At 40.1% G+C, this 144179-nt stretch overlaps 5 protein-coding genes and 1 non-coding gene across 7 annotated transcripts; 5 read left to right on the forward strand and 1 right to left on the reverse strand.

Moving 5' to 3' along the window:
- Positions 1-13658: 13658 nt before the first annotated feature.
- IL18 (interleukin 18) lies at positions 13659-46636 on the reverse strand. The gene is made up of 6 exons (XM_004481163.4): positions 46434-46636; positions 23764-23847; positions 23014-23025; positions 17844-17978; positions 16955-17091; positions 13659-13905 (listed from the first exon to the last, which is right to left on the reverse strand). The coding sequence occupies exons 2-6, from the start codon at positions 23837-23839 to the stop codon at positions 13687-13689; spliced, it is 579 nt and encodes a 192-aa protein (XP_004481220.1). The 5' UTR covers positions 23840-23847; positions 46434-46636; the 3' UTR covers positions 13659-13686.
- On the forward strand, positions 39388-39494 carry LOC111761313 (U6 spliceosomal RNA). Its single transcript, XR_002794713.1, has one exon. It is a non-coding gene; the product is annotated as a U6 spliceosomal RNA (small nuclear RNA).
- Positions 46637-49698: 3062 nt separating the features above from the next.
- Positions 49699-53219, forward strand: TEX12 (testis expressed 12). The gene is made up of 5 exons (XM_071212282.1): positions 49699-49776; positions 50653-50731; positions 51487-51595; positions 51703-51754; positions 52497-53219. The coding sequence occupies exons 2-5, from the start codon at positions 50669-50671 to the stop codon at positions 52639-52641; spliced, it is 369 nt and encodes a 122-aa protein (XP_071068383.1). The 5' UTR covers positions 49699-49776; positions 50653-50668; the 3' UTR covers positions 52642-53219.
- Positions 53220-55762: 2543 nt separating this feature from the next.
- On the forward strand, positions 55763-100639 carry BCO2 (beta-carotene oxygenase 2). The gene is made up of 12 exons (XM_058289400.2): positions 55763-55898; positions 60321-60534; positions 63243-63454; positions 63674-63789; positions 68999-69101; positions 74145-74273; positions 75376-75536; positions 78275-78442; positions 96488-96625; positions 97021-97203; positions 98269-98379; positions 100405-100639. Exons 1-12 carry the CDS (start codon positions 55811-55813, stop codon positions 100516-100518), a joined length of 1737 nt encoding a protein of 578 aa, XP_058145383.1. The 5' UTR covers positions 55763-55810; the 3' UTR covers positions 100519-100639.
- A 7095-nt stretch (positions 100640-107734) lies between these two features.
- Positions 107735-114458, forward strand: PTS (6-pyruvoyltetrahydropterin synthase). 2 transcript variants are annotated; one of them, XM_012520700.4, is made up of 7 exons: positions 107739-107906; positions 108694-108773; positions 110431-110453; positions 110835-110891; positions 112028-112067; positions 113513-113583; positions 113775-114458. In XM_012520700.4, exons 1-7 carry the CDS (start codon positions 107818-107820, stop codon positions 113844-113846), a joined length of 432 nt encoding a protein of 143 aa, XP_012376154.2. In that variant the 5' UTR covers positions 107739-107817; the 3' UTR covers positions 113847-114458. The 2 variants fall into 2 exon arrangements, with proteins under 2 accessions (XP_004481223.2, XP_012376154.2); XM_004481166.5 differs by lacking the exon at positions 112028-112067 and having other exon boundaries at positions 107735-107906.
- A 14725-nt stretch (positions 114459-129183) lies between these two features.
- LOC139437721 (NADH-quinone oxidoreductase subunit N-like) lies at positions 129184-129888 on the forward strand. The gene has a single exon (XM_071212281.1). The coding sequence runs from the start codon at positions 129184-129186 to the stop codon at positions 129886-129888; it is 705 nt and encodes a 234-aa protein (XP_071068382.1).
- Positions 129889-144179: the final 14291 nt, after the last annotated feature.

Raw genomic sequence — 144179 nt, forward strand, 5'->3', positions numbered from 1 at the left:
TCGGGAATGAATGTGCTTAATATGAATCTCACTTTCTCTTCAGACCATTTCTCTTGAAACTGGGAGGAAACCCCCAGGCTATTGCTCAGTTTCCATCTGGCAGCTGCAAGGGTAAGCTAAGGCAATATCTGGCAATACTGTAATGATAGCTGAGGCTATATGAATAATCACAATAGTTAATCCATTTTATTTTGAAGACTTTTTGTCTATATGTTGGAAAAAAGTATGAATTATTAGGCATATTGCAATAGCCAAATAAAAGGACAGATTAAGACGATAACTCAGAATTATAGCAAAAATTAAATGCTGGGGGAGCAGATGTGGCTGACGCAGTTGCGTGCCTGCCGCCCACATGGGAGGTCCCAGGTTCAGTTCCTGTTGCCTCCTAAAGAAGACAAACAATGAGCAGACAATGAGCAGACATCAAGCAAAAAACAATGAGCAGAAAACAAGAAAAAACAAAAACAAAAACAATAATGAGCAGACAATGAGCAAGACAAATGAGTAGACAACGACCAAAAACAAATAAACAAAAAAATAAGCTGAGAGTGGACGTGATTCAAACAATTGAGTGCCCATCTCGTTACATGGGAGATCCCAGGTTCAGTTTCTGGTGCCTCCTAAAGAAAAAACAAACACACAAAGCAAGACTGATGAGCAAGAAAATGAGCAAACAGATGAGGGGGCCATCTCAGAGGGGAAAAAGAAAACAAAGCTGGGCGGAGCAGGTGTTGCTCAGTGGTTGCGTGCCTGCTTTGCATGTACGAGGCGTCAGGTTCAATCCCTGGTACCACCTTTAAAAAAAAAATTAGATGTTGGATTTTAATTTCAATTTGGGGGTGTTTTGGAAGGAAGCAGTCCTGTGCTCTCAAAGAAAAAAGTGCAGTGTGACTGCTTTTGAATATCAGTAGGACTGGTTAGTAATCACATTACCTTTTCAAAGGTCTCAAAGTCTAGCTCTAAAACTAGAACTAGTTTCTCCCCTCAGTGCAGAAAAAGTAAACTTTAATTTCAAAGCTGATTTTTGGCATTATCAGAAAGGTTATTTCTAAAGTTCTGAGCTAATCATCAGTGTAGCTGGGTGCCTGGTAAAGCAGAACTTTAAGATTATGCTGCTTCTTGACTTTTAAATCAAGGAAGTAAATCACAGAAAAAATTACCCAAAGAAATCACTTGATTGGCTTTTCCCAGCTATGTAACTGAAATTTTTTCTCCATTTGTTGCAGGGAAAGAGTATAGCTGTATTGCCCCTCCCCTATCACCCCAGACTTCCAAATTCCCTTTATGTGCTTAGCTTTGAGGAGAGGGTGAAAAATGTATATGAGAAACTCAGGAACCTCTGGCAAGGAGAGGCTCCAAGAGTGTGCATGGTTTCCTGTGGCTCTCATAACAAAGCACCCCAGTTGGGTGGCTTAAAACAGCAGAAATTGATTATTTTCCAGCCCCGGAGGCCAGAAGTCCAAATCCAGGTGACGGCAAGGCCATGCTCCCCCCAAAACCTGTAGGGGACAGGGTCCTTCCTTTCTTCTGGTGGAGACCGGCAGGCCTTGGCTTGTAGCTGTGTCACTTCAGTCTCCACCTCGTCTTCACATGGACGTCTCTGTGTTGGCGTCCGTGTCCAAATTTCCCCCTTAGAAGGACACCAGCCAATCCGGGCTAAAGCCCCACCCTAAGCAGTTTAGCCTCGTGGTAACCAATCACACCATCAAAGACCTTATTTCCAGTGAGGTCAGAGTCCCTGGACCAAAGGTTAGAACATGTCTTTCATGCGGGACACAACTCAACTCTTAACAGAGACCAGTCTCTTGCCGCAGCACTCCCAGTGAGGGAGGCTTGTTGGAGGGCGACTGTATGACCTGTTCAAGACTCGGTGGCAGGGAGGGCCACGAGTTCCAGCATATAAAATCACCACGGTGGGGAGCAGGGGTAGCTCAAGTGGTTGAGCGCCTGCTTCCCACGTATAAGGTCTCAGGTTTGATCCTCAGGGCCTCGTAAAAACAAACGAACAAATGAAAAAAACAGCTCTCACTGGGGAGCGGATGTAACTCAGTGGTTGAGCGCCTGCTCCCCAAGTATGAGGTCCCTGGTTCAATCTCTGGTACCTACTAAAAGCAAAAAAAGAAAAAAACATTACCACGGTGCCTGGAGATGGAACCAGAGAGCTGGCCCCTCCCTCGTGGAGGGAGAAGAAGGACGCGCTTCTTGCTCTGTGAGGTGACCAGTACTGGAACTGGCCTCACCCACCTTTCCTGGGGCAGACTCGCCTCCTAAAAAACATGTTTGCCAAAAGAGCGGTCGTCTTGAGAACGCCTGATGAACGGAGCAGGGAGGCACAAGTTTGTCCTCTCGGGGAACTCTTTGTTCTAGACTGTAGCTACAAGTGGAAAGTCCCTCAGACTTCCTGAGGGCATCTGTGATACTAGCTTCTGTAGGGACCCTGCAGGATCATAAGCAGTCTTTCTCCAGCCTCAATGTCAGGCAGGCTGGAGCCTCTCCTTCTCCCTCTTTGGAAGTTGATCTGCACACAGGGGCTCCTGTATACCTAACATACCCCCTGGAAAAAAAAGAAGCAATCCATTTTCAAAGTTGAATTTACTAAATTGATGAGTGGTTTCGGTGTGGTATAGATCCCGTTTGCAGCGTCTTTTCTGTTTTGCTTTGTTTTTTAAAACATTTTCCAAATGTGTTTGTTCTTTTATATAGACAGCTTGTTCCTTAGAAGCATAACTGTGTCTGGTTCATCTCGGTATGCCCAGCACCTAGTATGATGCCTGGCACACAGTAGTTGCTTAATAAATGTCTGCCAAATGACTAGCTCTTTGGCTGTAAGTTTTTTGAGGGCAGGGACCTTGCCTGCCATCCCTCTAACGTGCCCTGTGAATGTTGGCTGCTTGACCCTACCGAGGTCTCCATTAGCAATTGTGGGACTGGCCCTTCAGGTCTTCAGCCTGCTGGGCGGTGTGGGCAGCTAGGCCAGGAGTCAGAGCACAGTGCAGCCAGCTCTAACGCGGGGGGCATCCTCCGTGCCTCCCTTACTCTTACCCTCACGCCAGACCCATCTGCAGGCCCTGCGGCTCTTCTCCACTGCTGCTTCCTGGTCCACTCCCATCAACCCTCACCTGGCTAGTGCATTCCTCCCAGCCGTTCTCCCTGCTTCCACCTCTGCCCACCTGAAATTCATTCTCCAGGATTCGCCACTTGAAATCCACCAAAAAAATAGAGGTGTGCAGTGGTATCTCCTTGTTTTAATGTACAGTTCCCTAATGACATAGGTGGTAAGCATCTAGTTGTATGTTAATTGTCTACTTGCATATCTTTTTTGGTGAGATGATCCACTTCCCTTACCAGTGTCTTTTTAGAGCAGAAATTTTAAGTTTTAATGACATCCAACTTATCAGTTTTTTCTTTCATGAATCAGGCTTTTTGTGTTGTATCGAAAAGTCATCATCATACTTGAGGTCACCTATATTTTCTTCTATATTATATTATAGAAATTGTATAGTTTTGTAAGTTACATTTAGGTCTATGATCCATTTTGAATTAATTTTTGTGAAAGGTGCAAGCTCTGTGTATAGATTCATGTTTTGTTTTTTGTATTTGGATGCCCAATTGTTCCAGCACCATTTGTTGAAAAAGACTCTCCTTTCTCCATTGAATTGCCTTTGCTTCTTTGTCAAAGGTGACTTGACTACCTTTGTGTGAGTCTGTTTCTGGGCTGTTTACTGATCCATTCATCTCCTGGTCTATTCTTTCATCATTACTACACTGTCTTGAGTATGGTAGCTTCATAGTAAGTCTTAAAGTTGGATAGTGTCATCCTCTGACTTTGTCCTTCAATGTTTTGTCAGCTATTCTGGGTCTTTTGTCTTTTCATGTATACTTTAGACATGTAGCATTTTTCACTACTTGATATTTTGATCTTTAAAAAAAAGTTTTGTTGACTGTAATTTTTCCTCTACTAGAATGTAAGCTGTTTGGAAACAGGGCTTCGTCTCTCTTATTTGCTGACTCCTTAGGCCTATGAAAGTGCTTGGCTCACAGTGGGTGCTTAATATTTGTCAGATGAATGAGAGGCAGTCAAATACCTCTTGTTCAGTTGGTTTGTCTTCCTCTACCTGCGGGTGAATATGACTGAGCTGCAGGGCCGCAGCATGTGCCTTCCACACACTCCTTGACGCACTGGCTGGAAAGCAGCTGAGTGAGCAGGCAAGGAGGAAAGGAGCTGGTGGCACAAGGATGGGAAGGGATCCAGAACCCAGGCTCTTCTCTTCATGGAAGCACTAGCTGACCTGGTTTGTAACTTTGGCAGTTAGTCTGGGCTTAATAACTACTTGGAAAACAGGCATCACTCTGCCCTATCCCTAACACTTCAGGTTTTTATTTCTTAACCAATTTATAAGCACCTCCCATAGACTAGTGTTTTGAGCTTCTGTATAAGGAACTTGGTTGATGGATGATGGTGTAATTAAATGCAACAATGTCTGGCTCATAATAGGAGTTCAATAAAGGGGAGTTTCTTGCTCCTTGCCTGCATATAACCAACCTCGTCAGGGTGCCAGGAGGTATCTGATGCTGGATGCTGGAGGGCAAGGGTGTGATGTGTTACCAAGGTGGGAAAGGAGTGCTGATTGGCCAGGGCCACGTGTTGGTCCTGTACACCACGCGCCACTTGTACGACTATCTGCAGCGGCCCTGGGTCCAGCCCATTGGTGTTCTCTCTTCTGTAATAAGTATTTAACCAGGTAAACTGTTAAGGCTACCAGCCACTGCTAAGTGATGGATGAAATCAAAAGCCACAGCTGAGCTGAGGCTATCGCTTTGGGTCCTCAAGACTTCAGAAACGTTGGAAGTTTGGCATTTTATCAACTGACTTGCTCTGCCTGTAAGAAAGGATGCAGCACCAGAATTTAAACTTTCCCTTCTTCATTCACTCAATAAATATATATTGGATATATATGTTCTGGACTCTGACTAGGTGCTTGGGATACATCAATGAATAAAACATACAAAGATCGCTGCCCTCGTGGAAGCATTCTACTGGGGGATACAGACAATGAATAATAAGCATAGCCTGTAGATTAATTACATAATATATTAGAAGGTGATGGGCCTACAGATGAAAAGTAGTGTGGTGTAGGGGATCAGGTGTGCCTGGAGGTGGGTGGGAGTAAAGTTATAAAAAAGAGTAGTCAGGGGAAGCCTCATTTAAAAAGTGAGATTTAGGGAAGCAGTTGTGGCTCAACTGATAGAGCATCTGCCTAATATATGGGAGGTCCAGGGTTCAAACCCAGGGCCTCTGGGCCCATGCGGTGAGCTGGCTCATGGGCAGTGCTGCCACACACAAGGAGTGCTGTGCCATGCAGGGGTGTCCCCCACATAGGGGAGCCGCCCCGTGCAAAAAAAGCGCAGCCCACCCAGGAGTGGTGCCGTACACACAGAGAGCTGATGCAGCAAGATGACACAACAACAACAACAAAAGCAACACAGTTTCCCAGTCCCACATGACAAGAATGCAAGTGGACACAGAAGAACACACAGCAAATGGACACAAAGAGCAGACAACGGGGGTGGGGGTGGGGGGGAAGAAGAGATAAATAGATAAAATAAATCTTAAAAAATAAAATAAAAAGTGAGATTTAGTCAAAATCTTGAAGGAGGTGAGGGATTAGCCAAGTGGACATCTGTGGGGATAGAATTCCAGGCAGAGACAACAAGTAGGTGCTAACGTGGGTGTCTGAGGAACATAAGGATCATTATGGCTGGAGCATAGTAATGAGGACAACAGAAATAGGACAGGAAACTGGAAAGGCAGATGATGCAACGCAGGGATTTGTTAACCATTACAAAGATTTTAGCTTTTAGTCTGATGAAATGGAGATCCCATGCAGAATTTGTCTCATGATTTGACTTATATTTCAAAAGGATTCCTGCAGCTGCTGTATTGAGACTAGAATGTAGGAGATCATGAGCAGGAGTCCTGAGACCAGGTCATCCAGGTGAGAGATGCTGGTGCTCAGATCAGGGCGGCAGCAAGGGAGGATCTTGGAAGTGGCTGGATTTGCAATATATTTTCAAGGTAGACCCAAACTAATTTCCTGATGGATTAGATGTGGGCTTGAGGAAAAAAGAGGAGTTAGGCGATACTTGAAAATTTTTGGATTGAACAATTAGAAGGATGGAGTTGCCATGAACAGATGGGAAAGGCTAGGATGGAGCAGGTTTTCGGGGAAGATCATGAGCTCTGTTTGAGCCAAGTTAAATGTGAGATGCACTTTAGCCATCAAGCAGAAATGCTGAAGAGGGAGTTTAATACATGATCCTCCCGCAGTTCAGGAGAGAGGCCTTGGGTTCAAATATAAATTTAAAGCTGCAAGAGTGTATATGATCTTTGTGACAATTTGAAATTATTTTGTGAATCCCAAAGAGAGAAGGATTATGTTTGTAAACTGATCTGCTCCTCTGGGTGTGGTACCCTTTGACTGCCTTAAATTCAGCTGAGGTTTCTTTGATTGGATTACCTGCCAAGATTGAGTTAGGGCTTTTATAGTTTGACTGCATTAGTGGGCGTGACTCAGGTCGAGTCCTCACCTCCCTGCTGGGTCTGATATAAGCGTACACTTACTCAAGAAGACACAGGGCTGGGAACGTTGTCATTTTTGACACTGGCATGTGATAGAAAGGAGAAGGCTCAAACAGCTAAAGCCCTGGGGAGAGATGGACCATTTGCCTGATAGCTCACAGCTGACCTTGGGGACAGAGCTGAGACTGGTCTAGGAAGTCCTGCATGCCAAGCCTATGCCGGCCTGCAGCTGAGATGAAAGAGCTGGGCCCATGGAGCCTCAAGAGGAAGAGGAAGTCCAGAGGGGAAGGCTGAAAGCTGCGGGAGATGGCCCACCATCGTGCTTCAACACGTGGCAGCTGACTTTGCTGAGAAAGTACCATTTATGGTACCTTGAGTTGGACTTCCCATGGCCTTAGGACTATAAGCTTTTACCCCAAATAAATAGCCTTTACAAAAGCCAACAGATTTCTGGTACTTTGCATTGGCACCTCTTTTGGTGAACTAATATGATCATCAAGGGAACAAGTATTGACAGAAAACAGTTTTTGATTTTGATTTTTAATCTTTAAGTCTTTAAAAATTTCTGCATTCATTCATTCATCTTCCTCCTTCCAAATAATGAACACCTACTGTGAAGGGGAGACACTCTATTAGGTGCCAAGGATACATACAGCAGGAAGTCAAAATCTTTACCCTTTTGAAGCATAAATCCTGACATTCCTTTGGCATCAGATTATTTCATCATCTTTTTAAAAAAATCTTTTTATTTTTAAAATGGTTTCACTGTATTCAATTGTTTTGGGCTGCCTTTCTCCTTTTCCTATTATTTTAAGTTACTTGTTTTTATTCTCTCTGGTCTAAACCTCTTGCAAATAGCTGAGACTGGGCTAGACTTAAGCCAGGGTCCACCAGGCAGATTTAAAACAGCTCCCTGAGGACAGCCCTGGCTCTGTGTGCAGGTGCCCTGTGTTGTAATGGAGCACCCTTTCACGTTTTCATGCTAACTCTACAGTGCTGGGTATTCTTTTCCCCACTCGATCCCCACCCCCAGCACACAAAACAGATCTATTATGAGCTCCTCTTGGACAGGATCTGTATGGACTGGTTTGAGGAGCTCCTTCTGGCCTTCACTTGGGTCGAGCCATTGGGGGCACCAACAGGAGAGCGAGGTTGGGGTGATTATTTGCCGCGCCCCCCCCCTTCTCCTGCTGCCTGGCTGCAGTTCCTGTGGTGGCTGTGCTTCTTCATGGTGGTAGCTCTTGCTGGGCAGTTCCTCTTTCAAGACTCCAGCTCTTGCCAGCTCCATTAGCTGTTCTTTCACATCTTCCCTTTTAAGCCTAGATGTGGTAACAGCTTCCTGCTGTTGCTAGTGCCTGTGTGCCTGACAGTCCCTTGATGGTTTACCTTAACTCTGTCCATTCTTCTGGAAATGGTCCCTTCTTAAACTCTCTTAAGTTACACCCTCTTCATCCATCATACTGTTTTCTGGCATACCTACCATTTCCTTGCTTGATTTCCAAAGCTGAGTTTGCCAAGGTAAGAAGTTACCCTATATAAAGTCTGTCCTTAATGGTTTTCAGACTAATTAGAGAAAGAGGACATTTAGTTTGTTGTGGAAAAAAAGTCGTTTTATGTACATGTAAATATACTCAAGCCTTTCCTATCTATATCTATACTCATATCTATATCTACCTGCATGTATGTATATGTGATATATACTTTATTGAAACCACTATCACTAGGGTCAAGACTTTAATGGATATTCTTTTATTTTTATCTTACTTGACTTCTGCATGGCTTTCAAAACTATGTATATAGGCCTTCCTTCTTTCTTTTTGGCTCTGTGATGTTATCTACAATGGTGGGCATACCTTAAGGTGACATCCCCAATTGGTCACATGCTTGTATAATCCTCTTCCCTTGAGTGCAGCTGGAACCTGTGACTTGCTTCTAACCAACTGAATAGGGCAACATATAAGGGATTTTGAAGATGTACTTAAAGTCCCTAAACAGCTGACTTTATGTTTATCAAATGAGACATTATCTTGGGTGGGCCTGACTTAATCAGGTGAGCTCTGTAAAAGATGATATAGAGCTCAGAGATTGGATGTAGCAGAGACTCTCACTTTGTCCTTGGATTTGAAGAAGAAAGGTGCCACCATGTCTACAGAAATTAATTCTAAAGAAATGAATATAAAAAACCTGAGGAAGCTTAGAAGCAGACTGTCTCCTAGTCAAGATTCCAGATGAGGATGCAGCTGGCCAACATCTTGATTTCAGCCTTGTGAGACCCAAAGAGGACCTAACAAAGCTGTGCCTGGACTTTTGACCCATGAAAACTGTGAGATAATAAATGTGTATTGTTTTAAGCTGCTAAGATAATCGTAATTTGTTACCTAGTTTTCTCTTCTTTCTCCATTCCTCAGTCTCCTTCCTGGATTCTCTTCCTCTGCTCATTATAAGAGGTATTTTTCACTCTTCTGATCTTCTTTTCTCTATACGTTCTCCTTGGATGACTTCATCCACTCCCAACCTCACTCTACGATGATATGCTAATGTCTATCAAATATATTATCTCCAGTCCAGCTCTTTTTCCTCAGTTCCAGGCTTATTTATCCAACTGTCTACTGCACTTCTCTACATGGATGTTCCAGAGGCAACTCAAGCTCAGAGGGTCTAAACTCATATTTCCTCACAAATACAAGTTCTTCCTCTCTTACCTCTGCCTCATCCAATTAATTCCATCCCAGGGGCATCACTGGAGTAAACTGGATTAGTGAGGACTGGATTAGAATGCTTTTGGATGGAAGTAACAGAAAATCTAACTCAAATGGGTTTTATTAACACAGTAATAAAAGCTCAGAGGAAGGAGTGACTTCACCAGGCACTGACTCCAGTCGTCCCCTTATGGGTGTTTGCCTTTTCCTCAGGCCGACTTCCTTCCTAATAGCAAAATGGTTGTATTGATTCCAGGGTTCATCTGCCAGTTCAGAAAGGGAACTTCTTTTCTCCCAACCACGGAAAAATATTACTGGGTTTCAGTTTGGAATAGCAGTCACATGCCCAGCCCTGAGTCATCATGACCTGATATAAACCATTCGCCCCTTGACCAGTTCCACCCAACATCTGGCTGCTACAGAATGGAGAGTTAAGAAATGGATCTTGGCCATGTCAACCATGTAGATGGAGAAAGCCACACTCCTATGAGGGTTTTAAGGATAGGAGTGAGTGTCTACTCAGCAGCCACTATGTGGTCAGTAAGTCAGGGATCAGAACGGGATGACGGACATCTCAGCAGATGTCAGCATCGACAGAAAATGACCGAAGACCAGGGAAGTGGATTTGGCCCAGTGGTTAGGGCAACCATCTACCACATGGGAGGTCCGCAGTTCAAACCCTGGGCCTCCTTGACCCATGTGGAACTGGCCTATGTGCAGTGCTGATGCGCGCAAGTTGTGTAGTGCCATGCAGGGGTGTCCCCCGCATAGGGGAGCCCCACGCACAAGAAGTGGGACCCGAAAGGAGAGCTGCCCAGTGTGAAAGAAAGTTCTGCCTGCCCAGAAATGGCACCACCCACACGGAGAGCTGACACAACAAAAAGAGACACAGATTCCTGTGCCGCTGACAACAGAAGCAGACAAAGAAGAACATGCAGCCAATAGACACAGAGAACAGACAACTGGGGTGGGGGTGGGGGGGAAAGGGGAGAGAAATAAATAAATAAATCTTAAAAAAAAAAAAAAGAAAATGACGAAGACCAGATTTCCTACCTATCCTGCCCCTGGCGCCTTGGCATTACTTACCCTATGGAACTTAGATAAAACTCCAGAAAAAGAGAGGCACCCAGCAATTACCGAGATTAGGTTTCTGCTACCCTCGACATTGTGAAGACTTGGGGTAAAAATTAAAATATAGACAATAAAGATGCATTTCTCACCAAAAGTTTGCAAACTAAGATATACCTGCTATATCAATTATTATTTGGTCTTTTGCAGATAAATTTTACTATTTGTCTATTGTAATTCTTCTCAGGTTAAAGGAGTTTGTCCGTGAAGCTTCCCAATCAGCCAAGTAGAGGTGCTCCTGTGCTTCAGGGCTTTAGTTTATCCCTCTTGTTGCAGGGCATCTTTGGAATGCCCAAGGCTCTGCCCTGACATGTGCCTCTGATCTTCAAGGCACTGCGTTCAGAATATTGTATCTATGAGCTTTCTGGAAATAGCTCCAACTTTTTTTTTTTTTTTGTGAAAAGTCTTCAGAAAGTAAGTCTCACAGCATCGTGCCCCCAATTTTATTATTTCCAATGCCTATACCTTTGACTGTTTCTACATCCTGGTTTCCTGAAATAAGTGAACTCTGTGAGGCAAGACGAGACATTCGGGGGTGAGGCCCATCTGTGTAGCAATTACCATTACCATTAAAGGAAAAGTCAAAGTCTGAATTTTGATCATGCCTTCAGATGTGAATAGAAAACTGTCTTCTGTTTCTATGGGTTTTGTGGGTCCAGAGACAATCCTAAGCAGAGTTAGCTAACATCTAAGTTGTGAATTGCTATTTTCTGTATCTAGGTTAAATTGAATTTCCTTTGAGCAACAAATTCTAGGGTTTGAAATTTGGAAAACAAACAAAAGACTATCATGTATTGATATTTTCTCTTTCAATTATAAAACCCATGTGCTGAGAGAAGATAGGGAAAAAGCTACCACATTCCAGTGGCAGATACTCCCGAGAGCTTTATGTTATCATATTTAATCCATGCCACCTACCCTCTGAGGTAGACATTTCTTTTCATTTCCAGTTTATGAGAAAATGGCCTCAGAGAGATGTGCCCAAAAAGCAGAAGAGTTGTGTTATGGGACAAGATTCAAAACAAAGTGGTATAATCACAAAACTCATTGTTCTTGCTTCAGGACTTCACACTGCTTCTTTAAATATCCATATTATCAGGAATAAAAAATATAAAGAAGCAAGATGAAAGGAGTTTAGAAAATAAAAGGACATGGCTCAGTCTTCTGGTTTCTTAAACCTGACAAGGTCATAGACAACTAGTCAGGGATCCCAGAGCAAAGCTGCTCTCAGATACATTAGGTATTGTTATATTTTTCTGTAAAAAAAGTTTCAGAAACATCAACTTTAATGTAACGAGGTTTACAGGAAAAAAGCAGCACATTAACAGATTTATTTTTTCCAGGCCCAGGCCTGTGGCAGAGGCTGATTTCAGATTCTAACTAATAAAAAAAGTAATCAAACAATGTAGTTAAGAAGAAAAAGGACATAAAATAGTCTGTTTAGTATGTTCCCCATTTTTAAAATTTTACGTTTTCTCCCTGTCCATTAAGGTCTGCTTAAGATTGGCTTAAACTCCCATTCTATGGACTGAGGAAAGTCCAATGTTTTTCTCAAGGGTTCTTCAGCATCCTAAGGACCTACAGACTCAGGGCCGCCTTTGCTTCCTCCAGTAGTGATTATCTTCACAGCCACAGCATGCTGTTCTTCTGTTCACATTGATTCAGATGTGAAGTTTAGCTATTTCTCCTAATTTCCACATAAAAATCAGTCACACAAAATGTTATGTGTGTCGCAGACTTCATGAAAGGTTTATAGACATGAGGTATTTACATCAGAGGAATGCAAGTAATTTTAAATTGTAAATTATATTTAATCAATTTTAAGATGTGTAACTTTCATATTTCACTATCGCTGAAATAGTAAGTCTTACAGTTAAAGCATATCATAGTTTTAAAGAGCACTCTTTCTTAGTGGTTCATAAAATGGTGTACTTTACAGTCAATGGCATCTTGGATTAGATGTAAAAGGGAGGTCAACTTCTCTGTCCTTTAAAAGTCCTCTGGCAATTCTGCTACTTGAGCTCACTCTTATTGCTTGATCCAAATGTCTCTGGTGGCCTGTTTCACACTTCTTCAGCCCACTTCTGATTTCCAGCTGCAACGGGCAGTCCCATGCCAGCTCATACTAACAATATTGATTCACGTAGACTATGTTTTCAAACCATGCAACTATTTTTATAACATTATACACATATTTTATTCACTTTGATAAGGGGGTATGATAGTTTGAAGCTTTATGTACTCCAGAAAAACATGTTCTTAAAGTTAATGGGGGGAAGTGGAGTTGGCCCAATGGATAGGGCATCTGCCTACCACATGGGAGGTCCATGGTTCAAACCCGGGGCCTCCTTGACCTGTGTGGAGCTGGCTGGCCCATGCACAGTGCTGGTGCATGCAAGGAGTGCCGTGCCATGCAGGGGTGTCCCCCACGTAGGGGAGTCCCATGATCAAGGAGTGTGCCCCATAAGGAGAACCGCCCAGTGTGAAAGAAAGCGCAGCCTGCCCAAGTATGGCACCGCACACACAGAGAGCTGACACAACAAGATGACGCAACAAAAAGAAACACAGATTCCCGGTGCCACTGATAAGGATAGAAGCAGTCACAGAAGAACACACAGTGAATGGACATAGCAGACAACTGGGGGGGAGGGGGAGAGAAATAAATAAAAAATAAATCTTTAAAAAAAATAAAATAAAGTTAATGGGGTATGAACCCGTTGTAAGTAGGACCTTCTGATGAGGCTACTTTCATTAAGGTGTGACCCAGTTCATTCAGAAGGGTCTTAATCCTATTATTGGAGTCCTGTATAAAAGAATGAAATTCAGACAAAGAGAGAAAAAGCCACAGAAGCAAGGAGCTGAAATCAATGACACCTGGAAGAGAAGGGAGAAACCAGCAGATGCCATCATTTGTCTTGCCATGTGACAGAGGCGCTAAGGATCATCAGCATCTGGTCTTTGGGAAGAAAGCATTTTCCTGGCCTTAAAACCATAAGTGAATAAATTCCCATTGTTTAACCTGACCCATTTCATGATATTTGCTTTGAGCAGCCTAGCTGTTGTTCCATTAAAACCTTTATTTATTTATTTGGAGGTACCAGGAATTGAACCTGGGACCTCATACATGGGAAGCAGGAGCTCAAACCTCTGAACTATAGCTGCTCCCCAAAACCGTTATTTATTTTGTTCACCATTGTAATTATAGGCTCTTAAACTGTTATAACCTTTCTGAAATACAAAAACTCAGAGAGTTCAAATGATGCAATTTTAATATTTAAGTTACTGGTTTTCTACAGTGAACATTACAGATTTATCCCCATCTTGGCCATTTTCTTTCAAAGTAAGTTTGAACAGGTCTGCATCTTTTTTGCAAGCTAGATAGTATCTTGGATACAGTGAAGACTCAAATAGAATCTTTCTGTCATGTCCTGGAACACTTCTCATAAAGAAGACCATGTCACTTCTTGTATTATTGATATTTTCAGGAGGATTGATTTCCTATAGAGAAAAAATAATATTACCTAGTTTTTTAGGACATCAACAATTTGAATATGTGCAGTTAATTGTGAAGTATCACACTGCATAGAATTAGGGAAGCCTTTCTTCTCCAAATTTATGGGGGGAAAAAAATCTCTGAATAGAGCAATACTAATCTCTTCTTAATTACTAATCTCATATTCTTCCTGTCCACTCTGGCACGTCTCACATGGGCTGCATATTCAGGTCCAGGCCTCTAGTTTTACCCCAATTTATCCACCATATAGCCTCCTTCTCTCCTCTCCCATCAACTGGCATCCACATCTGCTCAAGATGAAGTAGTTTCTGCAAGGAACACAACTTCTTTGGGCTAATGTCAGTTTGGACTAAAGGCTGTCTTCTCCAACCATTCACAGTGACTGACATTGATGTCCTCCGACCCACAGGCCTAGGTTACCCCAAGGTTCTAAGCCAACTGTGAAAGGCAGGAAGCACCTGTACTGTCAGTTCCTTCCTTCAATGGAGCCTGGATCTTCAACTTACTATAAATAGACCAGTTCTAGTTCCAGGACTAGAACCTGGGTTCCTGTACAGCCCTGCATGTGGATCAGTCAGCAGTCCTTGACTTCCTGCCAAGCACTCGAGTTCCATAGTAGTCTTGAATTTCTGTTCTGAATATAGCCTACTTGACCAGGCCCTCTCCTTTGAAGGCTAAATGCTGGTCCCTGTAACTTTCAGCTAGGGGACAGAGCAACTTAAAACTATACTCCTGATGGCCTTTTTGCTGCCAATACTGCCTGTACTTTTATTACTGCATCATGCCTATTTTTTTAAGATGGACTAGAAAATGTGGGGATTGCCAAGTTCTTTCACATTAAACTTGGCAGCAGTGGACATTTTGAACTTAATTTTGACCCCATGGAAGCAAACAATTCCATGATCCTAAGGATTGATGGAGAGAACTTCATACCCAAAATAACATTCCAGAATCTTCCTAAGATACCCGAAAGAGTCTGAGGATGCCTTCAAACTTTTCAGTTATGGAATTTATAGTCATAACTCTTGAACTTTGTCCTTTATCCTGAGTCAATGACAGTATAAACTAGTTGCCCCACAGGAGCCTACTTCTGAGCCATCTATAGGCTGCAGTTCCTAAAGAAGAAGCCCTAAGCAGGGGGAGCCAATTTGGAACAGAATTCATACTAATGCATAAGTGAGAAATAATCCTTAGCCCAAACTCCAAAAGTTCTAGAAATATTACAGAGGAAAATGAACCTGTTGGTTCAGACCCAGCATGGAAAGTTATAGTTGAAGGTGGGGGTGGGGTAAGTAGGCTAGGTGATCCTTCTCACGAAAGTTGGAAGGCAAGGAAATCCTGGGAGAGTAGCTTTCCTTAGTTTTGGTACTGACCACTCACAGCCACAGTAGAGAAAGTGTTCAGCAAATCGATGTGGAAATAATCTGAAAGACCTTGGAGAACACCCAATTCAGCAAGCCCTATCTGGTGAAACTTGGGTGTTCTAAGGGTTTTTTGTTTTTTTTTTAGATCAGTAGGGTTGAATCTGAACCTGGAGACAGTTACACTCAACCAAACATCTGTTCCTTAGGCCCTTTCTCAAGTGCATTAGCAAGTTTGAGAGACATGTGCTAAGCCTGGATATATATTCAGAAAACAGACACTTGACAGTAACTTATTGAAGCAAATCCCTTTTGATGTTGTAAAAGTTCTTGCAAAGAGAAAAACAGGGGTTACCCTGAACACTAGGACTTTATAGTTAGTAACAAGCACAGAAAGGTAAGCACATAATAGTAGCCAGTTGTGTCTTATTATCTAGAACCTTATCTATAACTATAACCATTACAAATATCCTTATTAGTGGGGAAAAAGGGAATAAAGATAAAAAACTAAAATTGGTCCTAGCTTATTTCTCCCTTCCTTACTCCCTCCCATCCATCCATCCATCCATCCATCCATCCATCCATGAATCCAAAATTTACTGAGTTTCTACCAGAAATAGATTTGCTATGAAGCTAATGAAACTTAAGTGTCAAGTTCCTCATTTGCAAAGGCATCATCCAAGGCCCCTTCTTTTCCTATTCTAGATAAATCATCTAGCTAATGCCTTTGGTAGTTTTATATTCTCTTCTTTTAAAAGGGCTGCCAAAATTGTATAAGTATCAGACGTCCAAAAACCTGAATTTGCCCCAATTTTTACTATGTGCCAAGCATTATTTCTTCTTAACACTCTCCCCAGTCTCTCCAAAAAGAATCCACTTGTAGGCCAGGCCTATATCAGTTTCTGAATGTGCCTCTGCAGTTGAATTAGTTTTTTCCTCCATTCCATATAGCTTAGCTTGGGCATCTTCACCTACTCTTTTGGTTCTGTTGGTCAGTAACAACATTCTTAACTCACTCCTGCCCTTCCATCCCCAGTATCCTGCCTGTCAGGTCAAACAATGGGGATTCCATTGCCACCTGAAGGAGTGGCACTTTGGCTGAAAGGGATGGCTAAGGGACTTTTCTGGAGACTGTATTTATTGTATACATACTATTCTTAGTTGGATCATGTTTTAGAATGGCTTTTTTTTCCCTTCTCAAGTTGCCCCTTGGCAATTCCACTAAGCTCATACCCTAACTTTCCTTCATTAGGAACTGGGTAATTGTGACAGCAGTTCTTTATTGGCAATCCCATCCAGAAAGTCTTCACAACATGGATTCTCCTTTAAAGCAGCGACCAGTATCAATTTGTGAGCTTCCCCAGGGTGCTCTTGGGAGGAAAGTTTTCTGGATCAGTCTATAGCTATAGTTACTGGTTATTTATCTGATAATGGAGGGAAAGAGCCAGGTTATGAAACAAGTGATCTGACCCTTCCTCCCTGTGACAGGCTGAGAAAAACCATGATGTTACCACAATAAGTAAAGGACTCTGACAAATTTGAGTAACTATCCATTTTAATGACTCTCTGCCTCTTGCTATTCTTGTTTAGAAAAAAGGTTGGACTGAGGATATTTGGGTTTTCTCATTTCATCCATAAATAAGACTAAAAACAAACTGAGGCTCAGACTTACCTTAAAGGAAATAATTTTGTTCTCACAGGAAAGAGTAGAAATTCTTTCCTTACACTTCACAGAGAGGGTTACTGCCAGACCTCTAGTTTGGCTATCTTTATACCTATATATTATAAACATGATCTGTGATGCATTATCTGGAATAAACATTAATAAAACATAGCATTAGTTAGAAGAAATGTTTCACATCAGTATATGTGGAAATTGACCAAGGTTAATTTATACGTTCCCAATCCTGAGCTCTATGATTTGGCCAGTCAGGCAGAGAACATGCATAGTTGGTCAGACATTCTTTGAAACACATTTAAGTGTGTATTATAGCACACATGCAGCAGTTTTTTAATATTTTGAAATCTAAATGACTGTTTTTAATTTTAAATGCTAAAAAAGAATATTATGAACCCATCTGTTGAGGTAAAAATTAGTATTTTTTAAGAACGCAATTCTGACTGCTTCAACCCTGCCTAAAATTCTGGTATTTGGAATCCATATCTTGAAAGGCACAGTAAACTAATTAATTTTCTAAGACACTTAAGGGTTCTGGTGGAAGACAGACTCATTTGAAATGTTTATGTGTTTATTTTTAATTGTAAAAATGCTATCAGCATACTCAGCTAAAACCAGAAGGAATTACAGATCCAACTCTATACAGTGCTCACACAGTTAATGCAGTACAACAAAGGGCTTGGTGATTCAAATGTAGGCTTGGGGTGACATGACCCCTAATAATATCTTTATTGTATCCAATTTTCCATCCCAACTGAAAAATTTTCCTACTCTCAAGACTTTTCATCTAATGATTGGGTCTGGTATAGAAAAATGTAGGCAGTAAAATGGAATGGGAAGAAATATCTAATCATTTCTATGTCTTCAAATATAAGAAAAATACCTGTACAGTCAGAATCAGGCATATCCTCAAACACAGGTTCGTTTCCTTGATCAATGAAGAGAACTTGGTCATTCAAATTTCGTATGATTGAGAATGTAGGTTCAAGCCTGCCAAAGTGATCTGATTCCAGGTCTCCTACAATACACATTAAATCTCATTAATTTTTTTTCTAAATCTACAAATAAGTATTCTACATGCTTCAGTTCTGACTAACTCTTAATTAGACTCTTCTGTTACAGAAGCATAAAGATAAAATAGCTTATTTTTTAAAGTTTTTTTTTTTAAAGAAGCTTTAGATTACATAAATGTTACATCAGAAATATAGGGGACTCCCATATACCCAACCTTATCCCCCTCCCACACTTTTATCCCCCATTACCAACATCTTTCATTAGTGTGGTACATTTGTTAAAATTGATGAACACATACTGAAGCACTGCTACTAACCACGGTCTATAGTTTCCATTATGGTTTACACTTTGTACTGTACGATTTTATAGGTTTTGACAAAATATACAATGGCCTGTATTCCTCACTACATTGACGTGCAGGACAATTCCAGTGTCTCCAAAGTATCCCATGTTACACCTATTCTTCCCTCTTCCTCTCCTCAAAACCTCTGGTGGCCACTGCCTTTATAGCAATTGTTTTTTTTAACTCACTTCCAAGGGCACATCCGGTTTTTTTTGTTATCAGAACTATTCTACCTCTGAAATAATAAATTCAAATATTCTATATTCTGACCACAATCTCCTATGCTTTTAGTTTTCTCATGCTTTTACTCCACCTCTACATATGTTCCTAGATTTCATGGAGTCCTTTGGTTTCCTGTCTTATTTCCTCCCTATTTAACAACCTCTTCCTTTCTCTCCTTCTATCTCTCTGCAGCCTGGACCCCATGGTTTACCACTTTATCTACCCTTTTTCCAGTATCTTAAATCCCTAACTCATTTGTCTTTCCACTACCAAGTTCCAAACCTGGCTGTTGAGGGCTGCTGGAGAAAAATTATACAAATGTTTTTGTGTGATCTATGTATCTTTGTAAAAAAAAGATAATTTAAAAAATTATACACGTGTGCAGAGTAATGCCACTATAAATACATCAAATAAGCCTTAATACTTCTTTTGTTTTCCAGTTCAATGCTCTCTTCCACAGGTCATTGCTGCAATCTCAAGTCTTCTTCACTCTCCTCAGGTCTTCTACACCATCACCTGTTTACACTTTCAGCAAATGACTTCCTGCTTACAAATGTATCTGTGGCATCATCAGATATTTCCTCTACTCCTCTCACCCCAAGGGAAAATATGGATAAGGTACCCTCTTTGTGCCTACCACTAACTTCATCTGTGCTCTGCATGTACCCTTTACTGAGAACTTGTTTTACAAATCATCTTTACTCTTCTATCAAACCAGAAATTCTACTTCCTGGTCTTTATTCTAAAGAAACAACCAGACAAATGTGTAAATATTTCTGTACAACAATGCTTATGGGACTGTTGTTATAATAACAACAAACTGGAAACAATTTAAATGACCATTGATTGGGGATTGACTAAATAAATTTGATATTCTCTTACTATGGAATACTATGGGGTCACTAAAAATTTAAAACAATTTTAATTACTAATCATCATGGAAAGATGTCCATATATTTTACTAACAAGGAAAAAGAAGCTTAGGTATAGTATCCATTTTAACAAAAATGTAAACATATATTATGTGTATAAATGTATATATTGAAAGAAGTATGGAAACATTATATCAAAATGATAGCAATGGTTATTTCTGGATGGTTTTTATGTTTTCATATTTCAGGTTATCATCTTTCATTATTGCTTGAATTATTTAAATAAACACTTTTTTTTTTAATAATCAGAAAAGCATTAAGCTTTTTTCATTTTGAGATTTAAAAATCTGCCATCAACCCTACAGCCTTGTTTCTCTCCTCTTTCTAATAGCTAACCTTCTGGCAAGAACTGTCTGTATCATTTCCTTACCTTCCATTCACTTCTCCACTTATTACAAACTGCCTCTGCTTCAATTTCTCCATCTAACTGCTTTCACCAAGATTATCAAACTCCTTGTTGCTAAATCTAATACATACTTTCTGGCCTTTGATTTTCAAGGCTGCAAAATTCAACACAATGCCCATTAGTCCCATCTTGAAACACTCTCCTGAGATTCTGTGACATAACATTCTCTTGGTGTTTCTTCTTCCTCTTTGGTTAATTTGCTTTATCTTCTTAACTTCTTCTATTTGCATCCTTTAAATGTAGTTATTCCTCAGAGGTTAGTCCTTGGCTTTTACTTTTTCACTCTACACATTATCCTTGGATTATCTTTTTTATCTCTATAGTATCAGATGCTATTTCTATGCATAAGCTTGCTGCAATTTTATCTCCAGCCCAAATCTTTGTCCTGAGCTCAGAACCCTATGTCCAACAGTCTAACTGGACATCTCCACTAAGATGTCCCACAGACATCTCAAGATTCAAAAGCAAATTCATCATCTATCTTCCTCTTAACTCTGCATTCCAAACCTGCTCTTCCTTCTGTGTTTCCTATTCCACTGAATGTACAAATTACTCAAATGAAAAATTTAGGCATTAATTTTTGTCTTCTTCTCTATTCCCTTCACATCTAATTCCAAAACATGTCCTACTGATTCTTCCAAATATTTCTAAAATGCAATCATAAATCTTCATCCCCACTGTGTATACTTTAATCCACACCATCATTTCCTATAGGGAATACAATAATAGTCTCTAAACTGGTATTCCACTCGCCCCCCCCCCCCCCCCTTTTTTGGCTACTTCTTGTCATTCTTTATACAAATGCTAGAAAGATATTTTAAAAATAAAAATATGATAATTTTATCTCCGAATTTTACCAAGGCACATGATCACCCAGAATAAAGACTATATTTTTCAGACTTCCTTGCAAGTAGGTGTGGCCATGTGACTAAATTCTAGTCAATGGATGATGAATAGAATTGACGTGAACAGTTTCAGATTGAGCCTTTAAAAGGAATGGGTCTGTCTTTCCCTTATCTCTACTCCTTTTTTGCTAAATGGGACATGAACCCAGGGAGTATATGATTTTTCAACTATATGAGTGAGTTCAGATACCCAGAGGGATGATGGAGGAACAAGCCAGAAAAAAACTGAGATTCCCAACATCATCAATCTGCCTACCAGCCATACCAGTTCTCAACTGCCTACTTGTACTTTTACTTATTTATTCTTAAAAAGATTTATTTTTTATTTATTTCTCTCCCTTCCCTGTCCCTGTTGACTCCTCTCCGTGAAGATTCACTGTGTGTTCTTCTGGGTCCACTTGTATTCTCGTCAGCGGCACCAAGAATTTGTGTCTCTTTTTGTTGCATCATCTTGCAGTGTCAGCTCTCCGTGTGTGCAGTGCCACTCCTGGGCAGGCTGCACTTTTCTTGTGTGGGATGGCTCAGTGTGCAGCGCACTCCTTGATGTGGGGCTCCCCTATGCGGGAGACACCCTGAATGGCACGGCACTCCTTGCAAGCATCAGCACTGTGCATGGGTCTGCTCACCACACGGGTCAGGAAGCCCTGGGTTTGAACCCTGGACCTTCCATGTGGTAGGTGGATGCTCCATCAGTTGAGCCAAATCGCTTCTCTGGACTTTTATTTGAGAGAAAACTTTTCTATCTTATTCAATCACTATATTTTTGGATCTTTTTGTTACAACAAACTCATCTATATTCTAACTATTACATATTGGCTTAAAATCCTTAAATGACTCCTCATTACTCCCAAGGTAAGATCCAAAGTCCACAGCTTGTGATAGGAAAAATTTTTGATCTGTACTCTATCACTCCAATTTCTCTCATCATTCTTCTCCTTCTACTCTATGCTCAAGCCATTCTGAATTACCCTTAATTCCTTATATATGACATGATTTCCTTCATATCTTGGCTTTTCCATGTGGTCTTCTCTTTATCCAGAATGTCTTCTCTTGGCTAAGTCCTATTAACTCTACAAGTCTCTCTCTCTCTCTTTTTTTTTTTTTTTTTTTTTTTGATGGTTCATTCCATGGTTTTCATGTTTTTCTTTTTAAGCAAATTTTTATTGTCTTTTTTAAAAAGATATATAGATCACACAAAATGTTTACATTAAAAAATATAAGAGGTTCCCATATACCCCATTCTCCACCGTCCCCCACTCCTCCCACATCAACAACCTCTTTCATCAGTGTGGCATCTACAAGTTTCCTTTATATGACACCTCCTCAAAGTGTCTTCCCAGAACCTGCTGGAATTAATTAGGTGTCCATTCTACGTGCTCCCATAGCATTCTGTGCTGTGCAATACTTACATTACCACAGGCTAACTGCCTTTCTTATGTGCCTGTATCTGCTTGTAGGAACTGTGTTTTGCTCACCATTGTATTCTAGTTCCTGTACCAGTATTTAATGAATTAAATCAATGACGAGTAGGACAATCTTTAAGAAACATAAAGGACTAGAATTTTAAAAAGTTGTTTTATTCTATGTCTAGACCAGTAAGGATCAACTTAAGAGTGGGGAACTGTTACTTTTAAGGAAGAGCATAAGAAATTAATGAACTTTAATAGTCAGAGGTCTGCTAAAGGACTTTCGGCTAGATATGCATCTGATCCTCACGGAATACAGAAGGACCAGCAGCTAGAGGACTTCATTAAGAATATTTAAAGACTCAACCTCATGGTTCTCCTTACTTCACCCTTCCTTACCTCTATTCTGAGAATTCTCTGCCTCCTGGGAGTCTCCCAGGCTTCTTCTCAAAGTATTTGACTTTGGACAACAATCTTCATTCTTTAGTCCTCTTTTCCTGTACCCTCCAGAGAATCTATGATTCCCTCCTAAGTTGAGGACTTATACTACATAGTCAAGGTCTAGTTTATAGATTCTAAGACTTGGAGAATTTCTTAAGGTGTAGTAAATTTTATTATGTTAGAGGTTCTTCTTTTTATTCCTTTTGGTCTCCTTCATTTCGAGGTACTGCCATCTTCCTTTGAGGGAAGATTAGCTTCTTCAATAGAATGGTACCATGGAGACAGTTTTTCCTAGTTGAAAATGGTGATATGGGTGTGTCTATGGGATGCTTGCTCAAGCAGGTACTTACTTTCCAAAGAAAGATAAATAAATTTATACTTTACCATCATTTTCATCTAAGGGGAAAAAAAGAGAAAGAAAATATATTAAATTTTATATTTCAACTCAGAAACTCACCCTACCGTTTTTTTTAAACAACTCTTTACTGTCATTCCCCATTCTCTAACCCTTTCTTACCTGTGATGGCCTTTATTAGCCTCCATCAAAAATATTATATAATCAGCTGAAAGAGCCCATAAAATGAAGTTCATTAGACCTAAAGTGTTTTAAAGAAAGTTAGCTATAAGAGCTTAAATCTAGAGTTTTACAAATTTAAATTGGCAGCTAAAAGACAATTTTATGAAGTGGTATATTTTACTCTTAAATATATTGCTTCAAAGGAAAGTCTCCTAAGAACTTTCTAGGAAGTTTTCAAATGAAGCCAAATTTTACATGGGAAGAACTGCCCAGGGACGGTTTTAACAATCAATTGATTGATTTTAAAATTTTCTTTGGGAAATAGTATTCCCTGAATGTCCCCAGTTTTGTGGGATTTTCATGACATCCTCCTGCTGCTACCTTGTGAGTGGGCTATTGTTTGTTAACTGAGATGCCAGGACATGTGCTGGACAAGGTATTGGGACCTTGGATATGTTATGCTTAGCTTCTAGAGGTGCATTTTTTTCCCCAGAGTGTCCTTAATATTATAATTGAGTTTGGTGACAAGAAAGAATCACTTAATAGTTTACCTCACATATTTTCTGGTTGAATACCTTTGTCTGAACCCTGTGTATGGCCTATTGCTTTAGACTTACCTATAAAGTAAAGTGTATTGTCAATAAATTTCATTCCCACGAGGTTGATGCAATCTTCTACTGGTTCAGCAGCCATTTTTATGTCTAATGAAAGCAAAGAGCCGTATGTTAAAAGGCAATGATTATTCCTTTGTCATCTTGTAATACCTTCAAATTCAGAAATCAGTGTATCAACCAGAATGCTGATAAACACTATGGGCACTTGATAAATGCCTAGACTCTTCAGCTTATGAACACCCATGTTCCAAAAGTTCCTTTGCAAACCATCAGATATTTGGAATCGAGAAAGCTTTTTCTCATTAAATAATATCATAAAGGTTGGATAAGGAGCTGACTAATGAACTGAACTATTGTTCTAGGATTCTTTGGGGGAAATATAAATATAATATGAATATATAAATATTGCTGCAGCTGAGGATTCCAGAAACACAGCTAATTCCCTCCCTGTTCCATTTGTCTTACAAACAATGGTCTTGCATGGTGAGAGGCTTAAGGTTTGTGACTTCATTGTCAAAATGCTGAAGGTGAGTTAATGATAAAAATGGTGTTTCTGCCTGGGGTAGAGGGCAGGGCAGGAGGAGGCAGCAGGGCTCTGGCATCTGACTCTGACAGCCCTCGTTCTCCTGAACAGCAGCAGCTTTTGCTCTGGAGTTTGGGTTACACTAGTTTTTTTTTTTTTTACATAAGTAATACATTCTTGCTGCAAAAACTTAAATAATACAGGACTCAAAAGTGTTAAAAGTTCCTCTTGCCCTTCTCCTCTTCCCCTATCCTACCTGTGGCAGTTTGACATTATTTTATGTTTCCCAAAAATAGAAAGATGTCTGTAGATTAAACTTTTCCTCTGTGTATGATACCTCTTGACTGCATTAAATTCACTAAAAGAACTTTGATTAAATTACTTGATAGGATTGCTTTAGGGCAGGGGTTCTTAACAAGGGGTCTGTGAGCTTGAACTGAAATTCAAAAAAACATTCTTCTTGTGGGGACATGTTGGTGTGGGTGTGATATATTTATTAAATAATACACAGTACAGTGTGGACTTGGTAAGGGGTCTGTGGTTAAGAACCCCTGCTTTAGGGTTCACTGCCATGACAGATGACCCTTCTTTGGAGCTGGTGTCTCTGCGTGATGGAAATGGACTCAGAGGGGATCTCTTTTCACAAGACTTGCATGCTACTTTATTGGAATTGTAGTCGGTGCTGGGTTTAAGATATATGTAGGGGATTTGAATCTCTGGACTGATAATATGACACCCAGGCCCAAAGTCTCAACAGACTTCAGCTCCTACACTTTGACTTATTGGACTTACTCCACTCAGCTAACATGGAGTTGAAGAAGGTCAACCACCACAACATGGAGCCTAGAGTGTCTACAACTAGAAGCGGGAAGAGTGCATCCAGTACCCATGTGGAATCTAAGCCCTCACTTGACATAGGTGTGCAATGGACACAACCAATCCAATGTCCACAGAGAAAATGTGGAATGGGTGTGGGAACGGTAGCCATGGGGGCTGCTGGGTGTGGGGAACGGGAGGAAGAGATGAGATGTGGAGGCATTTTCGGGACGTGGAGTTGTCCTGGATAGTGCTTCACGGACAATTACGGGACACTGTAGATCCCCCCAGGGCCCACTGGATGGAACGTGAGAGAGTCTGGGCTATGATGTGGACCATTGACTATGGGGTGCAGTGATGCTCAGAGATGAACTTACCAGGTGCAATGGATGTATCACGATGATGGGAGAGAGTGTTGCTGTGGGGGGAGTGGGGGGCGGGGGCGGTGGGGTTGAATGGGACCTCATATATATTTTTTTTAATGTAATTTAAAAAATAATAAATAAATATTAAAAAAAAAAAAAAAAAAAAAAAGAACCCCTGCTTTAGGGCTTTAGGGCTTTTGATTGGGCTAGTCAGTAAGGCATAACTCTGCCTCCTTGCTGGGTCTGTAATAAATGGAAACACAGAGAAAGACTGCTGAGACAGACAAGAAGAGAGAGCTCTGTCATATTTGATCCTGCCATGCGATGAAAAGGAGAAGGCTCAAATAGCTGAGGCCCTGAGGAAAGATGAGCCATTTGCCTGATAGCTTACAGCTGAATTTGGAAGAGAGCAGACTAGTTGAGACTGATACAGGAAGCCCTAAGACATAAGACTATGACAGCTTGCAGCTGAAATCGGAAAGAAAGCATGGAGCATGAGAGAGGAAGCTGGAGGGACAGAGAAACCTGGGCAGAGATCGGCAGCCATTTTGCTTGATCACATGGCAATACGCCAGGATCAACAGTAGTTGACATTGGTAAGAAAACCTCTCTGATGGTGCCTTGATATGGACTTTTCTTGGCCTTAAACTGTAAGTTTTTACCTTCCCTCCCCTCCAATAAATCCCCTTTATAAAAACCAATAGATTTCTGGTACTTTGTATCAGCAGTCTTTTAGCAAACTGATACCACCCCACACCAATATGATGAACTTTGTCTAGGCAGTAGAGATTCTAAACCTGGGAAGTCTGAATTTGGATGGGGGAAAAATTATATTTTTTTTCATTTTCACCAACTTCTAACTGAAATTTAGTATTGATGTGGGCTATGGGTGGGAGGCTGTTGTCTCTTCGTAGATAACCTAAGCTGACTGTGTCCTGACTTGTGGGTGTGGGATGGTAAAAGGCTGCAGTCCTGCCCTTAGTGACCATGGCAACGACTCCAGTCCCGGGAAACAGTTTAACAATGCAAACTCTATAAACTTTAAATAGTCAGGGAAAATGCAAACCAAATATGCTAAAAGCTTATCTAGAATGTATAAATTCCATGCTAAAAGCTTACCCAGGATATGGAAGATATATGTGAATTCAAGCCTACTGAGCATTGAAACAAAAGAACAATTTGGCCCTTCCTGTCTGTATAAAAGGAACTCAAAATTCTTGTTCAGGGCTTGGGTTTGAAAGGGGAAACTCCCAAGTCCAGCTGGCTGTCAATAAATTATTTTTCGTTCTCCAAATCATTCCTGAGTCCTGGCCTTTCTATACGCAAATAATTGAACCTCTCTCGACTTCTACAACAGTATTCCTTCCGTTATGAGTGTAAGAAATAAACCATAGTATTGTTAACAGTATCTGTGACTGTGTCACTAATAGACGTACATATTTTCTCATTGTCTTGCAATTATTGCAGATATCTTGAAATATCTGCATTACTTATTACTACTTTGAAATTACAGAACTTATGAATCCTACCAGTGGATCTTATTTAATGTGTTAATAAAGATACACATATTGGGAAACGGACTTTGGCCCAGTGGTTAGGGCATCCGTCTACCATATGGGAGGTCCGAGGTTCAAACCCCGGGCCTCCTTGACCCATGTGGAGCTGGCCATGCGCAGTGCTGATGCGCGCAAGGAGTGCCTTGCCACGCAAGGGTGTCCCCCGCGTGGGGGAGCCCCACGCGCAAGGAGTGCGCCCGTGAGGAAAGCCGCCCAGCGTGAAAAGAAAGAGCAGCCTGCCCAGAAATGGCGCCGCCCACACTTCCCGTGCCGCTGATGACAACAGAAGTGGACAAAGAAACAAGACGCAGCAAATAGACACCAAGAACAGACAACCAGGGGAGGGGGGGAATTAAATAAATAAATAAATCTTTAAAAAAAAAAAAAAAAAAAAAAAAAAAAAAAAAAGATACACATATATACTATATTGAAATGTGTTAAAATTTTATTTAATTTTTAAATATATTTCGTAGTCGTAATTTTGTACATGTAGAAACATTATTCTAAGAAGAAATCCACAGACTTCACCAGATCACCCAAGAGGATCCATGCCACAAATATGATTAAGAAGCCCCACCCTAGTCTAGGGTATGGCAGTAGCTTGGGTCCTTGAGAGCAGTTATGTTTGGGGCATCAAGGGACATGGCTGGATCACAGTTGTAACTGATATACGTGGGGGATTTATAAGTCTGTGGTCACAGGTAGAGAACTGACTCAATTTTTTCCTAGCATAATCTAAAGTCAAACATGGTAGAGGAGGCAGGCAATTAAAACCCAGTTGGAAAACAATTTAATCTTAATTAAATTAATCCAAAAATATCTGTTAGTTGATGGTTTCATGACAGAGGGACTAGAGAAAATGGGAAGATTTGGGAGAAAGAAATCATTTATCATGCTCCTAAAAAAAGTTGTTTAAGTCAGTTTTAAGTAAGAGTCTAAAGTAAGAGTTTAAAATGAAAGTGAAAGTTTAAAGGCATTGTTTTATGAATTTGGCTAAAGTAAAGAATTGCTTTCTGATCTAAATTTTCCTAAATTAAATTTATTTAAATATTAGTGTCTGAACTCCATGGAGTGTTTTCTGCTCATTTCACATCTTAGTGTTGCTCCCACCAGTGAACTCAAAGCACTTCAACTACTTAAATTCCAAAGTCAATCATGATATTCACTTTCTGCTATGACAATCTCAGACAATCTTTTCTTCTTTCACTTTATCATACTCAACTGGAAAAGCCCCCATCCTGTGAAATAAAACTGTGGTTCTTATTGTGCTTCTGCAGCTGCCCAGTGACTGCGGTCAATGGAAATCACACCAGCATGCTGGTCTCAATTTAAATCATGATGATGAACCCTGGGAGGGACCCAGCAAATCTCCATTTCCCCCTCACCTCTTTGTCCCTTTTGTATCATGGTTTTTTAAAAAAAAACTCATTGTCTAACCCCTCTTTTCTACCTCATTAGCTGTGCTATAAGACCTTCTCTTTACTTCTCTTCTGAAAATGGAGCTAGAGAAGGTGTAGCAGTTTGATATAATTGATGAATTCCAAGAAGAAATATTGGATTATGTTTGTAAACATCCTCTGGGCATATTAATTATATTGGATTTATAGGTTTACTTGATAAAGTAATTATGTAAACCTCTTGTGCCAGTAGAGAGTTGTGTCCCCATCCTTTGGTGGGTGGGGACTCAAAGATAAAAGGCAAGGCATAGGACAGAGTTGAGGGTTTTTTGATGTTGGAGTTTGATGCTGAAGCTTTAAGCTGGAGCCCTGGGAAGAGAAGAACCCAGGAAGCCTGAACCTTCGCAGACGTCGGCAGCTATCTTCCTCCAACACGTGAAAATAGACTTTGGTGAGGGAAGTAACTTATGCTTTATGGCCTGGTATCTGTAAACTCCTACCTCAAATAAATACCCTTTATAAAAACCAACTGATTTCTGGTATTTTGCATCAGCACCCCTCTGGCTGACTAATACAGAAGGGAAAAGTAGAAAGGGAAGATAGAAAAAGACACAAAAATAGGGAGATAGCTAGATATATGTGAGGCAGGGAGGGATCTCCCTGTCTTGATTTCTTATGTATAAAGGGTTCATAGCACTGAGTATGTGGTCTTGGGTTTAAAACATTTTTCTCTGTGAATAAACATTTTTAGAATTTGAATTTGGTCAATTAGATGTCCCCTTCCCTCCCCCTTTTTATAGTTCATTTTCACTATGGTAACATATATATTAACATACAATTTGCCAAGTGTTTTTACATGTACAATTCAGTGGAATTAATTACATCTACAATGTTGTGCTAACATCACTGTCTTCCATTACCAAAATTTTTCCATCACTCCAAACAGAAACTATTTCTCTATTAAGCAATAACTCTCTATTCCTCCTACCTCCAGCCTCTGGTAACCTCTAATTTACGTTATCTCTCTGAATTTGCTTATTCTAGATATTTCACATTTGTGGAATCATACAATATTTGTCCTTTTATGTCTCGCTTGTTTCACTCATATTGCTTTCGAAGTTCATCCATGTTATAGAATGGCTGAGCAGTAATTCCATTCTGTGTTTGTTTATACCACATCCACTTGTGGATGGACACTTGGGTTGTTTTCATCTTTTGGCTATTGTGAATAATGTTGCTTTGAACATCAGTGTACAAGTATGTTTGAGTCCCCGCTTTCAATTTTTTTGGTTCTAATATCTCTATATCCTCACTAACATTTGCTTTTTTTCCCATTTTTGAAATAATAGCCATCCCAGTGTGTGTGAAATGGTATCTTATTATGGTTTTGATTTGCATTTTCTTAATGATTAAAAGTGTTGAGCATCCTTTTGTGTGCTTCTATATCTTGCATAAGCTCTCTGGAGAAATGCTTTTCCAAGTCTTTTGCCCATTTTTAAATTGGGTAGTTTGCCTTTTTGTTGTTTCTTTATATATTTCAGGTATTAAACCCTTATCAGGTATATGATTTACAAGCTATACTTTCCCATTTCATAGGCTGTCTTTTCAATTTCTTGATAATGTCCTTTGATGCACAAAACTTTTACTTTGATAAAGTCTAAGTTATCTTTTTTTTTCTCTGTTGCTTAAACTTTTTGTGTCATATATAAGAATCCATTGCCATGTACAATTTCCCGAAGATTCTCCCCTGTGTTTTCTTCTAAATGTTGTATGGTTTTAGTTCATAAGAACTAATGTTCATGTTTGTTTACAGTGTGAGATGAATAATTCTAAAAATTCCTCAATAACAATTGAATGTTCCCCTTCCTTACTGTAAAAATTGAGAAGGAACAGAAAGAAGCAAATAATATAGAAAAAGGTTAGAGACTGTGAGGAATGGAAAGTTCTTAGTTCCTTGGCAGTTTCATTGCTATGCAGTGCCCTGACCCCATCATACCCTATACAACTGAAGGGATCTTATAATACTCATGTTTTCCTGGGAGGGATTCCACCCAGACTGGTGTTCCTCACCTCTATCAACTTAGATTTGCTCCCTAACTAATGAAAAAGTGTCTGCCTTTTTTTTAAGATTTATTTATTTATTTCTCTCCCCATCCCCCGCTCCCACCCCGGTTGTCTGTTCTCTGTATCTCTTTGCTGTATCTTCTTCTTTGTCCACTTTCTGTTGTCGTCAGTGGCACAGGAATCTGTGTTTCTTTTTGTTGCATCATCTTGTGTCAGCTTTCCGTGTGTGCGGCACTATTCCTGGGCAGGCTGCACTTTCTTTCGCGCTGGGCAGCTCTCCTTATGGGGCACACTCCTTGCGCGTGGGACACCCCTGAGTGGCATGGCACTCCTTGTGTGCATCAGCACTATGCATGGGCCAGCTGCATACGGGTCAAGTAGGCCCGGGGTTTGCCAGACCTCCCATGTGGTAGACGGACGCCCTAACCACTGGGCCAAGTCCGCTGTCTGCTTTATTTTTCCATTTTTTCCCCATTAAGTGACTCTTGTTTGACTCAAACTGCCTAGACAAAAAAAAATTATGTAAACAAATCATGTCTATATGCAAAATGTTAATATGTGTACTGTATATATAATTTATTACTAGTCATGTGACATTGGTAACTTCTGAGATGCTTGTTTCATTATCTGTAAAATGGGACCATAAACCTATCCTTCCTACCTCAGTAGGCTATAATGAAGATTTTAAAAGATAATGTATATGAAAACCTTTGAAAACTGTAAAGCGTGCTTCCAAAGGGAAAACATTGTGTGCTGCCTCTATGTTAATAAGCAGAAAAGAGAGTGCTAAAGGACTGGACATAGCAACTTCCTGAAGAGAGGGAAAAGTTCAGGAAAGATCTGGAAGACTGTGTTACTAAGTTCTAACAAAGACCTTTGAAATCATGGCTTGTACAAGGTGTTGGATTATAGGAACGGACCGTAAATATATATTTTTTAAGATTTTTATTTATTTTTTATTTCTCTCCCCTCCCCCCCCAACCTCGGTTGTCTGTTCTCTGTGTCTATTTGCTGAGTCTTGTTTCTTTGTCCGCTTCTGTTGTTGTCAGCAGCATGGGAATCTGTGTCTCTTTATGTTGCTGTCATCTTGTTGTGTCAGCTCTCCATGTGGGTGGCGCCATTCTTAGACAGGCTGCACTTTCTTTTGCCCTGGGTGGCTCTCCTTACGGGGCACACTCCTTGCATGGGGCTCCCCTATGCGGGGGATGCCCCTGTGTGGAATGGCGCTCCTTGTGCCCATCAGCACTGCGCATGGGCCAGCTCCACATGGGTCAAGGAGGCCCGGGGTTTGAACCGCGGACCTCCCATGTGGTAGACGGATGCCCTAACCACTGGGCCAAGTCCATTTCCCAGGACTGTAAATATTGAGGAGTAAATTTAACCAAGGATGTAAAGGACCTGCACACGGAAAACTACAAAATACTGCTGAAAGAAACTGAAGACCTAAGTAGATGAGAGGACATTCCATGTTCATGGATTGGAAATCTAACTATTGTTAAGATGTTAATTCTACCCAAAGCAATTTATAGATTCTACACAATCCCAATCAAAATCCAAACAGCCTTAGTTGCAGAAATGGAGATCATTAAATTCATATGGAAGGGTAAGAGGCCCCAGATATAGCCAAAAACATCCTGAACAAGAGAACAAAATTGGAAGACTCACACTTCCCAATTTTAAAACTTATTACAAAGCTATGGTAATCAAAACAACATGGTACTGGTATAAGGATAGATAGCTAGACCAATGAAATCTAATTGAAAGGTCAGAAATCAACCCTAATACCTATGGCCAACTGATGTTTGACAAGAGTGCCAAGTCTGCTCAATGGGGAAAGCAGTCTTTTCAACAAATGGTGCTGGGAAAACTGGATATCCATATGCAAAAGAATGAAAGCAGACCCCTACCTCACATCATATATACTTTTTATTTAAGATTTATTTTTTATTTATCTCTCTCCCCTCTTCCTACCCCCCCCCCCAGTTGTCTGCTCTCTGTGTCCATTTGCCATGTGTTCTTCTGTATCTGCTTGTATTCTTGTCGATGGCACTGGGAATCTGTGTCTCTTTTTTGTTGCATCATCTTGCTGCGTCAGGTCTCCGTGTGTGGCGCCACTCCTTGGCAGACTGCACTTTTTTCGTGTGGGGTGGCTGTCTTTATGGGGTGCATTCCTTGCGTGTGAGGTTCCCCTCTGCGGGGGACACCCCTATGTGGCATGGCACTCCTTGAGCGCATCAGCACTGCACGTGGGCCAGCTCACCACATGAGCCAGGAGGCCCTGGGTTTGAACCCTGGACCTCCCATGTGGTAGGTGGATGCTCTATCGGTTGAGCCACATCTGCTTCCCTTCATATATACTTTTAACACAAAATGAATCAAGGACCTAAATATAAGAACCAAAATTATAGAACTCTGAGAAGTAAACATAGGAAAATATCTTCAGAACCTTGTATCAGGCAATGGGTTCTTAGATTTGACACCAAAAAATAAAAAAATAAAAAAATAAATTAAAAACTTTTGTGTCTCTAAGAAGCTTATCAAAAAAGTGAAAAGACAACCTACAGAATGGAAGAAAATATTTGGAAACCATATATCTGATAAGGGTTTAGTATTCAGAATATATAAAGAAATCCTATAACTCTATAACAAAAAGACAACCCATTTAAAAAATGGGCAAAGGATTTGACTAGACATTTCAAATTGCCATTACACACATGAAAAGATATTCAGTACCACTAGTCATCAGGGAAATGCAAATCAAAACCACAAGATACCATTTTATACCCACTCTTATAGTTATTATTTTTAAAAAAGGAAAATAAGCATTGGAGGGAATGTGGAGGTAGGAATACTCATACATTGTTGGTGGGAATGTAAAATGGTGTAGCACCTTTGGAAAACAGATTGGCAATTCCTCACAAAGTTAAATATAGAATTAACATATGAACTGGCCATCCCACTTCTAGGTATATACCCAAAAGAAGTGAAAGCAAGGACTTGAACAGATACTTGCACAATGATGTTTGTAGCAACATTATTCACAATTGCTAAAGAGTGGAAGCAACCCAAGTGTCCATCAACAAAAGGATGGATAATATGAGTATGGGTAATCCTGCATATATAAGACTGTTTTTTTGGAAATGGAACAAATGTATGTTAATGTTACAAGATGTTAATATCAGGCAAAAATACAACCAAAGTAAAATATGGACAGTAGTATATAGGAATATATTTTAAATTTAAAAAAATTTTATTTCTCTTCCCTTCCCCTCCCCCCCCTTGTCTGTTCTCTGTGTCCATTTGCTGTGTGTTCTTCTTTGTCCACTTCCATTCTTTTCAGTGGCACCAGGAATCTTTGTCACTTTTTGTTGCATCATCTTTGTCACTTTTTGTTGCGTCAGCTCAGTGTGTGTGGTACCACTCCTGGGCAGGCTGCACTTTTTTCGTGTGGGGTGGCTCTCCTTGAGTGGTGCACTCTTTGCATGTGGGGCTCCCCTATGTGGGGGACACCTGAGTGGCACGGCACTCCTTGCGTGCATCAGCACTGTGTGTGGGCCAGCTCACCACACGAGTCAGGAGGCCCTGATTTTGAACCCTGGACCTCCTAAGTGGTAGGCGGACACACTATCAGTTGAGCCAAATCCACTTCCCTATAGTAATATATTAATAATCATCCACTAAGGGCAGGAAAAAAAGGAAATATACTAAGTGAAAGGAACTAGACAAACGGTACTACATACTATTTGACTCCATTTGTACTAAATATAAATATATTAGGGAGATGGAAACAGAATAGCAGTTGTGTATGGCAGGGGGAAGCATAGATGATATTGAGAGGTGACTATTAAAGGGTAGAACTTTTAAAAAAATTATTACTGAAATATAAAAATGTATTAATAATGATTGAAATGATGAATGCACAACCATGTGCTTATACCAAATACCACTGAGTGTACACTTTGGATAGACTGTATCCTTTATTAATACATATCAATAAAATTGATTTTGAAAAATTGAAAAAGAAACTAGAGAATAATCTAGGGTATATATAACATACTGATTTTGGTGGTGGATGAAGATTGTGGTTAATAATATAAATATAAGAATGCTCTTCTTTTACAAAGTCTAAGAGTATGGAGATACATGGGAAAATTAAAACTACAATACTTATGGATTATAGTTAACAGTAATATTGTAATTTTTGCAGCAATGACAAGAAGATATATATTTTTCAATACTAAGGGACAATAGGGGGGTATAAGAGGGTATGGGAATTTTCCTTTTGGAATAATGAAAACATTCTAAAATTGACTGAGGTGTGTACAACTCTGCAATGAAAATGAGAGCCACTGAATATACACTTTGAATGGATTGTACAAAGCATGTTAACTGCACAGGAATCCAGTGGTGGGTGACGGACTGTGGTTAACAGGACAAACACGAGAATGTTTTCTCTTGAACAATAACAAATATATAAAACTAATATAGGGTGTTAATAATTGGATGGATTGGGGGAAAATACACCAAACGGAAGATATGGACAATAGCAGTAATATATATATATTTTAAACAAATCAATTTTATTGATACATATTAATAAAGCAAACTATCCATCCAAAGTATACAATCAATGGTATTTGGTACAATCACATAGTTGTGCATTTATCATTTCAATCATTATTAGAGCATTTTCTTTATTTCAATAATAATAATAATAAACAAAAAACATACAAACAAAATTCTTCACCTCTGTATCTCTCTATGTACAGCTTCCCCTGCTGTACATAGCTGCTATTTCTGGCTATTCTTGCTTATTTATTTATTTATTTAAAAGCAGTTTTATTTAGATATATGCACATACCATACAGTTATTCAAAGTATATAATCAGTGGCTTTTAGTATAATCACAATGTTGTGCATTCATCACCACAAAAAATTTTAGAACAATTTCATTACTCTAAAAAGAAAAATTCCACAAAGTAGTAATATATATATTTTTTAAAGATGCATTTATTTATTTTCCCCCCATCCTCTCCCCCCACCCTGCTGTTTTTGCTGCTGTATCCATTCGCTGTGTGATCTTCTGTATCTATTTCTCTTTTGGTCTTCTCATTTTTTTCTCCTCTAGGATTCACTGGGATTCGATCCTGGGGACCTCTGATGTGGAGAGAGGTTCCCTATTAGCTGCACCACCTCAGTTTCTGCTGTGTTTCACCTTGACTTTCCCTTTCATCTCTCTTTTGTTGCATCATCATCTTGCTGTGTGACTCACTTGTGCGGGCACTGGCTCACCATGCAGGCACTCAGCTCACCACATGGGCACTGGCTCGCCATTCAGGTGCGCTTTCTCTTCTTCTTTTTCACCAGGAGGCCCTGGGGATCGAACCGGGTTCTGCCATATGGTAGGTGGAAGCCCTATCACTTGAGCCACATCTGCTTCACAGTAGTAATATTTTGATGATGCTCTTTCATAGTCTGTAACAAATGTTTCACAGCAAATAACGGTGGTGGTGGTGGTGAGATGTATGGGAGCCTTGTATAATGATATGCATGTTTGTTTTGTAAATTCACATATTTTACTATACATGTATTGTTTATGTATGTTCTTGTATGATACTTCAATAAAATTTTATTTAAAAAAGAGAAAAAACATAAAAGAATGGATAAACAAAATGTACTATATGAATACAATGGAATAATATTCAGTTGTAAAAAGGAATGAATTTTTGATACATTCTACAACATGGATGGACCTTGAAGACATCATTTTGAGTGATAAGCCAGACACAAGAAGACAAATACTGTATGATGTTATTTATATGAAATAATTAGAATATGCAAACTCATAGAGTTAAAAACTAGAATACTGGTTACCAGATGCTGTGGTGGGGGTGGGGAATGGGGAATTAATGCTTAATTAGTAGAGTTTCTGTTTGTGGTGATTGAAAAGTTTCAGTATTGGATTGTGATGATGGCTGCATAACATTGTGAATTTAATTAATACCACTGAATTATATACTTGAAAGTGGTTAAAATGGGAGTTTTTAGGTTTTATATCTTATCAGAATAAAAAAAAAAAAACCCATAGAACTGTACAATGAAAAGAGTGAAACCAGAGGTAAACTATGGACTAGGACTAATAATATAACAATATTATTTAGTTAGTTATAACAAAGGTACCACACTAAAGCAAAAATGTTAATAGCGGGGAAAACTCTGTAGGGGGAGGGTTTGTGGGAATCATACTTTTTGTATGATTTTTCTGTTAAAAAATGATCTGGGGAAACGGATGTGGCTCAAACAATTGGGTTCCTGTCTACCATATAGGAGATCCAGGATTTGAAGCCCAGGGCCTCCTGGTGAGGGCAAGCAGGCCCACACAGAGTGCCAGCCCACATGGGAATGTGGCTTTGCGCAGGAGTGCTGGCTGATGTGGAGAGCAGCAAGGTGATGCAACGAAAGACACAGAGGAGAGAAAATAAGAGAAGACGTAGCAAAACAGGGAACTGAGGTGGTGCCAGAGAGTAATAGCCTCTCTCCCACTCCAGAAGGTTCCAGGCTGGGTTCCCAGAGCTGCCTAATGAGAAAACAAGCAGACACAGAAGAACATATAGTGAATGGACAGAACAGACAATGGGGGGAATGAGGGTGGGGGGTTGAAATAAATAAAACAAATCTTTTTTTAAAAAATCATCTGTATAATTTTAAAAAAGCATTCTGCCTATTTAACAGTTTAGGTTCAGTTCCTTACATACATCCAGATGTGTAATTATCAAATTTCTGTGACTATATAATATAAACACACATGTATACAATTCTTTTAGAATTATTTCCTAATTTTTTACAAGGGTGGCATGGGGGAGATCTGAGGGAAAAAATGTAATAAAGCAAAGGATGAAAATGCTGCTGAGATAAACTAAAATTTACTAAAAACCAACTTTAAGACTGAAAAACAGAACTATTATGACTAGATGGAGGTCTTGAGGGTTTCTTTATTCATCTCTATGGCTTTATTGCCTAATTTTTTTTAAGGAGGTACTGGGGATTGAACCCAGGACCTTGTACATGGGAAGTGGGCACTCAACCACTAAGCTACACCGACTGCCCAAGGAGAGTTGGTTTTTTCATTTGTCTGTTTTTAGGAGGTACCAGAGATGGAACCGAGGACCTTGTACATGGGAAGCAGGCACTCAACCACTCGAGCCTCATCCATTCCCCTTCATTGCCTATTATGAGTGTTAGAATGCATCTGTTAATGACTGCATAAACCAAGAAGACTGACATTTGTCAACCTGAGAGCAACTTGATGAGTTGAGTAATTATCAACTGGTGAAAGTAATGGTTAGGGATGGTTTTCTCTACAAACTTGAAGATTGTGTAATGTACACATTTATGAAACTAATTCACTTGCAAAGTACCAAGTATTATGGACAGGAATTGCATTACTAGTATACAGTGAGTGAATGGGTGTAAAGAGTTACCTTAAAAAATAATAGTACTATAGAGTGGGTGTAGCTGAGTGGTTGAGCGCCTGCTTTATATGTACAAGGTCCATGTATGTCTTTAAAAAAAAGTACTTAAAAACTAAGGAAAAAAATATTATTATACAATATTTAAATTTATTCGTCAATTCTTTATTGAGGATCCACTGTACCAGGCATGGGGCCAGTTGCTGGCAATACACATGAGTGTGACTCAACTCCTTCCCTCCAGTTTCTTAGAGTCTAGTTGGAGAGAGAAATACCTAATTTACAAAACAGTATAACGAAAGCTGGAATAGCCAGGTCTTTGTCTACCTGGTGGTGTTGGAGAAGGCTTCTTAGAGGAAGTGATGACTGTGCTGCCTTGAAGGAGAGGCAGACATTTTTGAGGTCAGGGAAAGAGCATTCCAGACACAGAGACTAGGTAGGCAAAGGCCAGAAGCAAGGAGGCTGTGAGAACATGGCTTGCTTAGGGCCTCACAATTTTTACCTTAAGTAGTGAAAATATTGTCACATTTTCAGGAAGAATGCATTTCTGAAGATTTTACATAATTCAATTTTAACTTTTCCTTGGGAATAAATAAAAGATATGTAAGGAGATATTCTTGGAGTGCATAAATCTACAAAAATCTCCTTCCTTCCTCCCTCCCTCCCTCCCTCCCTTCCCTTCCCTCTCTCTTTCAACTTTCTCAGCATTATTACTAATGTTTTACAGAGTGCTCTTGTAGCAGTTTGATTTGGTTATGAATTCCAAAAACAGATATTGGATTACGCTTGTAATCTGATCTGTACCTGGGCATGACTGAGTTATGATTGGGACATTGAGTCCCCACCCACCAAGGGGTGGGGACTCACAGATAAAAGGCATGTCAAAGAACAGAGTTGAGGGCTTTTAATGTTGGGTTTTGATTTTGGAGTCTGAAGCTGAAGACTTAAGCTGGAGCCCCGGGAAGTCAGCATGCAGAGGAAAGAGAAGCCAGCCCCAGGAGGTAGGAACCTTGAACCCAGAGTAAAGCAAGCCCCAGGAATGTAAGAACCCAGGAAGCCAGAACCCTCGCAGGTGTTGGCAGCCATCTTGCTCCAAATAGACTTTGGTGAGAGAAGTAACTTATGCTTTATGGCCTGGTTTCTGTAAGCTCCTACCCCAAATATAAAACCCTTTATAAAAACTGATGAATTTCTGGTATTTTGCATCAGAACTCCTTTGGCTGACTAATACAAAATTTGGTACCAAGGAGTGGGGCAGTCAGTGCTTTTGCAATTACCAAAATGCTGGAACAGTTTTATAAATGAGTAAGGGGTATTTTTTGGAGGAATTGTGAGATGCTTGGAAGAAAAGACTTACAGTGCTTTGAAGAGACTGTAATATGATAGCAATATGGATGCTAAAGAGACTTATTATGATGCCTTAGAAGTAAATGATGGGTGCTCACTTTGGCAGGACTTATACTAAAATTGGAATGATACAGAGAAGATTAGCATGGCCCCTGCACAAGGATGACATGCAAATTCGTGAAGAAGTAAATGATGTAACTATTATTGGAAAGTGGAGGAAAGGCAATCCATGTTCTAAAGTTGCAGAGAACTTAGCAAGATTAAATCCTGGTGTTTTATGGAAAGCAGAAATTGAAAATGGCGAGCCTGTGCATTTAGCTGAAGAAATTTCCAAAGTAAACTCTGAGAATGCAGATTGGCTTCTCCTTGCAGCTTATAGCAAAATGCTAAACAAGTGAGATAAGCTGAGAACTGAATTGTTGGACACAAAGAAAAACTGATTCTGAAAATTCCAAGCCTCTGGAAATTAGGCTCCCACATGAAAGTGCCCCATTGGAGGACTTAACTAAACTTGGAACTTGTAAATCAGGATGGAAGATGCAATTATGTTGGAAAGACTTGTGGAAAGTCTTACTGTTTGATGGCTTGGACCCCTGCTTCATGCATGCTAAACCAACAAGGTTTTTGAGAGAGCTGTATGAACAAAACCACTGTCAGCCTGGAATAAAAAGGACATGGAAAGGAGAGATTGAAGGAGAAACAGCTTTAAGTGGAAAACCATGGAAGCTGAGCTCTGGAATTAGGACATCACCTTGGGTCAAGAGAGGAACCCCACCCCTATGTACAGAGAGGGTGAGTTTGCCCCAGCAATTGAAGAGGGTGGATGTTCCTGCCTGATGTTCTGGGAGAGTTTTGCTGCCCCAGGGTACAGAGAGGGTGGAGCACACTCCCCAAGGATTAGGATGGTTAAGCTCAACACCCCACACGTTTGAGAGGGGTGGACCTGTTCCCCAAAGGTTAGGGAAGGCCAGGTGGTCAACTCATTGCTCTGAGAGGGTTGAGCCTGTATGCCAAAGGTTAGGGGGAATGTTGTCTTCACATCACTGTACTAGGGGGGTTAAGACTCTAACCCAAAGATTGGATGAGGTGTGGCAATCACTCCAACACTCTTGGAGGGAGAGGTTTGGAGATTGGTTGACACCTAGATTTTTGATAAGGGTGGAACCAAGAAAATGGCTGTTGAGCAAGCCAATGGAAAGGGTGGGTCCCCATATGGCCCCAAGAAACCATCTTCTTAAGAATGACTCTCAGACTTTGAAATTGAATGAAGGATGCCCTGCAGGTTTACTGAACTGTAGAGGACCTGTTACTCATGTTTCTCTCCCAATTTCTCCTTATTATAATGAAAATGTTTATCCTATGTCTGTCTATTTGTGTATTGGAAACAGATAAATTGTTTTGTAGGTTTCAGAGGTCTATAGCAGATAGGACTTTGCCCCAAGACAAACTGTATTTCTTTAAATTGACTGTGATATGATTTAATACTTGCATTTTTACTGATTTAAGGTTTTTTATATTATAATGTCTTTTTGGAATTGTGAGGGTGGAGTGTAGCAGTTTGATATGGTTATGAATTCCAAAAATAGATATTAATCGGATCTGTACCTGGGCATGACTGAGTTATGATTAGGGTGTTGAGCTTCCACCCAACAAGGAGTGGGGACTCACAGATATAAGGCATGATGAAGAACAGAGTTGGGGGTTTCTGATGTTAGATTTTTGAGATTGGTGTTTGATGCTGAAGACTTAAGCTGGACCTCCGGGAAGTCAGCATGCAGAGGAAAGAGAAGCCAGCCCCAGGAAGTAGGAACCTTGAACCCAGAGTAAAGCAAGCCCCAGGAACGTAAGAACCCAGGAAGCCTGAACCCTCGCAGGCGTTGGCAGCCATCTTGCTCCAAATAGACTTTGGTGAGGGAAGTAACTTATGCTTATGGCCTGGTTTCTGTAAGCTCCTACTCCAAATAAATACCCTTTATAAAAACACCAATTTCTGGTATTTTGTATCAGTATCCCTTTGGCTGACTAATAGAGATCTCTTCACATAGCCTATCATGGTGGCACTTTGGCTTTTTTCATATTTAATTTGCATTTAACTTCTGTTTCAAACTCATTTATTTGGGGTTGTTTTTTAAGGAGAAACAGAAACAATATTCATAACTCTTTCCTATCATTGCTATCAGATATAGAAATATTTCAAATTATAATAGCCCAACATATTATACAGCAAGAAAAAGAATGAGATAACAGCACAATAGCCTGTATATCTCAAGAACTTCTGAGATATTTAAAGAATAGCCTAGCTTACATAATACTGACATGGTAGCAGGTAATTCTACCAGGTGTGAAAGACACTTCCATGTGGCAATAGTGCAAACAATTTACAACTTACTTGATCTGCCAGCTTTGAAACTATTCCATTCTAGATAAACTTTTTAATTTGGAGGAATCCACATTATTTCCATTTTTGCCTATAAAGTGAAATTATTATTTTTATATTACATTAATTTCATTTTGCCCAATTTACTTCACATAAAACGCAAATTTCAACACAGTTCAGTTTGTCGAAAGCTTGTAAAGGAGAATTAGACTATAGAGGCCTTATTTATTCAGCTAAGGAGTTTGAACTTTTTTCCTGACAAAAAAAGTGACCATCTAAATTCCTGTTTTTAAACACTCTGGCAGCATTGTAGGATTAGGTGGGGGCATGATTGGACAGAGCTCAGAAAACAACTTCAAAAGCAACTTTAACAGTTAAGGTAAGAGTTGAGGAGGCTATACAAGAAGGCAATGGTAGTGGGGACAAAGGGAAGACAATGGGCTCAAGAGAAACTAAACCAACAGGATTTAAAAAGTGACTGTTTGCAGGTCAAATGGAAGAAGGATGAATTGCAGATGACTCCAAAGTTTCTGGCTTGGGTCATTTGTTGAATGGTGACCCCATTAACTAAGAAAAAAAAAAGAAAAATCAGGGTTGATTGGAGAATGATTATTTCAGTTATGCAAATCTAAGAGCTGTGCCACAGAAGCCAAAGAAGAAAGGAATTTCAGGGAGAGGCTGCTTGAAATCAGATGCTGCAGAGCCTCTAATTAAGATACAAGCTGGTAATTATTTACTGAATGAGGCAATTGGAAAGTTTTGGTGTCCTTTGAAAAGTTTGGGAAAAGTGGAGATAGCATAAGACAGTTTGCCAAAGATCGAGGACAGAATGGGTTGGGAGCAAGTAAAGACAGTGAACATAAACTTTCTTTTAGGAAGTTTGGGTATGAAAAAAGAGAGAGGATGGTAGTTACTGGTAAATACATAACTTGCAAATTTCAATATCTAGCTCCAGATCCTTAGTTCAACTTGTAAAATATCCCGATTAATTACAGACTGAAACCTGAGTGTCCTCTGTCTTACATTTGTCAGATGGCGCTGGGAAACTGCATCTCTTTTATGCTATGTTATCTTGCTGTGCCAGCTCTCCGTGTATGCAGCACCACTCCTGGGCGGGCTGTGCTTTTTTCAGGCAGGGTAGTTTTCCTTGCGGGGCGCACTTGTGTATGGGCCACCCCTACGCAGGGGCGCCCCTGCATGGCAGGGTACTCCTTGCATGCGGCAGCACTGTGTATGGGCCAGCTTACCTCACAGGTCAGGAGGTCCTGGGTATCAAACCCTGGACCCTCCGTATGGTAGGGGGATGCTCTATCATTTGAGCCATGTCCCCTTCCCAAGCCATCATTACTTCTGACATCTATTTTAATAGTCCTCTACTTGATTTTCTTGATTCTAGTCTGTCCCCACCTCCATCCTGTTGCAAGAGTTATTCTCTGCAAGGCTGGAACTTGTCTTTGCTTGCCGAAGTCTTCTTCATCCTTTAAGTCCCAGCTCAAACATCTCCTCTAGGAAAACTTCCCTGACTCCTCCATCCCTAGCCAAACAGTCTCTCCTAGTTCTCCAGCCCACCACCCACTCCCAGCCACTTTGTGCAAAGTTAATATGCATGAAATAGTTCTTACTACACTGAATTACAATTGGAGTGCAATTTTTGAGACAATAAGTTATCTTTTTAAAAAAAATCCTCAGCATTTGGAAAGAGTTTATTTGATTGTAAATAAATGTTTGTTAATGTTTGTTAAATGAATAAATGCTTGCTATGGTAAAAACTGTCTTCACATCAGTGTATAAAGGGACTTGTAGAATTTTTTTCTGTCTTAAAACTTTCCCAACATTTTAATGTCAAGAAGAGAAAGAAAAGGAGGGGTATTTGGAAACAGATTTTTAAAAATAGAATAATTTTTCTAAAACCCTTCCTCTTTCTTTTTTCCCCAATATTTTCTTTATTTCATGTGAGTATTTAATTTGAATCTTCATTTGTTTTATTTTCCTCCCACTCTTGTTGTTAGGTCTCAGCACATCTATGATTACAAGTGTTGTATTCTCTCTTTGTGTCTCCTCACTCCCAATTTTCCTCTTCACCCTTCTTATCCATGTTCCTTTGCTTTCTTCACTCTAATCTACAAATCATAAATAATGATTCACACTGGAAAACAATGCTTTGAGTATTTGATCTAAGATTCTCAGACCAATGTCTTTTTTTCAAAGTAATAAGAAACCTCAGGAAAGACTTTCTCAGGAGTATGCAGCACATACTGGTTCTCCAAAATGAACAAAAAAGTGTTTTTTATACAAGCCTTTGGAAACTAGCCCAAGGCTGATGGAGGATATATATCATGATGGAAATTAGCCACAGGAGCTCCAATCCTGTCTTGGCAAGTCCACTTAATTCTAAGGATCTCCATTTACTTATTTGTACAATGAAGAAATTGGGTGAATCACTCTTGAAGTTCTTTTCCAGCTCCAGCTTTCTGAGATTCTAGATTCTAGTTCAAGTTGCAAATATCATAGTGACCACTACTTCATATTTCCAAGACAACAAATATTTATTTAATATTTATTATATAGCCAGCCTTGTTAAGACACTAGGAGTCGAAGAACATACTATTACATTAAATGTTAAAATGCCTTGAACTTGAAAAGCAACTATGATTATATCTGTCCTTACACAACTCTGTGGAAAAGTGTGAGATAAAATCAGGAGGCATACATAAAATCAGGTAGTGATCCTGACAGCATCAAGATCAAAATCAAATTCTTCAATTCTATAACTCATTTTGTCCATGAAAACCTTGCAATTTTATGTGTGTATGTCTAAAAGGGAGTAAACGCAGAAGAAGACTCACAGATTAAATAAATAGTTTCTGCTGTAGTCCCCAGTGGTTGCTATTGAATTAGGCAAGTTAATGAAACCTGGGAAAATGGTGCTGGTGCTGGCTGGATGCTACTCAGGATGCAAAGTCGCCATAGTGAAAAACGTTGAGGATGGCACCTCAGACTGTCCTGACAGCCACTGGAATCGACCAGTATCCCTGCAGAGTGACGGCTACATGGGCAAGAAGAAAACTGCCAAGAGGTCATAGATCAGTCTTTCATGAAAGTTTATAACTACAATCACCTCAAGTCCACAAGGTGCTTTGTGGAGATCCACTTAAACAAAACTGTTGTCAACAAGGATGTCCTCAAAGAACCTTCTCTTAAACTCAAGGCCCAGTGCAAGTTCGAAGAGAGGTACAAGATGCAAAAATAAGTGGTTCTTCCAGAAGCTGCAGTTTTCGATATTTGTTGTTTTAATCATTAAAAATGCAAAAAAAAAAGTTAATGGTAAAGGATATATTTAATCAAGTGCTAAATACAGACTTAAGTACTATAATATTTTTGAGAAGCAAAAGTCCAAAATGGAACAGATATAGTTGGCTTGGCCTTGTGTGGAAAACAGAGTTGAATTTAAACTTAAGTGATGCTTAAGATTTTACATAAATAAAGAAGGGCGTGGTTAAGATTTGGTGGATGAAAAAGGGCATGGAAGAGCATTTAATTGATAAAACAATGTTGCATGTAGAGGGAGTGGACTGAAATGGAGCCATTTTTTTTGGACTGTGGTGAAAGAGTCCTGCTGGGAAGAAGTGATCAAAAGGTAAATGTAGTTAGGTTATGGAGGGCTTGGAAAGTCAAGTAGAAGAGTGTGAATTTAGTCTCACAGGCACAGGAAAACACTGCAGCTTACTGAGCTGGCAAGTGCATTACATGAGACTAGAGACAGGCTATGAAACTACTGTAACAATTCACATGATAGGAATATTATGAACAAGTCAGATAAAAAAAATATTTTGAAAGAAGTTCGGAAACTTGAAATAGTTGTAGGTAGGCAACAAGAAAAGAGGAATTTAAGGTTGTTTCTAATTTTTATTATTCATACTTCAAAACATAATTATTCAGCTCTTTCCTTATTTAGAAATAAAATTTTCCTTCCAAAGTTTGTAGCCCAGGCCAAGGGCATAGATGCCGATCCCTTCAAGCTTATAAATCTTTGGCAAACATAAAACAAAACAATTGATTCAGACTGAGACTCCTTTTTGGAGAAGCTTAATTATTTTATCACTGTAAAGCAGCCATTCTCAGGGTGTCCAAGAGGTCAAAATGATTTTCATAATAATTCTAAGATGTTGTTTGGCTGTTTCACTCTCGTTCTCTTATGAGTGTACAATGGAGTTGGCTACATGAAGTGTAATAGTGCGAAAGAAAATGCAGAAGTAGATGTGAGAATCCAACTTTCTTCTATTAAGCCAGACATTAAAGAGATTTGTAAAAATAAAAATGCCACTCGTCATACTAGATTTTTGAAAAAACAGTTATTTATATTAACATGTGATGTATATATTATTTTTATTTTTAAATGAATGGATAGATTTTTCAAACTTAGTTTTAATTTCTAACAGTAAATTACTGTAATACACTAAATAAGCTAGGTCAACAAAAATTCTTTGGAGTTCCTCAAAAATTTTTAAGAATGTAAAGAGATCTTGAACAAAAAGTTTGAGAACCTCTGCTCTAAAGTGATACTCACCAATAGTTGATAAAAAAGAGAAATAAAATTTCTACTGACTTTGTTTATGTTCCTTACGTTGTTCCCTACTTTCCAACTTTCAGCCATAGTGACATCAGAGGACTTAAAATTCCTCTAAATCGCTTTTCTAGCTTACTTACCTTCAATCGCCATGCCCAGGTTTTCAAATACAGAGGAAATGATATTTCTTACCGGTGCTCAAGAGTTTCCCACGAGAGGAAGTGATCTAGAAGGCTTGCGGTCCCTTTCCTTTTCCTGAGGCTTTGTAGATCGTAGAAGGTGCCAGCTGCTTCACACGCCCAAGCAGGCAGCCAGGAAAGCAGAAAGCACTGGAAAACACAATTCGAGGCTGCTCGTCCGTCAGCTCACAGCAGCTGTCTGGGAGGAAAGGCGTGAGTCGAGGGGAGGAGGGTCGAGGGGCGGAGACTGCTGCCGGCACGCCTACCACCAGCCTGCAAAGGTGGGCTCCTCAACAGAACAGGCCACGAAGTGTTAGAGAACACGGGCGTTTCTTTTAAAGCAAAACCCACTATTTTAAAGAGATACTTTCCTCTGTAAAAGTTGGGTTTTTGGCCCTTCCAAAGTTTGTATCTCTTTTAGAAAAAGAACCTTCCTTGGTCCTTTAGAAGCATCTGCTTTTCTCACACAATCTCCTCCTTTGTTTTGAGAATTTGTGGTCACATTTCAGGACAAAACTCTTCCTTGGGTTGTCTAAGGTGATTATTTTACTGTGATGAATAATCAGTCTTAGTAATTACTACAATTTAATCACAGCATCTACATATGTCTAAAATGTAACTGTTAAGGAGGAGTATGTAAATATCATTGCCTTGAAAATAATTAACAGAAAAAAATTTCTTAGACGATATTTTCTTGAACATGTGCCAAATTGCATTAACTTGCTAGCAAGGTGACTTTTTTTTTTTTCCTTTTCAGTTCAGAGATAGTATGAAAACAGAGGGCTTCCAGAGTTAGGAAACAAAAATGCTTATATAAGCTAGTTACTTTCATTGTTTTAAAACTAGTTAGCATTCATTTCGCAAGGTCATAAAAACACGTCTAAGGGCATGATGACAAAGGAATTCTATTGCAGGATGATCTGAGGTTCTTGGTGTGAAACCTATAAAAGAAACAGATGTTTAAGAAGCATATGAAAATACACATGTGACAGAAATTGAAATGAGTTTCCAGCCTCCAACTGTAATGTGCAATAGGACCAATTAACATGAAAGCATGAAGTAGGGTCAAACAATGATAAGCAGAACACAAACCACAAGTTCTAATTTTAAACAGTCCATTATCAGTTATTTTTCTCCACCTGCAAATATATAGCACGTACAATTTACCATTTCTTAGTTATGGAGAAACACTTTTTTCTTTGATATAAAGTAACCAAACCATCTCAACATCCTGCCTACTTCATAGGGTTTATTTTGCATATTAAATAAGATTATCATCTTTTAAAGTGATAATTATAACCCCACACTCACTGTCACTTGTCCTTAACCCATTATTCTTTAGCTTACACAATGGAGATACGATTTAAAAAATAAAATAGGGAAGCAGATGTGGCTCAACTGATAGAGTACCAGCCTACCATATAGGAGGTCCAGGGTTAAAACCCAGGGCCTCCTGGCCCATGTGGTGAGCTGGCCCATGTGTGGTGCTGCTGCACCCAAGGAGTGCCATGCCACGCTGGGGAGTCCCCCGTGTAGGGGTGCCCCATGCGCAAGGAGTGCGGCCCACAAGGAAAGCCGCCCAGCGACAAAAGTGCAGCCTGCCCAGGAGTGGTGCTGCACACACGGAGAGCTGATGCAGCAAGATGATGCAACAAAAAAAGAGACAGATTCCCAGTGCCACTAAGAATGCAAGCAGACACAGAAGAACACACAGTAAATGGACACAAGAGAGCAGACAATGGGGGTGGGAAGGGGGAAGGAGGGGAGAGAAATAAATAAATCTTTAAAAAAATAAATAAAATAAAAAAATAAATGTCCATCTTACTTTGATGAAAGCATTTATGTATGAAGTGGAATCAATTTTCCTGGAAATATTTTAAGAACCAAATGGATACCCACCTGTTTATATATACAATGTGAAGAGTAACAGAGGAATTAAGTATTTTCCAGACTTTTGTATTTAACGGACCATTAAAATAACAATCATGAAGAGGAGATTAACATTGAGTGGCTAACTTTATATTTTACCAAGTGAGGACATTATATTTTTAAAAAATCTTTATATTTTTATTTCATGAAAAGACCAGTAAAATCAAAAGAATTAGGTAGGACATACTACCAGAATAAAGGACTGTCCGTTAAAATGAATAAATACATTTAGCTTTATGAAAATCTCACTACTCCCCATCCCCCCTCATTTTACCAAAGATGGTGAGATTTTCAACACAGATTGACATCAGTTCCCAGACAGGGAATGGAACCCTTTAAATACTGTGTCAACTTCACCATAACCATCTAGCCTAGTATTAGTCAAGTGGCCTATATTTCACAGTATTAGCAAATCAAGTAACAAGCTAAGTACCTGTTTTCTAGGGACTTAAAACAATTGGTACTTTCACAACCAGGAAATATAGATATATATACACACAATACTTTCAAATCTTGATGACAAATAACATTTAAATACAAGCAAAAGGGGAAAAACATTAATAGTGCATACAGTTGTTAAATATGATTTGCTAAGGGGTAAGATTGCATACCTGGAGTTTATGGATTTTATTGACCTTTGTTTAGAGAAAATGCTCTTTTGTTTTTTTCTTCCACAACAAATAACTGGGATAAGTCAAAGGTGTCTTCTTTGAAATTGCAGGTCAAAGTTTCCACATTAAAACACTAAGTTACAAGTAAGTAAACTATACATGTTACAAAAGCTGCTAGTTAGGTCGACTGAACTAACTGACGCATCAAGAAAGGAATTTTCTACAAGGGTGTGATTCTGAAAAGTTTGGCTGCACCACAGAAAAAGAAGGGAAGGAATGGAGGCTCTCAATCTAGAAGCCTCATTCGAGGGACAGGGTAACTCAGGTTTAAACCCTTCTTCTAAACAGTCCCTTTGGAACAGAACGCCACTTTTACTCTCTTCGGGTGTACTATTTTGTGTTCCTTTACCGAGATCCCAAGCCCGGGGCCACACCTAAGCCTTGCTTTGGGAATTCTTCCATGTTCCTTGAGAAACCAGGTGCAGACTTTTCCTCTTTCCCTCAAACACACTTTGCGAGGCAGAGAAAGATTTTTGTTCCACAGAGATTCCAAGAATAAGGAGGCCGCCTTTACACATCAGCAAAACAGCTTGTTGGGTCCCAGCCCAGGAGCCTGCAGGGGCGCTGCCCGGTCACGGTCACGTGCCTGGCGCGCTGCCTGCTGGGAGTGCCATGTGCCTCTGGGGGTCTACAGAGTCTGCGCACTCGGGCCTGGCCGCCTCATTCCCGCGCTTTCGCTGACGAGGAGGAAGGCGACGGCCTTGGGGTGGGGCTAGAAGGATGAGCGCCCGTGAGAGTGTGACTGAGTGTGAGGCGGTGAGAGAGGACGGACGGACGTTTCATCTCAGGGTCTCTAGTGGGGCTAAAGCACTTGTAGGGAAGCGCGAGGCGCGGCGGGGGTGGCGGGGGAGTTGGGACGTGAGATAACAAGCAGGTGAAGTGGCCCGAGCCGCCGGCATGGCAGTGAGAGGAAAGAGAGGCTCCTCATCGCTGACATGTAGAGACTGTATCATTCTAGGGTCTCAAATTTTTTTCAAGTTTAAACGGAAATCTTTCAGATTCCTAGGAAAACATCCTTCAGAATTTATGGAAAAATAATTTAAAAGTGAAAATTGAACTGTATGAAGGTCAGTTAGGACAGTGGAAAAAAAGACTCGAAGTAGTGTGGAGATCATGGTTTTGGTCTGGCCTAGATTGACTTGTTGGACCTTGGCCAGCCATTTCCGTCTCTTTTTCTCATTTGTACAAAATGAGATTGAATTAGGTGAACAGTAAGATCGACTCCAACTGGATTTTGTGAAGACAGACAAATCCCAAATGAGCCAGTCCTGAAACAAGGGAAAAGTGCCAAAGAGGCTAGTTTGGTTGGGTGTCTAGAGAGGAGTAGTTGAAAAGACAGGCATAGATAGGTTGGCACTGGGTGGAGTAGGATCTTGGATACTATGCCTTGGAATTTGCACTTACTCTGGAGGCAGTGAATAGTCAAGGGAAGGTTTTTGAGTTAAGGGAATACAGTATTCAAAAATTTGAAAGATTACCCAAACAACAGTTGGTAGGATGAATTAGAGAAGTGAGTAGTTTACGTAAGTGGCAGATTAAGTGACCGACAGTAGGAGTGGAAAGAAAGGGAGGGGTTCAGGAGAATGGTAGCATAGAGTTCCTGTAAATTTGGTATTGCTCTAAACTTTGCAGTTCTTGCCTCCAGAATATGATGGCAAGTAACCTTGTGAGACCTGATACTAGAAGTTCCAAGAGACCAAGAGAGTTGGAGGTAAACTATATGCCCTTGGAGCCTTAATCTTTTTATTCTAGTTTATATACTTTTAAAATTTCTTCCATTTAGGAAAGCTCTATTAGTAAATGGAATTGAATACAAATCCTGGAGTTAGAATTGTCCCAGCAGAAACTGTTTTGGTGCCAGCTGCTTTTTCACTGAGTATAGGCTACCTAGAAACTATCAGGAAATTTCTTTGTGGCCATTTGTGATCTGGAAACAGGAGTGAGTCCATGCCTTTATCCTATACAGGACTTTCAATAATTATTTTGCTATGATAAGTAAAGATAACTTGGTACACTAGTTACTAATAGTTTTAAAGGTTCCTCTTCACTACTATCCCCACCAATTGATCTGTTTGTGTTTGGAATATTATTTACTCTCTTAAAGATTATATTCTCTTGCAAAATTTTACAAGGATTTTGCTATTACTGAATGACAGTTTTGCTATATTGCTATGGAAACCTCTACTGGTTCAAGATGTGGGAAATTTTTTAATCATGGGGTTAAGCCATATTCAAGTCTAATTTAAAACCAAACTAAATTTTAGTATGTTGAGCAAGATGCTTCTTGAGCTGAAAAGTTTCCTTGATAACAAAATTTCAAATGACTAACTAGGGCATGAGAATATATAATTTCTAGCATGTCTCTTTTTTCCTCAAACATGATATAGTTGTTTTTTTAAAATAGGATGTTTATGTCCTAAGGCTCTCATTGACTATATATCTACTTTCTTTGCTTTCTTCTATTAGCCCCAAATGCCAGATAGTCCACAGCTGTCCTCTCTCAGAAAATTAGACTCACTCTCTGAAAGCTCTGGGTTATTTTATAATGATGAAGCCCTGGAGAAGGATTTGAATGGTGATGTACAAAATTCTTATATCTCTCTAAAAAAGAACAATACAGAAATTTTATAATACAGAAGATTTCTTATAGTTCATAACTTTCTCAATGATTTTTTTGAACAGATATGAGCAAGGAAATTAATCTAATGTTGTCTACATATGCAAAGATCTTAAGGCAAGTACTTATAGTTTAGTCTCTTGAGTCTGTATCTTAGAAATAGAAGTCTTCTGGAAACTCCATAAAGGGATGTTTAGTTCTGTGGCGACAAAGCCTATCCAGTAATTATAATAATTCTGTTTTTTTTTTTTACTCTATTTCAGTTTCTTATATTAGATAATTATCTTCCAAATTTTACCCTAACTTTTTCCACTAAACATCCTTTGTTTTGTTATTGCCAGAGGTACACTGAGCTGGATATATCTTGGTCTCTAATTAGATGACATTACATTTCAAATTTCATGTAAAAATACTCTGAGAAAAATAGCACTTAGTAAAATTGATAACAGAGCAATTTTAAAGATAAACGAATATTATTTATATATATTTGAAGGCTGTATTTAAATTTTTATTGGCTTGAGATTATCATGTTTTATAAGGGAGTTTTATAAACTACCTGACAATCATTGTATTTGAGTGATGGTTTGTGTGTCTGTTTGAAAAATGCATATAATTTAATGTTAGAATAATAATGTATAAAATATACTTCTCCTGTGTCAGGACTCTTTCTGAGCAGTCAGAAATACTTGTGGAACTAATTTAACTTTTCCTGAAGAGTTTAGTAAATTAATGAGTTTCTCTGGTTGAAAAGTCATTTAAATGAAAATGGCAACAGATGTAGTATAATAAAGAATATTGTTATGATGTGTTCAGACTTTACAACTATTTAGTTTAACATAAAACTTTTTTTTTTTGTTAGTGAGAGAGCAGAAGTAGATGCATCTTACCTTGACGAGATAGATGGACTCTTCAAAGAAGCCAATACTATTGAAAACTTTCTAATACAAAAAAGAGAACTCCTGAGACAGAGGTTTACAGTGATTGCAAACACACTGCACAGATAAAATTGTGTACTTTAAATAAGCTGAGAATTTAAGCAATATAGCCTTTGTTGTAGTGAAAGAATAATATTTATGCCCTGAAAGCTCTCTAGTTATTAAACACAGGAAAAATGCCTTGAATTTCTTTTCTAGATATATGGTGGACAATAATAGGAAGTACATAGCTTTTCTTTTGAGGATTGACTATTTGGTGCATTTTATAAAAGAGTAAGTTATTTAAATCATATGTGGATTCTTCCCCCCACCCCTTAAACCTCCTAGCCTCTCTTAAACTTCCAAAGGACTCAGTGAGTTCATTTCATAATGTTTAATAATGGTGTACTTTTTCTTTAGGATATTTTGTTTAAATAGCAGTTAGCTTGGGAGATAAAATTTTTTTTGTGTATCAATATTATTTTAAAAAATATGTTAAAGCCTTAGAGGTAATTTGTCCATTTTCTAATATGTAATAAAATTATCTGTCTATTGCTATTTAAAGTTAGCATTTGATTATTTTCACTATTGGTTATTATACAAGGCTAATAAAACTCTTGCTTTAAAATTATTTTCATGTGGTAAAAATAGTAAAATAAAAAACAGAAATTATTAACCAGAATCTTGTATGAGTTGGTTTTTTTACACATCACCCAAGTCAAAGTGTACAGTTAATGAGTTATTTTCAGAAGCCTTAGTAGCAGGATGGTATAGGATAAAAATTAGTGGTACAGAAGTGGAGATAGGCTTAACACAGTGACCTTGGCAAGTCACTTCAATCCTATTATAATTCAGAGTCGAATTTGGACTAGAGCTCTTAGTACCCATCTAAATAAAAACATTCTTACTTTCATGTAAGGTACTGCCACACTTTTTAAAAAACTTTATGGTATATATATATGGTATATATATATATATAGGATAACTATATTAATCAGATTATTTTTAAATTAAGCATCCCTTTTTCAACCATTCATAAAGGTCAATTTATTAAATGTCTGTTTTTGGCAACATAAGAAATCACAAATTTTGACATATTTGCAATCAGTACCACAGGGAATTTTTATTCCTAAGGTAGACAGCACATTTGCCTTGCTACCTTATAAACTCTAAAAATCTCATTTCATCAAATTGCTATTTTAAAGCATATATACCACATAACATAAATATCCATATAAATGAAAGATGACAAAAGTAAAATAACGTTTACAAAAAACCTGGATTTAAATGCAAAAAATTGCTAAAGTGGTAGAGGAATAATTCAATGGTAAATGATATGCTGGAGGTCAATGAAGTAACTATTAGAAATGGAATTGTTAATACTAACGGTAACTAAAATTAGTGGACTATATTTGAGTTTATATGACTTGTCACCTGGATTTTGAGGCATTTCTTACAGTGTAAATGTTCTAAATACAAGATGACTCTACTAACCCATCATCATTAAGAAATGTTTTGAGTTATTGTTTCCAAACATTTATTATTAAAGTGAAAGATAAGGTTAACAGTTTGTTTCAGACTGGATTTCACAATAGCTTGATGGTGGCACCATGTTCAGCATCTGGTTCTTAGCTTTGCGGGTTCTGAAAACTGATTTATTTCATTTGGTAAAATTAAGACTAGTGAACTGATTTTAAGTCATAAATGTGTTTACTGCTTAGAATAGCTACTTCCTACTATAAAAGTACCTGAGAGCCTAATTAAAACTTATATTCATTAAATTTGATGGTTTCCTTTCCTTTTTTTTTTAATTTTAATTTTTATTTTTTGAGGTACCTGGGGACCTTGTAAGTAGGAAGCTGGCACTCAACCACTGAGCCACATCAGCTTCCCTGAGTTGGTTTTTTCATTTGTTTGCTTGTTGTTTGTTTTTGTTTTTAGGAGACACTGGGAACCAAACCTGGGACTACCTCCCATGTGGGAAGCAGGTGCTCAACTGCTCAAGCCACATCTTTTCCCCTTGATGGTTTTAGTACCATTCACGTAGACAAGACTAATGATCTCACAGCTGGAGATATGCTATTGCATATTACTCTTTAATTTACACTTCTATCATCACTTTTTCCATTTCAATAAAATGTCAAGTTTATAAATTATTTTTCACTGATTACTAATCAAAATATATATTGTACGTCTTTGTAATAGCATGTTCTCTGTCAGGCATTTGTGAGGAATACAGAACAGTTTGACACACTCTGTTCATCCTTATGATATTGCTAACCACTTCTTTTTTGAAATGTACTTACAGCTTTGCTAGGAAGACAATATGTAAATGCTAGCAGCCTTTCACAAAATAAGACATGTGACAGCCTCATGTTAGTGGCAATACATGCTGTGGAATTTACTAGAAGGCCTTTAAGAAGGGGGTCAGAGAGGTAGATTTGAATTGGCTTTTTGAAAAGTAGGGAAAATATTTCAGGCAGGGAAAAGTTTTTTCATAAGCATAAAGGAACAAAAGCACATGATGTGTTAGAAAGTCATTTTACTGGGGTGAAAGTTCATGAAGGGAATAGCATGATCTGAACTTTTAGAGAACCAGGGCTGAATCTTGTTAGTTGGTATTCTCAGCGTGTAGCCCAGTAGTTAATATATTGGTGTTCAAACCTTTTTTGTTAAATTAATGAAATTATATATGGTTATAAGGTTTTTAAAGACACACCATCACATGACCTTACTCATACTAGATTGTCAGAAAATGTCTTATAAATTAAATGGATAGAAAAGAAAAGGAAGGATGAAAAGATAAAAAGGTGGAGAGACAAAAGATGAAAGGTGGATTGTGGCCAGATTGTAGAGGCCTTTACTGCCAGGTTAAATTTGGACTTTATTCTGTAAGAAAAGAGGAGAACTGAATATTTCAGAGAGGAGTACGTAATGAAATCAATCCTACGACTCAACGGACTTAACTGTAGTGTGATTCAAAAGAGGAAGAATTTAAAGAGGGAGACCACTATTACTGGTCCAATTTTACTAGGTCAAACAGCTACTTATTATATAGATAGGTTGTTGGAATACTTGTCATGGAAATGAGACTGAGAGAGGGCAGACAGTTTGAAACCCTGCCCCTTCCTCCTCCACTCCCTTCTGTCAGAGAGCCAGGGACAGCCCAGGAAGTTGTTTGTGTACACTGCTAGAGGTGCACTGAGCTGCCAGCAAGTGTGAGGATTTGGAAATCACGCAATCTGAACTCAATTAAAAAATGCTTTTTCGAATCCTTCGTTATTTTGTCAACAGTCTTTCAACCACTGCAATGGGTTTCCTTTCTGTGATAGTGCACTGGATCCCAGGTAGGGGATTTACCCCTTCCTTCTCATTCTCTTCCTACCAGTCCTCACTTAGAATTCTGTGCCTCTTTCTTATTACCAGGGGCTTCTGATTTTTTCTCTCTGGGTGTAGCAGATAGAAACAGTAACACCTCAGAGCCGGAAGTTAAGATAGTCAAAATTTATTTCCTTATCAGAGTAACAGCCTTCACATTTGTGTATCTTTTATAGTATACAGGGGCAGGATTCAGGGGTTAGGGATTCTCTTGGATCTACAATAGGAAGAATATTCATTGGGCAGGCGTTTATAAATTGAAATTGCTGTTACGATGTCTAATGTAAATGTTTGGTCTTTTATTTGTATTCTAGGAAACGGCCTTAATGCCTGTTTATTGTTTCATAGCTTTCTATTATAGCTACTATTGTTACATAATTTTCCTTCTTGACATTGTCTGATAGCCATTGGAAATTGTACTAATATGCACTATAAACTTTAAAATTATTTAATTCAATAATTTAGTGCTTGCTTTATGCAAGGCAATGTTTTAGTACTGAGGGAGTGGAGATGAAGACCTTGTACTCAAGGAGCTTATATTCTAGTTGTAGAGATGATAAAGAGAGGTTGTAAGAGATATAAACAGGTGCCATGGGAGTTCAGAGGAAGAAGGCATCAGGGGGAAATATGACTTATAGAATTCTGTAGGAAATATGGACGCTATGTATATGAAGCAGCTTATATTGGACTAGGGCAGGTAAATTCATCTGAAGCAGTTGGGAAATATCCTAGAAAGAGTGGTATGGTTATGCTTAATGCACCTCTAGCTGTGTACACAACTTCCTGGGCTGTCCCTGGCTCACTGACAAAAGGGAGTGGAGGAAGAAGGGGCGGGGTTCCAGTTTGGCTGAAGCAGAAGGCATTAGTGAGAGGCAAAACTGGACAAGCAGGGAGAGGATGTGGCTCAAGCAGTTGGGCACCCACTTCCCACAAGGGAGGCCCCAGGTTTGTTTCCCAGTGCCTCCTAAAGCAGATGAGCAGATAACGGACAGACAGATGAGGGAGCCATCTCGGGGTGGGGGGAGGGGGGAAATCAAAACAAAAACAGCAAGTAGGTTGGGATCAGACCATATAGGGCCTCCTCATATCAGATCCATACTTAGGAAGAGTAGCGGTGCTTCCCAACCCTTTTCACATCATAGCACAAACACACATTTAAAAATGGTAATATTTTTACTGTAAACTGGGGTAAATTACTGTACTCCTGGATAAGCTGCTTGCAGCTGGAGGCGATTGGCCTGAGGCCCCTTGTCATCCCAGGGGCTAAGGAGATCAAGAGACATACCAATTAGGAAGCTCTCATGTGGAAGACAGCTTGGTTGCTATCTAGTTTCTGCTTCCATTCAGAATATATAGATATATATTCCAATATATAATAGCCCTGCTAAGATAGGTGGGCCTAAATTAAGGACACTAGAAAGGAAGTGAGAGTTCAAATTTAAGGCTCACAGAGATTTTGAAGCTAGATGATTTGGAAGGTGGGAAAATTAATTTCAAGTAGGGAAAAAAGAACTCTATTTTGACATGTTGAGAGTCACCTCCAAGAATTGATGAAATTAAGAGACTAAATGAGATGACTGAGGAGTGCTAAGATTAAAGAGTAAAAGTCCAAGGACAGATCTCAGGAACACATTTATGAAGTGATAAGGGGAAAAGGAGCTAATAAAGGGAATTAACATTTGGAAGGTATCTCTATTATGGCAAAAGATATGAACAGGAAGTTTTTATCACCATCGTATCCCCATTATCCCACTTTATAATTGAAAAATCTGGGGTTCAGAAGAATTATGTAATTTGCCCAGGGTTGGCAGCTAATAGGCAGTGAAGCTGGCATAAAGGAGAGAGAAGTCAGAAAGAGAGAAGAAAAGTTGTAATAGTGTCTCAGAAGTCCGAACATAAAGGGGTTTAAGGAGGTGTTGACAATAATATCAAGTGCTGTGGAAAGTTTGAAGAGCATACAATAGACTACCAACAGCATGCTATGGTGTACAGAACATGTAGACCTGTAAATATTTTCTAGAATGTAAAATGTATGTCTCTATTCAGTTGCCCACTTGGGCCACTCAATTTAATTCTACTTAAATAAGTAAGATGAATGAAATAATATTTCTAAAAAACCATTCCTCGGGGAATCTGTTCTAATCTAAGAGGAGAATAAAATAAACAAACACAATGATAATAAAAGTAGAATAAGATAAATACCCGGGAGTTTCCTTCTCTATGTTTTCAAAGGAACTTCTTTATAGCTCTAATAGTATAGTTCCCAAACTGTAGTGTGCCTAAGAGCAACTGCTTGCCCTATCCTAGAGATTCTGACAATTTATTAGGTCTAGTGTGGTGCTCAGGAATCTACGTTTTAGCAGTACTCCTAGGTACTTCTGTTGCAAGTAGTTATTCAGACCATGCTTTGAAACAACACTCAAACAAAACACTTGTAACAGTATAAATTAAATGGTTTATATGTCTGTTTTCTTTACTAGGCAGTGAGTTCCTTTATGTCAGGGTTCTAATACTTTTTGTCTTTCAGGAATGCCTAGCACTTTATTGAATAAAATAAATAATTCAAAGAAGATATTATATCTTGTTGGATTGATTGTTAGAAAAGAAAAGTAAAATAATAATTGCTAAGTTTTTTGAGTATTTACTGCATTCTAAAAGCTTTACATAAACTGAATCATTTATTACTTAGAGCCTTGGGAAAGATCAAACTTATTATTATCCCCATCTTAGAAAAGAGGATATAGCACAGAAAGGTTGAAGTGTTTGCTCAAGGCTACTTATTTGGGAAGTGGCAGGTCAGGATTTGAACTCAAGCAGTGTGTATATACCCAAGCCCATACTCTTAAATATTACACTATAGTTGCTACCTCTTAAAGGAAGTGGTATTTAAGATAGATCTTGAACAATGGCTAAAATTTCCTTAGGGCTAGATAATGGGTACAGCATTTAGGGAGAATGTCAATTTTATTGGGAAATCAGGAACTGGATGGGTTTGATTGAGTGCCCTGTAAAAAGAGTAGTATTCCAAACTTAATTTTTGGAAGATCTGAAAGAAATGGGTAATAGATATCAATACAGTAAACTATTTTGCTAAAACAATACAAATCTCACTTCTTCAGAGGAATAGTGTCTCTACATTTTAATTCTTTTTTTTTTTCTGGTTTAGAGAATTTTACAGCACTAGTAAACTTTTGTCAAATAAAATAAAGGATTATATTTTATAGTACCTAATGAATTATCTATCTGACTACCTCTCTGTGTTATGCAATACTTCCTTGTGAACATTCAGCAAGTATGGGATGAAAGGACAATTTTCAGTTCCTGATTATACAATGATGATTTTTACTTCTTGTGGCATTTTGAACTCAGGTAAGTTTGGACCAGTTATCACTGCTCTAATTTAATTTGTGACACCCTTTCCTAGCAATTACCATGTTCAATCCTGTGTTTGCCATTAAAATAGAAGGAATTAAATTTAAGATCCTATTAAATTCACAGAAATCTCTATGAAATATTTAGGATGACATCCTGGATATGTCTAAATAACTGAGTCAATGTAATTATGATAATTTTGAATCATGACAATGATCTTTTTATCATAACAATGAAGTTGCTATTAGCATGTCTTTAGCCTGTAGATTTATTTGTGTAAAAAGACAAGTGTTATTCAACTATGGAAAATGATAATAATAGTAACTAAAGTCCTGAGTTAATTCTTAGGCAGATTTGTACAAGAAGTATAAGAAGGGGATGCAGATGTGGCTCAGGTGACTGGGCTCCCACCTACTACATGGGAGGTCCCTGGTTCGGATCCCAGTGCCTCCTAAAGGGGACAGCAAGCTGATATGATGAGTAGGCGTGGTACACTGACACAAGAGACACAAGAAAAAAAACATAATGAGAGATACAACAAAGCAGGGAGCAGAGGTTCCCAGTGCCTCCTAAAGGAGACCGTGAGCTGATGTGACAGCTGGCGCAAGAAGAGATACAGGGAAGAAAAACATAATGAGAAACACAACAAAGCAGGAAGCAGAGGTGGCTCCAGTGATTAGGCACCTCCCTCCCACATCAGAGGTCCTGGGTTCTGCTTATGGTTCCTCTTCAAGAAACAAGGAAGATGAACAGACACAACAAGTGAAAACAACAATGGGGTGGGGAGAAATAAATAAAATAAATCATAAAAAAAAAGTACAAGAAGATTGCCATGGCTTGAAAATGGAGAACAAAAGAGCTCATGACCTGAGAATAAGGAAGGAAAAGTATTTAAAGACTATATTTGGTGCTAGGTTTAGGCTTCTCTCAAGCTGTCAGTAGATTATTGTCTGTGGATAAACAAGCATGTTTATAGACGATTGGTAAAACTTTTTGTGTATTTGGTTTCCTCTTCACAGTTTTGAAGAACTGTGGGAAGAACACGGGAAATGTTCATGAGAAAAAAGTGATCTTGAGTAAGCGGACGGGTCTGCCGTGTATTGCACCACTTCTGACAACGGTGGAGGAGACTCCACAGCTCTGCTCTGCTCAAGTCCGAGGACATTTTCCTAAGTGGCTCGATGGCAGTCTACTTCGAATCAGACCTGGGAAATTTGAGTTTGGGAAGGATAAGTAAGCCTTGATTTGGGAGGACAATCTGGATTCCCTGGCATGGGCTATTTCTATGGAAGATGCGTTCATATCTGATTCTTCTCTGAGGCTAAGTGACCTTGCTATTCAATCCCTTTAATTATGGATAAGGAAACTATGGTGAATAGGAGGGAAATGGACAACTCCTCAAAGGGGAGACTTAACTTTTTTTTTCAAAAGTCCTGATTTTTCTGCTCTGCAGAATTGTAAAGTTGAAGCCTCTTCTCCACGTAACTGACCTGCTCTCTCTCACCACCAGTTCCTGAGGGAAGGAACGATGTCTTCACCTCATACTGTTCTCTTCCTCACCCAGTACTCCCCACCTACACTGGCCTCTTTCAGTTCCTCAAAACTGGCACATGTATTTTTGCTCAAGGCCTTGGCCTTGGCCCTCTTATTTCTCTTCCCTCATCGTCTTAGGTCTGGCTAGTTCTTGTCATTCAGATCTCATTCAGATTTCAAGTCCTCTGAGCCTTCTTCCTTGATCTTCTAATCTAAATACTCCATTATTTATCATATACCTATTTTAATTCTCTGCACAAAATCACTGTCTAGTATTTTTTGTTTGCTTGTTAGCTGTGATTGCCTCACTAGAATTTAAGTTCCTTGAGGGCAGAGACATTACATTGTCTTTCTTATTCACCCCATATCTACAATATCTATAACAGTTCCAGGCACCTAGAGAGCACTCAGTAAATATATGCAAATAAATGAAAAACCTCTAACTCATTAGTGTATCATTTTCCATGTGTCAACCAGGGGCATGAAGAAATGTGAAGGAAGGAATCTTCTTTACGTTAAACAATTAATCTTTTAAATGCTTAAACATTAAAAAGGGTTAGATACTTTTTATTGTAAAAGTTTTCAACTATATATAAAGCTTAAAAAAAAAAAAAGATTTGTTTATTTATTTGTTTTCCCCCCTTCTCCTCCTTGCTGTTTTTTGCTGTCTGTTTTGTCCTTTCTTCTCATTTTCTCTCTTCTAGGATTCACCAGGATTCCATCCTGGAGACTTCTGATGGGGAGAGAGGTTCCCTGTAAATTGTGCCACCTAAGTTCCTGGTTTCTGCTGTGCTTCACCTTGACTCTCCCCTTGTCTCTCTTTTGATGTGTCACCTTGCTGCATGACTCACTTGCGTGGGCACTGGCAGACCACATGGGCACTCATGTGGGCACTGGTTCACCATGCGAACATTCGCGCAGGCACTGGCTCACTATGCGTGCGTTCGCGCAGGCACTGGCTTGCTGTGCAGGCATGCTTTCTCTCCTTTTTCACCAGGAGACCCCAGGGATTGAACCCAGGTCCTCCCATTTGGTAGGTGGAAGCTCTATCACTTGAGTCACATCTGCTTCCTTAAAACTTTTTGAAATATAGAAAAGGGGAAAACAGTGCATACCACTTGGCACATCCTCTCTTAGTAGTTTGGTGTATTTCCTGCCAGTCATCTCTTCTTTTTTCTATAGATTTGCTTTAAATAACTACAGTCGTATTTATGGATATTTTTTTTTTTTTTGCCATATGTTTTAAAGACTTAACACTCTATCATAAACCTTTTACTCATGCTGTTACAAAGCCTGAATGACCATGATTTTTAATGGCTGGATGGTATTCCAAGAACCATTACTTTTTAAGAGGATGATACTAGATTTCCTTTATATGTGCTGAAAACATTAAATATTTAGTCACTCAAGAATGTGGAAGAAAGGACCATTGACTGATGTTAAACTCTTTAAAAGCAAAGTCACAAACTTTTCCCCATCATTTAAATAGATTCTTTTTATGTGATTTACATGAACAAAAATGAACATAATGTTGACAGTTACTTGTTTACTTTAGCATAATTTTAATAAATTGAAAAAAGTCTAAAGTAAATGGAAATTTTAGTACATATAGGATATGAAGGATATATATATCTAAGAACTTAGGAACCCATTCTAACCTGGGAAATGTCAAGCATTCCACATTCTCTCTTGGCTATAGGGTATAGATCAGAATTATCGGGAAACTGACTTTGGCCCAGTGGTTAGGGCGTCCGTCTACCATATGGGAGGTCCGCGGTTCAAACCCCGGACCTCCTTGACCCGTGTGGAGCTGGCCATGCGCAGTGCTGATGCGCGCAAGGAGTGCTGTGCCACGCAAGGGTGTCCCCCGCGTGGGGGAGCCCCACGCGCAAGGAGTGCGCCCGTGAGGAAAGCCGCCCAGCGTGAAAAGAAAGAGCAGCCTGCCCAGGAATGGCGCCGCCCACACTTCCCGTGCCGCTGACGACAACAGAAGCGGACAAAGAAACAAGACGCAGCAAATAGACACCAAGAACAGACAACCAGGGGAGGGGGGGAATTAAATAAATAAATAAATCTTTAAAAAAAAAAAAAAAAAAAAAGAATTATCTTGGGAGTCACCAACATAGGGTTTTTTTTTAGTTCTCTAAAATGTGAGCTTTTTGATAAGGGATTCAAGGAGTAAAGGTCAGGAGAATGTAAGTTGCTCTTTCCTGTTGTACCCTAGGATATATTCAAATGCTGTCCTCTTTAATTTCAAGTTCTCTGACTAACCAGGTTATTCAGATATTGTAAGCCCATCTGTTTCCTTTTCTCTGTACTTGAAATGAAGCTATATCACTCCATCCCTCGTGTTGGCCCTGTGCTTTTCTTACTAATGGCTGTTTTTCTATTTTTGCTCCTGTTTGAAGGTACAATCACTGGTTTGATGGCATGGCTCTGCTTCACCAATTCCGGATGGAGAAGGGCATGGTGACTTATAGGAGCAAGTTTCTGCAGAGTGATGCTTATGAGGCCAACAGCGTTCAGAATCGAATTGTGGTCTCAGAATTTGGCACACTAGCTCTCCCTGATCCATGCAAGAATGTATTTGAACGTTTCATGTCAAAGTTTGAACTGCCTGGTAAGCAGCCCTTTAATGTGCCCAGAAATTACTGGTGTTTAGTGATTAGTGATAATCATTTAAATTATATATGATTATCTATACAACTATGAATGTTGAAATAAATTCTTTTTCTTTTTAGTCTAACAGGATGTTTAACTGATTTTTCCCTTTGAGTGTGTGCTCAGGACCTGTGACAGTTAGCCGTGGCACTTAAATAACTCTCGATTTTGGTTTCAGCCATAACAGACAATACCAATGTCAACTATGTGCAGTACAAAGGCGATTACTACGTTAGCACTGAGACCAACATTATGAATAAAGTGGACATCAGAACCCTGCAAAAAACAGAAAAGGTAAAATCTAGGGTAAAAAGAAATAAAATCAGTCCTGAAATTTCTTTCTATTCAAAATACTTCTTAGAGTAGTAGACATTTGAGGGAGGAATTGGAGCTGCTAACTGAACAAAGACAAAGTTATCCACTGATTCAGGTCATTGTACGCCCTTAGTCCTAAATATAATGAACTGTGGAGTTCGCCTTTTCCTTAAAGGTAACTTAACTCCTTAGAAGCCTGGGGTTTTAAATAGAATAGTACAGACCTTCCTTGGCCAGTATATTTTCTGTCTAGTCAAAGGTAGTATTGGACTGGTAGTTGTCTAGACCCATATTGTCTTTACTTAGCTCATTAATTAAGAACAAAAACAATTTTTGTTCAGATTTTTTATTTTAATTTTCATGCTGTTTTTGAACTTTCCTGTGATCTTGGGCAAAACTCTTCAGGTTTTTTTGTTTTGTTTTGTTTTGTTTTGTTTTTGGTCTCAGTTTTGCCTTCTTTAGTAGGAAAAATAATTTCTATTTCTTAGAGATGAGATATTAGAACTGAGTGTGTTTCAGACCTTTTAAAAATGTATTTAACACACTCCTACTATTTATGAATGTAAAATAAGATCTGACCATGTAACATTTTTAAACCTTTTATTTTGAAATACTTTAAAACATATAGGACAGTAAAAAAAAATGCAAACCCCATAGAGAGAATTCCTACATCCTCCTATCCCCTCAGATACCCAGATTTACCAATTTTAATATTTTACCACATTTGTCATCTATCTATCTGTCCATGTGACTATTTATCAATCCATTTTCTGACCACTTGAGTGTAGGTTATACACGTCATGTTCCTTGAACACTTAACACTGCCATGGGCAGATCCTAAGACCAAGAACATTCATTACTCATGTAACTACCAAAAGTGCAGTTATTCAGTTCAAGAAATTTAGCACTGATAGAAAGTTTATAGCACCTATTCAAATTTTTTTCGTATGTCCCAAAAATCTCCTTTGAGCCTTTTCTCCTGCCTTGTCAGATCCCATGGAGGATCTCGTATTTCATTTATGTGTGCCTGTATGTATGTATGTACTGGGGCTGGGGAATGAACCCAGGAGGGAGGGTTCATTGATTAAGTGGGAGGTCAGCACTCCTCTGAGCCACATTGACTCCTCTGAATTGGTTTTTTCGTTTGTTTGCTTGTTGTTTGTTTTTGTTTTTAGGAGGCACTGGGAACTGAACCTGGGACCTCTTATATGGGAAAACAGGCTCTCAACTGCTTGAGCCCCATCCACTCCCTGAATTGCATTTAATTGTCATTGTCTCTTTAGTTGCTCTTTATTTATTTATTTATTTTTAATGTGGGAACATATATACAACATAAGCTTTCATATCTCAACCACTCCCAAGGATACCATTCAGTGGGATTAATCATATTCACAATGTTGTGGTATCTGCACCACCCTCATTACTAAAACTTATATTCATTATGCATTAACTCCCCATTTCCCCTGCTCCCTCCCTATACCTGGCAACCAATAATCTAATTTCTGGCTTTATGACTTGCATATTCTCTGATGTTTTCTTCATAATTACCATGGGGCTTAAATATGACATCCTAAATCTATAATGCATTTACTTAGTTACAAACTTAATTTCAACAGTATATAAAAACTATGTTCCTAAACCCATCTGACCCCACCTTTATGTATTCTTGTCACAAATGACATGTTTATACTTATGAATCCAAAACCTGATATATCATTACTTTTTTTAAAAAAGATTTATTTATTTATTTATTTATTTCCCTCCCTCCCTCCCCCACCCCAGTTGTCTGTTCTCTGTGTCTATTTGCTGCATCTTCTTTGTCCGCTTCTGTTGTTGTCAGTGGCATGAGAATCTGTGTTTCTTTTTGTTGCATCATCTTGTTGTGTCAGTTCTCCGTGTGTGCGGTACCATTCCTGGGCAGGCTGCACTTTCTTTCTCACTGGGCGGCTCTCCTTACGGGGTGCACTCCTTGCGCGTTGGGCTCCCCTACGCGGGGGACACCCCTGCATGGCAGGGCACTCCTTGCGCGCATCAGCATTGCACATGGGCCAGCTCCACACGGGTCAAGGAGGCCCGGGGTTTGAACTGCGGACCTCCCATGTGGTAGACGGATGCCCTAACCTCTGGGCCAAGTCCGCCGCCCCACTTTTCTTCATTCATTCTTTCTTTTACTCCTCAGACTGGATGATTTTGATTGTTTTATCTTCAAGTTCACTGATTCTTTCTTTTGCCAGTTACAATCTGCTGATGAACCCCTCAAGGGATTTAAAAATTGTTACTGTGGCCTTCAGTCCTGTTTGATTCCTTTTCATAATTTCCATCTCTCTATTCTTTGTGTTTACCTATTGTTGTCCTGATTTCCTTTAGTTCTTTGTCCATGTTTTCCTTTAGCTCTTTGAAAATATATAGGATTATTATATTTTAAAACAATATGAATTTATTATCTTGAAGTTCTGTTGGTGAGAAGTCTGGGGTAAAACCAAGGTGTTGGTAGGGCTGCATTTCTCTCTGGAGATGAGGGGAGAATTGTTTCCTTGCTCATTCAGATGTTAGCAGAATTCATTTCCATGCAGTTGTGGGATGGAGGCTCCCGTTTCCTTGCTGGCTGTCAGCTAAGGGCCACTCCCAGCTTTTAGAGGCCACCCACATTTCTTGGTTCCTGGCCCTCTTCCTCTATCTTCAGAGCCAACCACAGTGGGTTGGGTTCCTCTCACACTTTGAATCTCCCCTTCCTTTTTTCTTTTTCCACATTTGATTTTATATTTTATATCAGTGTTACACATTACTCTGTTAGCACAAGACAATAACTACAATAACAATAAATATACTTTGGTTTGTGGATACACTCCCCCCTTATGTTTGTTCATTCCTCAGTCTTGAACAATTTGGGATGATGTGCGTTCTGACTGCTTCAGGCTGAGAGAGGAGTTATATATTATGGGGCAAAGGAAAGGAATTGCTTTGTTTGCAGTTGAAGATGCTCCTTGTTTTTGGGATGGGACCTGTCCATCATTATAATTTTGTTAGTTGTCCAGGGCAAGCCTGAAACACTGGAGAGTAGGAGTTTGCCATAACTCTGCTGGGTTTCAGGGGTCAATCAGTGTATGAACAATCATAAGATTTAAGTCTCTGAGAAATATATTTAACAGGTCCATTGAAAATTATAGGTTCAAATAAGAGGAGTAGAAGAATCATGATTTGGAGAGTTATAAACGAGTGCAACTATGTTATATTGGGGAAATAGATTTTTATATAATCCCAAATAGGGCCCACTGAAGGAGTGTTGATTTCATGAGGCTTTGTGGTTTGCCTATTGTGTCCAGACATCCCTAGAGCCCTTGGGAGCACTTTCATTTGAGGCTTTGTTTTACTGTGGCAGTTTATGAAATCTGCCTGAGACTGCATAAACATAACCTCTGGAATATCCTCCTGACTCACTTTGAAATCTTTTAGCCATGAAAACTCCATTTTATTTGATATTTCCCCTTTTGGTTAAGGTCTTTTTCCAAATGCATCACTGATTAATTCTTGGTAATAGTCCCTCTGTGCCAGGGAGGCTCATCCCTGGGAGTCATGTCCCACATCAAGGGGACAGGGTAGTGGGTATATTTTCAGAGCTTAGAGAGAGACCATCTTTGAGTTTTCAGGAAGTAACTCTTAGGCATTAATTATAATTAGGCTTAGTTTCATTATTATAGGAATAAGGTTCATAAGTGCAAGCATTAAGATTATGGGTTTGGCATATTGGTCTGTTCTTTTATTAGGTATGGCTTGTATATTCCACAGATTTTTGCCATTTTATTTGAGAAAATAGCAGGACTTCCCTAGGATGGAAGTTCAATTTTTTTGTTAGCTACTGTGTTGGCTTCTCTCTATCCAGAAAACATACCTATAGAAGTATGCTTTAGGTGCATTCCCTCCCACCCTCACCCCCATATACCACTCCACTCTCAATACCCTGTCCTAGTGATATGCTTTCATTATAGCTCCTGAGAGAACATTCTTATATCTGTATTATTAACCACCATCCTTGGCCACCCTGAGTTCACAGTGTCATATAGTCCCGTTTTATCCTCTAGAAGGCTAGCAACATGTATGACCCTCAACTTTCCCTTTCAACCATGATCACAAACACACTTCAACACTGTTAATTACACTCACATAACAGTGTCACCATCCCCTCCATTTAGGACCATTTTAGAAAAGTCTTTGGCGTGTCCCAGATCTGGTCCTCCTCATTGATGGATTCCAATGCTTTAATTTTCTCCTTTGCCTGGACCATCACTTCCTATTTCTTTGAATGTTTTCTAAAAATCTTTTATTGAAACCTGGACATTTTGATACTTTAACATATCACTGAAATTTAGATTCTGAAGCATCTGTTCCTTAAGATTGCATCCAGTGAGTGTTATGAAGAGTTTCCCTTGAACGACAGTTGCCAGGAGCTAACAGAAAAAAAAAAAAAAGATAAAAAAGAAAATGTTTTTCCCAGTCTTTGTATATCCAGACCAAAGCATAGGGGCCTTCCCTGTCCTTTCTGTGTGTGCCTCTTATTGGGCATGGATGTGTGGTCTGAGGAATTCCCCCATTTACAAGGATACAAATGCCACCTCTTGCATAGGGGACAGTTTCCTGGTGGTCCCAGACACTGAACTATTTGTCCTACAGCTAACAATCCCATGGTCCAGGCAGCCACAACTTGCCTTCTCTCCCCCAGCTTTCAGTAGGAGAGCTCTGTGAACTGCCTTCTACACACAGGGCCAGTTCTGGGATGGTGAGTCCCTAGGCCACTGGGTAGATTAAGCCAGACACACATGCTCCAGCTTTTGCTCTCTCTAGAACTGGGGCCAGTGATCCACACTGGGAGTATAGGTAAGCTCTGTGCCAAGCTGGTGAGGGATGAGAGGTTGAGGGAGAGGTCACTAGGGCTCCATGATGCTACCACTTTTAAAAATATATGTATTTCAAAGAATTTTATTGATATGACAGGATCATTAATGGAGATACTAATGCCCTGCATCCTACCACTTTTTTTGTAACCTTTTGCTTGATTTGGCATGTGCCCTGTTCTTGTAGTTCAGGGATCAAATCTGGAACTTCATGTATGTGAGGCAGGCGTTCAACCACTGAGCTATACCTGCTTCTTCCACATAACATTTTAAAGTCTCTGATGTTCTTATATTTGCAGGTGGATTGGAGCAAATTTATTGCAGTGAGTGGAGCAACTGCACATCCTCACTATGACCCAGATGGAACAACATACAATATGGGGAACTCCTATGGGCCACATGGTAACGTTGGGAGGGAGGTCTTTTTGGAAGTAATTGCATTAACCGTGTTTCCTGGGTTCCATTCTGGTTAAGATGTATACATATGAATTCCATTTAGAAAGATTCAGAAGGAAATCTCCAAAGTGGCATTACCATACTTAAAATGTATAATTTGTCATTAAGTATCTTTTCTGTGGTCCTTTTGCACATTTGCTTAGGAGCTAATTTTCTTTTTGACCTTTTCAATGGGATAGTTACATATGACTCACATTTTTATGGCTATTCCATTGTGCTTTTTGGCTCACCAGCATCGTAGGGATTTTCAGTATATATTTCTCAAACTTGAATTTTAAAGAATTACCATATTATAAGAAACTTAGAATGCTGCATCAAAGAGATGTAGGGTAGGCACATTGTCACATAGGGAGAATTTATTTTTATCATGGGAGCAGTATCCTACAAATTAAGTTAAGGTTATCATGGGGTTGCATTCACAGCCACTTACCTTTTCAGGTCATTTATACACTTCCACAACCATGTACTCATCTCCTCCTGAAAGTTCTAATAGCTACTAAAATGATAGATAATGTTGAGTCCTTGCTAGGTACTGGTGTTAAGCATTTTTTTTTGTATATTTTCTCATTTAAGCTTTATACCAGTTCTCTGAAAAAATACTATTATCATCTCCTTTTACAGACTAGGGCAGTGAGCCTTGATGACGTTTAAATCATTTGCTCAGGCAAGCAGCTTCTAAGTGTTTGAGACCAGATTTGATGCTCAGTCTGCATCTTACCCAAAAGCTTGCTATTTGTCACTCTGCTGGACCATCTCATTAGTTCTTGATCACTGACTGCTGAAGACTATTGGTATTTTTAATACCCAGTCTCCATCTATGCACCATTTCTTTCTCCACTTATTAAGGGTACACGTGTCTCCCTCTGTTTGAAAAAGAATGTTTAAGAATAAGCCTTAGGGGCAACCAATCAGAACAGCAAACCGCTGGCGCCCCGCCCCCAGCGTTATGGAGGGGAGGAGGAAGGCCTGACCTGCGGCCCTGCAGGTGCATCTCACCCTGCAGTGGGCCTGCAGTCCGTGCCTCGGACTGTGTACTTTTCTCGATTTCTTGTTTCTTAATAAACTCTTTACTCCCTTGCCTATTCTAAAACAAAAACCAACCGACCACCCAACAAAACCAAAAAGAATAAGCATTAGATATTCCTGATTATCTGTCTTAGCTATCAATCAATTTATCTACAACTGATGAAACCTTTATATAAGTTACTGTTCTATTTTTGGTGAGAAATTGGCTTTGTGGGTTGCTTTCTCTGTTTCTCCATATTTACACATATATTTAGGAGAATGTGAATATATATGAAGACGAATTCTGAAGGTGTGTTCCCTATTGGCTCAGGTTGAGGGAGACCCTGAATCTAGCTCTCTCTTCTCTTTTTTATTACCTAATCTCAGCTAGAAATGTATCCCCCCGCCCCCCACCGGTGACCACAATTATTCCATTACTAGAATAAGAATATGTCTACTTGATTCCATAGTTGCATTCCCCCCTTACATTTGTTCATTCCACTATCTTGAAGATCTGGGGATGGGGATGCCCACTCTGCTTCTGATTGAGAGGGGGCTTAGATCCCACGGGGCAGATGGATGGAACTGTCTTGCTTGCAGTTGTAGATACTCTCTGCTTCTTGGGATGGGCACTGTCCATGATCATCCTTATGTTAGTTGTCCTGGGTGAGTCTGATATACTGGAGAATAGGTGTTGACTGCAACTCTGCTGAGATTCAGGACTCAACTGGCATATGAACAGCTAGAAGATTTAAGTCTCTGGGATAAATATTTAATGGGTAGAGTGCTAATTATAGGTTCAAATAAATGGAGCAGAAGAACCATGTATAAGAAAATTATAGATGAGTCTAACTCTGATACACTGGGGGAGATGGGTTATCATATATTCCAAGATAAGGCCCCCCAAAGGGGTGCCTATTTCCTGGGGTTGTCTGTCCTGCCTGTAGTATCTAGATGTCTCTAGAACCCCCAGGAGTACCCCTACTTGAGCACTGTTTACTGTGGCAGTCAGTGAGATCTTCCAGAGATGTGCATAAAGCATAACCACTGGAATGACCTTCCCACTCACTTAGAAATAACTTTGCCATAAAAACTCCTTTGCATTTAATATTCCCCCCTTTTGGTTTAGGTCTTGCTCCAAATGCACTGGTAGTTGGTGCTTGATATTAATCGCTTGGTGCCAGGGAGACTCATCCCTGTCAGAGGGGAAAGCAGTGAATTTATAGGCCGAGTTTGGCTTAGAGAGAGACCACAGTTGAATAAGAAGTAGGCCTTCAGGAGGTAACTCTTAGGCAATATATATTACCAGGCCAAGTTTTGATTTCACAAGAACAAAGTTCATAAGTACAAGCATCAATATTGAGAGTCTGGTGCATTGCTCCACCTTCCTTTGCTAGGCAGTGCCCATATATATCCTCCAGAGATTCTCGCCACTCTATGAGAGAATGGAGCCGAACTCCCCAGGATGGGAATTCATTATTCTGTTTTATTCTGTGAGTCTCCACCCCCCAAGACAACACCCTATGACCACATGAACACATTCACAGTATTCTTCATGAAATCTGTTATAAGAAACAGCAAATATCTTTGTACGTAAAATGTTTCAGCAAATGAACAAACTGACTCAGCATTTTTGTCCCATTCATCTTTTTTTTCTTTTAAAATTTTATTGTGGTAATATATATGTATCACAGAATTTCCCTTTTTAACTATTTTTAAGTGCACAGTTCAGTGATATTAATTACATTCACAGTATTGTTCTTCCATTACCACCATCCATTCCCAAAACTTTTCCATCACCCCAAATAGAAACTCTGTACCCATTTAGCAAAACTCCCCATTCTCTCCTTCCTCTGGTCTCTGGTAGACATTTCATATAATTGGAATCATACAATATTTGTCCCTTTGTGTCTGGCTTATTTATCCCATCCATCTTTTGATCATTAAAACGCCCCATTTCTTAAGAAATTAACCATATTAACCAAGTAGATAACTTTGTGGCTAGTTCATAATATGAGAAATACTGTTTAACCATACTGAATTAATATATTTAAAATAGTCACTAGGTCAGTGATTCTCAGCCTTTAGTGCACCTAAGAATCATCTGAAGGCCTGGTAACAGTATAGATTTCTGGGCTTCATCTTCAGAAACTCTAACAGAACTGCAAAGGGGCCAGAAATCTTCATTTTAATGAGTCCTCCTCCCCCCACCCCCAATCTGGGTGCATTTTAACAAGTTCCCCGAGTGATTCTGCTGCAAGTGGCCCCAGGATCTCATTTTGAGAAACTCTGCCACCGATCATTAAAGGCTGTGCTTCTTACCTTGCTTCAGTTTGCTGTTTATACAAACACCTGGAGCGTCTTCCAGTTGGGCAGGTCAGATCTTTCTGGGCATGCCTCTACTGGGTGTTTCATAGGTGCCTGTCTGCCTTGCCTAATGCCTTCAGGATTTGCAGTTAGGATAGTTCATTAACTAATTGTTTTTAAATGTAGTAAATTGAGTATTTGTCCCTTAATCCAATAGCTGGAGTAGGAAATTCTCTTTATCTTCTGGTCTCAGCTCCTAGACAGTTCTCCTTGCTCGCTGTGGCAGGGCTACACTGGCTCCCTGCTGTTACCTGAACATTCCAAACTAGCTCCTGACTGAGACCTCTTGCATTTGCTTGTCCCTCTGCCTGAAATGTGCTCCTCCCAGATATCCTCAAGGATCTCTCTCTCCCCTCCTTCGGGCCTTTACTCAAATGTCCCTTTAGTGAAACCTCCTCTAACCACCATATTTAAAACTGCCAGCAGTAGCCCCACTCTTACACACTTACTCCTGATTCCCATCCCCTGATTTATTTTTCATTATGGGCCTTTTCATTGTCTGATGCATTGTGTTTTTAATTATATTATTTCTTAGAATTTGAGCTTCATAAAAGAAGGGACTTTTGTCCATTTTGTTCAATGCTGTATCCCCAGCACTTAGAACAGTGCCTGGAATATAGTAGGTGCTCAACAAGCAGTTGCTGAATAAATGAATAGAGAACTGTAGCTGAATAAACGAATACAGAACTGTATGATTATCTGGTTGCAAAAGATGCTTAGAACTTGTAAAATTCTATGTTACCCAAGTTCTTCAAGACCTACACTGGCAATTCTAATACCAGAAAAATAATGTACTATGACCCTCATATTCGTTCACTCGCTGAGTGATTGAACAAATTCGTATCATCAGTTAAAGTATCAATAGCCATTTATAGTGTTCCTACTAAATGCCAGGGCCTTGGTCGGTACTGAGACTGCAAAGATGAATGGAAGACATTCCCTGCCCTTGAGGAGCTCGCTAGGCTCCTGGGAGAAGCAGATAAACTGGCAGAAAATTATAGTACAATGAGATAAGTGCTATGACTATATAGGATATAATGAGGGCAGAGAGGAGGGCCACCAAATGCCTTTGGGGTGGGGAAGAGTCAGGGAAGCCTACTTGGGGAGTTGATTCTTGAGGAATGAGTAAGCAGTAGTCAGATGAGTTATCTAGTGAATAAATGTTGGTGAGATAGGGTGGGATCCAGAGTGATCCCGTGGGATGGAGAAGACCCGAGGGAAGACGTCGGGCATGGGTGCAAATGGAGACTGTAGTTGCTGAGGTTGAGGAGGGGTGGGACAAAGAGAAGCAGAGGATGTTCCTGGCTGATACCTTCTCTTTTTCTGTGAAATAGCTATTGAGTTCAGGTGTTGAGAGTGAGTGGGTCACAATTTGAAAGCATGAAAAGACAATGAACTTTTGGTTGATTACTTTTTATGGATTATTTCAAAACCTTAAATATGACTTTCATCCAATTATCTATCTTTTATATGCAAGTCTTTTGTTTGAAAGAATTCTTAATGTACTGTAAGTGTCATGCACATGGCACAAATCTCTCAACTCTTAGTATACACAAGGATTATCTTTTATTCTAGAATATGTGTAAAACAGTTAAGGCAGGACTTTTCATTTTCCAGGTTCCTGCTATAATGTTATTCGGGTTCCTCCAGAGAAGGTGGACCTTGGGGAAACTATCCATGGAGCCCAGGTGATATGTTCTATTGCTTCTTCAGAGAGGATGAAACCTTCTTACTACCATAGCTTTGGTGAGCCCAGAAATATGGCAAATTACAGTGGGATCTGCCTTAATGTCTCCTAGCAGAGTGACTAGTTTTGGCAAGAGCCTTGTTAATACAGTTTGTCAGAGTATGGTGATAATGAGAACAAAGTTACTTTTTTTAAAAGATTTAATTTATTCATCCACACCCCCCCCCCCTTGTTGTTTGTGGTCACTCTCTATTCTCTGTGTCCATGTGCTGTGTGTTCTCTATGTCTGCTTGTCTTCTCTTTAGGAGGCACCGGAAACCGAACCCAGGACCTCCTATGTGGAAGAGAGGTGCTCAATCACTGGAGTCACCTCAGCTCCCTGGTTTGTTGTGTCTCTCATTGTCTTTCTTCTTTTTGTCTCTTTTGTTGTGTCATCTTGTTGTGTCAGCTTGCTGTGCCAGCCTGCCATGCTAGCTCGCCTTCTTCAGGAGGCACCGGGAACCAAACCTGGGGTTTTCTGTGGGGTAGGTGGAAGCCCAATCGCTTGAGCCACATCTACTTCCCAAGGTTGCATTTTAATGCCAATTAAGTTTATTCTGCTTAGTGGTTATACACTCTTTACCCTAGCCAGCTGACTGCTTGAAAAGATATAGTTGCTTTAGTACATGCAATCACTGAACATTCAATAGGCAGAATTTTTAAAAAATCATGTAATGCTAAAGCCCACAAATAATAATCACACATGAAAAATCTTGACTATTTTTTGGAGGGAAATTTATAGTCTGTATTGATTGCTTCAGCTTATACTGTCCTCAGAATATTTATCTTCTGCATTCTAAACCATCATATCCAAACTGCTCCTGGAGGCTTCCCCCAGTGTAAATGGGAAAGGGGTTAAGGAATAAAGGTCCAGATTATAAATGACACTTTCATATTGTGCTTCTGAGAACACTCAACCCAAGCTGATCTAAGCAGTTCCATTTTTTACATTGGTCCAGGGAATGTGTATAGCAAAGCTGGAAATCTGAAGAATAATTACTGGCTGGCATTTGTTTAAGTAAACAACAATATGTACTGGCATTAAAACAAGTCCCCAAAACTGTCACTTCAGACTACTCTGTTTTGCCAAATAACATTTTATTGTTTGCTGGAACTTTTCAGGAATGACAAGGAACTATATAATCTTCATTGAACAACCTCTAAAGATGAATCTGTGGAAAATTGTCACTTCTAAAATTCGGGGAAAAGCCTTTTCAGATGGGATAAGCTGGGAACCTCAGTGTAATACTCAGTTTCACGTGGTAGATAAGCACACTGGAAAGGTGGAGTACTTTGAGTGTATTTGTCATGAAAATGGTTGGACACAATGACAAATTTCCGTATGGTTGATTTCCACCTATACCGAACATTACCTACATATGACACTGGTTTCTTTCTCTATAAAAATATATTCATTCATTTTTTTTCCATTTTTTTATTAGAGTAGTTGTAGGTTCACAGAAAAATCATGCAGAAAATATGAGTTATCATATACCACACCTCTCACACAGTTTCCCTATTATTAACATTTTTTATTAGTGTAGTACCTTTGTTAAAATTTATGAAATAATATTTTTACAATTATACTATTAAGTTATAGTCCATACTTTACATTAGGGTTCACTCTTTGTTTTGTACAGTTCTCTATATATTTTTAAAACGTATTTTAGTAATTTATATAAAACCTAAAATTTCTCATTTTAACCACTTTTAAATACACCATTAAGTAGTGTTAATTACTTTCACAGTATTGTTCAATTATCATTACCACCCATTACTGAAACTTTTCCATCATCTCAAACAGCAGTTCTGTACCAATTAAGCATTAACTCCCCATTCCCTACCCCCATCTTGGCCCCTGCTAACCTGTATTCTAGTTTCTCACTTTATGAATTTGCATATTATAATTATATAAGTGAGCTCATGAAATATCTGTCCTTGATAATCTGGCTTATTTCATTTAGCCTTCAAGGTTCATCCATGTTGTCACATGCATCAGAATTTCATTCTTTTTATGACTGAATAATATTCCATTGTGTGTATAAATCACATTCTGTTTATCCATTCATCTGTTGATAGACACTTGGGTGGCTTCCATCTACTGGCAATTGTGAATAATGCCATTATGAACATTGGTGAATCCCCGCTTTCAATTATTTTGGATGCCTGGTAGAGGATTCCAGGGTCAAATGGTAATTCTGTACTTAACTTTCTGAGGAATCACCAAACTATTTTCCACACTAGCTACACCATTTTACATTCCAACCACCAAGGTGTGAAGCTTCCTATTTCTCTACATCCCCTCCAATACTTGTTATTTTCTGTTTTTTGTCTTTTTAAAAATAGTAGCCATTCAGGTGAGTGTGAAATGGTGTCTCATTTTGATTTTGATTTGTATTTCCCTTATGGCTAATAATGTTGAGCATCTTTTCATGTACTTCTTGGCCACTTGTGTGTCTTTGGAGAAATGTTTATTCAGGTTTTAATTTTTTTAACCAATTTTAAAATTGGTTTGTTTATCTTTTTTGTTGTTGTAGGATTTCTTTATATATTCTGGATTTTAAGTCCAGGAAACCACTGCTTAACACAAGGTCTTGAAGATGCTTCCCTATGTTTTCTTCTAAGTGTTTTATAGTTTGGGTTCTTATATTTAGGTCTTTGATCCATTAAAAAATTTTATATGTCTTTATTAGGGAAGTTCTGAACTTACAAAATAATCATGCACAATATGCAGAATTCCCATACAACACCCCTCCACCAGCACATTACATCGTTGTGGTATATTTGTTGCATATTGTGAGAGAACAGCATTAAACCATTACCACTAACTATGGCCTGTAGCTTACATTTGATATATATTTTTTTCATAGCCCCCTATTAATACAGTACTTTCTTTGACATTGATTCAAGATTATTACAATATTGCTGTTAACTATAGTCCATAAGTTACATTAGTTTCATTTTTACCATGTACTTCCATATTCTTACCACCTTGTCATAGTGATGTACATTTGTTCTATTAACCACAATTCTCATCTTTGATCCATTTTAAGTTAACTTTTGTATGTGGGGTGAGATAGGGGTCCACCTTCTTTATTTTGCATATGGATATCCAGTTTTCCTAACACCATTTATTGAAGAGACTATTCTTTCCCCATTGAATGGACTTGGCACTTGAATAAGACACTTGTTATCACTTGTAATCGAAGATATCTCCTTCTTTCATAGGTAAGGCTAGCTACTTATTAATGAGTACAGTGGATTTTGCACATTAGAAGATTTTAGGAAATCATTTTGTCCTTTTAATGATCTGATTCAATGAAACCCTCATAACATATTTTTCTCCTGTATCATAATAATTACTAAACAGGGTGTTGCACACGCAGAGCTCCTCTGTAACTTGCGCAATGCTACTTTAATTAGTTGCTGCTATGACTTCTTGATATGTGAACATGATAATCCTACCAAAGTCCAAAGCACACTGGTTGAATATCTGTCTATACTCCTGAGTCATAGCACGATTACATTTGTTTATTTTTTTACCTATCTGAAAATATGGTATCCTAGTTTAATTTACCTGAATTTCAATTAAAAAACAATTTGGTAATGAACACATCTTTCAAAGAATTAGTCACTTATCTTAATTTATCTTAAGCATACTTCGTAGCAGTATTTTCTACTTAACCATGTAGTAAGAGTCCAGAATTTATTCATCCTTCAAAATATTAGGCCATATTTCATGAGGAGTTTTATATTAGTTATAATAATTGATTGGTTTTTATCAAATAGTCCCAGTTCATTGGTTAGTATGAGCTAAGGTGACTTAAGGAAGTAATGCTTAAGTCAAAGCATATTTGATTCTGCATTCTGGATTCTACTTCTTTTACCCTCCTGGTTCTGTCTCTTAAATAAGGGGGGAATTTCCATTTATTTTGAGCTTTGTGAGTCCATTTCCCAAAAAGAAAAAAAAAAAAAAAAAAGAAAAGAATCCTCACGTTTTCATTGTTGCTTCTCCCTGCAGCTTCTCCCAGGGATGTACTACAGTAAACCTTTTGTTACTTTTCATCAAATCAGTGCCTTTGAGGACCAGGACTGTGTTGTAATTGATTTGTGCTGTCAGGATAATGGAAGAAGCCTAGAAGTTTACCAACTAAAGAATCTCAAAAAAGCTGGGGAAGGGCTTGATCAGGTAAACATCTCTGGTTCTGTGGAGTTGTCAGAATAATTTTGAACTAGCCAGATTCTGGCTAGATTTGAAATTGGCTGTCTCTCTTGCACTGCCTCCTCTCCTCCATAGCAAACCAATAGAGAGAATAATTTTAAAGCGCTGAAAACACAACTTTGTCATCTATTTCTTCAATATTAAAAAAGCATTTGAAGTAGTTTACTTAATACCTAATAGATAAAAATCTTGTTAAAGAGAATGGGAGATGTGTTTTGAAACACATGTTATTAGATCCTTATTACACTTGAGCACTAAACATACTTAAATTTCCTGGGAGGGATAGCAAAATGGACTATATATAATCTTATTTCGCTGATAAAAGAAAGTACATGAGTACATTTATCTGAAGAGATTTACTTTTTCCCAGTACTCAACCCAAGATAAAATTTTTCCTTGGATTATGTAATATTGTCATATAAATGTCTTTGGCTATATTTTATTTTTAAATCTTAAAAAACTTATTATTTATTAATTTTACATAAACTTACTAAATGTACTTTTATTATTATAGCTTTATAATAGATCTTGATACCTGTAGTATAAGTCCTTTAGCTCTGTTTTTTTTCAAAGATTTATTTTATTGATTTCTCCATACCTCCTTGTTGTTTGTACTTGCTGTGTCTGTTTGTCTTCATGTTTCTTTAGGAGACATCAGGAACCAAACCTAGGACCTTTGATGTAGGAGGGAGGCACCTAATCACTTGAACCACCTCCATTCCCCTTCTGTTCTTTTTCAAGATTGCCTGGGTTTTCTTGGCTTTTTGCAATTTCATAAATTTTATTTTTTATTTTTTTTAAAGATTTATATTTTTATTTCACTCCACTTCCCCCTTGCTGTCTGCTCTCTGTATCCATTTGCTGTGTGTTCTTCTGCATCTGCTTGCATTATCTGGCAGAACTGGGAAACTGTGTCTCTTTTTTGTTGCATCATCTTGCATCAGCTCTCCATGTGTGTGGTGCTACTCCTGGGTGGGCTGTGCTTTTTTCATGCAGGGCAGCTCTCCTTGAGGGGTGCACTCCTTGTACATGGGGCACCCCTACACGGGGACGCCCCTGCATGGCATGGAACTCCTTGCGCGTGGCAGCACTGCACGTGGGCCAGCCTACTGCACGGGTCAGGAGGCCCTGGGGATCGAACCCTGGACCCTCCATATGGTAGACAAACACTCTATCAGTTGAGCCACATCCACTTCCCTCCATAAATTTTAGAATCAACTTGTCAATTTTTGTAAAGGGAAAAAACTTAATTGATAGCGTATTGTATCTATAGGTCAATTTTGCGATAATTGACATCTACAGAATCATTCTTCTAATCCATGCACATGTAATAATAATATCTCTCCATTCAATTGGCTCTTTAATTATTTCAGTAATGATTATAATTTTTAGTGTAAGGATATTGCATAGCTTTTGTTAAATTTATCCCTAGGTATTTAGTGCATTTTGTATTAAAAATGATATCTTTTAAACTTACATTTTTTGTCACTGGCATATAGAAATGCAACTTAATTTTTTTCAACTTTTTAGTTTGAAATACTTTCAAACTGACAGGACAGTTATAAAAATAATACAAGTCCCATACAGAGAGCGCCAACATGCCCTTATACATGTACACCCACATACACATGCACATGTACTCCAATTACTCAGATCTATCAATTTTAATATTTTGCCACATTTATCATCATTCTATCAATCCATCTATAAATTACCTGTCCATCTGTTTGCCTATTAATCAACCCATTTCTTGAGCACTTGAGTATAGGTTTTATACATCATGTTCCTTGAATACTTAATACTGCCATGTACATTTCCTAAGACCAAGGACACTGATTTATGAAACCATTATAAGTGAAGTTATCCAGTTTAAGAAATTTAGCATTGGTATAAAGTTTACAGTCCATATTCCAATTTTTTCATATGCACCAAAAATGTCCTTTTGAGCCTTTTTCCTCCTTGTTAGTTCCCTTTCAGGACCATGTATTGCATTTACTTGTCATTGTCTCTTTAGATGCTTGCTCTTTTATTTTTAAATCAATTTTATTGATACATATTCATAAAGCATACATTCCATCCAAAGTGTATAATTAATAGTATTTGGTATAATCACATAGTTGTGCACATATTACTTCATTCAATCATTATTAGAACATTTTCATTATACCAATAATAATTATAATAATAAACAAAAAAACCAGACAAACTCCTTTCAGACTCTCTACCCTTCCTCAACCATACATAGCTGCTGTTCTGTTTCTGACTCTCTAATTTATTTGTATCTCTCTTTTGTACAGAGATATGTAATACCTATTGTCTAATTTCGTTCACTTAGTATATTTCCTTTTTTTACCTTTCATGGAAGATTATTAATATATTACTATCCACAACTGTCCATAGTTTGCTTTGATTACATTTTTGCCTGATATTAACATCTTGTAATATTAATGCACATTTGTTCAGTTTCAAAGAAAAACAGTCTTATTACCTGTATTAGTTGCTGAAAGGGGTGCTGATGCAAAGTACCAGAGGGCTCTTGGCTTTTTGAAAGGGTATTTATTTGGGGTAAAACCTCACAGTTACAAGGTCCTAAAGAGTCCAACTCCAGGTACCATAAGAGGTACTTCCTCACCAAATATCTGTTGCCATGTGATGAAGCAAGATGGCGGGCAATGTCTATAAGGGTTTAGCCTTCCTCTTCCTCTTCAAGCTCTGTGGGCCCAGCTTCTCCTGATCTCAGCTGTAGGTTGGAGTGCTCATTTCTTCCTGGGCTCAGCTGCACTGGTCTCTTCACAAGTCAGCTGTAGACTATCAGGCAAATGAGTCATCTCTCTTCCTGAGGCTGCAAGATCATCCTTATCCGTGTCTGTGAAGCTCTCTCTGTTCCTCTGTGTATTTCTCCTGTGTGTCTACTTTTGTGTTCTTGATTGAGTGTCCATTTACATAGCCCACCAAGGGGGTGAGAACTCAACCCTGCACCCCCTAATGAAGTGGTCGAATCAAAGCCCTAATCTTGATTTAATCAAATAAAGATAAATTTAAATCAGTCAAAAGGTGTCATGCCCAGAGGAACAGATCAGTTTACAAACACAATCAGTATCTCTTTTGGAATTCAAAAATAATATCAAATTGCCACATTACCCATAGTCATATTTTACATGAGGTTTCATCATGCTATACAGTCTCGTGTTACATTTTTTTTTAGCTTTCCTTCAAGAAATATACATACCCTTATACTTTCCCTTTCACCACTGTCATACTCGTTTATCAGTAATGCTAGATACAAACACTGTGATGGGCTTTCACCATTTCTATTCATTTCTGAAGATTTACCAATTCTGCAGATTAAACCTCAGCTTTCCATTCTTAAACCTCATTCTATTTTCTGGTGACCTGTATTCTATTTATTAACACCATGAGTTTATAATAATATTTAGTTCATAATAGCACAATCATACAGTATTTGCACTTTTGAATCTGGCTTTCTTCACACAGTATAATGTCCTCCAGGTTCATCCATGTTGTCATATGCGTCACAACTTCATTTCTTCTTACTGCAGCATAATATTCCATCATATGTCTACACCACAATTTGTTTATCCATTCATTGATTGATAGACACCTGGATTGTTTCCATCTTTTGGCAATTGTGAATAATGCTGCTATGAACAGATGTCTGTTCGTGTCACTGCTCTCATTTCTTCCAGGTATATACCTAGTAGTGGGATTATGGGTCACATGGCAAATCTATATTCAACTTCCTTAGGAACTGCCAAACAGTATTCTTCTTACAATTTTTTTAAAAAAGAAGTTATCAGGATTGAACCCTGGACCTCATAAGTGTAAAGCAGGCACTCAACCACTGAGCTATACCTACTCCCACAAACAGTACCATTCTACATTTCCACCAACAGTTAATAAACGTTCCTGCCACTCCACATCCTCCCCAATATTTGTAGATTTCCATCTTTTTAAGAGTGGCTATTCTAGTAGGTGTGAAATATCTCTTTGTAACTTTGATTTGCATTTCCCAAAAATGTTGAACATTTTTTCACGTGTTTCTTCACCATTTCTATTTCTATTTTGGGCAAATGTCTATTCAAGTCTTTTGCCCATTTTAAAAATCAGGTAATTTGTCTTTTTATTGTTGAGTTGTAGAATCTCTTTATATATCGTGGCTATTAAACCCTTATCAGATATGTAATTTCCAAATATTTTCTCCCAGCTGACTTTTCACCCTTTTGACAAAGTCTTTTAAGGTGCAAATTGTTTAATTTTGAGGTCCCACTTACCTATTTTTTCTTTTGTTGCTTGTGCTTTGAGTGTAAGGTTCAGGAAAATACCGCTTACTACAAGATCTTGAAGATGTTTCCCTATATTTTCTTCTAGTAGTTTTATGGTTCTGGCTTTTATATTTATGATTTGATCCATTTTGAGTTGATTCTTTTATAGAGAGTGAGCTAAGGGTCCTCTTTCATTCTTTTGGTTATAGATACCCAGTTATCCCAGCACCATTTGTTGAAAAGACTGTTTTATCTCAGTAAAGTGGACTTAGTAATTGTCAAAAACCAGTTGAACAGAGAGGTGAGGGTCTTTTTCTGGACTCTCAATTCTATTCCACTGATCAGTGTGTCTATCTTGATACCAATACCATGTTGTTGTAGTCATTGTAGCTTTGTAGTATGTTTCAAGGTAGGGCTGTAAGAGCCCTGTCATATTGCTCTTCTTTTTTAGTATGTTTTTGGGTATTTGGGACCCCCTTCCCTCCCAAATAAATTTGGTAATTGACTTTTTTATTTCTGTAAAGTAGGCTGTCGGTATTTTGATTGGTATTGCATTGAAGATATAAATTAATCTGGGTAGAACTGACATCTTCATAATGTTTAGTCTTCCAATCCATGAACACAGAATGTCCTTCCATTTGTTAAGGTGCTCTTTGATTTCTCTTAGCAGTGTTTTGTAGTTTTCTGAATGTAGGTCCTGTACATCATTGGTTAAATTGATTTGTAGGTATTTGAGTCTTTTTGTTGCTAAAGTAAATGGAATCTTTTTCCTGATTTCCTTCTCAAATTGTTCAAAACTAGTGTACAGAAATATTACTGATTTTTGCATGTTGATTTTGTGTCCTGCCACTTTGCTGAACTCTGTTAGCTTAAGTAGCTTTGTCATAGACATTTCAGAATTTTCTATGTATAGGATCATGTCATATGCAAATAGTGAGAGTTTTACTTCCTCTTTTCCTATTTGGATGCCTTTTGTTATTTTTTTCTTGTCTAATTGCTCTAGCTAGAACTTCTAGTACAATGTTACATAACAGTGGTGACAGTGGGCATTCTTGTCTTGTTCCTGATCTCAGTGGGAGAGCTCAGTCCTTCACTGTTGAGTACAATGCTAGCTATAGGTTTTTCATATATACACTTTGTCATATTCAGGAAGCTTCCTTCTATTCCTATCTTTTGGAGTGTTTTTATCAAGAAAGATGCTGTATTGTGTTAAATGCCTTTTCTGCATTAATCAAGAAGATCATGTGATTGTTCTTCAGTTTATCAATGTATTTATTACACTAATCGATTTTCTTGTTTTTGAACCATCCTTGCATACCTGGGATAAAACCCACTTGATTGTGGTGTATAATTCTTTTAATGTGCTTTTGGACTCATTTTTCAAGTATTTTCTGTAGGATTTTTGCATCTATATTCATTAGGGATATTGGTCTGTAATTTTCTTTTTACGTCGTATCTTTACCCAGCTTTTGTCTTAGGATGATGTTGGCTTTATAAATGAATTTGGTAGTGTGTTTTTTTTGTTCAATTTTTTGGAAGAGCTTGAGCAAGATTGGTATTAGAACATTTTTGACTAATTGGTAGAATCATCTGATCCTGGGCTTTTCATATTTGGGAGGTTTTTGATGACTCTTTCAGTATCTTCACTTGTGATTGGATTGTTGAAGATCTTCTATTTCTTTTAGGGTCATGTGTTTCTACGAATTTGTCCATTCATCTACATTGCCTTGTTTTTTTGGTATACAGCTGTTTTAGTATCCTCTTATGATCTCTCTTATTCCTGTGGGGTCAGTGATAATGTCTCCACTTTCATTTCTGATTTTATTTATTTATATCTTCTCTCTTTTTTCTTTGTCAGTCTGGCTAAAGGTCTGTCGATTTTGTTGATTTTCTCAAAGAACCAATTTTTGGCTTTGTTGATTCTTGTTTTTTTTTTGCTTTTTCTTGATTTCATTTATTTCTGCTCTGATGTTCACTATTTCTTTTTTTCAGCTTGGTTGGGATTAGTTTGCTGTTATTTTTCTTGTTCTTACAAGTGTGCATTAAATTTTCAATTTTAGCTCTTCCTTTTTAATGTAACTATTAAGGTCTATAAATTTCTCTTTCAGCACTGCCTACGAGGTCTCCCATAGGTTTTGATATGTTGTATTCTCATTTTCATTTGTCTTAAGGTATTTGCTGAATTCTCTTGCAATTTCTTCTTTGACCCACTGATTATTTAAGAGTGTGTTTTTAATTTCCATGTGTTTTGAATTTTCCTTTTTTCCATCCATTATTGATTTCCAGCTTCCTTCCATTATGATCAAAGTGCTTTGTATAATTTCAATCTTTTTAAATTTATTGAGTCTTGTCTTGTGACCCAACATATGGTCTATCCTGGAGAAGGATCCAAGCGTTCTTCAAAAGAATATATATCCTCCTGTTTTGGGGTGTGATGCTCTATAGATGTCTACTAGGTCTAGTTCATTTATCTTATTATTCAAACTCTCTGTGTATTCTTTTGCTCTGTCCAGATGTTCTCTCCAACACTGAGAGCGGTGTATTGAAGTCTCCTACTATTATTGTAGAGACATCTATTTCTCCTTTCAGTTTGCCAGGGTGTGCCTCTTGTATCTTTGGGTTAGGTGCATAAATATTTAGTTTGGTTATTTCTTCTTAGTGAATTACTCCTTTTATCACTATATAATGACCTTCATCCCTTATAACAGTTTTGCATTTAAAATCTATTTTGTCTGATATTAGTATTGCTACTCCAGCTCTTTTTTGGTTACTATTTGCATGGGATATCTTTTCCCAACCTTTCACTTTTAACCTTGTTGGGTTCTTTCATATTAGGTGAGTCTCTTGTAGACAGCATATAGATAGCTCATATTTTTTTTAATCCATTCTATTAGTCTTTTCCAGTTTGGATGTTCTGTCTTTGAAGTCACTAGTTCTGTCTTTGAGAAATTCAAGTCTGCTCTTGTGTGCCTCTAATGTATTTTAATCTCATTCATTCTGTCTTTCATTCCCATAAGCTCTGTTACTTTTCTTTGCTGGCTTTCAAATTATTTTTCATGATCACCCAGTGTCTTCTTAATATTCTTTATTTCTTTAGTCATGTTTTCTTCCAATTCTTTGAGTTGATTTAGGAGAGTTGTGTGATTATTGTTGATTAAGTGTCTTAAATCCTGTATCTATTCAGTATATTTTGTTTGCTCCTTTGGCTGGGCTGTGTCTTCCTGTTTCCTAGTATGGCTTGAAATTTTTGCTCATGTTAAGCATCTGAATATGTTGGTGAATTTACTCTGATGGCTAATTTCTCACTCTTGCACCTTGTTTTTTAATTTTTAAATTTTTTTACAGCACTTCTTTGATATTTGGTTCAGCTTATTCTAAGTTTTAAAAATTGCTCAGCTTAAGTTATCAAAATCAGGCCAGGGACTTACTAATGGGGTGCAGATATCTTCCCAAGAATTCTGGTTAAGAATGACCTAAAAGCAGTTTGTCTCCATTAATTTCCAGACTAGCGAGCAGACAGTGCTCATTGGCACCTTTCCATGGAGGTGTTTCTTTCAATCTTTCCTTTCTTGTGTTTTTGTCTGACCAGAGTGGAGATTCAAAGCAGCCTCTGCTGGCCAGATTCACTGAAGAGAAGCCCCTTACTCCCCTCCCTTTTCCCTTGGAACAGGTGACAAGGATGAATATGTTTTTTCCCTTCTCAATTGGTTGCAGTGAGCCAGGTATTTTACCCTGGCTTACAATCTCAGGGTATAGGAGGGGAGCCCTTCCCGGCCACAGTGTGGGTTTGGTAACTCACGTTTGCTGTTTCAGGTTCTTTGTCTCTCTGCCCCTCACTCTACTTGGAATTGTGCAGCACTGTCCTGGTCTGCTGACCCCCAAAGCAGATCCCTTAGGCAACTTTCAGCCCTTTCTCTGTTGTTTTGTGAGAGAGTTGAGCCCTTCCTGTCTACTCTGATGCCATTGTCCCAGAACTCCATCAGCCTATTCCTTTTGATTTGGAAGTTTAATCTGTTCACATTTAATGATATTTCTCTAAATGCATTATTTATTTACATCATTTTATTCTTTGGATTACATATGTCATATTTTATTTTGTCTGTCTTTTTTATTCTTTTGGTTGTCCTTTCTGATAGTCTTCCTTTCTACACTCTGCTCCAAGCCTTTGTCTCCTGTCTTTTCCTTTCAGCTATAGGGTTTCCTTTAGTGCTTCCTGCAAATCTGGATTATTTTTTTTAATGAATTCTCTTAGTTTCCATTTATTTTTGACTATTTTAAACTAACCTTCATATTTGAAGGACAATTTTTCCAGATAATGAATTATCAGCTGGCAATTTTCCTCTTTCAGTATCCTCATCATATCATACCATTTCTCACTTCCATGGTTTCTGATGAGAAATCCATACTAACTTTTACTTGTTCTCTCCTACATGTGATGGTTTGCTTCTCCCTTACTGCTCTCAGAATTTTTTCTTTATCTTTGGCATTTGACATTCTGAGTAGTATGTGTCTTGGAATATTGTTCTATTTGGATTAATTCTAATGAGGGTACACTGTGCTTTTTGGACATGTAAATTAATTTCTTTCATGAGAGTTGGGAGAAAATTTCAGCCATTATTTCCTCAAATACTCTTTCTGCCCCCTTTGCCTTCTCTTCTCATTCTGGAACTCCCATGACATGTATATTGTTGTGCTTTGTTTTATCATTCTACTCCCTGTGTCCCTGATAAATTTTTTCCAGTCTTTTCTCTGTTCTTCTCACTATTCAGTTGTTCGGCATTCTGCATCACTTATTCTTCTATCATTCCAAGGCTTTTATATGCCTCTAATTTTTTTTTTTAGGAGGAACTGGTGATTGAAGCTGGGACCTCATATATGGGAAGCAGGTACTCAACCACTGAGCTACACCTGCTCCCCTCTAGTGTGATTTTTTGTTTTGTTTTGCTTTGTTTTAGGTACCAGGGACTGGGAATTGAACCCGGGACCTCATATGTGGGAAGCTGGTGCTCAATAGCTGAGCCACATTGGCTCCCCTAAGTTGTTTTTTTTTTAGTTTGTTTTCCTTTTTTTCTTTTGTCTGTTTGTTTTGTTTTCTTTTTTCAGGAGGCACCAGGAACTGAACCTGGGACTTCCCATTTGAAAAGCAGGTGCTCAACTGTTTGAGCTACATCTAATCTATTTCCTCTAATGTGTTTTTTATCTCATCTATTGTATCTTTCATTCCCATAAGCTCTGTTAATTTTCTATTCAGATTTAAAAATTCTTCTTTTTTGCTCACCGAGTGTATATAGGCCATTTTAAATTTTGCCAAAATTTATAAAGGTGTATGGTCCAAAATGTAAATCATAATGTAAACCATTGACCATGATTGGTAGCAATGCTTTAATATTTGTACTTCACTTTAACAAATGTACCATACTCATGTAAAATGTTATTAATAGGGGAGAGGGGAAAAGGGGAGGGCATTGAGTATATGAAAATCTCCTATATCCTCTACATGACTTTTCTGTAACCTAAAGCTTCTTTGAAGATAAAATGAAAGAAAAAAAAAAAAGACATTGGGGGAATATATGGAAGAAAATATCACTGTACATGCAAGGCAACAGATCTTACAATAATGCAAGGCATAATGTCTAAAAATTATTTTATTATTTAAAAATTTAAAAGCTTTTTTTGTATTTTATATATTATTTTTAAAATTACCATTATTATTTCATTTTCTTAATATTTATCTCTTTAGCCATATTGTTTTTCAACTCATTGATTTGGTTAGGAGATTTTTATGACCCTCATTAATTGCCCCAAATCCTGTGTCTCATCTTTGGCTTTGATATATTCCTTCACTTGAGCCATATCTTCCTTTTTCTAAGTATGGCTTGTATTTTTGGCAATGCCTAAGCATCTGATTGTGATGGTGAGTTTACTTGAATGGTCATTTTCTCTCTCTTGTGTATGGATTTAGTGGTGGGAGGTTGTGTTTTACTGCCATTCTTTGATTCTTGGTTCAAACTGTTCTCTGGCTCTTTAGAGTTGTCCCTCTTTAGTTGTTCAAATCTGGGACATGGACCTGCTTTCAAGGTCCTTGAGGAGGAGATTGTAAAGGCCTAATAAAGCCTCTCATTTATTTATTTTTAATTTCCTCATATGCACTTCCTTGGCCCTCCAGGAGATGGCACTCTGCCACTGACTTTGCAATTCAGACCCTGGTTGGAATGTTTTCACTGCAACACTGACCCAGTATGACAGAGGATCCTGCCTCAAGGCTATTCAGAGCCTTGCAAATGAAACTCTTTAGAAGCGGTTCTCCAACCTTTGTTGGCAGCCCCTTCCCATTTCCTGGGTAGGGTATAATTCCACTCACTTCCGCAAGCTCCACAACCAACCCTGGTCAGTAGGGAGGATATTTGTGAGGGTTGGATTTCTTTTCCTGTGCTGGTTGCCAGAGCAAACAATGGCATGACCCCACCTAGCCTGAAAGATTTCATGGGACACAGCAGAACAAATTTGTTGGCCAAAAGCTGAATCAGCCTTAGGCTGTGTGTCTCTCTCTTCCCTTTCCTGGGGAGGTGGACTCCTGTAGCCTCCCCTATCTGTAGCCACTGGCCAGAGACTAGAAATTCCAAGCTGTCTACTCTGAGGGTGGGGGGAGGGCACCAGCAGATGTAGCTGCAGCTTTTACTCACAGAGTTTTTCTGTTGAGATTCTTCATCATGTCTCTCCCTCTTCTGTATGGTATCTAGCCTTCCCCTGGTTTCCTAAGCTCCAGAACATTTCATTTTTTTCCATGTCATTTCTGCCTGTCCTCTAGTTATTTTTCTGGGAGAGAAGTGAGTTCTGTGTCTCTTTAGTCTTCCATCTCCCCAGAAGTTCTGTATGCTCCTTTTTTTTTTTTTAATGTGGCAACATTTAAGCAACATGAACTTTCTTATCTCAACCACTCCTAAGCATAACATTCAGTCAGATGAATCGCTTTCCACTGCCTCACTGCCTTCCATTACTGAAACTTTCCAATTACCCCAACAAAAGCCCTATACCTATTATGTACAAACTCCCCATGCCCCTTACCAACCTGTACTCTAATATCTGTCTGTATGCAATTATATATTCTGCGATATTTTCTTTGTAATCACCATAGGACTTATTTGACCTTAGCATGAACACCCTTTTTTGCTTAGATACCAATGTAATTTCAATGTATATACAGCTATGTTCTTACACCCATCTGACCCCCACCTTTATGTAGTTCTTGTCACAAATTACCTTTTTATACATTGAGTCCAAAACCAGTGATTTATCATTACATTTTATGCATTTGCCTTTTAGATCCTATGAGAAATAAAAAGTGGAGTTACAACCCCCAAAATAGAACAGTACTGGCATTTCTATTTATCCATGTTACCCTCACCAGAGATCTTTATTTCTCCATGTGGCTTTGATCTATTGTCTATTGTGCTGTCCTTTATTTTTTTTAAAGATTTATTTTTTATTTATTTCTCTCTTCTTCCCCCCTCCCCCCAGTTGTCTGCTGTCTGTGTCCATTCGCTGTGTGTTCTTGTGACTGCTTCTATCCTTATCAGCAGCACTGGGAATCTGTGTTTCTTTTTGTTGCATCATCTTGTTGTGTCAGCTCTCCATGTGTGTGGTGCCATTCTTGGGCAGGCTGCACTTGCTTTCGCGCAGGGCAGCTCTCCTTACGAGGTGCACTTCTTGCGCGTGGGGGGTCCCCTACGCGGGAGACACCCCTGAGTGGCAGGGCATTCCTTACACGCATCAGCAGTGTGCATGGGCCAGCTCCACATGGGTCAAGGAGGCCTGAGGCTTGAACCACGGACCTCCCATGTGATAGGCAGACTCCCTATCCATTGAGCCAAGTCCGCTTCCCTGTCCTGTCCTTTCAACCTGCAGGACTTTTTTAGCATCTCTTATAGGGCTGACCTAGTGGTGACAGACTCCCTTAGCTTTTGTTTATCTGGGAATGTCTTTATCTCTCCCTTATTTTTTTTTTCAAAGATTTATTTTATTTATTTATCTCCCCTCCCCTAGTTGTTTGTGCTCAGTGTTTGCTCTCTGCTCGCCTTCTCTTTAGGAGGCACAGGGAATGGAACCTGGGACCTCCCATGTGGGAGTGAGGCACCCAATCACTTGAGCCACCTCTGCTCCCTCTCCCTTATTTTTGAAAGACAGTTTTGCCAGATTTAGAATTCTTCATTAGCATTTTTGTTTTGTTTTGTTTTGTTTTTGGCACTTTAGATATGCCTCTTCATGCTAAGGTCATGAAAATATTCTCCTACATTTTCATCTAGAAACATGAAGTATCCATATATATGTTGCTCTATTTCTGGCCTGTATATTCTGTTCCATTGGTCTATTGTCTATATTTTGCTCTAATTTTTCACTGTATAATAAATCTTGATGTTTAGTAGATCAAATACCTCTACATTTTTCTTCTATAAGAATGTCATAGCCATTCTTGCCCTTTGCATTTTTGTGTAAGTTTTAGAATCAGCTTGTCAATTTCCACAGAAAGAAAATATATGAGATTTTAATTGCATTTTCACTGAATCTGTATATTAATAGGGGGAGGATTAGTGCATTTACAAAATATTGAGACTTATAGTACATGAACAACATACACTCATTTATTGAGGATTTTAAAATTTCTTTCAGTGGTTTATAGTTTTCTGGGCACAGGTTTTGTTTATAATCTCTTTTTAGATTTATTCCTAGGCATTTGGCATTTTTGACACCATTTAAAATATTATATTTTTGCTTTTATTTTATAAAATAGAAATAGGATTGGTTTTTGTTGTTCTTGAATTCATTAATGCTATAGTTGCATCTGTAAGTCCAATAATTTATAGTTTTTTTTCAGATTTTCTACATATACAATTATATTGTTGAAAGTAATGAACATTTTTTTCTTCCTTTCCAAACTGCTTTTCTGTTTTATTTTTTTATTTGTTTTTACTTGTTTTACTGCACTGGACCTCCAGGTTATTAGCCATTTCTCTTATGATTACCTGGAAAGGATTCCTATAAAACTTTGGTGTTTCAGAGACCTTTGAGTCCACTGATCCATTTACCTGAATTACCTTAGCAGAAAGCTGAATAAGAAAAGGATAAAACCTTGGTCATGGAAGAATTCATTTTCTAAATGCCCCATCACTCTCTTTTTTTAAAAATTGGAATATGTATATGTTTATTTCTTTATGCTCACAAGAATGAATGACACATTAGCACTGTCCTTCTGATGTCATAAAGAAGACATCTGACCACATTGTGGCAGGAAGCAGGGCTGAGGGCTCTCAGAGCTGGAACAGAGTGTCCGCTGCGGAAATCCTCATTCGCCAAAGACAGGATGTTGCCTCAGACTTGATCATCTCTGCTGCACGTCCCCGCCAGCTCACTATGACCTTCCCAGAATGCTTCAGTCCAACACCAGCTGACCCTCTTCCTTTGCCACTCTTGACTCCGTTAAGGCTAGGTCAGCCGCCCCATGCCTCCCTTGCCCAGGTTGCCTCTGCAATCTGCCAGCACACCTCTTGGGTCTGCTGCTACCCTGCTGCAGTGGGGCTACACTACTAACTGATGCTTAGGGATATGCTTAACAACCTCACAGAACACATGCTTCCCCTCCAAATGACTCAGAGTTCCCCTGAGAGCAAAGGAAACCCTTTGATCGTTCAAGCATTTTTGGAACGATGCTGTATGCCAGCACAAGGGACACAGAGTGGATGGTGTTTTCTTCCCTCGTGCCCTCTTGTATGTTTGCACACAGGAGGTAGCCAGGAAGTTAGAGGACGACAGCTGGAGCCAGATCTCTACCTTGGCTATTCCCTGCCTTGGAAACTGGCCTCCACTCTGCTGCTGTTTCTCCTGGGTATTAGTTCATTTTCAAAGGGAGACTAAGAGGATTGGGGAGAGGGGAGAAAAAGCCTATAAAACAAAACTAAAACAATACAGCAATCCAAAAATCATCCAGGCCTACAATAGTTTATAACAATAAAGGTAGCTGAAAACGCTACATGTCTTCATGGACCATATACGGTTCACCACCCAAGGGGAGCAGCCAGCTGGGCGAGCAGGGCAGAGGCCACAGGTGTACGCCAAGAGGCTCAGTGGCCTGTGGATTGGACCGGCTAGGCCGCTTCAGCTGTGAGCCTTCCTTTCTGGTGACAGAGCAGGTGGGGCAGGCCTGGAGACCCCACAGGCCTGCCCAGGGCCTGCTTGGGACGCACAAGCACGTAGGGCACGGTCTTGTCTTTGCACAGCAGTGGAGGTGCAGGGTGATCTCCAGGGGCTCAGCATCTGCAGCCAACATGATGAACTCAGAGATGCCTCTGAGGAGGTCTGGGTGGCCTCCCTGGCTCCTCCATGAAGCTGCTTGCAGTCACATGCCTGCTGAACGAGGTCCAGTAGTTCCTTGGTGAGGTGGGCGCTGCGAGGGGGTGGGCTTTCGGCTTGGCATCAGCCTCCACCGTGGCTGCGGTTCCGCAGTCTCTCTTCTCCTCAAGGAGGGCAGACTATGTCAGAGAAACAGTGCTGGCTTTGCTGGAAAGCCGCACTTGCCGGGTCTCTCTGAAATAGAGGAAACCTGGGAGAGATGGTGAGGCTTGTTCTCCCTTTTGCAGTATTTCAGGAGAAGAAAATGTGCTTAAAGAAGTCTTTCTTTTTTTTTTTAAAGATTTATTTATTTATTTTTATTTATTTCTCTCCCCTTCTCCCCTCTCCCCGCCCCGTTGCCTGCTCTCTGTGTCCATTCGCTGTGTGTTCTTTGTCCGCTTGCATTGTTTTCAGTGGCACTGGGAATCTGCGCCTCTTTTTGTTGCGTCACTTTGTGGTGTCAGCTCTCCGTGGTACAGTGCCACTCCTGGGCAGGTTGCGCTTTTTTCGCGTGGGCGCACTCCTTGCGCGTGGGGCTCCCTACACGGAGGACACCCCTGCGTGGCAGGGCACTCCTTGCACCTGGCAGCACTGCACATGGGCCAGCTCACCACATGGGTCAGGAGGCCCTGGGTTTGAACCCTGGATCTCCCATGTGGTAGGCGGATGCTCTATCGGTTGAGCCAAATTCACTTCCCTTAATTCTTATGGTCAGAGAAAATGCACTTATTTTATTTGAGTCTCCTAAACATCGTCTCTGTAGAGGTGTGTCAGGGATTCCCGGGACCATCCCCAGGTTTAACGATTTGCTAGGACTCACAGAACTTAGCAAATAGTACTACCCATGGTTATTATTACTACAGCAAAAAGATATGAAGCAAACTCAGTAAAAGGAAAAGGTGCTGGAGGAAACCAGATGCAAGTTTCCAAGAGTTCTTTCGCATTGGGGTTACACAGAATGCGTTTAATTCCTCTTGCAAGTTATGGCAACACATGTGAAATGTCTGCCAGGGAAGCTCGCCTGCGCCTGGCTGTCCAGAGGTGTTATGTTTGTTTGTTTGTTTTTAAATTTATTTCAACTTCAAAAAATAAAATAACAGACAAAAGGCAGCTTGACAATTTATGGAAGCGTTAGTTTAAAAAAAAATCCTGCCCAGGTACATTTATCTTATTTAATCCTAAAAACAAACTGTTATTTCTCCAGTGTTTGGAAAAATGAGTAAATGAGTGCAGATTGGCTAAATGACATGCTCAAGGTCTCCTTGTTAATGAAGAAAATGAAAAAAAAAATTGCCTGATCATATTTCTATCTCATACAACTAAATCCTATATTCTTTTTTTTTACCTTTAGCATTTATATAGTACTTTCTTTGCTACAAAACTATTACAATATTACTGTTAACTATAGTCTATATAATAACATTAGTTGTATATTTCCATGTGTCACCATATTCTTAACACTTTGTAATAGAGGAACATTGTTTTTTATTACTTTTTTTTTTTTAAAGATTTATTTATTTATTTAACTCCCCCCCTCCCCCGGTTGTCTGTTCTTGGTGTCTATTTGCTGCGTCTTGTTTCTTTGTCCGCTTCTGTTGTCGTCAGCGGCACGGGAAGTGTGGGCGGCTTTCCTGGGCAGCTCTCCTCACGGGCACACTCCTTGCGCGTGGGGCTCCCCTACGCGGGAGACACCCTTGCGTGGCACGACACTCCTTGCGCGCATCAGCACTGCGCATGGCCAGCTCCACACGGGTCAAGGAGGCCCGGGGTTTGAACCGCGGACCTCCCATGTGGTAGACGGATGCCCTAACCACTGGGCCAAGTCCGTTTCCCTGTATTACTAACCACACTCCTCATCTATGACTGAAATCACCATGTCATGCAGTCCCTAGATTATCCTCTAGTTGTCTTTCAATTGGCAGTAACCTCCTTAGACTACCCCCTTCAGCCACAATCACATTTATAAATCAACAGTGTTAGTTATACACTCACTATAATGTGTCACCATCACTTCTATCCATATTCCACATATTTAAATGGACTTTATTAAACATTCTATATATATTCAGCATCATCTTCCCCTTCTCAAACCATATTCTGTCTCCTATTAACCTATACGCTATAGTTTAATTCCATACATTTACTCTTGGTATTTAGTTCCTATCAGTGAGATCATACAATAATCTTCCTTTTGTGTCTGGCTTATTTCACTCAACATAGTATCCTCAAGGTTCATCCATGTTGTCATATGCCTCCCAAATTAATTTCCTCTCACAGCTGTATAGGAAGTATTCCATTGTATGTATATATCACATTTTATTTATTCATTCATCAGTTGCTGGACACTTAGGTTGTTTCTATCTTTTGGCAATTGTGAATAATACTGCTATGAACATCAGTGTGCAAATATCTGTTTACATTCTTGCTTTCGGTTCTTCCAAATGTATTTCTAGGAGTGGGATTGCTGGATCATATGGCACTTCTATATTTGGAAAAAGGGAAACTTCTCAAATATATGGAGATTAAACAATATACTCTAAAATAATCAGCGGGTCAAAGAAGAAATTGCAAGAGAAATCAGTAAATATCTAGAGATAAACAAAAACAAGAACACAACACATCAAAATTTCTGGGATACAATAAAGGCAGTGCTGAGAGGGGAATTTATAGCCCTCAATGCTTACATTAAAAAATAAAGAGGTAAAATCAAAGACCTAACTGCACACCTAGAGAAACTAGAAAAAGAACAGCAGACTAATCCCAAAGCAAGCAGAGGGAAAGAAATAACAAAGATTAGAGCAGAAATAAGTGAAATGGAGAATTAAAAAACAGTAGAATCAACCAAACCAAAAGTTGATTCTTCAAGAAGAGCAACAAAATTGTCAAACCCATAGCTAGGCTAACAAAGAAAAAAAGAAGATGCAAATAAAATCAGAAATGAAAGAGGGCTATTACCACACATTACCACAGAAATAAAAGGAGGTCATGAAAGGATACGTGAACAGCTGTACGCTGACAAACTAGACAATATTGATGAAATAGACATTTGGCTATATAGTAATTAAATGTCTCGTATATATTTATTTCTTATCATTCTTTCTCTACTAGAATAACAGTTTCATGAGGGCAGAGACTTTGCTTTCTTTACTGCTATATTCCTGGTGTATAAAGCAGTATTTGGCCTGTAGGAGGCACTCCACCAATATTTGCTGAATAAATGAATGAATGAAAATGATCGTTTACACAATTGCTTAGGAATGCCAGTAATGTTGATTAAATCTAGATTATTGGGGAATGTTATTATCCTATGAATGACAAATTTTTCACCTGTTTGTCTCCTGAACAGGTCTATAATTCAGTAGCCAGATCTTTCCCTCGAAGGTTTGTTTTGCCCTTAAATGTCAGTTTGAATGCTCCTGAGGGAGAGAACCTCAGCCCATTGTCCTATTCTTCGGCCAGTGCTGTGAAACAGGCTGATGGAAAGGTAAGCTATGAAAGGACATTCCACTAAGATGTTGAACTTAGCAGTGGCACTTCATTCATTGCCTGTGGTTGTGAACTGCCTAAGCATTTGAGATGGGTATCAACTAGCCCCAGCTTTTAGACAATTTGTCCTTACCACAAGCATATTGTTGTACAGCCATGAATGTTTTAGCTTTAATAGAAATAAAATGCCATTTGACAGCTCATTCACGAAACTTGATCTTTTATGCATTCATGCAAATGATAGAAAGAGAAGCAACATAAGAGAAATGACACAGAACCTCTGCTTCTAAGCCCTGTTCCAGACTCTTACAAGGTTTTAGTCCTTTCATGACCTACACTGAAGAAAATAAGTGAGAATTAACCACTACAAATCCGTTTCGGGATCTTTTGTAGATCTGGTGCTCTCATGAAAATTTACATCACAAGGACCTAGAGGAGGAAGGAGGCATTGAATTTCCACAAATCAACTATGGCCAATTCCATGGCAAAAAGTATAATTTTTTCTATGGCTGTGGCTTTCGGCACTTGGTGGGGGATTCTCTGATCAAGGTCGACGTGGTGAACAAGACACTGACGGTAATGGAAATCTCCTTTTCTAGACTTTTAAAAGATCTATTTTGTCCTTTGAATTAATTTCTGTTTTGCTTAAGGTAACTCTTGAGATGCTTTAATGGTCAAGAAGCTCAGCCATTTACTTTCATTAAATTTGAGAACCATGGAATCACCTAGATTAGGAATATGTTCCCTCTAGGGCAGGGGTTCTTAACCTTTTTGGTTCCATGGACCGCGCCCCCCCTCCAAGTCAGGTGAGAACCATGGACCTGTTCTCAGAATGTAGCAGCGGATAGACAGTTTTATGACACTCGACATTGGAAGTCAGAAAAAATAAAGATAATAAGTTGATTTTTTTCAATTCAAGCTCACAGATCCCCTGAAACCTTTCCACAGACATGGACTCATGGTTAAGTACCCCTACTCTGGGGAGTGGATGTGGCTTAAGCAGCTGAGCACCTGCCTCCCACATGGGAGGTCCTGGGTTCAGTTCCTGGTGCCTCCTAAAGAAAAATAGACAGTGAACAAACAAACAAAAACAAAGAAATGAGTAGACAACAAGGAAACAACGAGAAAAAAACAACAAGCAGACAAGAAAAAACCACACAAGCAAACAACGAGTAAACAACAAGCAAACAGACAAGGGAGCCAACTCAGCAGAGCCTATATGGCTCAGTGGTTGAGTGCCAGCCTTCCATATATGAGGTCCTGGGTTCAATCCCCTGTCCTGGTACCTGAAAACAACAACAACCACAACACATAAAAACCCCTGCTCTAAGAAACCTACATGAACCCTGAGTTCAGAAAAGTAATTCCATGGCAGATATTATTTTGGGAGAAACTATGGAGTTAAGGTTATTAGGACACTAATATTTCATGTTGATGGGGAATTATAATTACACAAATCATGTTTGATGATAGAATCTGGGGCTGCAAAAGCTTACTTTATATCCAACTCAGTGAGCTTGATTCTTTTACTGTCACAATATTATATTGACATTCAAACTCATGCTGGGAGTGACAAAAGCTATAGAAAACTTCCAGCTCACAACTGGCCTTTTATCAAATACTTTTTTGGGGGAATTGCAGGTATGGAGAGAAGATGGCTTTTATCCCTCAGAACCTGTTTTTGTTCCTGTGCCAGGAGCCAATGAAGAAGACGCTGGGGTTATTCTCTCTGTGGTGATCACCCCCAACCAGGTAAATGGCTTTTCCTATTGCTAGGCAAGAGGAAAAGTAACACTAAGCCATTTGAGAGTTGTATTTAGTGATGCCATGGATAGTTTATTTTGATTCCAATATGGCACCTGCGGCGGCTTGCTCGGTCGGTAGAGGTGGGGTCTGGCTGCGGACGAGGGGTCGGTCCAGCTCTGGACGAGGGGTTGGTCCCGCTCGGGACGAGGGGTCGGTCCGGCAGCAGACGAGGGATCGGTCTCACAGGGGTTGCGCGGTTCGGCTGACGGGGTCGCCCGGCGAAGCCGGCGACGAAGGGGTCGCCCGGAGAAGCAGGCGACGAACTGGGGACAAGGGAGGCCAGGCCCTTGTCGGGGGCTCTCAGGACTGGAGGGCGCACGGCAGAAGAACTACCAGGGAGACAAGGTAAACACGCAAGTCCACTTTATTGAGGGAGAGGCAACAGTTTTATAGGGGCTGGGGAAGGCTGATTGGTCGAAGCCACGCCCTGTTCTGATTGGCTGCCGGTGAAAGGTCAGTGGGCGGTACCGGACGGGGGAGGGGTGGTGGTTAGGGATTGGCTGTCGCTGTTGCTGGGGGAAGGGGCAGGGTTTAGGGATTGGTGGCTGCTGTTGCTGGGGTGGAGGGCAGACTTGAGTTTCCCGCCCACGCCTGGCTGTTGCCGCTGTCGGGGGAAGGGAAAAGGGCAGACTGGATTTTTCCGCCCACGCCTGGCTGTTGCTGCTGTCAGGGGAGGGGAAAAGGGCAGACTGGAATTTTCCGCCCTGCGCCTGCGCAGGGAGAAAGAAGAAGAAGGGTGCCGCCCCACAGGCATCGTGTGACTCCATCCGGGAGGAGGGGTGGCCGCGGAAGCATGGCTGCCGAGAAGGGGAGACCCGAGGGCACTCTGCGCCCATGCCGAGCTCCCTTCAGGGGTGGCGGTGAGTCCGACCAGCCACCCTATTATGGGGGCAGCGGCTTGGCCTGCCGCGGCTGCTCCCCCGCCAGGCCAGCAAACCACACTTCAGCCCGAGGGGTGACCGCAGGCACCCTCTCCTTTTCTTCCCCTCCTGTCCTTACTATGTATATACTCTTTTATCATAGTCCATACTTTATTATTGTTTTAAAGTTATACTTGTAGATCCATACTAATAATTTCCGTTTGCTTAGGAATTTGTTGTTTACACACTACTTTCATACATATTATCTTATTTAGTCAGCAAAACAACTTTATGGGATACCACTTGAAACATGTGGAATTTGTAACTTAAATTAAAGGAGACTTGCATAAGATCTTATGATGGTAAAGCCCAGCATTTAAATCTAAATCTTCTCTTCTAGGCTAATGTTTTTACCACATCTGTGCTGCCAGTGTCAATAAACTGCCCCCAAAGCCCAAATGTCATACGCCCTGGCCTAGTGTCTCATTAATGTTGGTATCTGACTTCTCATCTTGGGCTATCTTGTGGCAACTAGGTTCACTTTGAGTGCCAACTTTGATCAATTATTAGTAACTCCCTTGGATGTAGGATGCTGAGGCCTTTTAAGGGTTCAGTAAGAAAAGAACCGTGATCAGTTGGTGATGCCTGCCACGGGTTTCAGAGGACTTTCCTCATGCCAAGCATTTGCCACTCGTGTAATTAGACCAGGGCGGATGTCAGTTTGCCTTGCATTGCTGCCTTTTGAGCAGCTCCGAAGTAACACGAAATGCAAGTATTTCTACTTGCACCCTACTACGTAAGGGTGCAAGTAAAAAAAATGCTTCACTTCAGAAGGATTCAATGAAGCTGATTAATATAAACAACTTAATTTTTTAAAATCTAGGTATGAAACTCTGCAGCCAGGGTTTCCTTTTCAGTACAGTTAAGCAATTCATCCAACATGTAGTGAGTGGACAGGGTAGGCCGGGCAATGTGCTAAATGCTGGCGATAGATACAAAGGCGAATAAGATGTCATCTCTGCCCTTAGGAATTTTACAGCCCCATGGAAGAGACAGACAGATTTTCAAATGAAAACAAAGGGAATTTTCAGTGTTGTCTTTCCTTTCCTAGAATGAAAGCAATTTTCTCCTCGTCCTGAATGCTAAGAACTTCGAAGAACTGGGCCGAGCAGAAATGCCTGTGCAAATGCCTTATGGGTTCCATGGCACCTTCGTACCCCTCTGATGGCACAGCCACCAGATCTGGGCTTTGGTGTAAAAGGAAGGGTCTTCATAAAAGAGAGCGAGCAAAAGGGCATCCTGGCCTCCAAACCACAGACACTTAATACGTATTAAAGTTCTATAAAAAATGAGATAATTATGATTTTATATTTTCTTACTGCTCTTAAAAACATTAAGCAAATGTTGATACAACCTTTGGAGTAAGTTTTAAATGTACTTATACTGGCTATAACTTCCTCTAGGTAATACATCATAGAATTAAAATGGGATCATTAACAACAACAGATTAGGTGGGTAACACAGATGCTCAAACTTGGGAGAAAAAATACAAATGGTCATGAAGAGCAGATTTTAAATATAGGTCTGAGAAGCCCCTGTTCTTTCCACCACATCCTGCCTGATACCATCGGTGCTGAGGTACTCACAGAGGACAGGAGCCCAAATACATCATGCTTGAAGGCTTCTTCTAAACTGCACATGCCACTGCAGTTGCATAACTCTCCTAAGGAGCTCTCACCACCGCCCTCCTCTCTGCCTCCAGCCCAGCTTGGGAGGTGCTTGTTTTAAGGGAGAGCTTTACAATCAGGCATTTCATCTAATCTCCAGGTGTATTGTTCTCCAAGGATTGATGAAAAGTCCATAGTTCTTCATAAATTTGGGCAACAGGTGGCACTAGAGATCATATATTCTCCATTGTTCTAAACCCCATCAATTTTTACCAGTAGCCCTAATCAGCCTCCATCTCCAGATCTGTCACTTAAACTGCACCCTTGTCAACACCCTCAAAATCCCTTGATCCCTTTTCCTTTAATTCCAACTCTCCCCAAACCCTAGCCTGAATCCAAACCGGATAATTATATCGTCCATTAGCCCTCTTCACGTTGAATGGTGCTGGAGAAAAACTGCAAATAAGTAGTTTGGGGCGACTGTAAACTCATGGTTAGTGGCTTCTCTTAGGTTCACTACACATCTGTGGCCCCAAATCATCAATTTCTTCTCTAATTTTCCTTAAGAGTGGTTTCCAACTTCACAATCTGTCATCTTTGGAGAAGTGCCCCATATATAACAATGCCAGCTGTGGGGGTTGATTGTGGCAATGACTGAAAGAGCTGAGTCCCTTGTCTGGGTCAGTGACAGCAGCAGCAGGTATGGAATGGCTAGAAGGTGCCTAAATTGAACAAATTCAGCAGGAGCTTAGTGCTTGGGGAATCATAAGAACAGAAGTCCCCTGATATTTCATGGCAGTCCCTGAAAAGACCTTGTATTTCCCAGACAGGACAAGGAGGCTTAAGCTATCATATCTAGATCTCAAGGGTGAAAGACACTCTGGCTGACATCTGGAAAGTACACAGATCTCATGTTTTCCCCCTGTTTAAAAACCTTACTCCATCCTAACACAAAGGAAGTGAAGTTCAAACATAAAATGGCTGGCAAAGGATAATCATAAAATTTTGACCCAAGGATGCCTGGATTCTGCCTCATGCCTGGTATCTATAAGGTTCCAAAAGGAGAAGACAGAAAAGGATCCATGACCTTTTAAAATCCAGGCGTATATTCCTGGTAATATGTAAGTGAATATATAACATGCCTCAAAACCTAGGCAGGAACTTTCCCCCCCCCTAAGTCCAAAACTTAAGGAAGGGGAATGCATGGTGTACAAATGAGGAAAAGGGAGGGAGAGATGGTCAGCCTGTCCAAAGGTGCCAGGCCCTGGTCAAGTTTATTACAGGGCCAAGAGACAGAACAGAACAGTGGACAAAATTGTCCAGGCCTTCTTGGGGGTGCAGGTGGAGGTAGAGAAATTTTGACCCAGTTTATTCTTTTGAGCATAAGAGAGTAAGCCATAACCACATTTGGGGCTTTTAACACATTGTGATCCTGCTTGTGAGTAAATGAGACCAAAGTGGCTGGAAATTTGATTTAAATCAAATGAGAATTCTCTTTTCTTGGGGAGGAGCTAGAAGAGAGATGAGATGTGCTGCAATCAGCTCAGCAATAGGTTGGCTTGAAGAGAGGGCGATGCAGAACTTAAAGGACAGAGAGAGACACAAGAGAGGAAATAAAGGTGGGACCAGGGGACTTAGAGCCTCTGGAACTGAGAGCCTCGACCCTAGTTTCCACCTCGTATTTATTGGAAACTACCGAGCAGCTGTTTGCTGCCTGAACTGCAACATCATCTACAATAATAGGGAACTGCAACATCCACAATAAGGCAACATCTGCAATAGAGCAGGTGAAACTCTTTTCCACATTTCCCCCTTTTTGTTTTTGTTAAGTTTATGCAAATGACGTTTTCCTGATTAACAAAGCTTCCTGCATGATATTTTTACTTTTAGGTTTGAACAATACTCATTAATTTTTTTATCAATACATTCAACAAGGTACATTTATATATCACAGTTCATCAAATCACTTAAGTACACAATATGTTTTATTATTAAAGTTCTGATTAGTATCGGAGCATTTTATATATAATCCATAACTGCAAGAACAAACAAGACTTTCAACTAGACATTTAATGAATAGACTTTCATTTCTCATGGGCTTAATATTCCCAACCGGCAAGGCTATATAGGCCAGTACTTGATATTAGTGCTGGCCACGTTCAATTCACAGACTAAGTTATTACAAACTTCATTAACATGAGAAAACATTGTATGTATTAAATACAGTGAGAGTATAGTGCTGTCTTACCCACCCAAACAACATTTAAGAATTTGATAGAGTAGCAGGGACCTTACAGCTTGTCCCAATTGTTTGTCTATTTCAGGCCCTTAAAATTACCATTGTCTCTGATGTTTCTTAGTACGGTCACTGCCGCAGGTTTTTTCTATGCAGCCAGATTCACTGCCATCAGGCCAGGGCAGAAAGCCTTGAAGAACTGCAAAAGTTCATTGTTGACCTTTTCACACAGTTTTTGTACTTTTTATATTCATTCAGGTTTGTTTTACTTTTACAAAACACATTATCTCACTGAATACTATCACAATGCCTTTATAACTTGCTATACGCATATTAATTTTGTTCTGCATATCTCCATTTTCTGATTTTATAAAACTAACCATTTTATTTTAAGACGAAATACACCTTAAATTTTAGTTAGCATTCCCACAAACCGTTTACCTTTTTCAATATTTGCTTAACTTTTACATTCCATATTAGGACAAAATACACCTTATAACATTTCAGTTACCATTTCCACAAACTTTTTACTTTTTTCAATATTAACTTTTTCCATCTTTCCTTTTATTCTATGAAAATTCATTTCAATTTAAGCAATAACTGTTTTTCATAAAGAGACGGTAATTCTATTAATCAAGACTTAAACTTATTATTATAGCGATCTCATTAACATTTTACACTTAGGTAATAATACAAGCACTTATTTAATTTTTGGCCATTTGTATAGAGCTTTTTTTACCAAATTAAATCACCATCCAGAGGTATCAGAATATACACTGACAATGAACAATCACAAAAAGTTACAACATACACTGAAAGAATTACAACATACACACTGACATTGAACAAACACAAAAGCAGTTCCAAATCTACTAATTTAGAATTTCTTCATTGATTTTAATTTGATTTTTTATACTCTCCAGCTGCCCTGTCTTTTGCCTTTTGTTTTTTTCCTCTAACATTTTTGTTAATTTTCCTTTTTGCTTCTTTAAATAATCCAACATTTCTTTCCCAGTTTTCTTCCTCTCAATTTCTTTTTTTTTTTTACATAGAGTTAAAAAATTTTTTTTTAATTAAAAAAAAATTTCTCTCCCCTCCCCCCTCCAGTTGTCTGCTCTGTGTCCATTCGCTGTGTGTTTTTCTGTGACCGCTTCTATCCTTATCAGCAGCACCGGGAATCTGTGTTTCTTTCTGTTGCATCATCTTGTTGTGTCAGCTCTTCGTGTATGCAGCACCATTCTTGGGCAGGCTGCACTTTCTTTCATGCTGGGCGGCTCTCCTTGCAGGGTGCGCTCCTTGCACGTGGGGCTCCCCTACGCGGGGACACCCCTGCGTGGCAGGGCACTCCTTGCGCGCATCAGCACTGTGCATGAGCCAGCTGCACACGGGTCAAGGAGGCCCGGGGTTTGAACCGCGGACCTCCCATGTGGTAGACGGACACCTTAACCACTGGGCCAAGTCTGCTTCCCTCAATTTCCTTCTTAATCTCTTTCTGTCCCCAAACCATACTTGCTTTATGATACCATGCTTGAACAAGGTCTGTAGTTTAGATACTTTGATGTAAAGCCATTCTAGTCTTCAGAATGAGACCCAGCCATGGAGTTTTCAGTGTCTGTCTTTCCACAGGAACCTTCCTTGTTTTTTGGTGTTCATGGTATGGCTTTATCCGACTAGCTGGTACCCACACAGGACGTTCTCTGTCTCCTGAGGAAATATAAGCAAACCCACGAGGACTTCGAAGGCTTTCCAAACCACTTGGAGCTCTGCACCGTTACACCACTTCAGTTTTGCTTGAGGCAATCCTTCTTCCCTTTGGGCCCCTGTTTGGAGCCCCTCCGTTGGGCACTAGTTGCTGCAATCAACTCAGCAATAGGTTGGCTTGAAGGGAGGGTGATGCAGAACTTAAGGAAATAAAGGACAGAGAGAAACACACAAGAGAGGAAATAAAGGTGGGACCAGGGGATTTACAGCCTCTGGAACTGAGAGCCTCAACCCTAGTTTCTGCCTCGTATTTACTGGAAACTACCCGAGCAGCTGTTTGCCATCTGAACTGCAACATCATCTACAATAATAGGGAACAACTGCAACATCCACAATAAGGCAACATCTGCAATAGAACAGGTGAAACGCTTTTTTCCACAGAGATGGAGCCTCTTCTCCTTTGTACGTAAAGTGATGTTCAAGACCCTTCAATAATTTGGTCCCGAATGGATGTTTTCAGCCTCATTTCTCATCTGTCCCTCCAGTGCAGCAAAGAACTTGTCACTATGCACTAAAAAAGCTGCAATTTTCTGTTTCTTTTCCTCATTCTCTCTTCCTGAAACTCTCATCTGTTCTTATCTATCTGGTGAACTCCTTTAAAATCTAGCTCAGAAGTCATCTCTCTGAAGCTGTGATGGTTTGAAGCAGTATGAACCCCAGAAAAACAGGTTCTTGTTTTCCTGTATGTGGGGACCCATTGTAAGTAAGATCTTTTGATAAGGCTATTACAGTGTGACCCACAGCAATAAGGATGGATCTTAATCCTCTTACTGGAGTCCTTTGTTAGGAGAATGAAATTCAGACAGAGAGAGAAAAACACAGGGTACAAGAATTTCTGAATCAAAACCTAGAGAAGAAGAAAGAGACCAGGAGACACTGCCATGTGCCTTGCCATGTGGCAGAGGAGCCAAGATGGCTGGCAGCCGGTCTTTGGGGGAAAAAGTATTGCCTTCATGATGCCTTAATTTGGACACTTTCATGGCCTCAAAACTGTAATTGTATAAATTCCCATAAGCCAGTCCATTCCATGGCAGCCTAGGAATCTAAAACAGAAACTTTTTTTTTTTTTTTAACTTTCTGAGGCTGAATTAGCCTTTTTTATTTTGTCTTGTTAATATTTCTGTATTTGGCTCTTTTATTAAACTGAACTCTGTGAGAACAGGGACCATGTGTTTGTTATTCATCTTTGTGTCTCCAGCACTTGGCAGAGTGCCTGGCATTTAATAGGGGTGAAGTAAACATTTGTTGACTTACTGAAATGACTAAGAACTGGAAGGTGATCTCTATGGGGGCTACCTTGCCTATTTTTGCCCATTTGTATACCTCCTGCTTCTCTTAATAGAAGCTAGCTTCTTAGTACAAAGGAGCCAAGCACAAAGCTCTGCCTTAGTAGGTTCCAGTAAATATTGCATGAATGAAATGGGGACTTTGATCTCAAAGCACTGAAAGCAAAACACTGAAAGTCAGGGGGGATGTTGTTTCCTTATTGGTTAGTTAGGATCACGAGGGTGAATTTGGCCTTATATAGCACTTGTTTTAGTGAAAAATTTTAGAGTAAAAACTCTGTAAATGCAAAGAAATGTTTTATTAAAGCAATCAAATAATAAATGCATTTTCTCGGATATTCCTTCTACCCTTTTACCTTTTTTTTTTTATTTTGATGCTTTAAAGTGATTTCAGAATGAGTTAAGTGTTTGTGTAATCACTGCTTGTTCGTGTATTTACCTCTCATGTAATTAATACCTGAGACATAATGTTTATATTCTGAGTGATCTTGGATAAGTCATTAACTCATGTGTAAAGTGAAAGGATTAAATGAGAACATCTCAGTCTCAAAAACTTCTGCAAATTTACTCTCTGAAATCTTTTCTTTACAGCCGAGTGGGGGAAATGGGACAAACATTTGAAAATGTATACGAATGTTTGCTATATAACATGCTGATAATTTAATGCAGAACAAGCAGATACCTGGAGTCAGGAGACACTTGGGGAAAAAAATCACCAGTGAGCATTCTATTTCTGCTGCCTCCATGGTTTTATCGTCCTTTTCTAAATTTCAGGAAACTTTTCCTAGGCTGTTACTATTGACTTGTTCTTTTTATCATTCGATTAATTAATTTTCTCATATAGAATACACACTGTCCCCCTTAGTGCCTGGAACAGTACCAGCCACATAATAGATGCTCAATAAATATTTAATTAAAGAATGAATGGAAGCAAGAGGTGACAAGGTCCTGGGGACTCTGAATGGTTTGGAAACCTACGAGTAGATAAGATCTTTTCACTCCTGATCTATCCACATTGGCCAGAGAATTGCTAACGCATATGTTCATGTGTTCAAACTATGTCAACCCAGGGCACTAAACGGGTCCATGCGTGCTCGTGGATGTTAACGATGGCTTTAGAATGTCCCTTAGTACGAATCATTACATACAGTTCAAGTTCCATCTCTGAAAGCCACGTGGTCCCTCAAGTGCTCACAAATTCCTGCTCCCTTTATATCATAGGTAAGCTGTGAATAAACTGAGTACCCTGAAGCTGGAGGTTTCCACTGTAACGAACCCAGAACTTTCTAGAAGGGCGTGGGAGGTGAGGCTCAACAAGTTCATTTCAGGACCCAAAATGCGCTTTTGAATGACCGTGGCCGGGTGACGTCTCCTCAGGCTTGGAGGACAAAAAAGAGATTCTGCCCTCTAGCTCTTCCAACAGTGGGGGACGCCCGTCAGGACCTCCGGGCCGATAGGGAGGCGCTTTCGAGCCCGGGCCTGAGGAGCGAGCCCGCACTGCGCAAGCGCGGAAGGAGGCCCGTCTTCCCGCCCGCCCCGGGCCCGGGGCGAGGCGCGCTTGGCGTTGGGAGACTATGAGTGCGGCGAGTTCGGGAGAAGGCCGCCGTCGCCGTGCGCGAGTGTCCCGCCTCGTCTCCTTCAGCGCGAGCCACCGGCTCCACAGGTGGAAGGCGGGGCGGTGCCGCTGCGGGACGCCACCCGGGCGGGGCGGAGCGCGGTCTGGTGGCTTTTGGGTGGCGGCGGCGACGGAGGGGCTTTATTAGGGACCACGACGGAAAGAGCCTTGGCAGCTCGAGGTGAACGAGCGCTCGGGGAGGCAGTGAAGCGTGGTGGTTCACCGAGCCCGCTGCGGAGTGAGCGCCGACAGGCGCCCCCAGCTCTGTGACCGGAAGCAGCTTGGTCCCCCAGATTTCCTTGGTTTAGCTCAAAAGGTCGCTGTGACGTGTAAAGGGGTTCAATTTGCCCAAATTGCACAGTATCCAGCACATTGTGAAAACACTCCATAAATGTTAGCTGATATATCCCAGGAGCATTAGCTACGGTATCTGATACAATTACGAGGTGGCGTTCCATCTCCTTTTTACTGAGGGTAGGAAGAAAAGGACCCAACTTCCGTTTCCTAAGGCAACTCTGAAAGCACGCAGCACGGTTGGGATTTAGAGCCTGGGCTCTCAGCTTGTTTGCACCAAAGCGACCCCTCGCTAGTGAGGCCGATTTGAACCTTTGTTTCCCCCTAGTGAGACTGTGTCATTAGGGAGTACACGCTGGTTCTTGACAGTATAGCTGGGTAATGATATCTAGTTGCTTTACGACTTTCCCTTTGGTAAACCAAGCTAATAACAAATTGTAAAGCTTTTCAAAGGCTAGAACAAATCATAAAGGCAGGGGGCAGAGAAAGCAGAGAAGGGATGTGAGTGTAATATTTGTGTTGTATTGACTTATTTTGTCAGCAAATCTCTGAGCAATGAAGAAAACTTGAAACTCTTTGGGAAATGCAACAATCCAAATGGCCATGGGCACAATTATAAAGGTGAGAGAAAATTTAATGGAATTTTAGCCCTTTTAATAAGGATGAAAGTATTCAGCAAATATTAGCTAATGAGTAAGAAGACTTATGGCCAGAACATGGATGCTTTGAGTCTTGAATCAGAATTTAAGTGAAAGTGCAAAGTGAAAAGATCTAATGCCTTGGTTTGATGCATCTTAAATTTACCCCTCAGTTATCTGTTCTGTTGCAAGTACTCGAAAACAATGAGTGGTTTAAATAACTTTTCCCTTGGTCTTAGAGCACACAGTAAGATTCTTTTGGCAGTGTGTTTCCTTCTAATTAGGTCTGGCAGAGGCTTGTGTTAAAATTAGATTGGATTCTTTGAGTAAATAAATAATGACTGAAAAAGAGGGTAATTTTGCCTAGGAGCATGCTCTATGGCAGAAAAATAGATTGGATCTAAAACTTTGCTAGCAGTGTTCTAAGAAAGTAATTAATTTATGCAAGAATAACTGATTTGATTCTTTGAGATACAGCCAATGCCTTGAAATGCTGCTACATAAGCCATAGAGTATTATAGAATATGGTGTGGTGGAGTAAAAGAACAGACAGGATGTCAGAAGGTCAGGGTTTCTAGTTCAGGTGCCACCTCTTATTTAATTTATGATGTCTTTCAGTATTGTTTTACTCACTTATTATGTAATACCTATGGTGTTTGAATAGATCTAGAGCCGAAAAATACACACGTATATAAAAGCTTTTAGGGAAGCTAATGTGGCTCAACTGATAGAGCTTCCGCCTACCATATAGGAGGTCCAGGGTTCAATACCCAGGGCCCCTTGGCCCCGTGTGGTGAGATGGTCCACATGGAGTGCGGCTGCATGCAAGGAGTGTCGCCCCCACACAGGGGTGTCCCCATGTAAGGAGTGTAGGCCCCTGTAGGAGTGTAGCCTGCCCAGGAATGGTGCTGCCCACAGGGAGAGCTGATATAGCAAAATGATGCAACAAAAAAGAGACACAAACACAAAGAAGAAACAATATGAGTCCCAGGTTGCTGAGGAGAAGCAAGAGAATAATCACCTCTCTCCCACTCTGGAAGGTCCCAGGATGGGTTCCTGGAGCTGCCTAATGAGAATACAACAGACACAGAAGAACACACAGCGAATGGACACAGGGATCAGACAATGAGGGGGAGGGAGGGGAAGGGAAAGGGGGAAGAAATAAGAAAAAAAAATCACACACACAAAATAAAAACTTTTAATTTGTAAACCACTGGTCATCAAGGTCTTTCAAATGCTTTATTCAAGAGCTTGTTAATTCTCAAAGCACTAATGTAAACTATACATTTGTGTGTGTGAAAGGAGAAGAGTTTAAAGCCCAGTAGTGGTTTTGCTTGATCAGAAAAGTATTATCCAGGATTACACCAGCTCAGTGTGTAGTTGGGCACCTACCTGTACTTTTTCTACTTTTATAGGCAGAAATCCAGCAGCAGTGACTTACCATTTAGCAAAACTACTAAGCTTCTCTGTCTTTGTTGAGTCTTGCTTTAGTTGATAAAAAGATCCTAACTAAAAAGATAACTTTTGTTGTATGTTTGGGTGGGGAATATCTCATAGTTAATTTAGTTGCTAAGTTGTGCTTGGATGTTAATCTATTGAAAGTCATGCTGGTTTTTGGTATTTTGTTTTCTTTCCCATAGTTATGGTGACAGTACATGGAGAGGTACGTGCTGAAAAGATTTGTGTGGTTTGTGCAGATTGCTGAGTCCTTTCTTAGCCAACGTTGTGGCTTCCCTGTTGAAAACGTCTGTTCCAATCTGTATTGCTTCATTGTTTGCCTTTGTCTGTGTGGTGAGCTGCTGCCATTCCAGGCCACTCCTCTCCCACATGTTGTCTTTACTGTGCTATATGTAGACAGGTAGAAGAGCAGGACCGTGAAACAGATGCCTCAGGCATGTGGTATTTCCATGCTGAGATTGATGATAGTCTCTGGGGTGAAGGCAATTGTGTGCCCAATCTTTGCACACTGTACAGTCTTTAATAATTTGCCAGAGGCTTAAATATGGAGAGTCTGTTGTAATATTCCCCTTTCCTTATTCTTCAGATTGATCCTGTTACAGGTATGGTTATGAACTTGACCGACCTCAAGGAGTATATGGAGGTAATAGCATGTTGGGTGTTTATTATGTGCTTTCTCCTAAGTATATTCGATGGCCCCATTTTCACTTCCCCAAATGAGTATCTCCAGAAGTTCCACGACTTTGTGGATAGAATTGGGTATGGGAGTATAGGAGTATAGGAGTAGTTGGAGGCTTTCGTTTTTTTTTTAATATATTAAAAATTTTTTTTAAAAAAATGTACTTAGATTACATAAATGTTAGTTACATAAAAAATAGAGGGGATTCTCGTATGACCTCCTGCCTACCCCTCTCACATTTTCCCACATTAACATCCTTCATCAGTGTGGTACATTTGTTACAATTGATGAACACATTTTTGAGCATTGCCGCTAAGCATGGATTATAGTTTACATCGTAGTTTATACTCTCCCGCACAATTTTGTAAGTTATGGCAAGATATATGATGACCTGCATCTGTCATTGCAGTGTCATTCAGGACAGTTCCCAAGTCCTGAAAATGCCCCCATATTACACCTATTTTTCCCTCTCCCTAGGCTAGAGGCCTTCTAAAGTTGTCTGGGTGACTTGAAGGAAATTAGTCATAGTGGTGTTACAGTGATGGGAATAAATGCTCATCTTGTGTTCCTTGCTTGGACTATTCTGATTTCCTTCCTTTAACAAATTTTACCCTTCTTTCAAGTTACAGCTTTCTCCTTTCTTTCTCTGAATTTTCTTTGAGTCTTCGATCATAGATTTTATCCCTTTTGCTTTATTATAAACTCACTGGGGAAGTTCATAGATGGAAATGAATACTCAAGAAAGTGATCTATAAATAATTTATTGATTGTATCATTATAGAATTGTTGCATTGTAAGAGTCCTTAGAGAAAATCTAAGCCAACTTCTTCATTCCATAGATTAAGATCAAGAGATACTGAACAGTTAAATGACTTGTCCCACATCACGTGGTTAGTCAATTGTGCAGTTGGAGTAATTTTCCTACTATCCAGCATATATATATATATATTTTTTTTTTTTTCCTTTTCCTTTTTTGTTGAGGTACTGGTAGCTGGGGATTGAACCTGGGACCTCGTATGTGGGAAGCCGGTGCTCAACCACTGAAACGAGTTTTGTTTTTTGTTTTTTTTTGTTTTTTGTTTTTGTTTTTGTTTTCTCAGGAGGCACTGGGAACTGAACCTGGGACCTCACGTGTGAGAGGTGGGCGCTCAAACCGCTTGAGCCACATCTGCTCCCCAGCATATTTTTTTGTTATCCAATACCTCACCTGTTTACTTAGTTCTTTGTTTTGCTCTTTAAAAAATTTGGCATTTGCATCATAAAAATGTTACTAATAAATATTACTTCTTTCGCATTACTTTTTATCCATATAGCCAACAAATTTGTCTACTTTGCATCAGTACATGTGCTAAGTACTAGGAATACAAAGATGAATGAGACATAGCCCATACCCACAGATTGCTAATATTACTTTTTCTAGAAGGTAAATATAATAGGTGCTCAATAAGTGTTGGTTGAATAAATGACTAAGAGAATGAGTGAATGAACAAGTAGCACTGTGCTCAAGGCACTTTAGCAAAGCTGTAAAGACAGAGTTCCCACATTTACTGAGGATATAAGGTGTACAAGATAAGACAAAAATGTGAGATGTCCCAGGCAGGCATATGATTGAGTATTAGAGTTCTCTACACTTTTCCCCATCTTTATTTACCTGAAGGACACCACACACTCCTGTCGGTATAAGTAGCTAATCATGGCATATAGAGTAAAATTAGAAAATGCTCTGCAGAAAAGCTGTCCACGTAGGAGTTGGGACCTGAGTTGGGATTGAAGATAAAGCTAAGGTATTTATTTTCTTGGTATCCAAGGAGCATCCTTTCATTTGATGTATTCTAAAAGATGTTTGGTTTAGTGTTTCCTCTTTTTAGATGGTTCTGTTTTTGCTCAAGAAATAATTGCTACTATTGTTATTAACATACTTAAAACCATACCATATGGAAAATTAGGTCTTACATAGTAGCTAAAAATGTAAACCTAGAAAGAATAAGGGAATTATGATTCTTGCTAATGACAAGGAAAAATACTGCATTATTATATATAAGTATTAGGAAGTCTTTAAGTTTATAGTATGTTTTCCCTTTAAGAACCCAAGATCTTTTCTAAATTATTTGTCATTGCAGAAATATAGAACTGCCTACATAATTTCAGACTTAGTATGCTTTGCAAAATGTAGTACTTACTGGAGACTTGTCCTAAAAATATTATGGCATTGTGTTGTAGGTGAGACTGTTAAGGAGAAGTGTTTCTGGTAAATTTTTGGACAGAATTCAAAAAGTATTAAACTGAATTCAGAATCACAAGAGCTTGTGCTTTGAGAAGGCTCAAGTGAATTCTCTACTTTTTGGTTTCTTACCTCCTTGGCATTCAGTTATAAGAAGATAACTAATCATTATAGAGAACTAGGCCTTAACTTTATCTTACAACTTTAAACTTTCTAAGATTGCTTTGTAAGACAGGGACCTAGGATTTACAAGTACTGAGTTAGGGGCCAAATGATACAGAGAAGGCTTAGAGGCAGAGGTGGAAAACTGTGGAATTTGAGTCATAATGGAATCAATGTGATTTTTCCTTTGTTTTGTCTCCAGGAGGCAATTATGAAGCCCCTCGACCACAAGAATCTGGATCTGGATGTGCCCTACTTCGCCAAGGTCGTGAGGTGGGCATCACTAGCCTTACACTGATAGTAAAAAAGAAGTATTGCTTTTAATATTGTATCTGATTGTTGTGCAATTTCTAAAGTTTTAGTTTGACGATGTCTTTTAAAGATAGAATTTTTGCTCTCTGTAAATATTAAACATTAAATTTTGTTTAATATTCACTTTTTGAACTTCTTTTCTTTTCCTGCAGCACTACAGAAAATGTAGCTGTGTATATATGGGAAAACCTTCAGAAATTTCTTCCTGCGGGAGTTCTTTATAAAGTAAAAGTATATGAAACTGACAATAATATTGTAGTCTATAAAGGAGAATAGATTTTAGGGTTAGCATTGTAGAGAGACTTAATTTCTTTTTATATTTGAAAAAGATCTTATCCCCCTAAAGCCTTAAGGAGTCATCACATGGTTGTTGTATCTCCACATTATGTTCTCGAGTGCCTGATTTATTGAAATTATTGTAAGACCTGTTTTAAGTTGCACTCTATTTTAAAACCAAATTTTTAATAGATCTTTAATATTATTCAGACAATACCCATATCCATAGATATGGACAATATCCATAGATTAAAAATCCATAGATTAAAAATCACTTCATCTTTAACAAAATGTTTTGGTATAGAATTATTTGAAACCAAGAAGATATGTTTTTGTTACTGTTTCCTCCATTATCTCATAATTGGTACCCATTTTTTCGTGGTATATACAAGTGGTAAAGTTAATTCCCTTGATTACTTCTTCTCAAGTATGCTAAAGGTACAAGGTTATTCAGTGAAAATTAGAGACACAGATCATCTAAGACAATGCATTGCAGATGTATATACAAGGATTGATGGAAATGCTTTTTTTTCCCCCTAAAATAAACCCTTTAAATTGCACATTTGCGTCTCTTGTGAAATGGGGTGAGAACCCCTCCTCACTCCCAGTCCCAGCCCCACGGGTACAGTCTGGTGGCCATGGTCAGGCCGGCGGCAGGGGTGAGGGGAGTGTGCAGGGCCGTGCCCGGGGGCCTTCTCAGAGCTGGCCCAGAGTCTGCTCCAGCATCTTCAGGGCAGGGAGCTCAGACTGGGCTGTCACTCTGAGCGGTCCAGGAACTGCTTGATGTCGTAGGCGAGGGGCCCCAGGTGAAGGGGTTGGGGGGCAGTGCGGTGGGGCCTGCTGGGCGGGCTCTGAGCTGCCTCCACCGAAGGCTGCGGTCAGAGCGCAGCCCACGGACGTGGCCCACAGCTGAGCCCACCGCCACCCCTGCAGCCGTGGTCGCCATCTGCGCCCTGGGGTAGGGGCTGCGGCTGCCAGCCGGCTGAGCGGCTGCGCTGCGGCACCCCCGGGGCGGGGAGTGGGGGGAGACCCAGACGAGTTGAGTCAAAAACGGAGGCAGTGATGGCGGGTCCATCTCATGGAGGATCTCCGAAAATGTTGCTTTAGTGCACGTTGTTCATTGCAAATTTTGCACAACTTTTTGAATTGTTAGTAACAATACATTGAACATAGCATGTGTTAGTAAACTGTTACGTATTTGGTCTGAATTTCCAGATTTTATAGCCCCCTGAGCAATTTCAATTTAGAAGACTGAAGAATAATCACTTATTTTAAACCCTTTAAAATTGTCAACACTAAAAAGATATCTTATTCTCTGTAAGTCAGCTCCTATATATAATTTTTCCTAATTGACCCCATTTTGTTCAAATCATTAAACATACCTGTGCAAGTTAAACTGTAGGGAAGTAAACTTGGCCCAATGGATAGGGCTTCCGCCTACCACATGGGAGGTCTGCTGTTTAAACCCTGGGCCTCTTTGACGAGTGTGGAGCTGGCCCACGTGCAGTGCTGATGCGCGCAAGGAGTGCAGTGCCACACAGGGGTGTCCCCTGCGTAGGGAGCCCCACTCCTGGTAAGGAGAGCTGCCCAGCGCAAAAGAAAGTGCAACCTGCTCAAGAATGGTGCCGCACACACGGAGAGCTGACACAACGAAAAGAGACAGATTCCCGGTGGCACTGATAAGGTTAAAAGCGGTCACAGAAGAACACACAGCGAATGGACACGAGAGCAGACAATTTGGGGGGGGGGGGAAGGAGAGAGAAAAAAAAACTACATTTGGCATTCATTTCTGGTGTTTTCCTCAGGAGTAAATTCACAAAAATATATATGTGTGTGCTTCACCCAAAGAACCCTTCTCTTTTGTATTCTTATTTGTATTCTAAACTTCTTAAATATAGAATTTTATTTTTATCTCCACATAGTATCTGGTGCACAATAGATTCTCAGAATGTTGTCATTTGAAAATAGTAAAAAGATTTGTGCAGTGATTGCTATACTAGAATAATTTTTCAGAGAAGTAGACTTTTTTTTTGTGAGTGACTAGTTTTATTATGAATATTGACAGTAATTGTACTGCCCATTTAATTAAGTTTGGATGTGTTTTATGTGTCATTGACAAGTTTTGTTTCCTTTTCATGTAAAGTATTTTGTATTACATAACTATGAAAGGCAGAATAGCTATAATTTATTAAGGCAATTATATTTTAGTTCTCACAAATGCCATGCAAGGGCAGATTAGAAAAATATGATTGAGGGAGTGTAAGTTCCTCCTTTAGGATCACTCAGCAAATTAAATGCAAACTGGACATTGGAAACTCGGGGTCTGTCTGATTCCAAAACACAGACTCTATAAAAAGGAGGATGTGTGCATATTTTCAGGTTTTTTTTAAATGCCAAATTTGATACCATACTAGAAAAATAGTAATACTTTTTGCAGTAACATTGACATTGTATCTGTTAGTTCATGAGTTGCTTTGAGAAATACTTTTTTCCTGCTTATTCTCCTTAGGAAAGGGAGAATTTTATTTCTTTGGTGAATAGTTGGAAGGACCAAAGATAGTAATTAGGTGATTTTCTTCTAAGAACCTCTAAACCTGCTTTCAGGAACCATATCAAGTTATATTTTAATTATTGCCTCACCTGTTGTGTTTTGTTTTCCTCCCAGTACCCTGAATTCTTTGTGGGCAAGGTCTTTATTCTAAGCAGAGTTTCTGGTATATAGTACTCAAAATTTTTTTGTTGATTAAATAAATGAATGGCATATATAGACACTATTGGAATTTTATAGTGCCTTATACATAATGGGTACTTGGTAAATCCCTTTAGAGTTGGATAACCTGAAAATTTTGAGGCTTGAATTCTGGCCCTAGTGCTGTTATTTTTTAACACTTTCATTTCTGGGTCTCAGTTTCTTTCCCATTAATAATGAATGTTAGGACTAGATGCTTTCTGAAGTTGCTACTGCCTATTCTCAGATTTTATATCTTGATTACTTTAAATACCAGATGAGTAAATATTAATTTAGAGAATGTAAAAGATCGTTATGGGGTGGTGAGGTTTGGAAAGGCTTAGTGGAGGAGGTCAGGTCAGTACTGAGTGTACTTAAAGCGATGGAGTAGGGAAATGGTGGTTTAGAATTCAGGAGAAAAGAGGGATCAGGGTAAAGCTTCACTGGTGTGTTTACTAGGGTGGGAATGTGCAGAGTATATTTGGGTAAGTGAACTGTTTAATCTTAAAGTGGAGAAGTGTGAGAATGTCATGGGAAATGAATTTAGAAGTATAGGGTAGAGACAGCCTGGAGGGTCTTGAATGCCAGACTTTTGCCTTTAAGGAATAGGGAGTTGTTGAAGTTTTGTTTGTGTTTTAAGGAAGCTAACCAGCTGGATTAAGGAAAGCAAGGAAACCATTTGCAAAACTATTGCAGGAATCTAGACGAGAGGTGATGGGTGCCTGGATCATGGTGGTGGCAGTGGAAGTAGAGAAACAGGGAAGGAGACTCACATGGTACAGTGCCCACTGTGGGGCCAGTCATTTTGCTAAATACTTATTTTATCACTTCCTTCCATCCTCATGACCACCCTGGAGGGGTGCATAATGAGTTCTACCAAATGTAGTGGCTTAAATCAATACACATTTGTGGGCCAGAAATCCATGTGTGGCTGAGCTGGGACCTCTGGCTCACGGTCACCCGCAAGGCTGCAGTTGTCTCAAGGCTTGACCAGGAAGGATCTGCTTCCCAGTTCACATAGTTGTTGGCAGGATTCAGTTCTTCACAAAGTGTTAAACTGAGGCCCCTGCTATGAGTTCTCCCTTTGCTCCTTGCCCTGTAGACCCCTTCATTAGACTATCTCACAACAAGAGCAAGTGAGAGGGCAAGGGACAGTATCAGAGAGAAAGAGAACACAAAATAGCAAGATGGAAGTCACAGACTTTTGTCACCTAATCAAGGAAGTGACATCCCCTTGCTTTTTGTGTATTTTGTTCCTGGGAGGCAGGTCACTAGGTCCAGCGCATATTAACAAATTTTTGTTAGTTTTTCAAGTGTGATGTGGAGGGCCCCAGGAGATGAGGCCAGAGGGCTAGGCAGGGAACGTGTGGCTTACCCTTTTTTGACGCCAGAGGAGTAAAGCATCCCATTTTGCAGGAATGAAATATCAGAGTAGCAATGGTTGTTTCCAGTGGGATTGGTGGAGCTTGTGGGTAGAGAAATATAAAAATCTTTGAAGCATGACTGTTGAAATTAAAACCAATCTCTAAGGTGAGAGATGAAAGAAAAGTTACAATAACCATGTTTCTGTGAACAGTGACCAGAGCCCAGCAGGTTTCAGCCATCATTTGCATTGCTTTGTTATGATCACCATCAATGGATTATAAAAATGGTCAGAATAACATGATCAGCTCTGTACATGGTAGCCACCTACATGGTAGACCTATGATAAGTGATGAATTTTGTATGTATTTTATGCTCTAAGCTTTTAGGTTCCTCCTAGAATTTGAATTATTTTAAAGATGGGAAACAGATTGTGCCCATTTTTCTTTTGTTATGTCTAGGTATTTGTAGCCTCCCTTTCACATGGAAAGATCAATATTAGTTTCACACAATTTGACTTTCTAGCAAGATTGTGCTGCAAGACACTTTGGAGAATGTCTCAAATCGACACTGTTAACATTGCCACATAGCTGCAGAGAGGACTGCTTTAAGCACAAAGAAAACTCTTACACTGGAAGATGTTCAAAGCTGCAGTTACACTTTCAAGTTGACTGGGTTGCTTTGCGGTCTTCAAAATCCATACCCACTCACACCTGTATTGCGCAACCATTAAGAGGAGAAGTCATGATTAAGAAAAGAGAAGTGGAATGATCTTCCTCCCTTTACTTCCCAGAAATTACTGCTTAAGAAATGATATCCCAGGCTTGTCCTCTTAAAAGATGCCCAAGAAACAGGCCCTTAATACTTTAGCCCAAATTTACCCTCATCCAACCAGTTTATTATTCATGGACAGTGAAAATTCCCAATTTAGTATAATAATTATGAACTGTACTAAATTCAGACTCTGTTCACTCTTTACAAGTATCTTACTAAGTCTGAATACTGTGGCGAGGAAAATCCTAAGGGAATAGAAGGCCTGGTGTTGTCTTTTACCTTACTTAAAAAAAATTATTTGGCTATGCGTGGGTAACTCATTAGCATCTCACACTTAACATTTCTCCCTCAAAATCTATTTCTATAGAAGTCTTCCCAATAAATGTTACCACCATCCATTCTTTTTCAAGCTAGAAACCTGGGAATTGACCTTGATTATTTCCCCCTGTCACGCTTCTTCTATATATCAGAAAGTTCTGTTCCATCTCCAAAATACATGAGTTTTGTCTCCCATTTCAAATGCTACACCCCTAGGTCCAAATAATCACCACTTCTTGCCTGGATTACTGATGTGGTCTCTAAACTGTTCCACTTTTGTTCTCTCACACACTACTGTGAATCTGTCTAAAGATAAATCATGTCACTGTCTCCCCTCACTTGATGTTATCCTTTGAAAGTTTCCCCTTGATTTTAGAATACAATCCAAACTCACACTGGCTCACCAAGCCCTGTATCATCCAGCCACTGCCACGCTTCTCAAAGTGTTTCTGTCACACTGGCCTTTTTTCAAGTCCTAAAACACCACTTTGATTCCTGCCTCAGGATCTTTGCATTCGCTGCCCTTCTACCTGAAATGCTGCCCATTCCCCTTTCCCCCATTCCCTTCTTGAAACGGACTCATTCTTCAGATCCAGCTTAAATGCCACCCTCTCGAGGAAGCCTTCCTCGGTCATTTTTCCTTGATAAAAGAAATCCTTTGCTTATTTTCTATTGTAATACCTTACCCTCCCTCCCCTCCTTTCTTTTTTTTTTTTAAAGATTTATTTATTTATTTAATTTTCTATTGTAATACCTTACCCTCCCTCCCCTCCTTTCTTTTTTTTTTTAAGATTTATTTATTTATTTAATTCCTTCCCCCCCCCCCCCCCCCCCCCCCCCCCCCCCCCCCCGTTTGTCTGTTCTTGCGTTGCTGCGTCTTGTTTCTTTGTCCGCTTCTGTTGTCGTCAGCGGCACGGGAAGTGTGGGGGCGGCGCCATTCCTGGGCAGGCTGGTCTTTCTTTTCACGGCTGGGCGGCTCTCCTCACGGGCGCACTCCTTGCGCGTGGGGCTCCCCCACGCGGGGGACACCCTTGCGTGGCACGGCACTCCTTGCGCGCATCAGCACTGCGCATGGCCAGCTCCACACGGGTCAAGGAGGTCCGGGGTTTGAACCGCGGACCTCCCATATGGTAGACGGACGCCTAACCACTGGGCCAAAGTCCGTTTCCCCCACCCCCCCCCCCCCCCACCCCCCCCCCCCCCCCCCCCCCCCCCCCCCCCCCCACCCCCCCCCCCTTTCTTAAGAGACAGAAGTTTCCTTCTGGTTTTATGGATTTGTTTGCTGGTGTAATATCTGTCCTAACCATGAGGATGTCATTCTTACTAGAGCCAGAGCCCTCTGTCTTGTTCACTCTGGTTTCCCTAAGACCTGGCCCAGGGCCTGTACCCAGCAGGGGCTGCATAACTATTTATTGAATGAATGAACTGTGCTTGCCATCTCTGAAAACTGGTTAAACCTGGTTGGTAAATTTTTTTTGAGATTTAATATCAAATGTTTTGAGCAAACTTCAGATAGCTGTTCTTTGTGCTCTTCCGGCTTAGAGCAACAACCACCACAATGTACAGATAAAATCTCCTCAAGTATTCATCCAAACCTGCTTATCTGGCTTGCCTTACCCTTTCTGGGAACTTTCCATTTTCATTCTTGGGTAAAATTTGCTTTAGTTCTTAACTAAGAAGCAGGAACCCTGAATCAAAACTGTTAATAAAAAGCTGTCCTCCCTCATCCAGAAGGATTAGTGTTGGTTGGAAGACAGCTGGAGGATAATATTGGGAATATTTAACAATGATTTGGAAAATAGATGAGGATTGTGGTTAATGATATAAACACAGGAATGTTTTACAGAGTGTATGAATATGATAATTTATGGACTATAGTTAACAACATTGTAATGTTTTTGTAGCAAAAGCAAAGTTGGTATTACATTAATTCTAAAGGTAAAAGAATATGGTGTTTGATTTTGTGAGATATGAATGCGGTTAAGCATTTTTTCTCATTTTTTCGCCCATTAATAAGTAGACCTTGACTATGTCATTTAACTAATCAGTGCTCCTGTGTGTGTCTTTTTGAACACTAGAGGAACAACTGAGCAGTAGGAATTAGATGAGATAGAAGTACCTGAAAAAAGAACTTTTTAGGAGTAATGTTTCCATAACTTGTTCAGCTACCTTTTTCTGTTCGTTTATTTTTGTGAATTTGAAATAAAGTTGCTTTAAAAAAAAAAGGAGACTGTCTTTTTTGACACCACCATCATTTGTTAACAGCCCCATTTCTGGGTTCAGACTGACAGGAGCAGGCAATCCTGTCATGGCCCATGTAGTTATTGTCTTCCTTGAAGGTAGGTTTGCCCCAGGCAGGGACGACCTCAGTGGGTCTTGCAAGGAATACTTTTAAAAAAATTATCTTTCCATGTGTTTGGTCCCTGAAAGCTGGTTTCTCTGGGTGAAGGTAAACTGAACCAATCCATGGTAATGCTGAGGCAGTTTGTGTTTTTCTGCAAGTAAGGTCCTGATTTATTGCCATATATTAATATTTTCAAAATTTACTCTAAAAAGTAATGTGGTTACCCACTAGAATAGCTATTATCAAACAAATGGAAAGTAACATGTGTTGGCAAGAATGTGGAGAAATTGAAACCCTCATACATGGCTGGTGGGAGTATAAAATGGTGCAGCTATTGTGGAAGACAGTTTGGTGATTCCAAAAAAATGTTAAAAACAGAGCATTACTTAGAACCCAGCCATTACCTCCAAACTATAGACCCAAAATTATTGAAAATTGACTCAGATAGATACTTGTACACCAATGTTCATAGCAGCTGACCAAGACCTTTTCTCTCTCTTCACCAAGCTTCCAGCCTAAATTCCATGCACACCCTTACCTACTTCTTCCCCTCATCCTGATTACCTCGAAACTAATTTTGCAGCCATGGGACTGCAGAGATAAACTGTTCAGACTGCAGGAATAAAAAGGAAAGAAATACAACTTCAGACTCTATTTTAAATATCATTCTTGGCCCCAACCTCCCCTTTCCCTTTTCCTCTCACCCTGGCTACCAAGGTACCTGAGAGACTCCTAACTACGAACTTCCTTGTCTCCCTCCTCTCTCCCAGCCCTCACAGATTCCAGATGGCCTAGTTTCCACAAAAAGAAAACATTCTAAACTAAGTGATCCTAATTGCAACCTCAGTAAATCCCTTTCTCATCCCAGTGATCAGCCCCTCTCACTGTCATCCAGTGCTGTTCCTCCAGCCCACTCCCATGCCTAAAAAATTGTGCTATCCTTTTCCATGGAGTGGTGTTTTACTCTGTCTCCTGTTACAGCAGCCTCTGAATAAAATCATTTTTGTTTAACTTTGGTGCAGTTTTTTCTTTGATAGCGTTATTCACAGTAGTCAAAAGGCAGAAACAACCTAAGTGTCCATCAACAGATGAATGGATAAACAAAATGTGGCATATACATAGAATAGAATATTGTCCAGCCACAAAAAAAGAATGTAGTGTTGATACATACAACATGAGACTTTGAAAGTATTGTGCTGAGTGAAATAAGCCACAAAAGGATAAATATTGTATGACTCCACTTATGTGAAATATCTAGCACAGGCAAATTCATAGAGATAGAAAGTAGATTTGAGGTTATTAGAGGATGGGAGGGAAAGTGGGGAATTATTGCTTAATGGATAAAGAGTTTCTATTTGGAGTAATGGAAAAGTTTTGATGGTGGAAGGTGGTGATGGTAGCATATTATAGATGTAATTAATGCCACTGAATTGTACACTTAAAAATGGCTAAAATGACAAATTTTATGTTATACCACAATGGAATTGAAAAAAATAAAAATGAAAACATGGGGAAAAAAAAGTAATGGGGAAGTTTGGTAGACAATAAGATATCTAAATTTTCTGCCGGTTTGGATTCCCCTCCTTCTCTGAACGGTCAGTGTGATATAATTGAACCATTGATTAAATCTAGGACTCTTTCTGCTGAGTGAAAATCTTTGTGGCAATGGATTTGGAAGACATCAATTTCCTTTTCTACTTGCTCAAAATGAATTATTACTCCCCTTAGATAGATAAGCAACTGCTATTTCTAATGTAGCATAAGAATGTATTGAGGGAAACGGACTTTGGCCCAGTGGTTAGGGCGTCCGTCTACCATATGGGAGGTCCGCGGTTCAAACCCCGGGCCTCCTTGACCCGTGTGGAGCTGGCCATGCGCAGCGCTGATGCGCGCAAGGAGTGCTGTGCCACGCAAGGGTGTCCCCCGCGTGGGGGAGCCCCACGCGCAAGGAGTGCGCCCGTGAGGAAAGACGCCCAGCGTGAAAAGAAAGAGCAGCCTGCCCAGGAATGGTGCCACCCACACTTCCCGTGCCACTGACGACAACAGAAGCGGACAAAGAAACAAGATGCAGCAAATAGACACCAAGAACAGACAACCAGGGGAGGGGGGGGGGGGCGAATTAAATAAACAAATAAATCTTTAAAAAGAAAAAGAATGTATTGAATCTACCAAACAAAATGAACAGAGCCTAATGGAGCAGTGGAACATTATCAAGCATACCAATGTCTGCATAATGGGAAACCTGGGAGGAAAGAGAAAGGGGCAGAAAGAATTTTTGAAGAAATAATGACCAAAAACTTAGCAAATTTGATGAAAGACATGAATCTACACATCCAAGAATCTCAATGAACACCTAGTAGGATAAAGTCAAAGAGATCCACACCAAGGCACATTATAATAGTGGCTCCCATTTATTGTGTAATTATTACCACTATGAGTAAAACTCAGTGAAGCAGGGTAAGTGTTGTTATCCCGCATCACCCAGCTAGTTAAGGTCAGGGCTGACTCAGAGGCATCATGATTAAATGGAAAAATAAGTCCTTTTCTTTTACAAAATCTGTGATTGAGACCAGTTGGATAACTTTTCTGAACCTCAATTTTCATACCTGTAAAAATATAATCAGACAATTTTCAGGGTAGTGTTTTCTTGGTGAGGATTAAATACAGGTGACAGGCATGACAGCACCTAGCACAGTGCCAGCATAGACAGTTCTTAAGAATTCATGACTGACTTTGTGAGGGAATTGTGAAGTGGGGAGAGAAACCACTGGGATAGGCCTTTTTGTTTGCTCAGCAGCTCAGAACAGCACCAGTCATCTAGTAGGTGCTCCATTAATATTTGTTGATTGAGTAAATGAGTTTGAAGCAATAGAGGATAGCTAATATTCAGGTCAGAGCATTGTTTATATAGATTACACTGTAGTAAAAATTCCTTTTATACTTTTTCTTAGGAGCGTTAATGCAGAAAATTGTTACTTAAAGACCATTAGCATAAAAACTAGGATGTTTCTTATTGGACTTTAATAACAATAATAAAGCCTAAGGTAAATGCTGTTATATGGGCATTGTGGGCTTTTCCTAATCCCAGATAATTGCTGAGCTTTTTGGAGGTGTGGGGACACTTGTTGCTCCTGCAGGGCTGGTGTGGGATCAAATTAAGAGAGCATCTGTAGATAGCCAGGTCCTGAGCCTCAACGGACTCCAGCACCTACAATCTGATTTATTGGACTTACCACACTCAGCTAAGATGGAGTTGAAGAAGGACAATCACCACACCATGGAGCCTAGAGTGATTACAACTGAAAATGGGAGGATTGCATCCAGCATCCATGTGGAATCTGAGCCTCCTCTTGACATAGAGGTGCAATGCACATAACCAATCCAATGTCCACATAGAAGAGGTGGCATTGGATTGGGAAAAGTGGACATGGTGGTCGATGGGTATGGGGAAGGGCAGGAAGAGATGAGAGGTGGAGGCATCTTTGGGACATGGAGCTGCCCTGGATGGTGCCTCAGAGGTAATCACCGGACATTGTAAATCCTCACAGGGCCCACTGGATGGAATGGAGGAGAGTATGGGCCATGATGTGGACCATTGTCTATGAGGTGCAGAGGTGCCCAAAGATGTACTTACCAAATCCAGTGGATGTGTCATGATGATGGGAACGAGTGTTATTGGGGGGGGGGAGAGGGGGGGGTGGGGGGGTGGGGTTGAATGGGACCTCACATATATATTTTTAATGTAATATTATTACAAAGTCAATAAAAAAAAAAAAAAAAAAAAGAGCATCTGTAGAGGTTAGGAGCTTGCTACTTTTCTGAGATCCCAAATCAGAGGGTGATAGTCTTGGATAGAAAAATCAGTTGTTTAGTTTGCTCTAGTATCTTTTTTGGACACTCAGAAAGATTCACAGCCAGCCTGTCTCTATGACAGTTAATCATTTGAAGCCAAGCATATATGAATAAGCAGAATAAATGTTTTCATAAGGAGGCTTCATTTAAGTTACAAAACAACAGAGCGATGAGCAGTATCACCAGTATATCCTCAGGAGGAGAGGGAAGAAGAGAATTAGAGCCTCTGAAAAGACACACAGTTTTAGGAATCAGAAAAGAATGTGGACATTCTGGAATTTAACATCATTATTTAAAGAGAACTTTGTTGCTTCTTATAAACTTATTAGGAAATAGCATGCTTTCTTTTGGCTTACATTGTATTATAGATATTACGCATATTTTTCCCATATCTCATACTTTTAGGGGGAAACTGAAAATTTTACCTTTACATTTAGCCTTGAAAATGTCTACACACTCATCATGCTATTAATTCACCATGTAAATGAATACAATTAGATAACATTCTCTGTATTTTAGGTAAAAGAGGAGTAATCATCATTGAACACATTTGAAATTGGCACATTATTCTTGTTTGAAGTATATAGTTTATTTGGTATAACAGAAAAAAATGCATTTATTACCATAATCTGGGAAGGCTTGGCAGACTTTTCAAAAATCACTTGACTCTAGATGTGAAGGTCTATTTCTGAGTTATTGATTTGGTTGCATTCATCAATTTGTCTGTCTTTATGCCAGTACCATGTTGTTTTTTCTTTTGTTTTTTTCTTTACTATGTAGCTAAGTAATATACTTTAAAGTCAGGAAGCGAGAGTCCTTGAACTTTTTTTTTTTTAAGACTTTTTTGACCATTCAGGGCCCCTTACCCTTCCAAATAAATTTGATAATTTGGAAGACCATTTGGCCTTTTCATTTCTGCAAAAAAGGCTCTTGGAAGTTTTATTGAGATTGTGTTGAATCTGTAAATCAGTTTGGGTAGAATTGATACCTTAATGATATTTAGTCTTCCAATCCATGAACATGGAATGTCCTTCCATTTATTTATGTCTTCAGTTTCTTTTAGTAATGTTTTTAAAAAAGATTTATTTATTTATTTATTTCTCTTCCCCCCATCCCCTGTCCCAGTTGTCTGTTCTCTGTGTCTATTTGCTGTGTGTTGTTGTTGTCAGTGGCACGGGAATCTGTGTTTCTTTTTGTTGCGTCAGCTCTCCGTGTGTGTGGCACCATTCCTGGGCAGGCTGAGCTTTCTTTGGTGCTGGGTGGCTCTCCTTACGGGGCGCACTTCTTGCATGTGGGGCTCCCCTGCGTGGCAGGGCACTCCTTGCGCGCATCAGCACTGCTCGTGGGCCAGCTCCACACGGGTCAAGGAGGCTTGGGGTTTGAACGATGGACCTCCCATGTGGTAGACGGATGCCCTAACCGCTGGGCCACGTCTGCTTCCCCTAGTAATGCTTTATAGTTTTCTGAATATAGGTCCATTATGTCCTAGGTTACATTTATTCCAAAATATTTGATTGCTTTACTTGCTATTATAAATGTAATTCCTTTTCTGATTTCCTCTTCAGATTGCTCATCAGTAGTATATAGTTGGTTTTCCATATTAATCTTATATCCCACCACTTTGCTGAACTCCTCTGTTAGTTCAAGTAGCTTTGTTGTGGATTTTTCAGGATTTTCTAGATATAGGATCATATCATCAGTGAATAATGAAAGTTTTACTTCTTCCTTTCCTATTTGGGTGGCTTTTATTTCTTTATCTAGCTTAATTGCTCTAGCTAGAACCTCTAGCACAGCATTAAATAAGAGTGGTGACAGTGGATATCCTTGTCTTGTTCCTGAGCTCAGCAGGAAAGCTTTCACCCTTTCACCATTGAGTACAATGCTAGCTGTAGGTTTTTCATATATGCATTTTATCATATTGAGAAAGCTTCCTTCTATTCTTCTGTTTTGGAGTGTTTTTATCAAGAAAGGGTGCTGTATTTTGTCAAATGCCTTTTCTGCATCAATCGTGAGGATCATGTGATTTTTCTTCTTTAATTAATCAACTTGGTTTATGGCACTAATTGATTTTCTTGTGTTGAACCACTCTTGCATACCTGGGATAAAACCCACTTGATCTTGGTGTATAATTCTTTTAATGTGCTTTTGGATTTGGTTTGTAAGTATTATGTTGAGGATTTTTGCATCTATATTCATTAGGGATACTTGGTCTGTAATTTTTTCCCTGTCATATCTTTATCTGGTTTTGGTGTTAGGGTGATGTTGGCTTCATAGAATGAGTTTGGTAGTGTTCTTTCCTGTTTAATATTTTGAAGAGCTTGAGCAAGATTGGTGTTAGAACAACTTTGAATTATTGGTAGAATTCACTGTGAGGCCAGCGGGTCCTGGGCTTTTCATCTTTGGGAGGTTTTTAATGACTATTTCAATCTCTTCACTTGTGACTGGTTTGTTCAAGGTCTTCTGTTTTTTCTAGGGTCAGTATAGATGGTTCGTGTATTTCAAGGAATTTGTCTATCTTGTCTACATTGTCTAGTTTTTTGACATACAGTTGTTCATAGTATCTTCTTATCTCTATTAATTCAGCAGGGCATTCCTATTTTCTTGCTTCTGAGGTGGAGTGGGTGTAGGTTGGTGGTTAAGCACTTGCTTCGCATGTCTGAGGTCCCATGTTCAATTCTTGGTACCTCCTAAACAAACAAACCCAGGGCTATTTCTGCTTTCTCCTTTAATATGTCATATGAATCAAAAAAGCTCTGTGTAACCCGACTGGGTTTGATCAGAAATCTGAGGTCTTCTCCAAAGCTAGGAAGGATTGCTCCTGTGGAAATTCAGGGGCACAGAGGAATCATTAGGCAATAAACAAAAGTTTAGATTGTGGAACTAGCTGTCAAAGTGTTAAATTAAGAGGCAGATGGAAGCGGATGTGGCTGGAAAGTGGCAAGTGGATGTGGCTCCACTGATAGAACATCTGCCTACCATATGGAGGTCCAGGGTTCAAACCCAGGCCCTCCTGACCTGTATGGTGAGCTGGCCCATGTGCAGTGCTGATGCACGCAAGGAGGGCTATGCCACACAGGGGTGTCCCCCGCATAGGGGAACCCCATGCGCAAAGGAGTGCGCCCCACATGGAGAGTTGCCCCACGTGAAAAAAAACTCCTTCCCAGGAGTGGTGCTGCACACATGGAGAGCTGACGCAGCAAGATGACGCAACAAAAAGAGACACAGATTCCCGGTGCCGCTGACAAGAATGCGCAAGGAGTGCGCCCCACATGGAGAGTTGCCCCACGTGAAAAAAAACTCCTTCCCAGGAGTGGTGCTGCACACATGGAGAGCTGATGCAGCAAGATGACACAACAAAAAGAGACACAGATTCCCAGTGCCGCTGACAAGAATGCAAGCAGACACAGAAGAACACACAGTGAATGGACACAGAGAGCAGACAGTGGGGGAGGGGAGAGAAATAAATAAAAAATCTTAAAAAAAAATAAAAGAAACAAAAAACAATTGAAAAAAAAAAAAGAGGCAGAACTCCAGGTTATACTTGTGGAGTTTAAAAAAGCATAATTTGTGTCCTGAAAGATCCAGTTGAACATCTGTTTGACCCAAGTCTACTGTGAGTTGACTGAGTACCCACTACCAAGTGACTTCCGGTCTCCATTTTGATCAGAAGCAGTGGCAGTCAAGTTGACCATTTGAGAACATCAAGCCTTCATTCACACACATGTTCAAACCCTGACTTGGAACTAAATAGAGGAACAATTGTTTCCCTAGCTTCCTTTAGAAGAGAAGTTTGCTGATAAGAAAGAGGAACAGGACCTGAATGGCATCTCTGATGGGGTTGATGTAAACTCTGTTGCCCAAACTTTGGGTTGTGGCTGTAGTCGTTGCTGCACTTGTGGCTGCAGTCATGGCTGTACTTGTGGCTGCAGTTGGGGCTGCACTTGTGGCTGCAGCCATGATTGTAGTCTTGGCTGTGGTTGTGGCTGCAGTTGTGGCTATGGTTGTGGCTGTGCTTGTGGCTGCAGTTGTGGCTATGGCCGTGGCTGCGCTTGTGGCTGCAGTTGTGGCTATGGTCGTGGCTGCGCTTGTGGCTGCAGTTGTGGCTATGGTTGTGGCTGTGCTTGTGGCTGCAGTTGTGGCTATGGTCGTGGCTGCGCTTGTGGCTGCAGTTGTGGCTGTGCTTGTGGCTGGAGTTGTGGCTATGGTCGTGGCTGGAGTTGTGGCTATGGTCGTGGCTGCGCTTGTGGCTGCAGTTGTGGCTGCACTTGTGGCTATGGTCGTGGCTGCGCTTGTGGCTGCAGTTGTGGCTGCACTTGTGGCTGCAGTTGTGGCTATGGTCGTGGCTGCGCTTGTGGCTGCAGTTGTGGATATGGTCATGGCTGCAGTTGTGGCTGCGCTTGTGGCTGCAGTTGTGGCTATGGTCATGGCTGCGCTTGTGGCTATAGTCGTGGCTGCGCGTGTGGCTATAGTCATGGCTGTAGTCTTGGCTGTGGTCGTGGCTGTGGTTGTGGCTCTGGTCATTGCTGTGGTCGGGGCTGCAGTTGTGGTGGTGGTTGGGCTGGTTAGGGAGGTCTTGGAGATCTGGGTTACGGTCATGGCTAAAAAAAAATAAAAGACCTCAGAACCTGTGGGTGACGGGTGGGCACTAGAGAAAGGAGACCAGCCCAGTCTGATTCATGCTAGAGCCAGAATTCTTGAGCAAAATTCAGTAAACACTTATCAGATGCCAAGTGTGTGCAGAGGAGGGGGAAAATTAGAGGTACAGAATGTCAAGGAACAAAAAGAAGAAATACTATCTTCAAGTTGTGCCTCGTCCTGTAGTGGGAGGGGAGCACCTGTTGAATTTATACTGAATTTGTTGTTGGGCCAGCACACTGCCTTCCTGAATCTTTATGTCCTTGATATTATCATTTAATCTCCGGGCAAATGTGGTCCAGAATGGCATGATTCTGCTTTTACTTGCTAGTTTCAAGGGCCACATGTAAAGCTTTTAGGAACTAGATAACATTCAGCCATGAGAACTGCCATTCTCACTTCCTGGGAAGGAGAAACATACCCTGACCAACCCTGAATCTCCTTATGTGGTTTCTGAGGATTGGAAACCCTTTTGCAGGCATTGGTCATTTTCACAGGCAGGGATCTGACCAGGCATTGATTCTGAGGGTAGTTTGCCTTCATAACAGAGAATGCCAGCCCTGTAGCATGGGGGTGGTTGTTTGATCCTAAAAAAAACTTGGAGCTTGGCAGTAAGAGCTCCAAAATTGTGAGTGGACCAAAGAGAGGACTATAAGGAAAAGGAAGGCGGGAAGTGGCCAGTGATCTACTCAGATCCCCACATTTTTCTACCCAGAGGGCACCTTCTCTTTCCTCATTTCTAGGATAAATCTTTCTCTGGCATCCCACTAAGCCAGAAAACTAAACACAACAACTTCCTTTTCCCTTTTTTAAAAAAATGTTTCCTTTTTAAACTGGATCTTATTAGCATGCAGCTAAGGGTCCTGACTGGGTGGCAGGAAAATGGGGGGTGAATGTACTAGATACATTTAATTGTTTTAGAGCTTGAGAGCAAGACCTGTTATCTGACCACTGAAAAAGACTAGTACATTTTGTTCTTGGTGGAACCTCATATTTTAAAAATTCATTTTAAAGAAGGATTCTCTGTAGTTTTGATATAAGCCTAAGTAAAGTGGATAAAGTATAACATGGAATCTGTGTCCTAGTTTTGCCATTTGCTTTCTGGATGGCCTTAGGTAAGTTACCTATCTTTCTGAACCTCACTTTCCTGGATTTGTTTTAGCTCCCAAGAGGGAAGTGAGGGAAAGGAAAGGTGGCAGAGAAGGGAGAAGGGTGAGGAGCCTCAGGATGGTGTGAGGTGGGAACTTCAGCCTGTGAAAGACCAGTGGAGGTTCCTGGAGGTGGTGATGGCCAAGGACCACTTTAACAACTAATGAAATTATTGGTATTTCTATGACAGAAATCTTTCTCTGTACATTTCCCTCCCCTCCATTGAAACCCTGTGGTTAAAGTCTCTCATACCCATGAAGGCCTGATGTGAGTGGGGATTCTTTGTGGAAATTGAGGAAGGAGCTGACTTTTATATCAGTGCTTCTGTGGTATTGAATAGAGACATTTCCAGTGGAAGCAGGAATTTCGAACCAGAGGTGACCCTGAGAATATAAGGCTCCAGGGAATTTTGCAGAACTCTTGAGGAGGGCTTTTGTTTTCCACAGGGCATGGGATAAGGAGCTGAGCTCATCTTATGTAGGTCTCAAGGTACTGGGAGACCTCAAATGATATCTGGGTAACCCATGACTAGAAGACCCTTTTTTCTAGAATACCCATAGGTAATTTTCTAGGCTAATTGAGTTGCCTGCCAAATATGTAAATGGGCTGAAGGAGTACTTACCTATTTTATTTGGTTTCAGAGAAGAAAGTAACTGGCTGTAGGAGTGGTTAGTGAGGAATCTGTGGAGGACAATCAAAGAGAGACACAGGTGAAGACCTTGTTGAATTCTGTGGAATTCACAAGTTCAGCTCACATTCCTTTCTGGAGGAACCTACCCCCAGGATCCCATCCTCTAATTCCTCTTGTGCTCCCTGTCACTCCTGCACAATTAGCAGATCATTAAAAACCAGTCTGCTCTGTATTGTTTTGACCCTACAACCCTCCAAGCATTTAGCATCTCCCACATCATCCACCTGGCACCGCCCTGAATTCCTCCAAGCCAGCCCCCTGTCTCTAACACCCACCCTATCACATCTGCCCCCAGATTCAACAGTAACCTTCTTTATGAAGTCCTTTCTCCCCATGGTCATTAACCCGGACAGATCTCCATCAGTGTAATGTGAGGGCCAGCAATTTGCCAGCACTTTCTGCTATCAATTCTTTCTTGTGGTCCCAGTGCCTAGTACAAGACCTGACACATAGTAGGTGCTTATGAACGTTTGTTAAATAACCTGCACAGCTTGGTATGTTAGTATTATATCATTTGGTCCATTATTATATCAGTGCCTCGTCTGTGCTTTCAACAAATAAATGAAAGTCTATTATGGCCAACTGCTGCCCTTGGTGCTGAGGGGAATGTGGTGAACAAGATGGGCCTTGTTTTTACTCTCGCAGCACTTAGGGTCTTCTTGGAAAGATAGATTTTAAAGGGAAAATCCACCAATCAGTTAAGTAATTAATCACAGCCATGTTGGGGGTCTTGAAGAAGTAGTGGAAGTTAGGATCATGTATAACAGCTCTAACTTGGTCTGGGGGTTTACGGAATGATTCCTTGAGGAAGTGATATTTAGTCTTGGAATTATTTCTATGTAAAACTTGTCTCCTCAACCTGATGGTAAAGTCCAGGAGTAGGGACCTCTTCTCACCCCTTAGTGCCCTCCCCAGCACAGTGCCCAGCACAGTGGAGTTCCCTGCCTTCTAGGGGCCCCCTAGTAGGTGGAATCAGCCTCTCTGATCAAGGGTGTGTGTGCAGGTTGTGAACAAGCAGAGCAGCCAGAGCTTCATAGGGGGTGTGCAGTCGGGAGGGGTCAGGACACTGCATCGTTGGCCAGAACTCTCTGCTTCTCATGTAGGTTGTCACTGTCTTGTCTTTCATCTGTGGGTGCATGGAGTGTGGAGCTTTAATGAGGTGAGATGAATAGCCCTGAATAGCCCTGGCTGGCTTCTAAGCTGCTGCTGTCATTGTGTGGCTGGATTGGTGGCCCTTTGGATTCTACTCATGCAAGGCTCTTAGAGGGGATAAGAGTACCCCTCCAAAGCCCCTGAGGTCAGAGCAGGCTCGTGGCACAGCAGAAGCGGGTGGGTTAGCTTGACAGTATTGCCGTTGCCTTTGCCACCCGTCCACAAAGACTCAGTGGCTCTTCACAGTGGGCATGCCTCATAGTGAGACCTGCTCATCAAGTCCAAGATGGCGGTCTGAAAGTCTAAGCACCTCCCAACATTGGGAGTAACAAATCCCTAGCTCGGAGGAAGGTCTCCTGTTAAAGTGTAATATGAGCCCCAGTTGGCCTCATCTCAGAATATGAGTACATCCATTTTGTATGACACTGAAAAGGCAGTTTTACTACACAGCCATCATACTTTCCTTTAATAAGCCATTTCCAAAAGGAATGTATTTTTTAAATAATGATTTTCCAGGGGAGGATAGAGAATTTGAAACAAAAAGGTGCCCGGTTCTTTCTATTTATGTTGAGCATAACTGATGTGTGTGGAGTATGTGTGTAAACTCCTAGAGATAAAAGGTATGACAGTGAATGATGAGGCAGAAAAGGGAGTGTGACTGCTGAATTTTCCACGTCGTAACTGGGTTGTATATTGGGTCCTACCAGGTCGATGTAAAACTGCATAAATCCAATATGGAATTTTGAAAGCCCAAAGTCAGTCATGTGTAGATAAGTTCTTACTCTGTCTTCAATTTAGCCAGGTCCGTAGACCTGTTTGCCAAGAACGTCACGTAAAACAGAGTGCTGTCCTGGCACTGCTGGTCCGTTCCACGCCAGAGGCTTATCGTGTTGTTGTTCTTGTCTGCAACTCGCAGGAACACAGAGCTGTTCGTTTTTCTCCCAGAAAGCATTACTGTGAGGAAATAATAAAGGAAAAAACCAGTCATCTATGTGGTGAGAAAAGAGATAAGGGCTGTGAGATTAAAAAGTAAGTTTAAAAAAAAAGCAAGTTACAAAATAGTATGTACATATAGTATGGTCTCGTTTTTGTAAAAGAAAGGTTAAAAAAAAGTCTGGAAGGAAATATGCCAAGAGCTTCACTCCGGTAGCGGGTTTATGGATGATTTTTATTTTCTTATTGAGCCTTGTTGTGTTCTCCATACTTTCTACCATAAAAGATGGGCAAATGAAGACCTGTACTCTGGCCCTGGCTTTGCTATATCCTATGAGTAGATCCTGGCCTGCCCCTTAACTTCTCTGAGCCAAGTGAGGGTAATAACCCTGCCCTGCCCTCTGAGGCAGAGCGTGGGGATGGAAGGGGTTGACGTGTGTGAAAGGGTCGAGTGGGTCCCTGCTAAGTGCTATAGGAATATAAGGGAATGTTATTGTAAGAACAAAACCCATTTCCTAACCCCAAAAATGCTGCTGCTCTTGATCTCTGTTGTTGAAGGTAATGGGGAAGTGGCCTCTGAGCCACAGGGCCCCTAGTCCAGGCACCTGTCAAATAACCCACAGATCCCTGGACCTTCACCGCTCAAGTGAGCCTTCCTTCATGATCTAGACTGGCATGCACTCATGGGGAGCCTCACTGACACGTTAAGAAGAGGAAAGTTGGAGATAGACCAACAGCCAGAGAAGACAGTCAGGTGATGGAGGCATAGCTTGAGTTATGCCACAAACCAAGGAATGCCAGGGGTTGCTGGCAAGTCACTGTTGGAACCCGACAGACTTCAGAAGAAGCATGGCCCTGCCAACATCTGCAGATTTTGGGCTTTGAGCCTCCAGAATTGTGAGCATAAATTACTGTTGTTTTATGCCACCCAGTTTGTGGTCTTTTGTTATGGTAGCCCTGGAAGACTAAGGCACTCCCTTAGAAGATGCCTTCTGAATGAATTCTACCATGCTCGAGTGTTGCTTTCCAGGGCCTTCTCAGACACCTGAAAGTCCTGCAAAGACTTCTTCACAGAGCAAAGAAAATCTATCATGTAGCACAATAGACTCAGGCAATCCTGGATCTGAATTCAGACTTTAACATTCAGCAGCATTTATGTCACCACTGAGCCTCAATTTCCTTACTGTTCCTCATTCACTCCGCAGCTATTCACTGACTGCCTGCTATGCCTGGTTTCAGGACTGAGAATAATGACATTATCTTGCATTATATGGAGATCCCCATACCTACCTCAAAGGGTTCCTGGGAGGATTAAAAAGAAAATATAAAGATTTTAACAACTGATAAGTCTCAGATAAAACAATGCAGTCATTTTCATTACATTAAATTTTTAACACATAACACTTTTCTCTGCTGTTTGGGTCCTGACTTGCTTAGTGAGAGCCTGTCATTTGTCCTACCTCTGTGCCTGATGGTGATGTGGAAGGTGACAAGGGAAAGTGTCATCCAGAGAGTCAACAAGTCTGTTAGCTCTTTCTTGCCACATGCTCTTGCCTCTGTCCTCTCCTCTGATTTCCCTTTCACTCTGGTTCAAGTCCTCCTTTCTTCCCTCCTGAGCCTTGTAGCCACCTGTATTTTCTGGATTTCTGGGCTCTAGGCTATTTTCCCTTAATGCTGCCAGGGTGGCCTTCCTAAAACCACTTCCATCAGGTCTCACTCTTCTCCAAAGCCTCCAAGTGTCCCTCTTTCTAGAGCATGTGAACATTTCTGCTTTTATATTTCTGCCTCTGTTCTGTCAATTATAGCACCAGGCACATGCTTTTGGTCACCCTTTGTAACCCAGCCTCACTGCTTTTATTTTTTCTTCCCCCCCAGTTGTCTGCTCTCTGTGTCCATTCGCTGCGTGTTCTTCTGTGACTGCTTCTATCCTTATCAGCAGCACTGGGAATCTGTGTTTCTTTTTGTTGTGTCATCTTGCTGTGTCAGCTCTCCGTGTGTGCAGCACCATTCTTGGGCAGGTTGCACTTTCTTTTGCACTGGGTGACTCTCCTTAGGGGGCGCACTCATTGCACGTGCGGCTCCCCTACGCGGGGGACACCCCTTTGTGGCATGCCACTCCTTGCACACCCCTTTGTGGCATGCCACTCCTTGCGTGCATCAGCACTGCACATGGGCCAGGTCCACACAGGTCAAGGAGGCCTGGGGTTTGAACCGTGGACCTCCCATGTGGTAGGCAGATGCCCTAACCACTGGGCCAAGTCCGCTTCTCCCACACTTCTTTTTGTACTCCACCTGAGGGACAACCAGTCTCCCTCCCTTTCTGCAAAGGCACCTGGTTCACACCTGACCCTGGCTTTTGTTCATGTCTGACTCCCTGTCTGGAATCCTTCCTTCACACACCCCACTGAGGTAGGTTAGTACAGGGTAATGGAGAAGAAGATGAGCCACAAAATGGCTAGCAGACTGTGTGGCTGGCAGACAACATGGCTGCAAGACCTTGCTGGGACCTTGAGTGTAACCTTGAGGTCCCACTTTCTTTTTCTATGACCTCCCCTTGGCCCTGGATGTTTCAAACAGGCCTCACTATTGGCCCCCACCACTGGTGGGGTAATGAATAACAGTTGGGGCCTATCCCCTTATCATTAAGAAGGGGGAAGAATTATTAACAGTATAACGGATAGCCACATGGGGCAGAATATGCTCTCTTGGCCTAGAGGAGTCCACACCAAATTTTGGTGTATATTTCCATCTTTCTTTCCCATTTCGCAGCAAGCTTTGCTCTTTCCCCCATTTCCCAAATAAATTCTTTTTACTGGCCTAACTAAACTGGTGCATTTGTAAATTCATTCATGCATCATAGCCAAGGACCTAGAGGAATCCAATGTTTCTCCGTCTTCATTTGGTGAGCCAGCCAGGAGAAAAATAAGTGAGTGCTCTTCCCCAACCCCTGACAGAGACTGGTGAGTTTTAAGGCCAGTCTCTTCCTGGATAAGCTCCCAAAGGACATAAACTTGATCTGCTCAGATTTTTGGCTCCTTCTCTGGAGGTGGCAGGGGCTAAATCCCATACTGTGTAGAGCCAAGGAAGGTCTGGGTGGTGGGTGAAACCACCTTTGAGACCTGACTGGGCACCTGGCCTAAGTCAAGCTTGGAGTGCCCCCTGGGAGCTTACCAAACTCTTTTTAAGTTCAGAATGGCTATCACTCCCTGTGCTGTTTCCTTAGATCCTAATTAACTCCTTTAAATTAAAGGCGCCTTTGATTTTCTGACTACCACTGTCCTCATCTGGGACAAGCCTTAGAATGCCTTAGGAACTGAAAACGAATTTGTTAGAGTGAGGCCTAAGCCCCACCCTCAGCAGTGCCCTGAGGCCTTGCTCCTTCTCTACCCTGGAGAGGTCCAGAGATGGTCTGGGGAGCAGGGAGGATCCCTGAGGGTGTTTGCTAGCAAATTATAGGACAATTATTCTCTAGTTTTTTAATGGGCTTTTAATGGGTTTAACTGAGGAATTTAGCCCCTGGGAGCAGCTATGGGCTCACTCATAGCCAGCCCTTAAAACTGCTGCAAGGTAGGCAAAAGCATTTAAAGGTCCCTAGCCAGTCCCTTTCCTAGGGTCAGCCCAGCTTGAGTGTTTTGGTCTGGGAACTGGACTCAGATGGTCCCAAGACCTCTAAGGTTCTGGGGATGCCCAGAGACAAAGCTCTCAATCCCCAAAACATGGAACAGTGAGTAGGGCTCCCTGATTTCCAGGACACTGGCTGGGTGAGCAACCCCTTTCCATCAGGACAGTGGTGGGATGCCACCCAGACTGACGAATGCATTTTCCTCCCCTAGGATAATGGGCAGGTCTTAAATTGGGACAACCTGCCTAGTCTAATCTAGGCATGTGGCTTCAGTGTGGCCGAGAGTGGGCTCTGTACGGGACCATGAACACCAGCTAAACCTGTGTAAGAGAGGAGAGGACAGGCAGATCTGAGGGCCGAAGACCACGACCACTTGGTCATGTCTCCTTAAAGCAGGGGTTCTTAACAAGAGGGCGCGGGGGGTGGGGGGGGGTGGGGGGGGGGTGGGAAGTAGATTGATAACCCCTGCTTTAAAGGAATAAGGAAATGCACTCTACCAAATCTCTCCCCTGTAGAGTAAGGAACTAAAGCCAGCTAGTAAGATAGGGAATCAATAGAGGGATCTGGAATCTGGCAAGAAGTTCATGTGGACACCAATGTTAGAGGTTTGAGATAATTAACAAGCTCTAGCTCAGTTCCCTGATATGCACTGAGGAAAGGCAAGCCCCCTCCCCCTTGAGCCTACATGTCTGAGGGCATGGCACTTCCCCAAAGGTTGAACAAGGAAGCCTTCACTATCTGCAAATCAAAGGGAGATTAAAAAAAACCCTTTACTCCCTACAGATCAAAGAAACATCTGCTCCTCCAGCATTCCAAGAAAACCCAACTCCTTAACCCACTACCCTCTAGCCACACAAGGGAAAATGTTCACTTCTAGGGCTTCCTATTGGCCCCTGCACCTCACTTGGAACCTCGACCCCCTCCCACCAACTATCATTTCCCCACCTAGGAACGTTCTGTATAAATTCAAATCCCCCACTTCTAGGAGTGGGCTGAAGTCTCTCCTCAGACCCCCACCAGCATGTTCTTCAGACCCCCTCCATTGGGAGAGCTTCCCAATATACTTTCTGCCTGCATTCAGTCTCTGTGTCCCAGTGAGTGCTGTTTTTCTCCAATAACCAGTAACCCCAAGATGGCTGCTTGAAGACTCTCACGAGAAATTCTGCCATTCAGAACAAGATTTCCTCCAGAAGCCAGGAGAAGCCCTGGGTATTCTCCAGGGACCTTATTATTGAGCCCTCCTGGGGGAATTATTTTAAACAGCAAACAGCTGGAACTCCTCCCCTGCCATTAGCAAAGGGGTGGAATAATTAATGGTTTAAAAGGAAGTGAGAAGAACTCTTGTTTTCTTGCCTTCGCCCTATCCTGGTGTCAGTCCCAGTACTGGTCCTGCCTTGTTCCTGCCTTCTGTGTCCCCCCACATAGATCAATATACAAGTAAAACCTAGGCTTCTATAATCTATAATCTATAATGGGGAATTGTAGTCTGTAAATCAGCCCACTTTATCACTTTTCAGCAACTTCCTCTCTACCTGGGAGCCATGATCTGTTATTTTCTCCCATTTCTCTTCCCTCTCTAATAAATTACTGGCCTAAATCACCTGATGTGCTCTTGAAATTCATTTCTGCAGCATAGTCAAGAACCTAGACAAATTCTGGTTATAGAATCTCCTTGTGTGCCATCAACGACGACTCAAAGGTCCCTGGCTTTCCTATTTCCCTGCCTATTTTCTTGTAATATTCCAATCCTTCCAGCAAAAAAGGGCTTGCAGGGTTTTACCCCTTTGTGGAGGTAACTAATGGGATACAGCCCCCAGAGCAGCCCCAATTTGTGTCTCATTTCGGGGCAGGGCTTCTTTAGACCCCTTAGTTCTATACCTGGCAATTGCCCAGGGATTTTCCTGGAGGAACAAAGCTGGAGGGTCCTATTCAAAGTTTCTGCCATGGACAGACACTGAGAACTTTGCATCTAGGTGATTCAAAAGTCATGTCTTTCCCTAAGCTAAGCTAAGTGTGTAAAATTCTCTCTTCTGTTTTAACCTGGCTTGCTTTAACTTTGTTAGTCTGCTTTTACCTAGGAATTCATAAATCACATTTGGGGTTTACCTGTTAACAAATTGGATAATGGTGAAAGGTAACCTTAAAAAATGAGTCTTTAAATGTCAATATCATTTTGCAATTTGATTTGATGTATAAAGGAATCACAAGTGGAATTTATTCAACTGCAGAAAAACTTAGCAAAATTGTTATTAATAAAATTATTCTAGGTGCTTAATGAATGGAAGTGCTTAAATTTTTTTTAAGTGAAAACTTATTAGAAACTATAACTAAGAGTTAAGGTCATTATATAGATGCCTTTACATTACAAAACTGCAGAAGGATAATATCTGAAGTTATAACTGGGTGGATGTAGGCTAAACTTGAGCTATTGTAATGGCAATCTTAAACTTACCTTACCTTTGATTATGGTTATTTTGTAACTAACTTCACCTAGCCCTTAGACTTCAGCTAATGTGACGATAAGTATAAACTTAGTTTGCCTTCCTTTATGGTCACTTCAGGTCTAGCCTTACCCCTTGACTTTGCTTATGGTTATTTCATGACAGCTTCTGCCCCCTATGGCTCAGGGGAAAGCAAACTTGAGACACTCCTATCTCCTGTCCTTTCACTGGTATTAGTGACCCTGCTTTCTCTTTTGGCTCCAAGTGTGGACTAAATTGCTGCCTGGTGGAATTCTCAACCCTTGGGGTTGAATGTCTACTCTTCCAGGGCAGCTGCCTCTGGAGTCCTGTTATCTTCAAAGACTGAGGAGGTGGGCTTCCCACCTCTAGTGTTGAAATTCCTGAAGGCAGCAATTCATGAGAAAAACCAGTTTCCCTGACCTCAGTGAGTATATACTGGAATTAGTCTTGCTTTTCCAAGGTCTGCCAAAGTCACAATGGGAAATAAGTAAACTCTGAAGTAAAGGCAAATGCTGTAAATTGTACCTTAAAGCATTGGGAACTTTTTGATTATCATCCAATAGTTAAAGGTAATGAAATTTTTATACAAAACTGTATAGACAAAGTGCAAATTAGATTAATTAAAAATAGCCTTCAAAGAAGTCTTTCAAATGTTAATTTAGTGTTAAACTTATTTTGTAAAAGAACGAAAATTTCAAGTAACTTTAATAAGTTGTGTTTTTGTGTCTAATGTTCTAGTTATGTCTACCTATTTGTTCAGTATATATATTTTCATACTTCGGGATGGTAATATCAATTAACAAACGAAAATTCTTAAAAGAGCTCAGTTCAAAGTGTAAAATCAAATATGTGGTTATACATATAAATAAGTATTGCCAGGGCCCAAATTAGGCTAAGCAGAATGGAAAGGTCAGAAATCTGAATATAGGAACTATTGGAAAAAGGAAAAAGTTTTTTCTGTGCTCTTTAACCTACCCAGCCCCCAGGGCCTTCTCTCTGTAAGAGGTCTGTGGGAGGGGCTAAGGGTAACAGATTAAAAGGAGTTCCCATTCCGGGAAACTCTGTCAAGCAGAGCAGCAACAATCCCCCAAGTAAAAGGGCAAAGACCAGTGAAGAAGGATGGTTCAGTGATGGGCCCTTGATGCTGATGACTGCTTATGAGCCTGTGTGCTTGAAATTTCAACTAGGTCTAGAGCTGCAGGGTACCTAAGAGCTACCTCCTGAGAACCTCCATGTTGCTCAAATGGGGCTACTCTCTAAGTCAAACTTAGCATGTAAATGCATTATCTTCCTCCCAGCATGGGACATGACACTGGGGGATGAGCCTCCCTGGCACCGAGGGATTACTACCAAGCACCAACTGGTGATGCAACTAGAAAAAGACATTGAATAAAAGGGGGAAATGGTAAAGACAAATGAGTTTATATGGCTAAGAGACTTCAAAATGAATTGGGAAGTCATTGGAGGATTGTGCTTACTCACTTCTCAGCAGGATCTCAGAGACAGCAAAAGTAGATACAACCCCAGGTAGTGGTACACCTGAAGGCTATGGAGACACCTAAGTCCTATGGTCATGACAGATAGCTCTGGAATTCAGTGCCTTGCCAGTGGGCCCTACTTTAAAATTTGTGCTCCTGAGTGTGATGGGAGTTGGACTCAGATATGACCTCTCTACACATGGCTGTTCTGTCACTTTTACTGAACCTGTGGTTGGCGCTGGGATTGTTGTATGCTCAGGAGACTTGAATCTCTGAACTGTCTATGTGCCAGCTGGGCCCTGAGCCTCAGCAGAGTTGTAACACCTACTCTCTGGGTTGTTGGATTTACCCAGGTCGGCTAACATGGAGGTGAGGATGGTCACCCACCACATCAGGGAGCTGAGAGAGTCTATAGCTGTAAGCAGAGAATCCCATCCATCAGCCATGTGGGACCTAAGCCCCCTCATGATTTAGAGGTGGAGAGGACAATGACATCCCAGGGTTCTCAGGATGAAGGAATAAAATATTGATTATGGTGGACTTACTGGTAGTCTACTGTAGAATTATTGTGACTCTAGCAATGGAAGAAATTATATCATTGATGTGGAGACAGTGGCCATGGGAGTTGCTGAGGGCAGGGAGAGGGTAAAAGAGATGTGATATTGGAGCATTTTTGGGACTTGGAGTTGTCCTGAATGATATTGCAGGGACAGATGCTTTTTGAATGGACTGGGAGAGAGCGTAAACTACAAGGTAAACTATAATCCATGCTGTGTAGCAGTGCTCCAAAATGTATTCATCAAATGCAATGAATGTACAACACTAATGAAAGAGGTTGTTGATGTGAGGAGTGGGGGTGTGGGGAGTGGGGTATATGGGAAACTTTAATTTTTTTAATGTAACAGTTTGAGTGATTTATTTTTTTTTAAAGAAAAAAAAAGAAAAAAAGAAAAAAACCTCTTTTTAGGCAGGGGGAATTATGAATCAGTTTGCCCTGTAATTCCCCAATTTAAACTTTTAACAGCCTTAAAATAAGGTGGTTAATAATTCTGTTACCAAATTTCAGTAAGTAAAGGAAAAGTCTTTGAGAGGTATGGAAAGATCTTTTCTAAATTATAATTAAAACACATTAAAAATTGTAATATATTCCAAAACCTAGCAGTCAGGACGCTTTTAAGATTATTCACAATTTTAGAATTTTATTAAAGAAAAGAGGTTTCAAGCCTCCTGTAAAGGAAGGAAAAAGAACATTCCTTGCATGAATTATAATGGTTTCAATTTTATTTAACATGGGTGTTATCTCCCTAGTATATAGGATACCAATTAAATTAATTAACATTATATGTATTAATCTTTAAGGTGGTGAAAATTGTAAGCTTGTGTTTAATGAAATTAAGCTAAAGAAGGAAATGTAGATCTGTTTTCTCTTAAATGGATAAAGTAAATTTTATAAGTTACTAGCTGTAATTTAATAAGCATATTTTTAGGTAAAGTAACTGGTCTATGCAGTTAGTTAATTACAAGGAATTTGGAAAAGCATCTTCTAAACGGAAGCATTTAAATGGCTAATTCCAGGAAGCCATTTATTAAAAATCTAAATTAATATTAATAACAAAAAGAAACATGTCAGAGGTCACCTCAATCTGCATGTTAAAATGGTGGTAAGGAAAGACAATCATAATTCCATTGAGAGTCTTCAGTTTTCATAAAATAAGAGTATTTTTTCCTGTGCTGCTAAAATAAAATACCTGTCATCATGGTAAAGGTGTAGAAGTAAAAAGCAAAGTACTAAAATAGTTAAGTTCATTTGGTATGTTATACATAGCACTGGAAGTGTTTAGAAAGTGTATAAAAATTAAGAAATAGATTTCGGCATTGTCTCTTATACGCTCAAACCAGGCCTTCAATACACTGCATTTTCCTCTCCATTTGAGTTATTGGCTAGGTTGGTCACTTACCCCTAAAACAATAAAGATATTTACTACATCTCTGGTTATGCTTCTGAAGTGAATGGAGACTATGATGCAGTTTTAAACTCCTACAGCAGCCAGCGACAGCTTGATATGGCCTGATGTACAATGGATATTGCCTCCAGATTGGCTCTGTTTCGTAGTGCTGAAGGGCGCTATGCACCAGGACGGTAGAATACTGGAGCCTACTTTCCTAACTTCTTTCTAGGGTAAATGGTGCTCCAGCATATAGGCTGTGTGCAGGACATCCCAATGATTACCAGAGAGATGTAAGTAGAACTGAAACACAATCGGCGTTATGACCTGCTCCCATAGAGAGCTCACATGTCTGGTATTGCAAACCTGGAGCTTAGATCAGTTAACTGCTGCTCAAAGAGAAACTTGTGCACTGGGTAGTGCCTTGATTAGTGTTAAGTACTATACCTATCTATCTCCTACTCTAGATATATGCCTGATGATTATGGCGATATCTTTCCTATTCTAATTCATATGCAGAGGGATATTGAACATGTTGAAAGTCCTGGTAAACTTCATTTTCTAAGTAAGTAAGCATGCCTATAAGATAAAGTAATAACCACCTGCCTGAGAGCAGTGGGGGCAACAGCCCTTTTAATTAAAAAAGTCACCAAATTAACTTGGGGGTGACTTCTCACAGTCTTCACTCCACATCAGGTGAAGGTCGTGCTTAACCCAGGTCTCCCTCCTAGCCCTTACCCCAGAACCTGTCCCTCTCATAGCCTGGGGAGGACTGGCAGACCCACATGCCATCCTGCCAGGGCAAGCATGTTCCCACCAGAAGGGAAACAGCAAA

The sequence above is a fragment of the Dasypus novemcinctus genome, chromosome 27 (genome assembly GCF_030445035.2).
Source record: "Dasypus novemcinctus isolate mDasNov1 chromosome 27, mDasNov1.1.hap2, whole genome shotgun sequence".
Taxonomy (NCBI): domain Eukaryota; kingdom Metazoa; phylum Chordata; class Mammalia; order Cingulata; family Dasypodidae; genus Dasypus; species Dasypus novemcinctus.

Coding starts and splice junctions, on each gene's coding strand:
- IL18 (XM_004481163.4), bottom strand. CDS start 23,839: ATGGCTGCTGAACCAGTAGAAGATTGCATCAACCTCGTGGGAATGAAA. Junction 17,092..17,843: donor GCCTGATTCTGACTGTACAG/GTATTTTTCTTA, acceptor TGTTTATTCCAG/ATAATGCATCACAGATCATG. Junction 13,906..16,954: donor ACAAAATTATTTCCTTTAAG/GTAAGTCTGAGC, acceptor TTTTCTCTATAG/GAAATCAATCCTCCTGAAAA.
- TEX12 (XM_071212282.1), top strand. CDS start 50,669: ATGATGGCAAGTAACCTTGTGAGACCTGATACTAGAAGTTCCAAGAGA. Junction 50,732..51,486: donor AGAGACCAAGAGAGTTGGAG/GTAAACTATATG, acceptor TTCTTCTATTAG/CCCCAAATGCCAGATAGTCC. Junction 51,755..52,496: donor ACATATGCAAAGATCTTAAG/GCAAGTACTTAT, acceptor TTTTTTTGTTAG/TGAGAGAGCAGAAGTAGATG.
- BCO2 (XM_058289400.2), top strand. CDS start 55,811: ATGCTTTTTCGAATCCTTCGTTATTTTGTCAACAGTCTTTCAACCACT. Junction 63,790..68,998: donor CCCTGCAAAAAACAGAAAAG/GTAAAATCTAGG, acceptor TTATATTTGCAG/GTGGATTGGAGCAAATTTAT. Junction 98,380..100,404: donor TGGTGATCACCCCCAACCAG/GTAAATGGCTTT, acceptor TTCCTTTCCTAG/AATGAAAGCAATTTTCTCCT.
- PTS (XM_004481166.5), top strand. CDS start 107,818: ATGAGTGCGGCGAGTTCGGGAGAAGGCCGCCGTCGCCGTGCGCGAGTG. Junction 108,774..110,430: donor CCATGGGCACAATTATAAAG/GTGAGAGAAAAT, acceptor TCTTTCCCATAG/TTATGGTGACAGTACATGGA. Junction 110,892..113,512: donor ACCTCAAGGAGTATATGGAG/GTAATAGCATGT, acceptor TTTTGTCTCCAG/GAGGCAATTATGAAGCCCCT.
- LOC139437721 (XM_071212281.1), top strand. CDS start 129,184: ATGGCTGTACTTGTGGCTGCAGTTGGGGCTGCACTTGTGGCTGCAGCC.